This window comes from Micromys minutus, assembly GCF_963924665.1.
Source record: "Micromys minutus genome assembly, chromosome: X".
Classification (NCBI taxonomy): domain Eukaryota; kingdom Metazoa; phylum Chordata; class Mammalia; order Rodentia; family Muridae; genus Micromys; species Micromys minutus.
The window spans coordinates 60465355-60609533 of record NC_137970.1 but is presented as its reverse complement, the minus strand read 5'-3'; positions in this window follow the sequence as shown (position 1 = coordinate 60609533).

Sequence of the window (144179 nt, the reverse complement as noted above, 5' to 3'; positions counted from 1 at the left end):
AATATGCTATGATTCAAAATGTTTAAGAACAATACATTTCAGTATTACAAACAACTTTTATTTCATTTCTCCATAATATATTTATTGTTTGATGTTATTGTCACTGTGACTAAAGTATGTGACAACATGACAACACATTTAAAGAAATGGACTATATTGGATCCATGATTTTTTTTAGAGATTTAAAAGCATAGTTACTTCTTTTTTTCCTGGCCCCCTTATTGAGGCAAACTATCAAGGAAGTATGATTTATGTCAGATAATGAATACCTCATTGCAGACAGAATATTTAGCAAAATGAGGTGCTGGGAAAAAAATGCCAGAAGAATTCAGTCTTTCAATGCCTAGTATTTAAAGATCTAAATTTGATTGCCTGGTATATGATTTGTGGTATATAAGTTGACAATCATTATGCATTGAATTTTTTTTCTTTGCAAAAGCTTATTTTGAATTATCAGTATGTCACTATGTTTTATGGATCTAAATTATATAAAACAAAATGAATAAAAATACTTTGAAATTTAAGCATATTAGGATTAACTTGTTAACATATTTAAAAATTTCACTGTGACTATTTGTTTAAATAAATGAAAACTTGGCAAATTTATAAAATACTTCAATAATACCAGTTAATCCAACAGATGCCTTTTAAAATATTTTGAGGAATCATGAAAAAATACATAATGTTTTAAGTATCAACTCTTCGGTTACAAAAACTGAAGATGGGCTGAATCACAATTTAACAATGAGAATTGAAATATTACCTCTATATAGTCCTGAATTCTCTTAGCACAATTCAATTAAGTTAGAAATAAAAAAAAATCCATATATATGTAAATAAGAAATAAACTTCTTAAGAGTTTATTGGAGAAAAAATAATTATACCATAAATCAAAAATATTTACAGCTGAATGTAAATAGAAATATGACCTAGAAATGGACCTGATACAATTTATATTGTGCTTAAAACTAAAAAAAAAATTAATATTAGAAGGATAACTGAATTTAAATGTGCCTGAAAAGGAAAAGAGACCAGCGAGAAAGATAAAATTAGGAGTTAATGATATAGCTGAATAATATTGAAAGAAAAATATTGCAAAGATCTGCAATATCAACTTCAATTGAGAAAATTTACTGAGATTGATGCAGAATTGATATAAATTGTAAATACTAACACTTTAGAATAAAATAAGGAAATGAAAGAGGTGCTGCAGAAATTGAAAAGGATATATGAAAAATCGATTGCTAACAAATCTGAAATTATACAGGATGCACTCCCAAGAAAATCTCTTTCTCAAAATGATAAAAGTGAGGCTGTGGTTAGGAATTCCAGAGGTCCTAATGAGTATTCTAAGAATCTTCATGGCTACTCCAAACCATGATACTCCAATTCCAGAGGACCTGACATCCTTTGCTGGAATCTTTGGTCACTGGAAGAATGCAGTGTACAGATGTGTAAGAGAACACTCACAAACACCAAGGTATAATTTTTTAAAGTGAGAGCTATTTTTTTTAATTATGAAGTCTAGACACTTTAGTCCTGCTTAGAAGGGAGAACAAAATAACCATAGGAGGTAGAAGGTGGGGAGAAGTTGGCAGGAAGAAATAAGGGGAAAGTGAATGGGGGAAGGTCAGGTATTGGAAGGGGCAAAGGAGAAATACATGGGGTCAGGAAATTGAGCAGAGGTGTGTAGCAGTGGGAGATGGGGAACTCACTAGAAAGTTCCAGATGCCAGAAAAACAAGAGGCCCTCGGGATCCAACAGGGATGACAGTAGACAAAATGCCCAACAAAGAATCTCTAGAGACTATATCCAGAGGTTATGCACATTTATGAAAAGGGGCAAAATATCCGTCTCAAAAAATATTAACCCAGAGTTGTTCCTGTCTAAAGGAAAAATAGGGACAAAAAAAGTGGAGCAGAGCCTGAAGGAAAGATCATCCAGAGACTCCTATACCCAGAGATCCATCCGATCTACATACATGAAACCCAGAAACTGGGGAGTTAGGGATAGGACTAAAGGAGCTGAAGGGGACAGCAACCCTATAGGAAGAGCAACAATGACTACCAACCAGACTCCTCCCCGGAGCTTCCAAAGACTAAACCACCAACCAAAAAGTACACATAGGAGGACCCATGGCTTCAGCTGTGTATGTAGCAGATGATTACTTGTATCTGGTATCAATGGGAAGGGAGGCCCTTGGTCCTATGGAGGCTTGATGCTCCATTGTATAGGAATGCAAGCACGGTGAAATGGGAGTGGGTAAGAGAGGTCCCTCATAGAAGCGGGGAGGGGGGCGCAGAAGATGGCTTATGGAAGGGAAAACAGGAAGGGAGTTAACATTTGAAATCTAAATAAATAATACAACCAATTAAAATATGGACAAAACATCAGAAACATTTTCTTTAACATTCCATATAATAAAATATTAGATATAAAACATTCAAAGAGCAACATTAAGTAATAAGGAACAACAGTTGACAATTTTGACTTAGTAAGACACACATCCTGGCTTATGTAAAGAGACTGTTGTATCTTTATTGTGGAAATCAACTAAATGTAAATAGAAATGGGTTATAATGAGACAAATTTAAATAACTGGTAAAATTGTCTTATATAACATAAAAGTATACTGATACATACTAAAACTTTCAAAAATCCATGATATGACTATACAATGCACTTAAAAATACAATTAATCAATGAAAATCAAAATAAAGCTATCATCATATAACAATCCTAAGAAATAAATGTATTTAACAGTAAAAAATATAAAATACTGTAACAGGTATAGAAATACTTTGCAAAATGAATATTTATTACTTGGAATTAATAGCATAGAAACCAGCAATATTTTAATATAATTCCTCTTAAAATATTTGCTATATATCCCTTTCTTACATAATCTATGACTAAACCTTGAAATACTGCATGAACATCTCCACCCTCAAGATAAGATTTCATAAATATTTAATTCACTAAATACAGTTTATCCTCTACCTGAATAACTACATAGTTAATTATCAACTCCCCCAAATTAGCAGTGTTTCCTTCATTACACATTTTAATTATATCTCAGTGTTGTCAGAATTCTGGCTTCTTTATATGACTAACATTTTAAAATATATAGCCTTAAATGAATAAAATTTCTAAGATTAAATGCCATGTCCTCAAAGATTCATTCCGTATGCTTAAGGCAACATTCTACTGTGATAGACAATATATTAAAACCAAGTATTTCAGTTTCAGAAAGTGGTGCCTTTCTTTTGGGCTATTATATCATTTGATTTAACACAGTTTTATTGCTTGAGTGAAAATTAAATCAGTCATGCAAAACACATATTTTTACTTGGGCTTATGTGCAAAAGCTTGTAGCATACTTTTAAATAGCTCATTTTTTTTCTTCAAATAGGCTAAATTAAACTTTCTTCTTGCATTCCTTAAAGGAATACATTATGATAATAAGACAAAATGTAGTAAACCAGTTTGGAAATTCAGATTGTGCTAGAAATGACAGTTGTAACTATCCACTGTTATGTTCTTATTTAGAAAAAAAAATTACCATGTGCTGAGTATACTTTCAGACCTCACCATTTAACAATTTTTTTCTGTTTTGTTTTTTAGTTTTAATTATGTGTATGGGTGTTTCTTCTGTATATGCACATAAGTGCAGGTACCTGTGAAGACCAGAAGAGGGAATCAGATAGAGATAGTTTTGAGCCTCACAAAATTGGTGCTAGCAGTAGAATATAAGTCTTCTCAAAAAAATGCAACCTTATGAAACATCTTTCTAGAACTTCAGACCTCAATTTGTTTTATCTTAATCTTTAAGTTTTTGAGAGCTTCATATATATGTCCTGTATTGGCATTATTTCTCCTACCTTTCTTCTCTCAAACTCTTCCCAAATATCTCAAAATTCTTAAATTCATCGATGTTTATTTTTTTAATTACTATTATTATTATTTCATATATGTGCATATACATTGATAAATACAACTTATTTAGTTTCTTCATTGTTGCTCATGTGTACATATCTGTAGGCTTGGCTGCCTGATGTATGATAACTTTTGATGGAGCTTGTCTCAGGTGATATGAGTCTTCCTCTCTCAGCAACCCTTAATTGCAACAGATAATATTTAAAAGATATTTTTTGGAATATATCACAGAATTGAACCACTATAAAAAGAATAAAACAGCTAGATTACTTTACCACTTCAAGAGGAATTTTAAGCCAATTGAAATTTTATTCATGTTCTCATGATCACCTATAAATTAACAATGCAAGATTATTAAAGTTTAAACTTGGTTCACTTATTATTTTATTGTGATACATAAATGGGTGTGAGAGTTTCTTTAAATTTTTGACTCTATTTTGAAACAAATGCCTCTCCTTCATTACCCCCAATGGTATTTCATACTCAATAAAGGATCCAGGTTAACCTGATGGATCACATTTGCATTTTCTTTCTTTAGCTTCCTATGTTAACTGATTTCTGTCACCTGATGTTTAAGAATCAAAACTTACTACATGGAATAAAAATGAGAAAAAACATGTCTCTTTCCCTGGTATAAACTACTGCTTTACTATCCTGAACTTATATTTTCACATGCATAAAATATCGACTTAGCTATTACACATTATTGAATCCACATTTTCATGGAAATCTCCTTTAAAATTAGCAGGACTATTCCTAACTCCTAGGGACTGCCCATTCAACATTCAGAAAAAAATGCAAAATCCAAAACCTTCTAAGGCAAAACATCCAGGATACCCTGGACATAATGAGAAGGTCAAACCTAAAGATAATAAATATAGAGGAGGGCAAAATCTCCCATCTGAAAGGCACAGTAAATATCTTCAGCAAAATCATAGAAGGAAACTTCCCTACCTTAAGAATGAGATCACCATGAACATAAAAGAAGCTTAAAAAACTCCAAATAGATTTGACCAGAAAACAAACACCTCCCGACCCATAATAGTCAAAACTGCAAATTCTCAAAACAGAAAAAAAAAAAAAAAATCCTAAAAGCAGTAAGGGAAAAAGGACAAATAACATATAAATGCAGACCAATCAGAATTACAAAAATTTCACAACAGAGACTATGAAAGTTAGAAGATCCTAGACAGACATCATATAGAACATAAGAGAACACAAATGCTAGCTATGATTACTATACACAGCAAAACTCTCAGTTATCAGAGATGAAAGAAACCAAGATATTCCTGGACAGGACCAAATTTACACAATATCTGTCCACAAATAAAGCCCTACAAAGGATCAAAGATGAGAAAAATTCAACACAAGTAGTGAAAACACATGAAAGGAAAACCAAGAAAATAATCAGGCAAGAAAAAAAATGAAGAAGAAAAACACACAAACATAAGTTTACCTCTAACAACAAAAAATATCAGGAAACAACAATCACTTTTCCTTAATATCTCTTAATATCAATGGACTGAATCCCACAATAAAAAGACATAGACTATCAGCCGGGAAACAGAAACAGGATCCAGAATTTTACTTCATACAAGAAACTCACCTAAGAGAAAAAGACAGACTCTACCTCAGAGTGAACGGCTGGGAAAAAATTTCAAAGCAAATGATCCCAAGAAACAAGCTGGAGTAGCAATCCTAATATAAAATAAAACAGATTTTCAACAAAAAGTCAACAAAAAGATAAGAAAGAACATTTCTTACTTATCAAAAAAAATCTATCAAGATGAACTCTCAGTACTGAACATCTATGCTCCAAATGCAAGGATACCCACATTCATAAAAGAAATCCTATTAAAGCTCAGGCACTCATTGTACCATTTACAATAATAGTAATAGACTTCAACACCCCAATCTCATAAATGGACACATCATGGAAGCAGAAACTGAACAGAAATACAGCAATACTTGCAGAGGTTATGAACCAATTGGAATTAACTGAAATCTACAGAACATTTCAATCTAAAACGAAAGAATATGTCTTCCTCTCAGTACCTCATGACCCCTTCTCCAAAACTGATCATATAGACCAAAACAGGCCTCAACATATATAAAAATATAGAAATACTCCTATGCATCCTATCAGATCACCATGGACCAAGGCTGGTCTTTAAAAACAACAAAAACCCATATACATATATGGAAGCTGAACAATGTTCTCAGTCGTAATGTGGCCAAGGAAAAATGAAGAAAGAAATTAAGGATGTTTTAGGATTTAATGAAAATGAAAGCACAACCAAACCTATGTGATTTAATGAAAGCAGTACTGAGAGGAAAACTCAGAGCTCAGAGTACCTCGAAATAGAAACTGGAAAGAGCATACACTAGCATCTTGAAAGCACAGTGGAAACCTCTAGAATAAAAAGAAGCAGATACATCCAAGATGAGTAGACAGTGGAAAACAATCAAACTATGAGCAGAAATCAACCAAGTAGAAACAAAAAGACCTATACAAAGAATCAACAAAATCAGAAGCTGTTTTTTTTTTTTTTTTTTTTTTTTTTGGGAAAATCACCAATCCTATATGTGATAGAGGGTTAGAATCAAATATATTCAAAGAACTTCATAAATTAGACATTAGAAAATTAAATAATTCTATTAAAATTGAGTACAGAGTTAAACAATAAATTCTAAACTGAGGAACATTGAATGGCTGAGAAGCACCTAAAGAAATGCTCAACATCCCTAGCCATCAGGGAACTGCTAATCAAAACAACCCTAAGATTCTTCCTCACACCACTCAGAATGACTATGATCAAAAACTCAGGTGATAGCAGATGCTGGCAAGGATGTAGAGAAAGAGGAACAGTTCTCCAATTTTGGAGGGATTGAAAGCTGATACAACCATTCTGGAAATCATTCTGGCAGCACCTCAGAAAATTTGATATAGTACTACCTGAATACCCAGCTATACAAGTACTGGGCATGTACTCAAAAGAAGTTCCAATATCTAATAAGGATACATGCTCCACAATGTCCATAGGAGCCTTGTTTATAATAACCAGAATCTGGAAATAACTCAGATATCCATAAACAGAGGAATGGATACAGAAATTGTGATTCATTTACACAATGGATTAATACTCAGCTATTAAAAATAATGACATCATGAAATTCCCAGGCAAAGGATGGAACTTGAATCTATCATCCTGAGTGAGTTTACCAGGTCACAAAGAATACTCGTGGTATGTAGTCACTGATAGGCTGACACTATCCCCAAAAGCTCAGAATACCCAAGAAACAATTCACAGAATTTAAAATGCTCAAAGAGAAAGAAGGCCAGAGTGTGGGTTCCTCAGATCTTAGAAGAGAGAACTAAACACACATGGAAGAATATAATAGGACAACTATAGGAACAGGGGTTGGAAACAAGAGCATCTAGAAACTGACTTATCTGGGGATTCATTCCATATGTAGGCAAAATACCCAAACACTACTGCTGATAGCAAGTAGTGCTTACTGGCAGGAATCTGATATGGATGTCTCCTCAGAGGTTTTGTCAGATTCATGCTAATACAGAGGAGGATGCTTGCAGCTTATCATTGAACTGAAGATGGGGACAACAGTGATGGAGCTAGAGAAAGGACTGAAGGAGTTCATAGTGTCTGAAACCTCATGGGAAGAACAAAATTATCAAGTAACTAATCTCACCACAGTTCCCAGGGACTAAAACACCAGCCAATGATACTAATGGAGAGATCCATGGCTCCAGGAGCATATGAAGCAGAGAATATGATTCTCTGGCATCAGTGGGAGGACTGGCCTTTATTTCAGTGAATGTGTGTTTTCCGAGTAGAGAAATGCCAATGGGCTGAGATAGGATAAGGTGGTTTTTAAGGGGAATACCTTCAGGGATGCAGTACCACTGGAAATGGGAATGGGATTCAAGAACAGAGGATAATATCTGAAATGTAAATACAGAGAATATCCAATAAGAAAAGGAAGAGGCCATTTGCCACCGGGAACAAAACTAAATTTACACAATATCTGACCACAATTCCAGCACTACAATTAAATATATGTGTAAATCCCAGTACAAGGAGGGAAACAACATCCTAGTAAAAACAAGAAATTTCCAAAGCAAGAAAACCAAAAGGAGAAATACACACAGGCACAATTCTACCTCTAAAAGCAAAAATAGCAGGAAACAGCAACCACTATTCCTTAATAACTGTGAACATAAATGGACTCAATTCCCCAATAAAATATAGGCTATCAGACTAGATACATAAACAGAATCCAGCATTTTGCTCCATACAAGAAACTCATCTCAGAGACAAAGAAGGACACTATCTTAGGAAAAAAAAAAAAAAAAAAAAAAAAAAAACTTGCAAGCAAATGACCCCAAAAACCAAGCTGGAGTAGCCATTCTAATATTGGATAAAGTAGATTTTCAACCCAAAATTATCAAAAAAAAAAAAAAAATAAGGAAGGACACTTTTTTACAAATTACAGGGAAATTTTATTAGGAGAAACAGTCAACCTTTAACATATATGCTCCAAATGCAAGAGCACCCATATTCATAAAAGAAACCCCAATAAATCAAAAAATATACATTGTACCAAACAATAATACTGGGAGACCTCAACAACCCACTTTCTTCAATGGACAGATCATGGTAGTAGAAACTGAAGAAGGACATAGCAAAACTAGCAGAGGTTATGAACCAACTGGGATTAATAGACAACTCCAGCTCATTTCATCCTAAAACAAAAGAATACATAGTCTTCTCAGCACCTCATGGAACCTTCTCCAAAACTGACCATATAATAGGTCATAAAACAAGCCTCAATAGATATAAGAAGATGGAAATACTCCCATGCATCCTGTCAAATCACCATGGATTAAGGCTTCACTTTAATAACAACAAAGACAACAAAAATCCATTTATGCATGGAAACTAAACAATGTTTTATTAAATGATAGCAGGGTCAAAGAAGAAATAAAGAAAGAAATTAAGAATTTTCTAGAATTTAAGGAAAATCAAAACACAACATACCTAAACCTATGGAATCCAATGAAAGCAGTACTGAGAGGAAAACTCATAGCTCTTAGTGCTTCTAAAAAGAAACTGGAAAAGCATACACTAGCAACTTGACAGCACTGTTGAAATCTCTAGAACAAAAGGAAACAGATATACCCAAGAGGATTAGACCACAAGAAATAATCATACACAGAGCAGAAATTGACCAAATAGATACCAAAAGAATCATTCAAAGATTCAACAAAACCAAGAGCTGGTTCTTGGAAAAATTAAAAAGACTGATAAACCCTTAGCCCGAATAACTTGAGGGGAAAGAGAGAGTATCCAAATTAACAAAATCAGAAAGGAACATGAAGACACAACAACAGAAATTGAGGAAATTAAAGAAATCCTCAAATCCTACCAAAAATGCCTATACTCAACAAAGCTGGAAAATATGGAGGAAATGGATGAATTCCTAGACTGATACCAGATACCATAGTTAAACCGGGACCAAGTAAACCATCTAAATAATCCCATACCACCTAAAGAAATACAAGCAATCATCAAAAGCCTCTCAACCAAAAAAATCCCAGGTCCAAATGGGATCAGTGCAGAATTCTATCAAACATTTATTGACAGCCTAATAACACTACTCTCCAAACTATTCCAAAAAATAGAGTCAGATAAAACACTAAATCACTCATTTTTTGAGGCCACAATTACCCTCTTGCCTAAACCACACAAAGACGTTACAAAGAAAGAGAACATCAGAACTATTCCATTTCTGAACATTGATGCAAAAATACTGAACAAAATCCTTGGAGACTGAATTCTAGAACACATCAAAAGGACCATTTAACATGATCAAGTAGGCTTCATCCCTGGGATGCAGGGATGTTTTATTATATGGAATTCTATCAACATAATACACCATATAAACAAACTTAAAAAAAAAAAAAAAAAAAAAAAAAAAAAAACACATGGTCACATAACTAGTTGCTGAGAAAGCATTTGAGAAAATACAACACCAATTCATGTTAAAAGTCTTGGAAATAACAGGAATCCAAGGCCCATACCTAAACATAATATAACCAATATATATAAAAAAAAAAAGAAACAATAACCAACATCAAACTTAAAAGTGAGAAACTTGAAGAAATCCTACTAAAATCAGGTACTAGACAAGGCTGCCCACTCTCCCAGTACCTCAGAAACATAGTACTGGAAGTCCTGGCTGGAGCAATAAGACAGCAAAAGGAAATCAAAGGGATACAATCTGAAAGGAAGAATTAAAAATATCACTGTTTGCATATGATATGACAGTGTAGGTAAGCGACCCCAAACATTCCACCATGGAACTTCTAGAGCTGATAAACAAGTTCAGTAAAGTGGCTGGATATAAAATTAACTCAAACAAATCAGTAGCCTTCCTCTACTCAAAGGACAAACAAGTTTAGAAAAAAATTAGGGAAAAGATATCCTTTACAATGGCACAAACAATATGAAATACATTAGTGTGACTATAACTAAGGAAGTGAAGGACCTGTATGTCAATAACTTCGAATATCTTAAGAAGGAAGTTGAGGAAGATCTCAGAAAACAGAAAGACCTCCCATGCTCATGGACTGAAAGGATCAACATTGAAAAAAGGCCCATCTTACCAAAAGCAATCTACAGATTCCATGAAATCCCCATCAAAATTCCAACCAAATTCTTCATAGAGTTGGAAAGAGCAATGTGCAATTACATCTGAAATAACAATAGACCTAGAATAGCAAAATCCATCCTCAAAAATAAGAAAACATCTGTGGGAATCACTATCCCTGACCAGCTCCTGGTTATAGAATTGCTCTAGCTTAGGCAGGTACTTTCACTCACAAACACATACTCACATGTAAACAGTCTTGTAGACATAATTTAAAATAATAAAGGAAATATGTAAAAATGAATTAGAAATGACCAATATATATAAATCAGTGAGCTGTACAGACATAAGATCAACTAATGTCAAACAGTGTAATTCCTGGAGATAGAGCTCCTCAGTACAGTGTTTGCATGTCACTTGATAATCTTTGGGTTCAAATCCCAAGCAATGCAAAATAATAATTATACAAACAAACAAAAACTTTGAACAGGAAAAAAAAAACATTGTACTAGTATACCATAGAGAAGAATTGTTTTTTTTTTTTCTTTTAATTTAACTACAGATTATTCCTTAGCCACACACAATTTGAAAAAGATGTCTTTGCTGTACTTTCCAGTGGATAGGTAAGCCTCCAGTTGAAAGATGGGGCAACTCACCCGTCTCTAAAATATTAATCCATGATGTCACTGAGAACAGGGTTCCCCAATGGAGGACTTAGGAAAAGGAATGAATGAGCTAAAAGGATTTCCAACCCTATAGGAATAACAACAATATCAAACAACGAGACCTAGGGTGGGGAGATGGGAGAGAGTGGGGATATAGGTGAGAGTGGATGGGTGGAAGAGAGGCAGAGGGATGGGATAGATGAATCCCAGAGGGGGCAAACAGAAAAGGGGATAACATTTGAAATGTAAATAAACAAAATACCCAATAAAAATATCAATTCATAGTCTCTCCTGTTACATGGAAATGCATGGACAAACAATGGAGCAGAGAGTTTAGGAAAGGCCACACAGAGACCACCTCACCTAGGAATCCATCCTATCTGCAGACACTCAACACAAACAATATTGTTGATGCCAAGAAGCACTTGTTGAAAAAAAAAATGTGGTATAGCTGTTCCCTGAGTGACTTGTCAGAACCTGATCGATACAGATGAGGATGTTTGCAACCAACCATCACACTGAGCAAGGAGACCACAATAGAGAAATTAGGTGAGGGACTGAAAGATGGGAAGGAAATTACAACCCCATAGGAAGAACAACAATATCAACCAAGTAGATTCTCCAGAGCTCCCAGGGAATAAACCATCAACCAAAGAGTACATATGGAGGGACCCATGGTTCCAGCTTCATGGGGAGCAGAGGATGGCATTGCCTGTCATAAATGGGAGCGAATACCCTTGTTCATGTGGAGATTTGATGCATCAGCAAATAAGAACACTAATGCACTGGGGTGGGAGGAGAAAGGTAGATGGGAGAACATCCTCATAGGAGCTGTGGGAATGAGGAAGGGGATACAGGATTTAACTAAGAAAGATTTAGCTAAGAAAGGTGATAATATTCGAAATGTAAATAAATAAAATAACAAATGAACAAATTACAGAAAAACACAAGTATAAAGTGATTGGGAATGTAAGTTGGTCCAGCCTTGGTGACAGATGAAAACATGTAGATAATACAGCTGACTCCGTTTACAATTTTATGATTGTCTTGTTCTTATATTATTTATTTCATTTTGTCTATCATTTATATTGCAGATGAATTAGGTAAAGTACCTTACTTTGAGTTTTTTTCTCTTTATTATACTAGCTTCTTCAATTCTTTGATTGGGGGTATTATATATAAAGTTTTGATTTTTATTTACCTACAACTTACTCTAGATGCATTTTTAAAACTGTGATGCAGCTAGCCTATGCAAAGGAAGTATAATCATTGAGTTCTCTCATACCTACTAGATATAAACCTTATTGGTCTTGGATAATATTTATAAATATGATAGATTTCATTTTAAAATAGCCTGCATAACAAAAAGATAATACACCAAATACAAGCCCTCCTCTACACTGACTGTATGTGTTAAAATAATACTTGAAATTATATGTCATAAAGCTCATATTTTCATACTTGCATCCAGTTTCACATTAAAAATAATTATGCAAAGATATCATGTTAAAATAATTGGTTTGTTGTATATTCCTTGCTTATAGAATATTTAAGTTTTATAGGCCCTCATGATAATATTTTCTGAAGCATACATGCCTTTCCTAATTTCACATTTTTAGCTCTACTTTGGAAGGTAACAGTTAATCTGTAACAGCTATTTTTGTAAATATACATATATTTGAGACCTTTTACTGTCCTTAAATAAAAGTCATAGATCTTTAACATCTTATTAGATAGATGTTAATGAATAGTTTTTGTGAATAGGAAAATAACATTAGTTTCAAGGAATCTCATGTAAGTATGGATTTATTGACAGAAACTTTGAATGTTATAAAGGATTATATAAATTCCCTATAACCATCTCATCTACTGAATATTAACCCAAAATTTCATTTTTATAATACCTCTGCTAAAAAAATGAACATAGTTGACTCATATCTGAAACTGTTGTTCTTGTTGGTAAAACTTCAATAAATGTACTTTATTTAAAAATCAAAATTGTACAATCAATGTATGATATTATCACCAAATTAATGGAAAGTAAAAAATAACAATTGATCTTTGTTCCCTGTAAATCATTCTTGAACCTCCAGGTGGGTTTAAACCACTATGTGATGTAATTGATTTGAACATCTTTAAGAGTATTTGTGTATAAATAGCTGGAGGCTGGAATAAGAATTCTTATTGTATTCTGAGTCAATACCAGCACTACATCAATAAAGTACAGACACCCTAGAATTTTAAAATCCATCTTCCAAGCTGAGTCTTCAATACATGTGTTCTTCAAATGATAAAAAATAAAATGAATCATAATCTTTTAAGTTTGGAACCTTGCTAAAATAATTCAATGCTTATAAATTAATTCTAAACTTACATTCTTCTGACTTTCTGCTTCAAGAACAAAATAAAGTAAAACTTTGTCGTAATTGACATTAGGCATTTCAAAATGACACTACATATGCCAGTTGTGTCAGATCTCTTTAAATAAAAAATAACTTTTAAAATATCAGTTTGTTTGCAGTCAACTCATTAACCAAAATATTTTTTACAGTTTTGTGAGTTAGCTAAGTGGATACTGGTCATTGCTCCCTCCCTCCCTCCCTCTCTCTCTCTCTCTCTCTCTCTCTATCTCTCTCTCTCTCTCTCTCTCTCTCTCTCTCTCTCTCTCTCCCCCTCTCCCTCTCTCTCATAAATAAATACATGAAAAATATTAAAATGTAAAATATGCATAACAGGGTGGTAAGTTTTTATTCCTAGCACATAAGAAACAAAAATAAGTAGATCTATGTGAGTTCAAAGATAGTATCATCTAATTATGAATTTCCTTCTAGCTAGAGCAATATAGTGAGACCTTACCTCAAAAGAAGAAAACAAAATAAAATAATTATAAAATATGTATGAAAAACATTTCACTGCTGAATCAGTTCAAAAATTATAATTAATACATTTAATATACATTTTTTTTTCATTCAGAGTACAAGATGTAGCATGGGCAACCATCTCATAGAGTAGAAAAGCATGGGGAAGGAAGAAGAATGAAACGGACAGGTTGAAGATTACCTAAAAGAGTTAATAGACCCATTCTACTTCAGGTCATATATCCAAACATTTCTGGACTTCCTTATAAAAATAGCAAAACAAAACAAAAACCAGGAGTGGAATAGGTGGGTATTGAGTTAGCACTATGTCCAGTTGTCTGAGGAACCAACAGACTGATTTGCAGAATGGTTTTACATGCTTGCAATCCCACCAATAATCGAGACATGTTCCTATTTCTGAATATCTTTGCTAGCATCTGCAATCACCTGGGTTTTGATTTTAGCCATTCTGACTGATTTCAGATGGAATCTTAGGGTATATATATATATATATATATATATATATATATATATATATATATATATATATATATATATATATATATATATATATATATATATATATTTCATTTCCCTGATGACTGAGGATGTTGAGCATTTATTTAGGTGATTCTTCTTGGCCTTTTGGTACTTCTCAGTTGAGAATTTTTGTTTAGATCTGCACCCCATCTTTTGTTCTTTTTTTATTGGAAATTGTCTGCTTTTACATTTCTGATGTTTTTCCTTTCCCAAAATCTCATACCTTCCTTGTCCCATTGTTTCCATAAATGTTCTTCCTCTCCCAACCACCTTCTCCCACCCCAGAACCTTGGCTTTCCCCTTCACTTGGAAAATGAGGCTTTGCTGGACCAGAGACCTTTCTTCCCACTGATGTCAGAAAGTGCTAACCTCTGCTGCATATGTACCTTGGGCAATAGGTCTTTCCATGAGAACTCTTTGCTTGGAGTTTTAGTCCCTGGGAACTTGCAGGGTTTGGATGGTTGATAATTTTATTCTTCCCATTGGGTTTTAGACTCCTTCAGTCCTTTCTCTATCTAGCTCCTTCATTGGGGTCCTCGCATTCAATATTATGTATATCTTCCAGCATCCTCTTCAGTATCAATATGGCTCTGTCAGAGCCTCTGAGGAGGCATCCATGTCAGGTACTTGCTAGTAAGTACTACTTGGCATCAGCAATAGTGCTTTGGTTTATTGGGTTTATATGGGGTGTATCCCCAGGTGAGGTAGTTTCTGGATTATCTTTTCTCCAATCCCTGATTCTCTATTTGTTCCTTCATTTCCTCCCATTAATGTTTTGAGATTTCAACACCCTACTCTCTCATCAATGGTTAGATCATTGAAGCAGAAACAGTGCAGAGACACAGTGAAACTAAGAGAAGTTATGAACTAAATGGATTTAACACGCATCTATAGAATTTTCATCCTAAAATGAAAATTTACACTGTTCTCAGCACCTCACCATACCTTCCCCAAAAGTGACCATATAGTCTGTCATAAAACAGGCCTCAACAGATACAAGAACATCAGAACATCAGACTTAACTCATGCACCTTTTCAGATCACCATGGACTAAAATTGTTCTTCAAAAACAAAACAAAAAAACCCCACATAATCATGAAATAAAGACAGAAATAAAAAGCTTCTTAGAATTTAACCAAAATCTTGTCAAAATATATTCAAATATATGGGATACAATGAAAGCAGTGCTAGGAGGACAACTCATATCTCTGAACACTGCCAAAAAAACTGGAGAGTGTATTCACTAACAGCTTGACAACAAACCTGAATGCTCTAGAGCAAAAACAAAGAGACATACCCAAGAGGAATAGTTGGCAGGAAATCATCAAACTCAGCGCTGAAATCAACCAATTCAAAAAAAAAAAAAAAAAAAAAAAAAACACTATGAGAATCAACAAAACCAAGAACTGGTTCTTTGAAAAAATCAAAAAGATTGATAAACCCTTAGCCAGACTAGCTAGAGGTTACAGAGAGAGTATCCAAATTAACAAAATCTGAAACGAAAGGGGAGAAATAACAATAGAAACTGAGGAAATTCTGGAAATCCTCAAATCTTTCTACAAAAGCTATACTCAACAAAACTGAAAAATCTAGAGGAAATGGAAATTTTTTCTAGACAGATACCAGGTACTACAATTAAATCAGGAGTAGACAAACCATCTAAACATTCCCATAACCCCTAAAGAAATCAAAGCTGTAATGAAAAGCATTCCAACCAAAAAATGCCCAGATCAGTTGGGTTTAGTGCAGAATTCTATCACACCTTCATAGAATACCTAATACCAATACTCTACAAAATATACCAGAAAATAGAAACACTGGGAATACTACCCAACTAATTCTTTGAAGCCACAATCATGCTTATTCTTAAACCACACAGAGACCTTAAAAAGAGAGAGAATGTTACAAAGACCATAAAAAGAAACTGAATATTACAAAGACCTTAAAGAAAGAGAATGTTAAACCAATTACCTTTATGAATGTTGATGCAAAAATACTCAATAAAATTCTTACAAACCAAATCCAAGAGCACAGAAAAATAATCATGCAGCATGATCAAGTATGCTTCTTTCTTGAAATGCAAGGATGATTCAGTATATGAAAATACATCAATGCCATTTAGTATACAAATTCAAAGGAAAAAAATGATTATTTCTCTTGATGCTGAGAAAACATTTGACAAAATTCAATACCACCTTATCCTGCAAGTCTTGGAAAGGCCAAGAATTCAAGGCTCATACTTAAACATAGTAAAAAACAATATACAGCAAACCAGTAGCCAACATCAAACTAAATGGAGAAACTTGAAGCAACCCCACTAAAATCTGGGATAAAACAAGAATGCCCACTCTTTCCTTATCTATTCAATATACTAATTAAAATTTTAGCCAGAGCAATCAGATAGCAAAAAGAGCTCAAGGAGATACAAATTGTTAAGGAAGAAGTCAAAAGATCACTATTTGCAGATGATAAGACAGTATCCACAAGTGATCCCAAAAATTTCACCAGAGAACCATTATAACTGAAAAAAAGCTTCAGCAAAGTGGCTACATATAAAATTAACTCAAACAAATCAAAGCCTTCCTCTACTCAATAGACAAACAGGCTGAGAAAGAAATTAGAGAATCAAAACCCTTTACAATAGCCACAAAGAATATAAAACACTTTGGTATGACACCAACCAAGCAAATGAAGGATCTGTATTGCAAGAACTTCAAGTCACTGAAAAATAAAATTAAAGAAGACCACAGAAGATGGAAAAATCTCCCATGCTCATGGATTGGAATGATCAACATTTTAAATGGCCATCTTGCCTAAGGCAATCTACAAATTCAATGTAATTCCCATCAAAATTCTAACTCATTACTTTATAGACATAGAAAGAGACATTTGCAAATTCATTTGGAATAATAGTAAAAAAAACCACAAACACAAGATAGCAAAAAACATTCTAAGCAATACAAAAACTTCTGGGGGAAATCACCATCCCTGACCTCAAACAGTATTACAGTTCAATTTTGATAAATATGGATTGGTATTGTACAGAGACAGGCAGGTAGACCAACGAAATAGAATCGAAGTTCCAGAAGTTAACCCACACAACTATGTTCACTTGATCTTTGAAAAAGGAGCTAAAAACATTCAATGGTAAAAAGACAACCTCTTCAACAAAGGGTGCTGGTTCAACTGGGAGTCAGAATTCAGAAGAATGCAAATCCATCTGTTATTATTTTCTTGTACAAAGCTCAACCCCAAGTGGATCAAAGACCTCAATATAAAAGCAGGTACAGTGAAATTTATAGAATAGAAAGTGGGGAAGAGCTTAGAATAATAGCCACAGGGAAATTTTTCCTGAACAGTACACCAATGGATTATGCTCTAAGCTCAAAATTAGACAAATGGGCCCACATGAAATTACAAATTTCTGTAATGCCAAGGACACTGAAAAAGGAAAATTTAAAAAATACTATAAAGCTAATATTAAAATAACGATCATATATTTAACCCTAATACTGCCACATACTTCTGTGGATGCTCTACTTTCCAAAATTAATGTTCTTTAAAAATTTCTCTTAAAACAACCTGAGTCAAATTAATATTCTTTTCTTAAAAAACAACTTTATTTTACAAAACAAAGATACATGTACAGATTTTAAACATTTTTGCTTAAAATTATACATTTTTGTCAGTACTTTTTTTCAGATTTTAACATAATTTTTACATAAAAATCTATGAATATATTTTTAGTCAGTACTTGATTTTTTTAAAGTTTTGATAGTATGCCTTGGAAACTTAATAGCTACAATGGGCATAAAGTACATGTAAAACATAATGTAACATGGAAATAGTTAAAGTTTTCTTGTTTTGTAAATATTTTTTGTTTTGTTTTGTTTTCTTTATTTCTTGGACTTCATACAGCCTGTGAGTTATTTCTGGGGAAGTGCAAGCCTCTGGGGTTAGCATCCCACTATCAGTGACTGCATATTATGTCTGCTCTTTTGTGACTGGGTTATCTCACTCAGGATGATATTCTCTAGATGCACCCATTTTCTTAAGAATTTGGTTAAGTCATTGTTTCTGGTGGCTGAGTAGTATTCTATTGTGTATATGTACCACAATTTTTGTATCCATTCATCATCTGAAGGACATCTGGGTTCCTTCCAGCTTCTGGCTATTATAAATAGAGCCGCTATGAACATTGTGGTGCATATATCTTTGTTGTGTATTAAAGTGTCTCTGGGGTATATGCCCAGAAGTGGAATAGCTGGGTCTTCCGGTAGTACTATATCCAATTTTCTGAGGTATCGCCAGACTGATTTCCAGAGTGGTTGTATTAGCTTGCAACCCCACCAACAGTGGAGAAGTGTTCCTCTTTCTCAGCAGCCTCGCCAGCATCTGCTGTCATCTGAGTTTTGGATCTTGGCCAATCTGACTGGTGTGAGGTGGAATCTCAGGGTTGTTTTGATTTGCATTTCCCTGATGGCTAAGGATGTGGAGCACTTCCTCAGATGTTTCTCGGCCATTAGGTGTTCCTCAACTGAAAACGTTTTGTTTAGCTCTGTACCCCATTTTTTAATAGGGTTATTTGATTCTCTGGTGTCTAGCTTTTTGAGTTCCTTGTATACCTCAAATTAATATTCTTAATATATGTGGAGATGTATGACCATCCTCCAAATTATGTTCAACCTTTCAGGTATTATGCCATTAAATTACAGTAAAATCATTTTCCTTAGCAAAAGACATGTTTCAATTGCTTAAGTTAGAAATTGGGGCTCTTCTACCCCTTTACATGCTTGCTAGAAAGTTGAGAAATTTGTTCTTGTACAAGTCTTATGTAGGCAATTTAACTCCCATAAAATCAAGATTAGTCCTGTTATATCTAGAAGATAACATTTTCCCTAGTCCTCCTAGTCCCTCTGGCTCTTAAAATCTTTTCACATTCTCTTACATAATTTACCTTGACTTTGAGCGAGGGAATATCATATATATATATATCCCATTTATGGCCTAAGTCTCCATAAATATTGCTTCTGTGAACTCAGAAAAGTTCTGAGTCTCTTTGTTAACTGTTTCCTCTGGACAGAAATGCTTCTCTGAGAAAGACAGAGAGTTGCATTCATCTATGTTTATAGAAATATATATATTAGGCACTTTGATAATATGTTCATTACACAAAATAAATTTAGTTGGTTTACCTCTTGAACACATACCTTTAATGTCTATGAGGTCTTGGCCAGAATTACAGTAACATTAATGTGTCCAGTAGAGTGGGCCTTATAACTACTCAGAAGGAGGTTAGCATTCTACATAATATTTATAACATTATTAAACTCATGATAGTGTCATTTAGCTCACAGGTATCATACCTGAAAAAGACTACTGAAAATATTTTCCATCAGCATATACTGAGAAAATCAGCCAGCATAGAAGAAGCTTCCAGGGCAGTAATAGTGTGATTTCTCCCAGTCCTATTACAAAAGTGTGTGGTTTCTTCAGGAAAAGATGGTGCCATTAAATTTTGATGTGCAAAAAATAGGAATTTTGCTTAATAATTTACTTGTAAACAAATTAGAGTAAAAATAAATGTGTTATATTGATTTTCAATATTTTCCCCAAACAAGAAGGCATCTCAACAAGATCTATCAATAATCCTCTGCTCACAGGAAAACTGAGTTGTTACAGATGTATACTTACTTAACTAATTCCATAAATATTATAGACACCATGGTAAGGTATTATATCATCTGCCAAAAGTAAAATAAATATTAAAGGTGTTTTACACATGTAGGAAAATGGTTGTCCTTGTCCATAACACTAATATTGTAAACAAGAAGGGAATGTCCTCTCATGATAAAGAGAGAAGTATAAAATACCATTTGTAAAGGATTTATTCATTACTAAATTCATTGCAAATTATATCAAGCACAAAACTGTGACAGGTGTCATATGTATAATGTGTCAGACTGTGTTAGCATTATTATCTTAGCCAGGTAATATCAACAGTGCATATTTCAAAGTATAGTGGAGATGACATTACATTACTTATTTGAAACATGAAAGCCAGTTCATTGGTTATTTTTTTTTCTTTGTTGTTTTTTTATTGGAACATAGTTCTATGTGTGTTAATGTGAGACCTAATATCTAATAAACAACTAAAGTTCTTGTGAAACAATAGGCTTCTTTTCCAGAGTGTCTATGTACTTTTATTTCAGATAGAGACCAAAGTGTTGGTAGAATGAAGTTTCAAGTTGTTTCACTGTCAGTGTTAGAGTGTGACTAGAGCACATCATTGCTTTGAGAGTATACAAATCTGTATAGCTATTAGACTAAGGGGTGCCCTAGCTTATCTTCCACTTTGATTGTCTGTATATACTGACAATCCTTCACTGTAGATAAATTCAATTGTTTTCAGGTACGTGTTCACAAACACTAATGAATAACTTCATAGCATAAGGCAGAGGGCTAATCTCTGACACAATACACTCATTTTCAAAGATAACACTTCAAGTTATGGTTTTAGACTAAATGATTTCTTGAGAAATCTGTGGATTTGAGACTCATGGTTGGCCATGCTCTTCATGAGTATATTTATTTTGAAGTCTACCTGCACTGTGAAATCTAAACTATGAATTTTGAATGAGATTTTCATTCAGTGGTAAGCTCAGAACTTTGTCCTTATACTTAAGACTGGGAAGCTGAAACATCCAGCATGGTAATACTAATCATTTCCAGGTTAAAAACATCTTAAAATGAGAGCTTTGGAAATAGCTTTTGCTATCTTTGAAAGATGTTTGGACATCTACTGTAGTCACCATTACTTAGTACAGGTTTCAGCTGTTATGGTATGTAAGTTTAAATCAGGAAAATCTATGTGGAAAAACATGTTTATTGTATGTTTTACTATTTTAGCGTGATACGAATGGTGATGCTGGAGTGTTAAAGTCTCATATGCTGACAGAGTTGATGTGACTCAAAACAAAAAATAGAACACAGGAGACAGGTTCTAATCCTTTGATTCTAATTGTGCGCAAATATTTTCTGAATTTCCTGATAAAACACTATTGATAATGAATGATAAGACATTCAGGACTATACTATTAATGGGAAAGTGTTCCTATAATTCTTCTTAGTTCAGTTCTAGGTGTTTTTAATAAAAATCAACTCTAAATTAATGATGACCCATGTCTGCATGTCATGATAGTGTCGCTATACTGATTAAATGCCACTAACAGATTAGCAGCAGTCCTGGATCTGAGTACAGTGGAGTACTAAAGCAGCATATTTTGTGTAGAAAAAATGTCAACACACTTAGAATTTCTGAAGATTCCTAAAGTTTATAAAGGTTTAGTGTTCAAATGTGACCAGATGTGATTTTGAATACTGTCAACTAGATGGATTAGACAAAGAAATGCCTAGAAAATGAAGAAATTTTTAAAAAGTAGGTTTTAATTAGAAAGAAGAAAGGAAGTCAATACAGAAGGAAGGTTTTAGTTACTTTTCTATTGTTATGAGAAAACACCATTTCTGTCAAGGTCCATTTCCCATGTCCAGTTTTGTTTTTTTGTAGAAATATAATGACTCTGATGTAAAAGTAACTCCCCCCCCCCACCCTGATGTAATAAGCATCTCAAAGTATCACTGCTAAATAAGCTCAAAATTTCTAGTTCTATATCTTATTTTTATTGGTTATTGTATTTATTTACATTTCAAATGTTATTGTCTTTCCCAGTCCTCCCCCCAGAAATCCTCCCTGCTTCTATGAGGGTGCTCCCCTACCTACCCCACAATCATTCCTCCCTTCCCTGGTGTTTCCTTACACTGGGGCATCCAGCCTTCATAGAACCAAGGGTCTCTCCTCCCACTGATGTCCCATAAGGCTATCCTCTGCTATATAAGCTGCTGAAGCCATGTGTACCCTTTGGTTGGTGTTTTAGTCCCTGGAAGCTCTGGGGTTCTGGTTGGTTGATGTTATTGTTTTTCCTATTGGGTTACAAACCCCTTTTGATCCTTCAGTCCTCTCTCTAATTCTTCCATTTGGGACCCTGTACTCAGGCCAGTGGTTGGTTGTGAGCACCTGCTTCTATATTTGTCAGGCTCTCACTGAGTCTTTCAGAGGACAGTTATATAAGTCTCTTGTCACCATGCACTTCTTTGCATCAGAAATATTGTCTAGGTTAGCTGTATATCCAGATGTTTGTTGGCTGGATGTCCAGTTGGGATAGACTCTGGATAAATTTTCCTTCAGTCTCTCCTCCGTACTTTGTCTCCATATTGTCTCCTGTGAGTATTTTGTTTCATCTTCTAACAAGAACTAAAGCATCACTACTTTGATTGTCCTTCTTCTTGAGCTTCATGTGGTCTGTGAATTGTAGCTTGGGTACTCTGAGCTTTTGGGCTTATATCCACTTATCGGTAAGTACATACCATGTGGGTTCTTTTGTAGATGGATTACCTCACTCAGGATGATATTTTCTAGTCCCATTTATTTGCATAAGAATTTCTTGAAGTCATTGTTTTTAATAGCTGATCAGTACTCCATTATGTAAATCTGTCATATTTTCTGTATCCATTCCTCTGTTGATGTATATCTAGGTTCTTTCCAGCTCCAAGTTATTAGAAATAAGGTTATTATCTGAAATCTGGCTGGCTGCTTTCTTCTAGCTTAATCTGCATTCCAACCTAACTAATTCAGACTGTAGTCTCTCTGATTTTGACTTTTTTTATCTTGTTTGAACTGCTTCTGACCTGCACAGAACTCGTTAACTTCCTGAACTGTACTCAGCTGACTGACTCCACTGTAATGCCTGAACTCAGTGCAACTGTACTCAGTGACCTGACTTACCCTGCACTGCTCTCTGAAACCCCCTATCTTTCTCATTTCTTCTGAGAATTGGGTGCATCCTATCTCTGACTCATTCTATCAAATGTATTTCTCATTCATCATTTTGTTTGCTCTTTTTGATATTGTCATTTGAGATTAAATTTGAGTACTAAAGGTATGTAGGTATTATAGCCAGAGGGATTAAAGATTTGGCATTCTATTTGGATCATTGAGACCTAGAAAGTCTTTGGATATGTTCTCTTGCTAGAGCAGCTATGTTGCTGGCATGTTCTATACTCTGGCAGGTCCAATGTCTTAGTATTTCTAATGCAATCCAGGCTTTATATTCAGATGTTGACGCAATGACATCACATGGCCTCTTGCCACCTCAAGACCTTTTATTCAGAGACTGCCCTGCCACATACTGCCTGTCCTCAAATATTTTTCTAAATCCCACACCTCGTCTAATGGCATAGCATTCTTGATTTTGAAGCAAGAGCTACATGAATGACACTAAAATGTGAAGTTGCTGACTTGGCATGGAATTTGGCCCCACTGAGTAACATTTATGGCATCATTTCCTAGTAGTTACTTTTTAAGAGTAGAAATATTCTTAAAACTTTTACATTTATAGGTTAGAAGGTTATTGAGGTGGGGTCTAGTGTTGAAGGTATCATTCTCCTCATTCTATTACAGCTTGAGTCCTTGTTCTCTTTCAGCAAAACCCTTCCTCTAACATTAAAATTTCTGGTATTTTGTTGTTGTTGTTGTTTTTAAGTTGTTTTTTGTCCTGCTCAAGAAAAAAAAATGTTTGTTTTCTTTTGCCTAACTTGATCTTTTGGTATTATAAATGTTCATAAGAGTCCTTATTTAAAACCCTGATAGCATCAATATTAGTCTGTCTTAAAATCTTCTCTCACAAAGAAAATAGCACTTTAAAATTTATAATTTATGGTCAGACAAATTCTTTGTAAAAAGTTTGGCATTAGAAAGCAGATACAGAAACTAGTAGCCAAACATTAGGCCAAGCTCAGGGAGTCCTAATGAAGAGTGTGAGGAAGGACTGGAACAGTGAGAGATATTAAGGATAGCACAAGAACGCATGCCACAGAATCAACTAAGCAGGGGTTATAGTGGCTTGCAGAGACTGAAGTGACAATCAGGGAGCCTAGATGGGTCTGATATACATCCTCTGGGAATATTCTATGTTTAAATATCTTGGTGTTCTTGTGGGACTCCTAATAGTGATGTTTGAGGTGTCTTTGACTCATTTGCCTGTATTTGGAGCCCTTTCTCTCTTACTGGGTTGCACATCTAGACTTCACAAGGAATTATCTGCCTAGTCTTATTGTAATTCTTTAGGACATGTTCAGTTCTTTTCCCTGGGAGGACAGTTTTTTTTTTTTTTTTTTTTTTTATCTAAACAGAAAGATATCCAGGGTGGGGTGCCTGGACTGGGAACACTGGAGGAAAGAAAAACAGTGGTCTTGGTGGAATATGTGAGATATGAATATATGAATAATTAATAAGCAAACAGACAACTAAGATACAAAAGTCATAAAAGAATGTAGTATGATGAAAAAAAAAACCTTTCATATTAAAGTTGGATACAACAATTTAAGAGGAGAAAAGGAGTCCCAAGAAAAGGCAAAAGAAGCATACCCATTTGTTCTCATAGTTAGGAGTTCCATAAAAATTCTAAGCCACTTTAATATAAATGTAAAGGACATGGCGTGGAGCAGTTTAGGACCTATGCTAGTTGCTGCAGTGTCTTTGAACTCACATGCACCTTGCTTTGTTGATTCAGTGGGTGGTATTTTCCATGTGTCCCTGATTCCCTCTGATTTATGCTCTTTCTGATGCCTCATTTGCAGGATACCTAAGCTCTGAGAGGAGAGCTTTGATGGAATCTTCCAACTTAGACTTTCTTTCCACATAATCATTAGGAATAATTTTGTTGTTATTTTATACCAGTACTCCTTAATTTTACATTAAGTCTCTGGGCTATCTAATCTCTGGTTCTGGGTTACCCAAGCAGTGTTGTGTATGGGTTCCTTCTCCTGAAATACACCTTAAGTCAAATCAGATATTTCTTGGCTACTCCCACAAGTTCTGTATCAGAATTGTCCTAGCATATTTTTCAGGCTGGAGAGATTTTTTCAACAGAGACAATAACAGAAAGCCACAATTAGTCAAAATAAGGTGAAAATATTAGACATTGTGTGCTTGCATTAGCTAATTTTATGTCAGCTTCACGTAAGCTATCATTACTTGAAAGGAGGGCAGCTCAACTGAGAAAATGCCCCCATAAGATCTGGCTGTAATATTATTTTTAATTAGTAATTCATAAAGAAAGAGCTAGACTATTGAGTGTGGTATCATTCCTGGAGCTGTTGGTCATGGGTTCTATAAGAAAGAAGGGTCTGCAAGCCATGAGAAAATATCTAGTAAGCAGTATACACTATGGCCTCTGCATCAGATCTTGCATCTAAGTTCTTGCCCTGTTTCACATTTCCTGTCCTGACTTCCTTCAGTAATAGACTATTACCTAGAAGTATAAGCTCAAATAAGCCTTTCTTCCATAAGTTGCTTTCGTCTTGGCATTTTATCACAGCAATAGTATCTCTAACTATGACGAGCCCAACCCAAATAAATACATGTGCAACCCACCCCTACAACTAAGGTTCAGTGAATATCACAGAAGACATGTCAAAATGAGTGTATGACAAAAAGTACGAGGGGATCTGCTGTAAGATCATGTCTTCTAGATATGACTGGAAGCTTGGAAGATAGCAGTGCTGAGAAAAATGCATGCTGTGGAAGCCTAGCATAAAAGACTTTAGATGGAAATTATATTAGCAACTGGGCTAGTGCCCATTTTTCGTGTAGGAGATATGTTTGGGAAAGGTTGGTGCTGTGCCCTTGTTGGAGGAAATGTGTCACTGGCAGTAGGCACTGAGATTTCAAAAAGTGGTTTCATTCCTATGCTTTCTCTCGGTCGTCTTTCTGTAGATTATGATGTGAATTCTCAGATGTTTCTGCATGTCTTTGTTTTGGCATGTCACAGCATCCAAAAATTTAAGCCAATTAAATATTTTATTTTTATTACTTTCCTTTGTCATGGCATATTGGAACAACAGTAAAGAGACTAATATGTTATATAAAGAGTTAAGGACAGGAAATGGATAGAGAACATGAGGAAGGTTACCATAGGAGAGATTGGAGGTAAAAGAAAGAGGTAGAGGGATGTAATTAGATTTTCTTTAAAATTAAGAAAAAGAAATAACATCTTTAGGTGTGGTTGTGAGGGTAGTCCCAGCATTATTTGAGTAACAAAAACCTGCATAATATTCAAATGATCATGGGGGTTCCCAGTCCAATTTTGATATCTTCAACACAACATTTATGCCCTTGATGCACAGCATCAAATAAAGCAGACTACGGTCTGTGCATATAAAAAGATTTACATTGTATTTGTGATGGGTGTGAAACAAATATTAAATATGACATGACTTCACTTAGCCTATCAAGAGAGAAAGTAATAAATAGAATGAAAAGTAGTAAGATATGGCTAGTGGGGTCTTGGTTTAGTTAGGGAACATCGTTTTTATTTTGAATCAATCAGAATAAAAGGTCCTCATTGCACAGGCCAGTTGCAGAGACCACCATTCTCTAAGCAAATAATAAAGATAGCTCAAATGCCTTACAGGGAAGTTTACAAAGGTCAATGTGTTCCTGAATAGGGATAGAGAGCCAAATTTAAAAAAAAAAAAAAAAAAAAAAAAAAAAAAAAAAAAAAAAAAAAAAAAAAAAAAACAAGCATTAATCAGGGGTATTGATGTCATGATAAAACACCATAAGCAAAAGCAACTTGGGAAGAAGAGTGTTTATTTGGCTACCTACAATGGGCTGTGTTCTCCCCCATAAATCACAAATTAAAAAAATGCCCTATAGGCTCGCCTACAGCAGTTTTGTGTAAGCACTTTCATAATTAAATCATCCTCCTCTTTGATGATTCGTGCCCATGCAATTTGACATAAAACTAGCCAACATAGTAGATGATTTTGGTTACTAAGGAAGTACTTTACTATTGTACATAATCACTAAACCATATGTAGTTGTCTTTGAATCTCTCCCATTTTGATCTAAGTAATATGAAATGAAGTTGCAGTTCTATGAATAGGAGTAAAATGATCATTTGCAGTAGTAGGGCTACTCTGCTGTATTAAGACTAAAGAGAATTTGAACACACATAAATCTAATGTAGAATAGAGAAAAAATGGCTCAGACTTTAATTGCTATCTTTGATTACCTCTCTGACTTTAAGCAATTTCTTTAATCTTTTTTCTGAATAACAATATCCTTATTTTCTAAAGTAATAAATTACCTAAAATAATAGGCTTCTGCCAGGTTATTATCTAAAAAATTTAAATAAAACAACTGAGAACTTTGCAAAATATAAATTCATATTTAATATCCTGAACTTGGAATTTTATGAGTGAAAAATACTGACTTATATTAATTTAAATAATTGAGAAATAAAATGATAGCAAAATTAAGTTCTATTTCTGACTTTTCATTTTGACTTACTATCTCATCTTTGTTAAATACATTTATCTGAGCTGAGCTTCAATATTATCATTTGTTACAGTAGAAGATTATATAAATTAAATTATGAATCAAATTTTCAGCATTTCTTGTAAGTCTAAGTTTCTTCTTCTATGCTTTAAATTAAAGATACTAAAATTCTTTTTATGCTTCAAATTTTCCATTTGATATTTTATGTTTTCTATTAGGAACCTTTTTAAACTTTGCTCTTAACCTATTACACACTCTTTAATGCATTTAAAAATTAGAATGTATTCTTCAGAATATATAAATTCTCATGTAGTTCCAGGAAAGACCATTTCCCAACATTGAAGGACCAAGAACTTCAATGGACATTCTGTTCTCCATTTTCTCTCTATATTATTCTTCTGATGTATCTCATCAATTTTTGTTCTAAGATGGAAGGTTGTGCTTTATAGATCTTTTGACTCTTTATTCTATTACTTACCAGACCTTAGATGATCTCCCATCTATATGATACATATTAGCTGTAGATTATTATTTAAATAGATATATCTATTATTTCTCAAGAATTTCAGACATATTAAAATGAACAATTGACAATTGACTTGTCCTATGAAACTCCAGTGGATGATCCTTATATTCTTTAAATGATACAGTGGTAATATGATCATATTTAGACATTAAATTTTATTTTTCTTTTTATACTTTGTAAATGGAAACCATACTTCTGTTTTAGTAAAAGATAAGTTCATGAGTTTAGCTCATCAAAATTTTCATTAACTTTTGGAAGTGAAAAGGGACAGCCAGTAAGACAATGAAGTAAGATATGCAAGATCTTTGTTGTATATATAGACAAATTAGTATGTATTTTATGAAGTTAGATGGGTTTGGTAGGTATATGCTTAAAATTGTTTGTTTAATTATAATTGATTAATTTTTGAGATTATAATATAGGTATCACATTTCTCATTTCTCTTTCCTCCCCCCAACCATCGTTTGCCTCACTCTCAAAATCATGGCTTCTATTTAAAGTTAATTTTTGTTTATATACCCCTACTTCCTCTTGGGGATTTGAGATGAGGTGGGGTGGAATTAGGCACAGACTCTCGGAGCAAGTCAGAATACCACAACATAAACTCTACTGCAAGCTTATTTAATAATCCTCTGAGGAGTCCTTTATACCTTCCACCTGAGTCCAATTCTTCCCAGGGAAGCATTTCTTCCATGCAGCAGTTCCTAATTTGCTGGCATTGGCATCAGCAATGCTTAATCTCTCTGCCAGTCTTCATTAGGTCCTGATGAATAAGTTGCTATGGGGATGTGCTACCTTGAGAATTTACACAGAGATGGCTTCTGCCATCCCTCTTTCACCTAAATATACCCCGTTAAGTTTATAGAAGATTAGTCATATGTATTTTTCCAGAACTGAGCATTTGGAACTAAACAACTAATTGCTGTGTTATTTCTTAGGGATGACTATTTCTTGTGATCTCAGAATTTCTTAGATGGCTGTGTAGATCTTAGTATTGGGTTAAGGATTTTTGTATGATTCCATCTGTTTCAACAAGTGTATTGTTGCCTTCTTGTTCAGCTAATTTTTGGGGAGGCATGTCATTGAAACTTTATTGTTGCAGATCCTGACATTTTACTACACAAATGTCCCACATCAAATACTCTGATCCTCTGGTTCTTATAGTATTTTTCATTAGCCCTCAGTACTTGGCTAATTTTTAGTCCCAGGCATGGTTTCCTCTTGTTGAGCAAGTCTTTAGATCAATTTCAGATCGGTTGATTACTGCCAAGTCATGTGTACCACAATTGCACCCTTAAGTTTGTAGTGCCATCTGGTTGTTGTTGTGGTTCATATGTGTCATAGTTTGGTAGGACTGTTGCTTGGAAGCTTGTGTGCAGGCTACCTTGTTGTATTATGAAAGCAACTCCTCTGGCTGGGGGTATTTAATACAGTTCCCTTTTCAAAGGTTTGAAAGGTTCTATGCTTGCTACTAGAAAAGCATTCAACAGTCTTACCAAACTGTGAGTCTATGTGATACATTGAAATTGGCTTGCCATTATATGTCTAATGATGTAGTAGTGGCACTGATATAGTGGGAGAAATCAGTTTCTGATAGAACTCATACCTGGTACTGTTATCTGGTTCCAAATCCCATCTCCACCTAAGTCATAGGGTAGAACCTAAGACACTACTAAGTGGCCAGAAAACAAACAAACTAACAACAATAACAAATAAACAAATAACAAAAACAAACCTGTATCCTGAGTTCTTACCATTATAACAATATATGACAGAACTTGTTACCAGATAAGCTCCATTTTACAGTAGATGGCAATTAATCCAGAAGCCCACACCTAATCAACATGCAGAGAATAAGACTGTTGAGTGCTCAGTTATAAGTGGAATCTCAGTGATACACTATCTTTCATGAAAGATTTGTGAACCATTACAGAAGATGAGGCAGGAATATTATAAGAGCCAGAGATAGTATATATCTGAAACAAAACAGAATTTTAATGGCATAGCATGACAAGGCAGTTATATACAAGAACCCATAGCTGCTACTAAGTAAATTCTTTAAGATGAGAATAAAATCAGATCAACATGGCTTCCAGCATAGAAAAGAGAAATCGTCATGAAGATCCAAAACAAAGAGCTATTGACAATTGATGGCCTCAGGTAGTATAAGAGTCCCATTCCCAAGCCACAATTACTCTCACACCTAAACCACACAAAGACACTACAAAGAAAAAGAACTTCAGACCAATTTCTCTCAAGAACATCAATGCAAATATACTCAATAAAATTCTTACAGACAGAATACAAAAACAAATCAGAACAATCATCCACCATGACCAAGTCTGCTTTATCCCAGGGATGCAAGGATGTTTCAACATAGGAAAATTCACCAACGTAATCCACCATGTAAACAAACTCAAAGGAAAAACAAAAAACACATGATTTTCTCACTAGATGCTGAGAAAGCATTTGCCAAATTTCAACACCCCTTCATGATAAAATTCTTGGAAAGATCAGGAATCCAAGGTCCATACCTAAACATAGTACAAGAAATATACAATAAACCAGTAGCCAACATCAAACTAAATGGAGAGAAACTTGAAGAAACCCCATTAAAATCAGGGGCTAGACAAGGCTGCCCATTCTCCCCCCTATAGTACTGGAATTCCTTGCCAGAGCAATTAGACAACAAAAGGAATTCAAAGGGATTCACAATGGAAATGAAAGTCAAAATATCACTATTTGCAGATGATATGATAGTATACTTAAGTGATCCAAACATTCCACCAGAGAACATAAAAGTAATAAACACCTTCAGCAAAGTGGCTAGCTATAAATTTAACTGAAACAAATAAGTATCCCTCATCTACTCAAAGTATAAGCAGGCTGAGAAAGAAATTAGGTAATTGACACCCTTCATAATAGTCACAAAGACTATAAAATATCTTGGTATGACCATAACCAGTAAGTGAACGGTCTGCATTATAAGAACATCAAGACTCTGAAAAAGTACATTGAAGAAATTCTCCAAAGATGGAAAGTTCCCACTTGCTCATGAATTATCAGGAACCACATTGTAAAAATGGCCATCTTGCCAAAAGTAATCTGCAGACTGAATCCAATCCCCATCAAAATTTCAACTCAGTTCTTCATAGAGTTAGAAAAAGCAATTTGCAAATTCATCTGGAATAAAAGTAACCTAGAATAGAGAAATCTATTCACAAGAACAAAAACACTTCTGGTAGAATCACAATCCATGATCTCAAGCTATATAACAAAGCAATTGTGATTTTAAAAATGCATGGTATTGATACAGAGATAGTCAGATAGATCAATGGAAAAGAACTGAGGACCCAGAAATGAACCCACACACCTATTACTTCATCATTAACAAAGGAGCTAAAAACATTCAACGGAAAAAGGACAGCCTCTTCAACATATAGTGTTTGTTCAATTGACAGTCAGCACGCAGAAGAATGCAATTTGAGCCTTTCATATCCTCTCGTACAAAGCTCAAGGCTAAGTGGTTCAAAGATATCCACAAAAAATCAGGTACACTGAAACTATTAGAAGAGCTATGACTTTTCCTCTCAATACTGCTTTCATTACATCCCATGAATTTGGGTATGTAGTGGTGTCATTTCCATTAAATTCTAAAAGATCATTGATTTCTTTATTTATTTTTCCTTGACCAACCTATTATTGAGCAGAGCATTATTCATCTTCCATGTGTCAGTGGGATTTTTGTTGTTTTTGTTGTTAATAAAGACAAACCTTAGTCCATGGTGATATGATAGGATGCATGGGTGTGTTTTGATCTTTTTGTATCTGTTGAGGACTGTTTTGTGACCCACTATATAGTCATTTTTAGAGGAGGTACTGTGAGGTGCTGACAAGAAGGTGTATTATTTTGTTTTTGGATGAAATATACTGTATATGCCTGTTAATTCCAGTTGGTTCACAATCTCTGCTAGTTTTGCTGTGTCTCTGTCCAGTTTCTGTTTCCATGAACTGTCCATTAATGAGACTGGGATGTTGAAGTCTCCCACTATTATTGTTTGTGGTATATGTTTCGAACTTTATTACAATTTCTCTTATAAATGTGGGTGCCCTTGTATTTGAAGGATAGATGTCCAAGATTGTCAGTTCATCTTAATTGATTTTTTCCTTACCTTTTTTGATAACTGTTGGTTGAAGATCTATTTTATTTGCTATTTGAATGGCTACTCCAGCCTGTTTCCTGGGCCTATTTGCTTGGGAGATTATTTTCCCAGCCTTTTACTCTGATCTAGTGTCTGTCATTTTTTCTGAGATGAGTTTACTGTAGAGAGCGAAATGCTGGATCCTGTTTACATATCAAGTCTGATAGTTTATGTCTTTTTATTGGGGAATTGTGTCCATTGATGTTAAGAGAAATTATGGAATAGTGATTTTGTTTCCTGTTATTTTTGTTGTTAGATGTGGAATTATGTTTGTGTGCTTTTTTTCTTTTGTATGTTTGTTTGTTTTTTAATTAATTTATTTTATTTTATTTTATTTTTTGCTTTTTCTAGGATGCAGATTCCCTCCTTGTGTGGGATTTTTCTATTTATCATCCTATGTAGGGCTAGATTCTGGATTTGTGGACAGATATTGTATAAATTTGGTTTTGTCCTGGAATATCTTGGTTTCTCCATCTATGGTAATTTAGATTTTTGCTGGATATAGTAACTTGGACGGGCATTTGTTTTCTCTTAGTGTCTGTATGATGTCTGTCCAGGATCTTCTAGCTTTCATAATCTCTGTTGAGAGTTCTGGTATAATTCTGATGGGTCTGCCTTTATAAGTTACTTGTATTATTTTCTGTACTGCTTTTATGAGTCTTTCTTTTTTTCGAATATTTGTGTTTTGACTATTATGTGTCAGGAGGAGGTTTTTTTTTTATTTTTCTGGTCTATTTTATTTGGAGTTCTGTAGGCTTCTTGTGTGTTCATGGTCATCTCATTCTTAAGGGCAGGGAAGTTTTATCCTATGATTTTGTTGAAGATATTTACTGTGCCTTTTAGTTGATATTCCTTGCCCTCTTCTACACCTATTATCCTTATGTTTGGTCTCCTCATTGTTTCCTGAATCTCCTGGACATTTTGGGTTAGGAGCTCTTTGGTATTTGCATCTCCTCTGATTGTTTTGTCTATGTTTTCTATGTTGTCTTTGGCCCCTGTGACCCTTTCTTCCATCTCTTTTTGTGTTTTCTTTATTACTTCTATTTCTGTTTTCAATTCCTTTATCTGTTTGGTTGTGTTTTCCTGTAGTTCTTTGAGTGATGTTTTTTCTGGTTCTCCTGTAATTATTTAAGGGAGTTATTATGTGCTTCTCCAAGATCTCAATCATCCTCATGAAGTATGATTTCAAGTCTGAGTCTTGTTTTTCTCGTTTGTTTGGAAATCCACTACTTGCTGTGATGGGAGAGCTGGGTTCTCATGTTGCCAGGTTGTCTTGGTTTCCATTGCTTGGGTTCTTACGGTTTCCTCTTGCCATCATGCTATTTGTGAATATAGGTGATCTTATTGTCTTCCAGTGGAGCTTATATCTCCTATGGATCCTTCTGCTTAGGATGAAAAGTGTTCATTTCCATCTTAGGAACTTGTGTGTGGGCAGACAGCAGGTCCGGATGTAGCTGGGCCTGGTCTGGTCTTGAGTAAGAATTGTGCACCCCAATTCAGTTCATCTGCTTGAACTACAAGAGTTTTGTGCAGCTTTTTCCAAGGAAGAATGTGGGTAGAATAATTTGATTCACCTGCTTTGGATGGAAAGCTTTCTTGCCACTCTTCTGAGCACCCAGGGACTTGTGTGTGGACAAGCAGCTTTTCCAGGTTCACCTGGGCCAGGTATGACTCTTCTGCTTAGGATGAAAAGTGTTCTGTTCCTGCCTCTCTTCAGAGCTCCCAGGCACCTGAGCTTGGACAGGCCTCCTATCCAGATGCAGCTGGGCTGAGTCTTCATCTTAGCCATTCTGACTGATGTAAGTTGGAATCTCAGGGTCATTTTGATTTGCATTTTCCCGTTTACTAGTTATGTTGAGCATTTCCTTAGGTGCTTCTCAGCCAATTGAGATTCTTCAGGTGAGAATTCTCCTTAGCTTTGTACTCCATTTTTAATAGGATTATTTTCTTCTCTGGAGTTTACCTTCTTTAGTTCTTTGTATATTTTTGATGTTAGCCCTCTAACAGATGTTGGGTTGGTAAAGATCTTTTCCCAGTCTGTGGATCTCTGTTTTGTCCTATTGGCAGTGCCTTTCACATTAGAGAAGCCTCAATTTTATGAGGTCTTATTTGTCAATTGTTGATCTTAGAGCATGAGCCATTGATGAACTGTAGATAGCAACTAGAAGGTCCCACATGCTAGTGATACAAGAGGTTCCCAGGACACAACAGAGAGGACATAAGCAGAAATGCTGAACAAAGGAGAGACAGAGTCTGTAGAGACCATATCTAGTGGATATGCATGACCCCTGTTTTAGAGATGGGTTCACCCACCCACATAAAAATATTAGTCCAGAATTACTTCTGTCAAAAAGAAATGCAGGGATAAAGATTGAAACAGATACTGAAGTAAAGGACATTGAGTGACAGCCCCTGCCCCTGTTCCTAGGGATCTATCACATATGGAGACACCAAACCCAGACATCATTACTGATGCCAAGAAGTACTTGGTCACTGTATCCTGATATGCATATCTCCTGAGAGGTTGTGCCAGAGAGTTACTGATACAGATGTGAAAGTATGCAGAAGAAAAGAAAAGAAAGGAAAATAGTCCTGTGTATGGGGACTCCATGGGTACTTATGGCAACTCCATAGGAAGTATAACAATATCAAGCAATGGGATCCCCCAGAGGTCCCAGGAATTAATCTACCAACTAAAGAGTACACATGGCAGGACCCATATCTCTAGCTGGATATGAAGCCGAGGATGGCCTTATCTAGCATAACTAAGTTGGTCCTGTGGAGGTTCCATGACCAAGGTTAGGGGAATGCTAGGGATGTGAGGCAGGAGTGGGTAGGTGGGTGGGGGAACACCTTTATAGAGGTAGAGGGAAGGAATAAAAGATTTGTGGAAGGGAAACATGGATGGGGGATAATACTTGAAATGCAAATAAAATAACCAATAAAAATGAAAAAAAGTTACTTTTATACCAAGCATACTTTTTTCACACCTAAAGACAGAATATACAGTATTTATTAGAATAGAAGGGAAGCTTTCCAAAAAGAAGGTAAGAAAAAGTTTTACATGCAAGATAAGGAAATGCTTGAAAGATATTGAAAAAAGAAAAAAAAATAAGAATAAAGTACATGTAAAACAAAATGTAACATGGAAATAGTCAAAGTTTTCTTCGTGTGTATAGATTAAACATAATTATTTATTCAATACCAAAAAATGCCAAAAGGCTATCTTCTTAGCTCTTGAGTTATTAACAATTTAAGGTCTAGGTGTGCCCAACTCTGATGTTGTGCTATATACTTGTTGTTGCTGTTTTGTTGTTGTTGTTGTTGATTTTTGAAGGACTGAGGCTTCCACATTTTGGTCTTTCTTTTTTTGAACTTCATATGATCTATGAACAGATTCTTGGGTATTCAGTGCTTTCTGGGGCTAGTATCCAATTATCAGTGACTGCATATTGAAACTAGTAATATTTCAATGGATACTATCAATCCTTTAAAAAAATCAAGGACTAACAAAAATATATTCATATAGTTTTATTCCAACATGCTTTTAACAAACTGTACATGTATGTCCCTTTTTAAAAATAAAGTTGTAAGTAAAAAAATGAAATACAATAGATGTGAAGACAAAAGAAGAAAAAATTAAAGCAGTTGGGCTAGAAATTCATAATTTTGACTCATTAAATAAGAATAATGAATTATTTGAATAATCTCATCATTTGTGAGAAAGGGACAAGATTTGTGCTAGTTCATTTCTATCATGGGCTGCTCAGTATGAGTTTGTCTCAAAAACTATATTCACAATGAAGAAAATACATAGATATGGATATATTAATCATAATTTAAGAAAAATTAATCACTTATGACAACAAAAATAAAAGCAGACAACATTATAATAAGTGTAATATGCCATGCCTTCAAACTTTCCATATTTTATACCTAATCTATTCCGTCTACAAAAACCAAATTTAATGAAATAGAAAGCAAGATGATTAGGTACTAGAGGATGGAGAGCTCAAGAAAGAGGTGTAGTTTCAAGAATACAAAATTTCAGTTAGAATAAATTTTTCCAGGTGATCTTTGCACAGCATGAAACTATTCAAAATGATGTAATATATCTCAAATTCTCTTCATAAGTAGATTTTAAATATTTTCATAATGAAGAAATCATAAGTAACTCTTGAGCAAATCAAAGCAAGATAATGAAATAATACCATCCTGAGTGAGATAATTCAGACCCAAAAAGACATGCATGTTATGTACTCATTAATATGTGTATTTGACAGAAAAAATATAGAATATCCAAGATACAGTCCACAGGACTCAAAAATGTCAACAAGCTAAATAACCAAAAGTGGGATGCCTTGGTCCCAGTTGGAAAATAGAAGAAAGCAACCATAAGTGGGGAAAGACTGAGTAACCTGGGAGGGAAATGGAATGGGAGAGGGGGGAACATGATTTGATGGGAAAAAAAAACTGAAGCACTGAGGGCCAGAAGAAAGAATGGAAACAGGTGAACAGAGAAGATAGGATGTAGATAGGACCCTTTAAAATGTACCAGAGTCTTGGGAGGAAAAATACCCTAGGAACTCAAGGGGCAGGGCACGATGTAACGCTCTACAGTGGAGAGGGGAAACTTGTAGAGCCTGCCTCCAGCAGAAAGACAGGGCATCAAGTTTGGGATAGGGTTGCTATCCCATAGTCAAAACTGAACAATAAGTGTTCCTGTCTGAAAGAACTGCAGTAATGGAAATGGAGAAGGGCCAGAGGAAAAAAAGGTCCAGAGACAGACCCAAAGTGGAATCGAGCTCAAGGGGAGTCCCCATGGCCTGACACTGTTACTGAGGCTATGGAGAGCTCAAAATAAAGGCTCTACTATGAGTGCCCTCAGAAAGACCCAATAAACAACTAAAAGAGTCAGATGCAGATATTTTAACCCAACCAACCAACAGAAGCAACTGACAACTGTCGTTGAATTCTCAATTGAGGAATATTGAATGGCTGAGAAGCATCTAAGGAAGTGTTCAAAATCATTAGCCATCAGGGAAATGCAAATCAAAACAACCCTGAGATTCCACATCACACTAGTCAGACTGGCCAAGATCCAAAACTCAGATGACAACAGATGCTGGCGAGGTTGCGGAGAAAGAGGAACCCTTCTCCACTGTTGGTGGGGTTGTGAATTGGTACAACCATTCTGGAAATCAGTCTGGCGGTTCCTCAGAAAATTGGACATAGTACTACCTGAAGGCCCAGTTATTCCACTTCTAAGCATATACCTCAGAGAAGCTCCAACATACAACATAGACACATGCACCACAATGATCATAGCAGCCTCATTTATAATAGCCAGAAGGTGGAAAGAACCCAGACATCCTTCAGTCGATGAATGAATGGATACAAAAATTGTGGTATATTTACACAGTGGAGTACTACTCCGTTTTCAAAAATAATTACTTTATGAAATTCCTTTTTTTTTAAACTTTATTTAAAAAAACAAACATAAAAGAAAAAAATTTAAATATTTTTGCATAAATGTGTACAAATACAATTGTGTCAGTGCTTGGCTTTTTTTTTTTTTTTTAAGGTTTCTGTTTCCTGCTATTATTGCTTTTATAGGTTGAGTTGTGTCTGTGTCTCTTTCTTCTTTTGGTTTTCTTGCTTGGGAGTTTTCTTGTTTTTACTAGGATGTAGTTCCCCTCATTGTATTGGGTTTTCCACCTAAAATTCTTTGTAGTGCTGGGTTTGTGGTCAGATATTGTGTAAATTTAGATTTGCCTTGAAATATCTTCATCTCTCAATCGATGGTAATTGATAGTTTTGCTGGGTATAGCAGCTTGGGCTGGCACTTGTGCTCTCTTAGGTTCTGCATGATGTCTGTCCAGGCTCTACTAGCTTTCACAGTCTCTTTTGAGAAATCGGGTGTGATTCTGATTTGTCTGCCTTTATATGTTACCTGACCTTTTTCCCTTACTGCTTTTAGTATTCTTTCTTTGCTTTGGGCACTTGGTGTTTTGACTATTATGTGTCAGGAGTAATTTCTTTTCTGGTCCAACCTATCTAGAGTTCTTAAGGCTTCTTTTATGCTCGTGGTCATCTCATTCTTAAGGGTTGGGAAGTTTTCTTCTTCAATTTTGTTGAAGATATTTACTGTGCCTCTTAGTTGATATTCTTCTCCCTCTTCTATTCAAATTATCCTTATGTTTGGTCTTCTCATTGTGTCCTGGACATCCTGGACATTTAGGGTTAGGAGCTTTTTGGTTTTTGCATCTTCTCTGACTTTTTTGTCTATGTTTTCAATGTTGTCTTTGGCCCCAGTGATTCTCTCTTCCACCTCTTGTAGTCTGTTGGATATGCTTACATCTGTGACTCCTGATATCTCTCTGCCGCCTAGCTGCTTGGATTTCCTTCTTACCAGGCCTTATCCTTTGGGAACTGCTGGTCCAGTGACTTTATGAAATTCTTTAAAAAATTGATGCATCTAGAGAACAATTTAAATACATAAAATTGTTTTTACTTATGCAATTCATTTTCCCCTTAGAGTATGTGTATGTTTATCGAGTCATCTTGCTGACCTTGACTTTTAAATTCCTTAAGTGTTTCGCTTATCTCTGTTTTTAATCAAGGACTGAAATATTAGTAATTTTTAAATCAGTCTAATAACCTAAAATTTTACATTAAAACAATCTTTACATTAAACTACAGTAAGAAATTAAAACTTATTCTTTTTATAAATTTCTAAAATATTTTATTTTAATTCTATAACATTCACCTGTATAGGATATTAATTTTATTTGAAGATATACCCCCAAATTTTAACATTCTCAACAATTTATTAAGTATAATTCAAAAGAATACTATAAGGCTAATATTTCATAACCTAACTATCAAACTATAAATGAATATACTAATTTGTTAGACTGTTGCTGTGATAAATACCTTGACAAAATGCAATTTATAGAGGAAACAGTTTATCTGCCTTGCATTTTTTGAATATAGATGATCATTAAGGAAACTCAGAGCAGAAACTCAAACAATAACAGAGGTAGACAACGTGGAGGTAAGTGTATACTGGATTTTTCCCTGTTGCATCTTCATCTTTTAATATACAGATCAGAGCCATCAGATCAAAATTGGTATTACCTACAGTGGGATGGAACCCATACAATAAATATTCCTTGCATCAACTATACATTCCACAGATCAGCCAATCGAATGGAGGCCATTCCTCAACAGGGGTTCTCTGTTCCCACTTGGCTTTAGCCTGTGTCACTATAGGCAATAATTAACCAGTAGAAGGAGTATCAGTGATAATGGAAAGAACTATATTTCTCAGTATACTCTAATGTTAGCCTATTTTAATCAATTTGCTAGCTGTAGAGACAGCAACATTTCACTTGAGTTTTATTCTTATGGTTATATTTTAATGAAAGTAGTTATTTTATACCATATATTCTGATTACTATCTCTCTTCCCCCAACTCCACTGAGATTTTCACTTCTACCACCCAAGTCTACACATTTTTTGTATCTTATTAGAAAGCAAATGGGCATATGAAAAATAATAAAAAATGAAATAAAATAAAAAGAAACCAGAATATTTGAAATGCAATTGTAGTCACTAAAGGGCAATAAATGAGTACCTTCTGTCATGCCAAAACCACTTCGAAGACAGTTAAATAAAGGTATAATTATAGTGACACATAATTTAAATTCAAGAAATATGGAACTTAGAGTTCTGTTAGCAAATTTCTCTTTTATGATATTAATGAGTTGTTATACTCTTAACAAATTATTGTGATATTCTAATTGTATTGAGTATTTAAATTACTGCATTCATATTGTAACTTATTATGTGCAAATCAGTTATTTCATGCCCCTTTTACCTACAGATAAATTTCAATATTACTGTATGTAATATTAAGTATTATTTTAAAATTAGTATCAGATAAATATAGCAAATCACTTATTTAATATGTAGTATATTTCTACTACTATTTTATATATTTTTTGTCTTTAAACCTTGACATCTTATAATTGTGTGCTTTTCTATTACATTTTCCTTCTCTAGAGTCTGTGTAAATAATTATAAAGACTATTTGTCAATTTTCACTTTGATATTCACTAACTGAAAAGAAAAAATTACCCCCTGTAGTCTCTATACACGTTTAGAGACAAAGTAGCAGTGTCAAATATTGATGTAGCATTATAGTGCAGCACATTTACCTAAGATCAATAATGTTATATTCTGCAAGAGGATTCTTATCTCATTGAGTACTGAATAAAGTACTCCATAATGAAGCCCACTGATAATATTGAGTGAGATTGTTGTTCAAGTACTGTGATTAAAAATTCAAGTATCTAATAGTTCATATATATATATATATATATATATATATATATATATATATATATATATATGTTATTGCTTATCAGAACTGAGCAATAATCAGCTCAGACTTCAAATATAAACATTTTTATAAAATTCATCAAAGGTGATTAGTAATAATAATATTATGCCTTTTATGCCTGATGATTTAAAAATAAATAGTAAATTTCAAAGACTTTTTATAACATGAATATATTACTGTCAAAATACCACACTTGAATAAAATAAAATTGAATTTTAAATGCATGATAAATATGCTTATATATGTAAGGAGTTTAACTATTTTATTTTGTTTTCTATTGATAGAATTCTTCATTAAATATGTTCAATACAATGTGAATGCTTTGCTAAGAGTATCTAAGCATAGCAGTTACATTCAGCTTAAGTAAAATATAGCACACAATGATGCTAAATGATAAATAACTGGAGTAGTCAATTTGGCACTCACAAAAGTCCAAAATTTTCACTTTATTAAAAGAGAAACTCTGACAAGTAACATTAAAGAGTAAGAGAATCTGTGTCACACATAAGACAGATGCATTGTTAATGATAAGAAAATGATAAAGGGGAGAAGGGGATGCATCTCTGGCTCTATTTCTATAACAATATAAAGATTTGTTGTAAATATCCAATAGTAATGGCATACATATAACATAGCAAGGAAAACAATGAGACTGGGAATAAAACTGTGTTGCATTATGGTAATTGAATTGGACATAGAGCTTTATATATGCAGCACAGGTCTCTCCTTAATGCAAAATTCAATAGCTGTGCATAACTGAAATTCCTTAGTTGTTAGCCTTTTCAGTTTCTACCACAGCAGTAACAATATAACAGTGCCTCAAAGGGAGTAAATTCTTTGAAGGCTCTGATGTTTTCTATTAGATATGAATATTATGCTATGTTCTCTTTGTTTTTTGATAAACCATTAGGTATATTGACTACACAGACTACATTGAATAATTTTGAACTCTATAAAGAAGTAGAAGTATATTTTTGACAAGTTGACTTTAAATGTTTTAGATAAATACTCAGAAAAGATCGATGGATTACATGTTAACTATATTTACAGTTTGAAAGAAAACTTTATAATATATTTACATATACCCTCAGTAATTTACATTCTTACTAATAGTGTACAAGAATTGTTTTAATTCTTACATTTTTTAATTTAGTACATTTTCATTTTTTAAAATATTTTCATATGTTTTTAACAAGTTATTTTACCTTGCTGAAATGTTCCCAGAACTTCCTGGCCTCTGTACATATCCAATTTCACAGTATTTCTCTTTCTATCAATAAATAAGTAAACAAACACCAAAGCAACAAAAGCATGAAATTAAACCAACCAAACTACAAAAACCAAACAATACTAAACCTACAGTAAATTTTGTGTTTATCAACTCTTCATGATGGTGCCTGCTGAGAAGTGTCTTTGACAAACATGTAACTCCATTGAAGGAAACTGAGTTTTCCTCTCTCAGTAGTTATTAATTGCAAATGACATCACCTATAATGTTGGTGAATATCTATGGGACCACATAAAACAGGGACTTAACAAGAAGTAAATATTGGCAATTTTTTTTTTTTTTTGCCATCTACTTGTGAAAATGATACAACCTCTCCTCTAGCCCACCACTAGCAAAGGTTGTAGAGAAACTAAGATATCACGTATGGGATAAGTTGGCCTGTTTAGCAATGTATTTTAGGTACAAGCATGACAATCTTTGTTAGAAAATCCACCCAGTAGCAAACACCAAATGTGATTCAATAAATACAGACCACTCCTATAGGTAGAAAGATACCACATTTGAACCAGCAGCTGCAGCTCAGTTCTTTTTGTAGGAAGACACAATGTACAAAGCAGCAACAGTAGTTCAATCCTGAAAAAACAATAAGGCTCTGCAACCAGCCTGAGGTGAGGTCTCAGCAATGGCAAGCTGCATCATGAGCAGTTCTTTGGCAAATTTCTTTCTGACATAAACTCTAATGAAAATCAGCAATACTATGTAAAGCAAATCAATAAATTGTGTCATTAGTGAAGAATAGCAAAGCAGAGTAAACCAAATTGATGCTCAGTGCTCATCTCCCAATGTCTGTGGGGTCATATTTATACTCCTTAATCACAGTTTCTTTCTTTCTTTTTTTCTTTTTTTTTAACTTTTTTAACAACTTTATTTTACAAAACTAAATGAACAAATTTTAAGCATTTTTGCATTGAAGTATACAAATAGATTTTTTTCAGTGCTTGACAATTTTTTTCAAAGTTTTGATAGTGTGCATTAAGGTCTTACTAATTACAATGAGCATAAAGTACATGTAAAACAGGATGTAACCTGGAATTAGTCAAAGTTTTCTTGGTAAGGATTGAGCATAATGATTTTTTCTTTTCTTTTCTTTTTTTCTTGAAATTCACAGTCTGTGAACTCTTTCTGGGGTATTCAGAGCTTTCTGGGGTTTGTATCCCATTATCTGTGACTGCATATTATGGCTGCTCTTTTGTGACTGGTTTATATCACTAAGGACAATATTCTTTATATGAATCCATTTTCTTAAGAATTTCCTTATGTCGAGGGCTCAGCCCATCTGCCAGAAGGACCAGCAGTTCCCAAAGGATTAAAGACTGGTGAATAGGGGATCTGGGCAGCTAGGAAGCAGAGAGATCTCTGCCAAGTGAACACAGAGAAGCACACCCCTGATTTGCCTGACCCAGGGACCAGAAACCCAGAACTGGGAGCTCTGTTCCCACCTGGCGGCTTTGGGGTGCAGAACAGGGCTCAGACCATCTACCACCTGGACCAGTGGAGATCCAGGGACACAGACCAGATACAAGGGAAAGGCAAGAACATATCAATGACAACAAGATGGCAAGAGGAAAGCAAAAGAGTATATCCCAAGGAAACCAAGACAACCTGGCAACCCAGCTCTTCCATAACAGCAAACATTGGAATGCCAAACACTGCAGAAAAAGAAGACACAGACCTAAAATCATACCTCAAGACAATGATAGAGATTCTTAAACAAGAACGGGAGGAAAAGCAAAAAAAAAAAAAAAAAAAAAAAAAAAAAAAAAAAAAAAAAAAAAAAAAAAAAAAAAAAAAAAAGGAATCTTTTAAAGAGGAAACAGGAAAAACACTCGAAGATCTCAAAGAACTAGAAGAAAACAGAACCAAAGAGATGAAGGAATGGAAGAAGGAATTTAAAACAGAAATTGACACAATAAAGAAAACACTAAAAGATATAACCCTAGAGGTAGAACACCTAAAAAAGAAATAAGGAGTTACAGAAGCAAGCATTTCCAATAGATTAAAAGAGATGGAAGAGAGAATCTTAGGGTCAGAAGACAACATTGTAAATATAGAAAAAACAGCCAGAGAAGATGCAAAAAACCAAAAAGCTCCTAACCCAAATTGTCCAGGATATCCAGGACACAATGAGAAGAGCAAACCTAAGTATAATAGGAATAGAAGAGGGAAAAGAGTATCAACTAAGAGGCACAGTAAATATCTTCAACAAAATCGAAGAAGAAAACTTCCCAACCCTTAAGAATGAGATGACCACAAGCATAAAAGAAGCCTTAAGAACTCTAGATAGGTTGGACCAGAAAAGAAATTACTCCTGACACATAATAGTCAAAACACCAAGTGCTCAAAGCAAAGAAAGAATACTAAAAGTTGTAAGGGAAAAAGGTCAGGTAACATATAAAGGCAGACCAGTCAAAATCACACAGTAAGAAAGCTAGAAGAGCCTGGACAGACATCATGCACAGCCTAAGAGAGCACAAGTGCCAGCCCAAGCTGCTATACCCAGCAAAACTATCAATTACCATAGATGGAGAGATGAAGATATTTCAAGGCAAATCAAAATTCACACAATATCTGACCACAAACCCAGCACTACAACGAATTATAGGTGGAAAACCCAATACAATGAGAGAAAATACAGCCTATTAAAACAAGAAAACTCCTAAACAAGAAAACTAAAAGAAGAAAAAGACACAGACAAAACTCAACCCACAAAGGCAATAATGCCAGGAAACAGAAACAACTATTCCTTGATATATATTAACATAAATGGACTCCACTCCCCAATAAAGAGATATAGGCTCTCAGACTGGATATATAAACAAAATCCAGCCTTTTGCTGCATACAGGAAACTCATCTCAGAGACAAAGACAGACACTATCTCAGAGTAAAAGGTTGGGAAAAAAACTTCCAAGCAAACAGCCCCAAGAAGCAAGCTGAAGTGGAAATTCTAATATCGAATAAAGTAAATTTCCAACCAAAAGTTATCAAAAAAGATAAGGAAGGATACTTTTTACTCATTACTGGGGAAATCTGTCAGGAGGAACTCTCAGTCATTAACATATATGCTCCAAATAAAAAAGCACCCACATTCATAAAAGAACTCCTACTAAAGCTCAAAAAATACATTTTGAAGAGTAAAAGGTTGTCAAAGGACACTGATTCCTTGCCCTAGGGATTTCCTCTGCCGCTCCCAGGAAATCCCACCCAGGAAATGTCACTTTCTTGAGATTTGAGTTCCCAAAATACCACAGAAGGTCCGGATGACTTCTGTGGAATGTTCCATGCCCTAGGTGTGCCTGGGGGTGTACTGATAAAAAATGTATGATTCTTCCCCTTATGAATTTCCTCATTCCCCCTGTCCTCCCCCTCCTTTGTGATTTTTGCCTTTATAAGCCTGTTACAAGTTCAGGCAGGGGTCAAACTCCTCTACCCCTGCGTGGTGTATGAGTCTTGACCCCAGCATGCTGGCCTGAGATCTCACTCTTTCACTTTCAATAAACTTCCTCATGCGATTGCAGCAAGTCTGGTCTCGGTGCCTGGCTGGGTGCGTGCCTCTCCTGAGATTTGAGTGAGGGTCTCCCTTCGGAGGTCTTTCAATTTCACCCCACACAATAATAGTGGGAGACTTTAATACCCCACTGTCTCCAATAGACAGATCATGGAAACAGAAACTGAACAAGGACACTGTAAAACTAGCAGAGACTATGAACCAACTGGAATTAAGAGATATCTACAGAACATATCATCCTAAAGTAAAAGAATACAACTTCTTCTCAGCACCCCATGGCACCTTCTCAAAAATCGACCACATAATTGGACACAGAACGAGCCTCAATTGATATAAGAAGATTGAAATACTCCAATGCATCCGCTCTGATCGCCATGGTATACGGCTGGTCTTTAACAACAACAAAGACAAGAAAAAGCCCACATACACCTGGAAACTAAACAACACTCTGTTAAATGATAGCAGGGTCAAAGAAGAAATAAAGAAAGAAATTAAGAATTTTCTAGAATTCAATGAAAATGAAAAATCAACATACCCAAACCAATGGAATGCAATGAAAGCAGTACTGAAAGGAAAACTCATAGCCCTAAGTGCTTCCAAAAGGAATTGGAGAGAACATAGATCAGCTACTTGACAGCACAGCTAAAAGCTCTAGAACAAAAGGAGCAGATATACCCAAGAAGAGTAGACAGCAATTAATAATCAAAATTAGGACAGAAATAGACCAAATAGAAACAAAAAGTACCATAGAAAGAATCAATAAAACCAAGAGCTAGTTCTTTGAGAAAATTAATAAGATTGATAAACCCTTAGCCAGACTAATTTAAGGCAAAGAGAGAGTATACAAATTAAGAAAATCAAAAAGGAAAGTGGAGACATAACAACGGAAACTAAGGAAATTCAGGAAAACATCAGATCCTACTACAATAATCTACATTTCACAAAGTTGGAAAATCTGGAGGAAATGGATGAATTCCAAGACAGATACAAGATCCTAAAGTTAAACCCGGACCATGTAAACCATCTAAATAATCATCTAACACCTAAAGAAATAGAAGAAGTAATCAAAAGCCTCCGAAACAAAAAAAAAAAAAAAAAACAAAAAACAAAAACAAAAACAAAAAAAACAAAACAAAAAAAAAAAAAAAACACCCAGGTCCAGACAGGTTCAGTGCAGAATTTGATCAGACATTTATTGCAAACATAACACCAATACTCTCCAAATGATTCCACAAATAAAATCAGATGAAATACTACCTAACTCATTTTTTGAGGCTACAATAACCCTCGTTCCTTAACCACACAAAGATCCTACAAGGAAAGAGAAATTCAGACCAATCTCACTTATGGACATTGATGCAAAAATACTCAACAACATCCTTGCAAACCAAATACAGGCATAGATCAAAACAATCATTCCCCATGACCAAGTAGGCTTCATCCCTGGGATGCAGGGATGGTATAATATAAGGAAATCCACCAATGTAATCCACCATATAAACAAACTCAAAGAACAAAATCACATGGTCATCTCACTAGATGCTGAGAAAGCATTTGACATAATTCAACACCCCTTCATGTTAAAAGTACTGGAAAGAACAGGAATCCAAGGTCCATACCTAAACCTAATAAAATCAATATACAGAAAACCAACAGCCAATTTAAAACATAGTGGTGGGATACTTGATGCAATCCCACTAAAATCAGGGACTCGACAAGTATTCCCACTCTCTCCCTACCTATTCAAAATAGTACTGGAAGGAAGAGGTTAAAAATATCACTCCTTGCTGAAGACATGATAGTGTACTTAACTGACCCCAAAAATTCCACCAGAGAACTCCTACAGCTGATAAACAAGTTCAGCAAAGTGGCTGCATACAAAATTAACTCAAACAAATCAGTAGCCTTCTTATATTCAAAGGACAAACATGTGGAGAAAGAAATTTGAGAAAAAATAACTTTCACAATAGTCACAAAAACAATGAAATACCTTGGTGCAAATCTAAGCAAGTCAAGGACCTGTATGACAAGAACTTCAAACCTCTAAAGAAGGAAATCGAGGAAGATCTCAGAAAATGGAAAGATCTCCCATGCTCATGGATTGGAAGGATCAACATTTTAAAAATGGCCATCCTACCAAAAGCAATCTACAGATTCAATGCAATCCCCATCAAAATTCCCACCCAGTTCTTCATTGAGTTGGAAAGATCAAAGTGCAATTTCATATGAAATAAAAAAAAGACCTAGAATAGAGAAATGCATCCTCAACAACAAGAAAAAATCTGCAGGAATCACTCACTATCCCTTACCTCAAGCATATTACAAGGCAATTGTGCAGAAAACTGGTACCAAAATAGGCACCTGGATCAATGGAATAGAATAGAAGATCCAGAAATGAGCCCTCATGTATATGGTCACCTGATTTTTGACAAAGGAGCAGTAAACATTCAGTGGAAAATGGATAGCCTATTCAACAAATTGTGCTGGTCCAACTGGCACTCAGCATGCAAAAGAATGAAAATAGACTCTTTCTTATCTCCTTGTACAAAGCTCAAGTGTAAGTGGATCAAAGATCTCCACATTAAAAAAGATACACTGAAACTATTAGATGAGAAAGTAGGGAAACCTTAGAACACATAGGCCCAGGAGAAAATTTCCTGAACAAAACACCAATGGTTCAATCTCTAAGGTCAAAGATTAACAAATGGGACTTAATGAGATTGCAAAGTTTCTGTAAGGCTAAGGACATTGTCAAGAAAACAAAATGGCAACCACCAGAATGGGAAAAAATCTTTACCAACTCCACTCAGATAGAGGCCTTATATCCAAGGTATACAAAGAACTTAAAAGTTAGACACCAGAGAATCAAACAACCCTATCAAAAAATGGGGTACAGAGATAAATAAAATGTTCTCAATTGAGAAATATTGAATGGCTGAGAAACATCTAAGGAATTGCTAGACATCCTTTGCCATCAGGGAAATGCAAATCAAAACAACCCTGAGATTCCACCTCACACCAGTCAGATTGGCCAAGATCCAAAACTCAGATGACAGCAGATGCTGGTGAGATTGTGAAGAAAGAGGAACACTCTTCCACTGTTGGTGGGGTTGTAAATTGATACAACCATTCTGGAAATCAGTCTGGCGATTCCTCCGAAAATTGGACATAGTACTGCTTGAAGATCCAGCTATTCTGTTTCTGGGCATATACCCCAGAGACACTTTAATATACAACAAAGATACATGCACCACAATGTTCAAAACAGCTCTATTTATAATAGCCAGAAGCTGGAAAGAACCCAGATATCTTTCAGTTGATGAATGGATACAAAAATTGTGGTACATTTACACACTGGAATACTACTTAGCTATCAGAAACAATGACTTAACCAAATTCTCAAGAAAATGGCTGCATCTAGAGAATATCATCATGAATGAGATAAGGCAGTCACAAAAGAACAGACATAATATGCAGTCACTGATAGAGGGTTGCTAACCTGAGAGGCTTGGACTGCCCGAGAAACAACTCACAGAGTGTGTGAAGTTCAAGAATAAAAGAAAAAAAAGCAAAACAACAAAAAAAAGTCATGCTAAATCCTTACACACCAAGAACATGTTGAGTAATTCCGGGTTATACCTTGTTTTACATGTACTTTTTGCTCATTGTAAATAGTAAGACCATAATGCAGAGTATCAAACCTTAAAAAAAAAAAAAAAAACAAAAACAAAAAAAAAAAAAAACGCCAAGCACTGACACAATTGTATTTGTATACATTTATGTAAAAATATTTAAATTTTTTTGTTTATTTTTGTTTTTTAAAATAAAGTTTAAAAATATAGAAAAATTAATAAGGAGAATATATATATATATATATATATATATATATATATATATATATATATATATATGTATGTATATTTGTATACACAAACCAATGTAAAAAGCTGCCTATTCACCCATGGCTTTTTCAGTTTAGTCATATCAACTAGCGTATAGTATCAACTGATGTGTCATTAGTAGATAAGTAATTAAAGTGTGATGTGTATACTTAACTGAATATTATTAAAGAATAGTTGTATCCATATTTTTGACATGAATGAACTGTGAGAGCATCAATTTAATAGAAATATACCAGTCATACACATATAAATACTATGTGCTCTTTTTCTTAAAATAATTCATAATGAAATTTATTTTGGTTTTCTTGGAATATGTTCATTCGCTTTCCTCTTGCCATGTTGTTGTCAGTGATATGTTCTTGCCTTTCCCTTGTACCTGGTCTGTTTCCCTGGATCTCCACTGGTCCAGGTGGCAGACAGGTCGAGCCCTATTCTATGCTTGAGAATCGCCGGGTGGGAACAGAAGTTCCAAAGATCTATTCCTGGTCAATGGATCAGACAGGGCAGGGCAGGGCAAGGCAGGGGGTGCACTTTCCGTGTGCACTCCGCAGAGATCTCTCTGCTCCCTGGCAGCCCAGGTCTCCCACCCACCAGATGCTCAGCCTCTACGAGCCGCTGTTCCTGGTGGCAGATGGGCCAGGCTCCACTCTGTGTCCTGAAGTCGCCTCCGGGTGGAAACAGATGTTCCTATGTTCTATTCCAGGTCACAGTTGTTCAGCCTTTATGAGCTGCCATTCCGGGTGGCAGATGTGCCAGGCTCCACTCTGCGTCCAGTTGCTCAGCCTCTACGAGCCGCCTTTCCGGGTGGCAGATGGGCCAGGCTATGCTCTGTGTCCTAAAGTCGCCTCCGGGTGGAAACAGAAGTTCCTAAGTTCTGTTCCAGGTCACAGTTGTTCAGCCTTTAGGAGCTGCTGTTCCAGGTGGCAGATGGGCCAGGCTCCGCTCTGCATCCAGGAGTCGCCACCAGGTGGAAACAGAAGTTCGAAATTTCTGCTCCTGGTAGCTGGAACGGGCAGGGCAAGGCAGGGCAAGGGAGGGGGTACACTTTCCATGTATACTCAGCAGAGATCTCTCTGCTTCCTGGCAGCCCAGGTCTCCCATCCACCAGTTGCTCCCATGCATCCTCTCAGATCACCATGGTCTACGGCTGGTCTTTAACAACAACAAAGACAACAAAAAGCCCACATACACATGGAAACTAAACAATGCTCTGTTAAAGGATAGCAGGGTCAAAGAAGAAATTAAGAAAGAAATTAAATATTTTCTAGAATTCAACATAAACGAAAACACATCATACCAAAACCTATGGGATGCAATGAAAGCAGTAATGAGAGGAAAACTCATAGCCCTAAGTGCTTCCAAAAAGAAACTGGAGAGAGCTCACATCACCAACCTGACAGCACAGCTAAAAGCCCTAGAACAAACGGAAACAGATATACCCAAGAAGAGTAGACGGCAAGAAATAATCAAAATTATGGTAGAAATAGACCAAATAGAAACATAAAGAACCATTAAAAAAAAAAAACAACAACAAAACAAAGAGTTGGTTCTTTGAGAAAATCAACAAGATTGATAAACCCCTAGTCAGACTAACTAGAGGGCAAAGAGAAAGTATCCAAATTAACAAAATCAGAAAGGAAAGTGGCGACATAACAACTGAAACTGAGGAAATTCAAGAAATCATCAGATCCTACTACAAAAACTTATAGTCCACAAAAGTGGAAAATCTGGAGTAAATGGATAAATTCCTAGACAGATAAAAGATCCCAAAGTTAAACCAGGACCAAGTAAACCATCTAAATAACCCTTTAACACCTAAAGAAATAGAAGAAGTCATCGAAAGCCTCCCAACCAAAAAAAGCCTAGGTCTAGACGGGTTCAGTACAGAATTTTATCAGACATTTATTGGGGATATAACACCAATACTCTCCAAACTATTCCAAAAGATAGAATCAGATGGAATATTACCCAACTCATTATTTGAGGCTACAATAACCCTCGTAACTAAACCACACCAAGACCCTACAAGGAAAGAGAACTTCAGACCAATCTCACTCATGAACATTGACGCAAAAATACTCAACAAAATCCTTGCAAACCGAATCCAAGACACATCCAAACGATCATTCATCATGACCAAGTAGGCTTCATCCCTGGGATGTAGGGATGGTCTAACATAAGGAAATCCATCAACGTAATCCACCATATAAACAAACTCAAAGACCAAAATCACATGGTCATCTCACTAGACGCTGAGAAAGCATTCGACAAAATCCAACACCCCTTCATCTTAAAAGTCCTGGAAAGAACAGGAATCCAAGAACCATACTTAAACATAATAAAAGCAATATACAGCAAACCAACAGCCAACATCAAACTTAATGGCGGGAAACTTGAAGCAATCCCACTAAAATCATGGACTCTACAAGGCTGCCCACTCTCCCCCTACCTATTCAACATAGTACTGGAAGTCCTGGCTGGAGCAATTAGACAGCAAAAGGAGATCAAGGGGATACAAATCAGAAAGGAAGAGATAAAAACATCACTCTTTGCCGATGACATGATAGTGTACTTGAGTGACCCCAAAAAGTTCACCAGAGAACTCCTACAGCTGATAAACAAGTTCTGCAAAGTGACTAGATACAAAATTAACTCAAACAAATCAGTAGCCTTCCTATACTCAAAAGACAAACATTTGGAGAAAGAAATTAGGGAAAAGGTACCCTTCACAATCGTCACAAAACTATGAAATACCTTGGTGTGACTCTAACTAAGCAAGTGAAGTACCTGTATGACAAGAACTTCAAAACTCTAAAGAAAGAAATTGACGAGGATCTTAGAAAATGGAAAGATCTCCTATGCTCATGGATTGGAAAAATGAGCATCTTAAAAATGGCCATCTTACCAAAAGCAATCTACAGATTCAATACAATCCCTATCAAAGTTCCAACCCAGTTCTTCATGGAATTGGAAAGATCAATGTGCAATTTCATATGGAATAACAAAAGACCTAGAATAGCGAAATCCATCCTCAACAACAAAAAAACATCTGCGGGAATCACTATCCCTGACCTCAATCTATATTACAAGGCAATTGTGCTGAAAACTGCATGGTACTGGTACAGAAATTGGCATGTGGATCAATGGAATACAATAAAACATCCAGAAATGAGCCCTCATGTATATGGTCACCTGATTTTTTACAAAGGAGCAGTAAACATTCAATGGAAAAAGGACAGCCTATTCAAAAAATGGTGCTAGTCCAACTGGCACTCAGCATGCAAAAGAATGAAAATAGACCCTTTCTTATTTACTTATACAAAGCTCAAGGGTGAGTGGATCAAAGATCTCCACATTAAACCAGATACACTGAAACTATTTGATGAGAAAGTAGGGAAAACTTTAGAACACATAGGTACAGGGGAAAATTTCCTGAACAAAACAGCAATGGCTCAAGCTCTAAGGTCAAAGATTAACAAATGGGACTTAATGAGATTGCAAAGTTTCTGTAAGGCTAAGGACATCGTCAAGAAAACAAAATGGCAACCAACAGAATGGGAAAAGGTCTTTACCAACACCACATCAGATAGAGGTATCCAAGGTATACAAGGAACTCAAAAAGCTAGACAACAGAGAATCCAATAACCCTATTAAAAATGGGGTACAGAGCAAAACAAAACATTTTCAGTTGAGGAACACCTAATGGCCAAGAAAAATCTGAGGAAGTGCTCCACATCCTCAGCCATCAGGGAAATGCAAATCAAAACAACCCTGAGATTCCACCTCACACCAGTCAGATTTGCCAAGATTCACAACTCAGATGACAGCAGATGCTGGCAAGGCTGCGGAGAAAGAGGAACACTTCTCCACTGTTGGTGAGGTTGCAAGCTAATACAACCACTCTAGAAATCTGTCTGGCGATACCTCAGAAAATTGGATATAGTACTACCTGAAGACCCAGCTATTCCACTTCTGGGCATAAACCCCAGAGTCACTTTAATACACAACAAAGATATATGCACCACAATGTTCATTTCAGCTCTATTTATAATATCCAGAAGCTGGAAGGAACCCAGATGTCCTTCAGAAGATGAATAGATACAAAAATTGTGGTACATATACACAATGGAATACTACTCAGCCACCAGAAACAATGACTTAACCAAATTCTTAAGAAAATGGCTGCATCTAGAGAATATCATCCTGAGTGAGATAACCCAGTCACAAAAGAACAGACATAATATGCAGTCACTGATAGTGGGATGCTAACCCCAGAGGCTTGCACTCCCCCAGAAACAACTCACAGACTGTATGAAGTCCAAGAAATAAAGAAAACAAAACAAAACAAAGATTATTTAGAAAACAAGAAAATGTTACTTATTTCCATGTTACAAAATGTTTTACATGTACTTTATGCTCAATGTAACTATTATGTTTTCAAGGCATACAATCAAACCTTGAAAAAATCAAGTACTGACTAAAAAATATATTCAAATAATTTTATGTAAAAATTATGTTAAAATCTGAAAAAAGTACCTACAAAATGTATAATTTTAAGCAAAAATGTTTAAAATCTGTACTGTTATCTTTTTTTGTAAAATAAAGTTGTTTTAAAAAAATGTATCCTTGTTGAAGGAAGTGTGTCATTTTGGGTTAGGGCTTTACCATGCTCTTCCTAGCCATATGGAATTCAGTCTTTTTTTAGTAGCCTTCAGATAAAGATGTAGCTCTCTCAGCTATCTCTGTACCGTGCCTTGCTGGATACTGCAATGCTTTTGTTTTGATAAGAAAAAAAACTGAAGCTCTAAACCTGTTAAGCCAATTTCAGTTAAATTATGTCTTTATAAGAGTGGCCTTGGTCACAGCAATAAATCCCTAAACCCTAACTAAGACGTATGTCTGTTTCTAGAGTTATACAGCCAAAGTAAACACTTATAATTTTTAAAATCATTATCCTTAATACCTATTTTTTTCTAATAAGCCTGCGTTCTAATCTTCCCCAGTCTCCCAAAAATGTCAGACTAGTGACCAAAACTTTACAGAATAGTTATATACTTGAATAATTTCTACCTTTAATTATCAGTCATTATTTCATAGCAATAAACTTTATAAATAATCATATTTGTCAATTGTATTTCTACATCATAAATTAACTGGTAATAATTTAGGTCTTTTAAACTTCTAGATTATCAACTCATTGTTTCCTTAAGTAAGAGGTAGTTCACATTTCAAGTTTATAAAGAATTATATCTTGTATCAGTAGTCAAATATGCTCTCTTTGCTAAAACTGTGTCATTGTTCTCATTCGTGATATTGAAGCTAACATGGTTTCTCTTAGCTTCTGCTTATTTTTACCAGTTTGTTATGTATTCACCAATGGAAAGTTTATTTAATCTGCGTTTCTGACAGCATGTAGAGTTTGTTCAGTGTATATACTTCTATGTCTAAATTATTCTTTTAGAATCAAGAAGCCAGCCACTTGTATTAATATGCATATTTACTCTGAGCCTTGGGAGATGGGAGCTTGTGAGTGTGCAAAAGTAGGCAGATCTCTGAGTTTGAGTTTAGCCTGTTCTACAGAGAGAGTTCAATGACATTGGAGGCTACACAGAGAAAACATGTCTTGGAAAACAAAACCAACCAAACTTCTCCAATCTACTTTTGTGCAATATGATTCCGCCAAGAACAATATTCTCTCTGACCTCTACCACAAAATATATGACTCATTTATATACTAAATACAATTACTCATTGTTAATATCCCAAATGCTTAAAAGCAAATTAAACCAGAATTCCAAACTAAGCAGGGTTCTGAATGAGATGATCCACTTCTCTCAACCTTCTAAGTAGTAGAATTACAGATATGCATGGTCACACACAGAACAGATCCCCCAAAACTTTAATTTGTTGCTGGCTTAAGTCTGGTATATTTTAAATAAAGTAGCTCAAATAGCTTCATAAGTAAGTTCCAAAGTCATAAAATTAGCTAGGTAAATATGAAAGAGCCCTGTTATTAAGGTCACAGTCCCCCCATTACTAGATGACCTTCTGAGTTCAAACAGCACTTATCTGTAGTTTGTCTCTGAAACCAGGCCTTGTCTGACATTGTCTGAAAAAGTGACCTTGTACAGAGCTCTTTAGAAGGCTGCATAATTCAGGACATAATTTCTTCTCTGGCTGTCTGCCTGCATGATAATTAGGTGCTATAATAAAGCCAATCACCTCTTCCCACTCAATTGGTGCTACAACCAATTAGCCCTTTCTGCCAATAACCCCTCCCCAAAGCCCTTAGATACCCTATTTCAAAAAACAAAAAAGTGTAGTTGTCTTGCTGTAGCAGTTTCTGGACATTATTATATATTACTCTCCATCTCTGTTCTTTTTGTTCTCTCAGGCTGGTAGTCAATAGCTTTCAAGGAAAAGACAGAACACATATACAACCTTAAGAATGGTATATTCAGGAGGGAATTATTGCATCATAAAGAAAGACTTGTGAAACTGAGTAATGAGTTATCTACCTGTAAATCACAATGGTTGGACCTACGGAGAGCAGATATTCCAATTCCAAAATGAAAATATGATGGGAAAGGAAAGGACAGAAAAGGAAGGGTGGGTGATGAGGAGGAAAAGGAAAAGAAGAGAAAATAAAAGGGAAAGAGGAAGTAGAAGGTTAAAAGAAGAAAAACAGAAAGGAAAGGGAGGAGAAAGGAAAGGAAGTGGAAAAGAAGGGCAGAGCAGGATACTGCAGGGCAGGGCAGAGTGTATTTTACAGGTTAAGATGAATTTGTTTTTATACCTTTAAATAACTATCTCTGGCTCAGTGTATGTTCTGAAACCATGGAGGTTTTTCTAATGCCAGTTCTTGGATTCTGAGAACCTATTTGATTTAACCCCCCCCCCTTTTAAGTCATTTCAATCAAGCCTTTGACAGTAGAATTTTGCTTTGGATAACCTCATATTTCATTAAGGTCTACAAGATTTCCTGTATTCTCTTTGGTCCATAAAGGTGGTATTACTTCTTAAATAGTTGACTGAATCTATGCTTCATCTTCTAGTAAGTTTCTCAAGTTACTTGGTCTTCTCCCTACTGTATACTTCCTTATTATTTGTAATAAAAATATATTGGCAATTTTCCAAGTAATGGCTTTCATTCCTATAAACCATAATTCCTTTCCATTTTTTATCCCCAAAGATTCTATAAATGATAAGAAAAAATGGACTGCCTCTTCAAAATTCTGCTGTCAAATTGTTTTGACAAAACACCCAAGGTCAGCACCTTGTCTTAGGACAGGACTCATTCAGTTTTCTGTGACGTTATAGCATGGATTTTCTTTCCACAAATGACCAGTAGTATCTTTCTCATTATCTATGGCACCACTGCAAACGTATATCTGATAGGCTAACAGCTATTTGTCCTTGATAATGTATGAATTATACAAGGTACTTATTTTTGCTTCTATCTGAGCCTTCAAAAGACTTGGCTCTAGCACCCAATTTACAGGAGGAGACATGAATTGCATCTGGGATTTGTAGTCATGAATTTCAAAATCCAACACTGTTTATTATCTAATACAAGAACAACTTCTACACTACTAGTTTCTTGTTACTATAGTACTCAACTTCTATCAGCAAAGGCTCTGTTATTTTATTAACACTACCATAATAAATTACAAAAAAAATAACCAATGTGTTCCAAATGATGTAAAGTTATTCTTTTCCTTACCTAGTTTTCCCTAGATGAAATAAAATTATCTGGGGTATTGGCTTCCTCTAAGATTTCTGAGAGATACCTTTATTTTGTTCTCAGCTTCTCATATTTGCTGACAATCCTTTGTGTTTTGGCAATGCTGATGTGTTACTTCACTTCTGTTTCCACATTACTTTGGTTTCTATTGTGTCTCTATTTGTTGAATTCTCATGCTATCATCATGGTATCTCATGCTGTCTTTGGAGTCCTCCATTAATGAAAAATAAATTCAATAGAGCCTGATCATAACTACAGTTATTTTCCAGATAATATGGAATTCAATGGCCTAGTGTGACAATTGAACATTGCAAATTTGTCTGGATTTAGATTTAACTATGGGTTTGATAGAGAGGCACAACTCAAAGAAGATTGACTTGATGAGTACTTTCTACTGTGAATGTGAGAAGAAGTATAAAGGATTCGATCTTGTGTATGAAAAAAAGAAGATAGAAAGTGGAGAGGAGAAGAATGCTATATTCTCCTTTCAAGTTTTCTGCTCAACATGAACAAAAATGTTCTTGCCCTGACATTTCAGTTCTACTACAATTATTCTTTCGAAAATTATGAACCAAGGTAAACCATTCTCCTTTTTAATTTTTTTACACTTTATTTTAAAAAACAAAGGTAAAAGAAAATATTTTTTAAAATTTTTTTGCATAAATGTATACAAATACATTTTTGTGAGTGCTTGGCTTTTTTTTTCTTTTTTTTTTTAAAGGTTTGATAATCTGCATTAAGGTCTTACTAGTTATAATGAGCAAAAAGTACATATAAAACAGGATGTAAGCCGGAATTAGTCAACGTTTTCATGATGTGTAATGATTGAGCATAATGGATTTTTTGTTTGTTTATTTTGGTTTGGTTTGGTTTGGTTTGGTTTTTTCTTGTACTTCACACAATCTGTGAGTTGTTTCTGGGGCAGTCCAAGCCTCTGGGGTTAGAATCCCATTATCAATGACTGCATATTATGTCTGTTCTTTTGTGACTGGGTTATCTCACTCAGGATAATATTCAATAGATGCAACCATTATCTTAAGAATTTGGTTAAGTCATTGTTTCTGATAGCTGAGTAGTAAGTACTCCATTGTGTAAATGCACCACAATTTCTATATCCATTCATCTACTGAAGCACATCTGGGTCCTTTCCAGCTTCTGGCTATTATAAATAGAGCTGCAATGAACATTGTGGTGCATGTATCTTGGTTGTAAATTGGAGTGTCCCTGGGGCATATGCCCAGAAGTAAAATAACTGGATCTTCAGGTAGTGATATGTCTAATTTTCTGAGAAATCGACAGACTGATTTCCAGAGTGGTTGTATCAGTTTGCAACCCCACCAACAGTGGAGAAGTGTTCCTCTTTCTCAGCAACCTCGCCAGCATCTGCTGTCATATGATTTTTGGATCTTGGCCAGTCTGACTGGTATAAGGTGGAATCTCAGGGTTGTTTTGATTTGCATTTCCCTGAGGGCTAAGGATGTCTAGCAATTCCTTAGCTGTTTCTCAGCCATTCAATATTCCTCAATTGAGAACATTTTCTTTAGCTCTGTACCCCATTTTTTAATAAGATTTTTTGATTCTCCAGTATCTAGCTTTTTGAGTTCTTTTTATACCTTGGATATTATGCCTCTATCTGATGTGGAGTTGGTAAAGATCTTTTCCCATTCTGTTGGCTGTCGATTTGTTTTCTTGACAATGTCCCTAGCCTTACAGAAACTTTGCAATCTCATTAAGTCCCATTTGTTAATCTTTGATCTTAGAGCTTGAGCCATTGGTGTTAAAGACCAACCTTAGACCGTGGTGATCTGAGAGGATGCAATTTAGGCTTGTTCTGTGTCCAATTATGTGGTCAATTTTCGAGAAGCTGCCATGGGGTGCTGAGAAGAAGGTGCATTCTTTTACTTTAGGATGATATGTTCTGTAGATATCTATTAATTCCAGTTGGTTCATAGTCTCTGCTGGTTTTACAGTGTCCTTGTTCAGGTTCTTTTTCCATGATCTGTCCATTGGAGAGTGTGGGGTATTAAAGTCTCCCACTATTATTCTGTGGGGTGAAATGTATTTTTTGAGGTTTAGTAGGGTTTCTTTTATGAATGTGGCTGCTTTTATATTTGGAGCATATATGTTAAGGATTGAGTGTTCCTTCTGACAGATTTCCCTGTTAATGAGTAAAAAGTGTCCTTCCTTATCTTTTTTGATAACTTTTGGTTGGAAATTTACTTTATTTGATATTAGAATAGCCACTCCAGCTTGCTTCTTGGGGCTGTTTGCCTGGAAGTTTTTTTCCCACCTTTTTACTCTGAGATAGTGTCTGTCTTTGTCTCTGAGATGAGTTTCCTGTATGCAGCAAAAGGCTGGATTTTGTTTATCTATACAGTCTGATAGCCTATGTCTCTTTATTGGGGAGTTGAGTCCATTTATGTTAATAGATATCAAGGAATAGTTGTTTCTGTTTCCTGCCATTATTGCTTTTGTGGGTTGAGTTGTGTATGTATCTTTTTCTTCTTTTGGTTTTCTTGTTCAGGAGTTTTCTTGATTTTACTAGGCTGTATTTCCCCTCATTGTATTGGGTTTTCCACCTATAATTCCTTGTAGTGCGGGGTTTGTGGTCAGATATTGTGTAAATCTTGATTTGTCTTGATATATCTTCATCTCTCCATCTATGGTGATTGATAGTTTTGCTGGGTATAGCAGCTTCGGTTCGCACTTGTGTTCTCTTAGGGTGTGCATGATGTCTGTCCATGCTCTTCTAGCTTTCATAGTCTCTGATGAGAAATCAGGTGTGATCCTGACTGGCTTGCCTTTATATGTTACCTGACTTTTTTCCCTTACTGCTTTTAGTGTTCTTTCTTTGCTTTGGGCACTTGATGTTTTGACTATTATGTGTCGGGAGGTATTTCTTTTCTGGTCCAACCTATTTAAAGTTCTGAAGGCTTTTTTTATGCTAGTGGCCTTCTCATTCTTAAGGGTAGGGAAGTTTTCTTCTATAATTTTGTTGAAGATATTTACTGTGCCTTTTCATTGATATTCTTCTCCCTCTTCTATTTCTATTATCCTTATGTTTAGTCTTCTCATTGTGTCCTGGATCTCCTGGACATTTTGGGTTTTGAGCTTTTTGGCTTTTGCATCTTCTCTGACTGTTTTGTCTATATTTTCAATGTTGTCTTCAGCCCCTAAGATTCACTCTTCTATCTCTTGTACTCTATTTGAAATGCTTGCATCTGTGACTCCTGATTTCTTTCTTTTTTTTACCTCTAGGGATTTCTCTTTTAGTGTTTTTCTTTTTGTGTCAATTTCTGTTTTCAATTCTTTCTTCCATTCCTTCATCTCTTTGGTTCTGTTTTCTGCTAGTTCTTTGAGTGTTTTTCTTGTTTCCTCTTTAAAAGCTTCTGATTCTTTATGCTTTTTCTCCCGTTCTTGTTTAAGGATCTCTATCATTGTCTTGAGGTATGATTTTAGGTATGTGTCTACTTTTTCTGGAGTGTTTTGCTTTTCGCACTTTGTTGTGATGGACAGCTGGGTACTGGTGTTGCCAGGTTGTCTTAGTTTCCTTGTGATATGCTCTTTTGCTTTCCTCTTGCCATCTTATTATTAGTGATATGTTCTTACCTTTCCCTTGTACCTGGTCTGTGTCCCTGGATCTCTGCCTGTCCAGTTGGTGGATGGTCCAAGCCCTGTTCTGCACTCCAAAGCCTCTGGGTGGGAAAAGAAGTCCCAATACTGGGTTCTTGGTCCCTGGATCAGTCAGGGCAGGGGCGAGCTTTCTGTGTACACTCGGCAGAGATCTCTCTGCCCCCTGGCTACTCGGATCTCCTTCTACCAGGCCTTTACCTTTGGGAACTCCATTCTTCTTCTAGGTTATTTTACTCAGAAAGTTTTTTTTCACTGAGACAAAACTTGTTAATGATCCACATAATATTTGGATTTACATTTTATTTTTGAAAGAGAAAATATTCTATGTAAAAGACTGTCTTTATTACTTTTATATTGCTATTAAAAAACACTGTGGCTAAATAAATTGTAAAGGAAGGCATTTACTTGGAAACTTGTTTACGGTTTCAGATCAGGAGTCCATGACCATTATGACAATTAGCGAAACAGCAGACAAACAGGCATCTTGTTGGAGAAGTAGCCAAAAGTTTGCAATTTATCCACCAGCATGAAGCAAAGGTATAAGAGTGTGTGTGTGTGTGTGTGTGTGTGTGTGTGTGTGTGTGTGTGTGAAAGGGAGAGAGAGAAGGGGGAGGGGGAGGAAAAAAGAAAGGAGAGAGAGAAGGGAAGGGCAAAGGGGAGAGGGAGTGGAAGGGAAAGAGAGAGGGAGAGAGATCGATCTCCTACATTTCCCACAAAGAAGCTATTACAGTAAATCTTTACTGTATAATCATTCCCAAAACATTTCTACCAACTGAGGAATAAAACATTAAAATATAATAGCCTATGAAGGATGTTATTATTCAAATGATTAAAATGATTTAATTAAATGAATGGATTCTGTTGAGTAAAAATAATTTTATCCAGTTATCCTTCTTCATACCATTTTGATACTTTCAAATGTTAACTTAACCAGGTTATTATATTTGCTTAATTCTGTCTGTGTTTGATTGGTAATGCAGATGGTGAGACCAAGATTATAGAAATTTACTATAGAGAAAAAGAAAATGAGCACTGTAGTAGCTTGGTTGAGAGTGTTTTCTATACCCTAAGATATTCAAATTCTTGGTCCAAGGTGCTATTTTTAAGAAGAATATCAAATTGAGAAAGGCCTTGGCAGAAAAAAAAGAGTCAATTCTTTTCTTCTTTTTTCATCTAAACAACTTTATATTTAAAATCAGACTGTATTTTCCCAGAACACATAGGCACAGGAGAAAATTTCCTGAACAAAACACCAATGGCTCAAGCTCTAAGGTCAAAGATTAACAAATGGGACTTAATGAGATTGCAAAGTTTCTGTAAGGCTAAGGACATCATCAAGAAAACAAAATGGCAACCAACAGAATGGGAAAAGATCTTTTCCAACACCACATCAGATAGAGGCCTAATATAGAAGGTGTACAAGAAACTCAAAAAGCTAGACACCAGAGAATCAAATAACCCTATTAAAAAATGGGGTACAGAGCTAAACAAAATGTTTTCAGTTGAGGAACACCGAATGGCCGAGAAACATCTAAGGAAGTGCTCCACATCCTTAGCCATCAGGGAAATGCAAATCAAAACAACCCTGAGATACCACCTCACACCAGTCAGATTGGCCAAGATCCAAACCTCAGATGACAGCAGATGCTGGCGAGGCTGCAGAGAAAGAGGAACACTTCTCCACTGTTGGTGGGGTTGCAAACTAATACAACTACTCTGGAAATCTGTCTGGCGATACCTCAGAAAATTGGATATAGTACTACCTGAAGACCCAGCTATTCCACTTCTGGGCATATACCCCAGAGACACTTTAATACACAACAAAGATATATGCACCACAATGTTCATAGCGGCTCTATTTATAATAGTCAGAAGCTGGAAGGAACCCAGATGTCCTTCAGAAGATGAATGGATACAAAAATTGTGGTACATATACACAATGGAATACTACTCAGCCACCAGAAACAATGACTTAACCAAATTCTTAAGAAAATGGCTACATCTAGAGAATATCATCCTGAGTGAGATAACCCAGTCACAAAAGAACAGACATAATATGCAGTCACTGATATTGGGATGCTAACCCCAGAGGCTTGCACTCTCTGAGAAACAATTCACAGCCTGTATGAAGCCCAAGAAATAAAGAAAAAAATATATATTTACAAAACAAGAAGACTTTGACTGTTTCCATGTTGCGTTTTGTTTTGGATGTACTTTACACTCATTGTAACTATTAGGTTTTCAATGCATACTGTCAAGCCCTTGGAAAAATCAAGTACTGATTAAAAAATATATTCACAGAATTTTATGTAAAAATTATTTTAATATCTGAAAAAACAGTACTGACAAAAATGTATAATTTTAAGAAATTTTTTTTAAAATCTGTACATTTATCTTTGTTTTGTAAAATAAAGTCATTTAAATAAAAATAAAATCAGAGATTAGTGTACAGATTTTAAAAGCATTATTGCATAAAATTATATGAATATATTTTTCAGTACTTGATTTTTTAAAAATATTTGATAATATTCATTGAAAACTTACTAGTTACTATAAGCATAAAGTACAAATATAACAAAATGTAACATGGGAAATAGTCAAAGTTTTTCTTTTTTGGTGTGTAAAGATAAAACATGATGATTTTTAAATACCAAGGATTTCCACAAGGCTACATTCTTATCTTATGAATTATTAATGATTTAAGGTGTAGGTGTACCACACTCTGAGAGGGTACTATACACTAATTTTTTCTAAGAAGGACATAGGCTTCCACATTTTGGCCTTTCTTTTTCTTGAACTTCATATGGCCTGTGACTTGTTTCTTGGGTTTTTAGGGCTTTCTGGGGGTAGTATCTAGTTATCAGTGTCTGCATATTATGTCTGTCCTTTTGTGACTGGATTATCTCACTCAGGATGATATTCTCTAGTTCCAGCCATTTTCCTAGGAATTTCATAAAGTCATTGTTTCTAATAGTTGAGTAGTACTCTATTGTGTAAAGGTACCACACTTTCTGTATCCATTCCTCTGTTCAAGGACATCTGGGTTCTTTTGAGCTTCTGGCTATTATATATAAGGCTGCTATGAACATGGTGGAGCATGTGTCCTTATTATATGTTGGAGCATCTTTGGGGTATATGCCAGAAGTGGAAGAACTGGGTCTTCAGGTAGTAATATGTCCAACCTTGTGAAAAACATCAGACTTATTCCCAGAGTGGTTGCACTTTACTCTTTGTGGTTCTAGTTGAGGATGCTAGCTTTCTGGTGTTTGCACCTGCAGCCATGCCTTTATGACTGCCAGGATTGATTATTATCTCTCTGGACCTGTAAGCCTCTAAAAGCTTCACTTTATAGGTCTCTTTGGCAATGATATTTTCTTTTTCAAATCAACAGAGGAAGCTGGTAGATTTTCAACTCTCAGGGTAAATGATAGTTACTGTAATGGAGTCTGTACATTAATAAATATATATTCATAATTAATTAATTTTAGCTATAAAATAGATTTTGCAGCTGTAATGGTTTGTATATGCTTGGCCCAGGGAGTGGCACTGGTAGAAGGTGTGGCCTTGTTGGAGAAAGTGTGTCACTCTGGGGATGGACTTGGGGACACTCATCCTAGCTGCCTGAGAATGTTCAGTCTGTTCCTGGCTTCCTTTGGATGTCAGCCTGGATGCTGCCATGCTTCTGCCTTGATACTGAACTGAACCTCTGAACCTGAAAGCCAGCCTGAATTAAATATTTATATTTATAAGACTAGCCTTGGTCATGGTGACTGTTCATAGCAATAAAATGCTTACTAAGACAGAAGCTATAAGGAGGAATTTGTTAGCCTTTGATGAAAATAAAAAACTATTTTATTAATTGTATCTATTTTATGGTTGAGATTATAAGATAAATACAATATTTCTCTCTTTTCTTTCCTGGCTTAAAACCATCCTGTAGTCTCTCCTTCTTCAGATATATTGCTTCTTTTACCACTAATTATATAATTGCATATATGCAATTGCATATAAATTCTTATATATAATATAAACAACATTATAACTTAGATAAAACACACACACACACACACACATACAGACACATGTGTATATATATATATATATATATATATATATATATATATATATATATATATATATATATATATATATATATATATATATATACATATCCAGCTCAATCCATATAAGATTACTTGTATATATGTTTTCATGAATGGCAATGTGAATAATTTATCTTTTCAAGCTTATAAAATTCTCTGCATGCTATATACCTTGGAAGCAGATTTTTAATATCATTAAATGTAGATTTTCACTTACAAAGAGTTTAACCCAAGATACATTTGTTTCTTTTTACAAAACGGAGTGACATAGAGATAATAAGTTTCTCACTCTCATGTAAGCTCTGTGCTCTTCAGATCAAGGAAATCCTTCAGCTACTTTGTTAGTAAGATCAATTATTCATAGAAGAAAACCACTTATCTTCTTGCTTTCAACAGAATTATGCCATTTAGAGGTATTGGTTCATCCATTCAAAAGAAAACTGGTATGTACATACTCTTGCTTTCAAGTTATTTTAAGATTAAATGTAATAGAATGACCCTAATGCTAGCAAAATGTTGGGGAATAAATGTCAAGGTAATAAGAAAAAATTTTTTTAAATCTCTGTGTTAACTGACTTCAGAGCAATTTCCCAATAATAACAAAATTTTACTCTTAATATTCCTGTAATAATCAGTGTTTCCTTCATTTAGAGTTAATAATATAGTTTATGGTTGACACTTTGGAACCTTAGATACATTCATTTTTCCTGAAAGATACAAAGATATTTAGAAATATGTTTATCTTACTATACTGCACTGTTTAAATTCAACTCATACAATTGAAACATAACAATAATATTTCAACTTTCAAATGGGGAACACTTTTGTCTTTATCTGGAAAATACAGATATACAAAATGAATTGATACAATTTCTCTATCTCCCCATGTACATGAATGAATGTATAAACAACACACATTCATTTCTTCTATCTATGTCATTACCCTACTCATTTATATCCAATTTTATATTTTGCATGCTCTGGTGACTTTATTTTATATAATTCATGATGAAAGTAAAATAAAACAAATTTTAAAAATATAAGAATCCTGCAATATAAATCATGCTACACTATTAATATTTCCCAAATTTTCATATTGTAGATGTTTGTTCCACACTGTGCTCCTGTATTATTCTGCCTAGCTACTATCTAAAAGTAAATCATTAGCACTGGAAGCATTCACAAATAAAAGAACCCTCCTTGCTTGTCTCAGTAGACAGTCACTGTGATCAGAATAGGCTAGAATAGTTCTGCTTACAAAAAGCATTTTATTATGTCACTAACTTAAAATAATAGTATGATGATTATTTGTGACTCATCACTTCAGCAGAACCCTCACAGAAAACTCAAATGTTATAATATATATATATATACCATACCTGCCAAGTACATTCTTGTTCACTAGCCTAGTATAACCTGGAGACATGAGCTTTGAATTAATAATGATTGGAAGGTAATTTAGCACAGGAGAATTTACTGAATTGACTGTAATTTCCTTTGATCACTAAAACCTTCCCTAACTTAGTTCTGCTATTTGTCTCCTCAGAGTCTAGCCACTAGAGTTTCCATACATGCTCCCTCTACCTATTGAAGTGATTCGTTTGAAGTGGGGAGAATAAGACGATTGAATTCATGGTAGTAAAAAGAGTGAAAATCCGATTCAATAGCTCAAAGGAGGCTCACATTTTCTGTGTGCTAAATATGCCTCGGCACTCTTATCATGCCACTTCACAGCTCATGCCACTCTCCAGTGCCTTTAAAGCTCTCCATGGCTATTTTGAGAGTGAAAACATTCTCTACAAACATTCCTCAAACTGTTTTGGAGCATTTATGAGGATATGGAAACTTTCATTAGGACTTTCTTTAAAGCTTTGAAATACTCAGAGGAAGCAAACACTTTGAGGAAAGTTTGCTAGCCTGCTTCTCACTTTTCTTTGGACAAAAAGAACATATTGTCATTAGAATGTTGTTTATCTATTCAGTGAAATCAAACTTGTGTCACAATATTATCAAAATAACAAACTAGAAACTTGAGGGAACTTAGGTTTGCTAAATAAATTGCCCTGATACCCTTTTTTGTCTAATTGGTCAAGACATGAAGCAAACTGTTTACACAATTTTATTAAGCAATGCGACCAGAAAGTATCATTATGAAGACATCATTTTCTGCTAATAATGAGAAGCCTTATCCATGGCAAGAATGCAGATGCTAGTTATGAGAGAAAATATTCAGGGAGAAATCATTAAAGGGTGAAGGGCAGGATCAATATGAATCTTGTAAAGCCAGATAGTCAGATCTGAACCTCTTGAAGCATGATCTGCACTTGAAGGGCAGCTAGTTTTGTGCATTTGTGCCCTAGTCACAAAATCCTGACTCCTACTTCAAAGAATTTTGCCTCATTTTGTTTTGCTCTTGTCTTCCAAATTAGCCAATCATTCCAGCCTCAAAAAAATATTTGTTGGTATTGCTGTTTGGCATGTTGTTTTTGCTTCTTGTTACAGGAAATTTTAATGAAGATTTTTTTCTCCTATTATCACCAGATTTTAGTTAGAAATGCTTAAGTTTAGGAGCAATGAAACCTTCTTGCACTTAATTATTGTGTAGTAGGTTGTAAACCTAAGGGAAAACACTGGCAATTGTGTTTCCTTTAGAAGGGCACTGGCAGAAGCTGAAGAGGTAGGGCATGTACTGGTGTAGATCACAAACAGTATCAACTACATATTTTTAGCATTTTATGTAATATCCTTAAGTGATTTATATGCTTTCATATGTGTGTGTGTCTGTATGTGTGTGTCTGTATGTGTGTGTGCATGCTTGCTTGATAACAGAGACTGCTGGTTCAAAAGATAAACAAATACTAAATAAAACTAAATATTTACAAATAATCAACGATTCATTCAAATTCATCCTCTATTTCACTGTATTTATTCAGTAGATTAGATTACACATCATTGATACCATAATAAATAACACATTTGCACAATATTTTCTCTAGTACATCTATTCAATGGATATTATTAGTAAAGTTGTTCATATGCTATTCAAGTCAGAACTTGTGATATTTGCATCATATGTTGTAAGGGGAGATATAGATAACATTAATAAAATTATATCTACAAATTTTGTAAGTGCCTGCTTTTGTGTATATTAAATATACACTTGAATGATTGATTGCACTGGGCTCTTTTTTTGCCTTCATTCTTTCTTATAGAACATTTTGGTTGTATTTAACACACTCATCTGTAAATGTAGGGTGATATTAGGGATATGTTTCAATGTGGTTGTCTTCATTTATATTTTCTATGGTTGTTGAATGTTGGAGGTATATTGCTTAAAGTTTTATGGTATTTGGGATTATTTATGCGACATGTCTCCAAATATTCATGCATTTTTATATTGCTGCTTTCTTTGATTTTACTTCCATATGTTAGAGCATATGATGTTTTTAAACAACTCATTAAAGTTCTAGATTTTAGTTATTTTACACTTTATGCTCCAATTTTAGTTATTTCAATTGCTATTTTGAAGTTTATATTTTTTCTTTAAGTATTAATGTACTATTAGTTATTACAAGTCACCACCATAATCAATGTAAAGTGATTTATTTTATAAAATTTCCTTGGCTCTTTGGGAATTCAATGTCATATAATCAGGCTAGCCTCAAACTCTTCTGGAATTGGCTGTTATATTATCAGTCTATCCTCGAATTTGCTTAAAATGTCCTGTGACTACAGGCTAGTGCATACTCAGCTGGTTTCATTCTTGTAGTTTTCCATCTCTAGACCTTTTGACTAAGTGTATTTTACAGTTTCCATTTCTTTTTATTTAAAACTCTATGTACATATATATTTATAGCTATTATTTTAAAATGTCTTTATTTTATGTGTATTAATGTTTGCCTGCTTGTGATAAATATATATTAATATATATGGGTATATACATATTATATGCATACCTGTTGATAACAGAACAGAGAAGAGGTCATTATATCCCCTGAAACCAGAGTTATAGACAGTTGGGTAGTTTTGGAAACTAAACTTCAATTGTCTAGGAGAATATCAATCACTCTTAAACACTGAATTGTCTCTTTAGATCCTGATAATTGCTCTTTAATTTTGTTGTATTTTTTGTTAAATTTATTCATTGAAATTTTTATGTGCATTGGTGTTTTGCCTCCACACATGTGTGTAACATTAGGGTTATGGCTATTCTTAGTGTTAGGCTTAGGATTAGGGTTAAGGTTAAAGTTAGGTATGGGTAGAAAGGTTTCCAATCTCAGAGTTACAGTGAGTTATGAACCTCCATGTGGGTACTGGGGATTGAACCTGGGTCCTCTGCTTTGTCATTTGTCTAGCCCCCTTTTTCTGATAATTGTCAAATGTTTTTCCTCTCTATTCTGATGAAAATAATACATTAAATGTTAACCGTGTGGTGTGTGTGTATGTGTGTGTGTGTGTGTGTGTGTGTGTGTTTGTTCTGTTTATTTATTGAAGCCTCTTTTTAGGTTATCAGACATCGTTTTAGTATATATTTTTACTAGTGATTTTTGTTCTAAAGTATTATATTAAGAATATAGACCCATTTAAAAAACTATGTTTAATCTTTTTTATACAAAAAAATATTTTGTTTAAGAAGCCCACAGAAGCAGACACTGCCTTTCTTAAAGACTATTATAATTTTTACATAAATACATTAGCTCTTATTTTTGTCCTTCCTTGAAGAACTTTGCAGTAATATTCATGCTCAAATTAGTAGCTCACTTTCTAAGTATTCCTCTACATACCTATACTGTCCATTCTTTCATTCGATACACCCACTTTCCCTGATATGCTTCAAGATAAATTCATCATGCCTTAAATGTTTTAAACTTTGAGCTACTTCTTGTTTTTTTTTTTTTTTTCCTTTTTTTTTCATTTCTTTGTTTCTTTCTTTTTATTAAGTACTGCTAATATTCGGTGTAATTCCTTTCTGTAAGTGGCATGGAACCTGGTTCTTACCATTAAACTAGGGCGAGGATAGAGCTAACCTCATGTATAATTTTCTTCTTTTCATGATTAGAACCATCATTTTATCCACTAATATTCAGTAACTTAGGACATTGTATTTAAGTTTTTACTTCACTCTTGCAATATTCAAAGATCATTATGTTTAATCTATATACACTAAGAAAACTCTGACTGTTTCCATGTTACATTCTGTTCTACATGTACTTTATGTTTATGGTAACTAGTGGGATTTCAGTGCATGCTATCAAACCTCTAAAAGAAATGCCAAAATGCTTTTAAAAATATGTACATATATCTTACTTCTTTAAATAAAGTTGTAAGAAAAGAAACTCCCATAACATCTAAATTTTCTGAAATAAATAAATGAATGAAGTTAAGGTACAGAATCATTTATAAGCTTTATTTGAACAAGACATGAAAAAAATGAAGAGCAATAATGTCAAGCAAGCCATTTAGCATTTTAAAAAGTATATAAAATTTACATCATAATTTAATAGATAGATTTAAAAAAAATTCATTCTTAACTTTAAAATTATACATTTTTCATTAAAAACAAAAGCTATGCAAATGGATTAGGTTAAGACCTTTGTGAAATTTTCTGAACACTTGTTTTTTCTTGAAAAAATATAGATTATTGTATTAATTTTTCATTTTCTGAATCATCTTACTCGTACTTATATACAAATGTTTTAGGAAACAAACAAGTATATCTGCATTCAATATATTCCTTTTTATTTAATTAGTATGATATTTAATATATTGACATCCAACTCCATTATAAGTCTAAATAACATGACCGAATAATAAAGAAAATTAAAAGCATTTTTGATAAACATATTCTAAAATCTCTTTAAATAAACTAAATAATATACAAACAGAAAAATAATTAAGAAAATGTATGCATTTTATGTAAAATTCTAAAGAGACTAAAACCATAATAAAACAAAAGTTTAAATCATACCTTGCAGAGGACATAAGAGGCTTGCACTCCCCCAGAAAACAACTCACAGACTGTATGAAGTCCAAAAAATATAGAAAACAAAACAAAACAAAAAAATATTTACAAAACAAGAAAACTTTAACTATTTCCATGTTACATTTTGTTTTACATGTACTTTAGCTCATTGTAACTATTAAGTTTTCAAGGCATACTATCAAACCTTGAAAAAAAAATCAAGTACTGACTAAAAAATATATTCATATAGTTTTATGTAAAAATTATGTTAAAATCTGAAAAAAGTACTGACAAAAATGTATAATTTTAAGCAAAAAATGTTTAAAATCTGTACATTTATCTTTGTTTTGTAAAATAAAGTTGTTTAAAAAAAAAGTCTTAACTGAGTTTAAAATATTCTTCTAAAAAGATGCTTTTCTCCTTCGAGGACCTGGGCATCCAGGAGAGTCCCCATCTCTTCTTTCTAAAGGGAAAGGGAAGAACATATCACTGACAACAAAATGGCAAGAGGAAAGAGAAAGAGTATATCCCAAGGGAACCAAGACAATCTAGCAACACCAAAACCCAGCTCTCCCATAACAGCAAACATCAGAACTCCAAACACTCCAGAAAAAGAAGACACAGACCTGAAATCATGCCTCAAGATGCTGATAGAGTTACTTAAACAAGAAAGGGAGGAAAAGCAAAAAGATTCAGAAGCTTTTAAAGAAGAAACAAGAAAAACACTCAAAGAACTCAAAGAACTAGAGGAAAACAGAACCAAAGAAATAAAGGAATGGAAGAGGGAAATTAAAACAGAGATTGACACAATAAAGAAAACACTAAAAGAGATAACCCTAGAGTCAGAACACCAAAAAAAGAAATCAGGAGTCACAGAAGCAAGCATTTCCAATAAATTACAAGAGATCAAAGAAAGAATCTCGAGGGCAGAAGACAACATTGCAAACATAGACAAAACAGCCAGAGAAGATGCAAAAAACAAAAAGCTCCTAACCCAAAATGTACAGGAAATCCAAGACACAATGAGAAGACCGAACCTAAGGATAATAGGAATAGAAGAGGGAGAAGAGTATCAACTAAGGGGCACAGTAAATATCTTCAACAAAATCATAGAAGAAAACTTCCCTACCCTCAAGAATGAGATGACCACGAGCATAAAAGAAGCCTTCAGAACTCCAAATAGGTTGGACCAGAAAAGAAATACCTCCCGACACATAATAGTAAAAACATCAAGCGCCCAAAGTAAAGAAAGAATACTAAAAGCAGTAAGGGAAAAAGGTCAGGTTACATATAAAGGCAGACCAATCAGACTCACACCCGATTTCTCAACAGAGACTATGAAAGCTAGAAGAGTCTGGACAGACATCATGCACTCCTTAAGAGAGCACAAGTGCCAGGCCAAGCTGCTATACCCAGCAAAACTATCAATCACCATCTATGGAAAGACGAAGATATTTCACGACAAACCAAAATTCACACAATATCTGACCACAAACCCAGCACTACAATGAATTATAGGTGGAAAACCCAATACAATGAGGGAAAATACAGCCTAGTAAGAACAAGAAAACTCCTAAACAAGAAAACTAAAAGAAGAAAAAACACAGACACAACTCAACCCAAAAAAGCAATAATGGCAGGAAACAGAAACAACTATTCCTTGATATCTATTAAAATAAATGGTCTCAACTCCCCAATAAAAAGACATAGACTATCAGACTGGATACATAAACAAAATCCAGCCTTTTGCTGCATACAGGAAACTCATCTCAGAAACAAAGACAGACACTATCTCGGAGTAAAAGGGTGGGAAAAAAAAAAAACTTTCAAGCAAACAGCTCCAAGAAGCAAGCTGGAGTGGCTATTTAATATCGAATAAAGTAAATTTCCAAACAAAAGTTATCAAAAAAGATAAGGAAGGACACTTTTTACTCATTACCAGGGAAGTCGGTCAGGAGTAACTCTCAAACATTAACATATATGCTCCAAATAAAAAATCACCCACATTCATAAAAGAAACCCTACTAAAGCTCAAAAAATACATTTCACCACACACAATAATAGTGGGAGACTTTAATACCCCACTCTCACCAATGGATAGATCAGGGAAACAGAAACTGAACAAGGACACTGCAAAAATAGCAGAGACTTTAAACCAACTAGAATTAATAGATATATACAGAACATACTATCCCAAAGTAAAAGAATATACCTTCTTCTCACCACCCCATGTCACCTTCTCGAAAATTGACCACATAATTGGACACAGAACGAGCCTCCATCGATATAAGAAGATTGAAATACTCCCATGCATCCTCTCAGATCATTATGGTCTACGGCTGGTCTTTAACAACAACAAAGACAACAAAAAGCCCACATACACATGGAAACTAAACAATGCTCTGTTAAAAAATAGCAGGGTCAAAGAAGAAATAAAGAAAGAAAATAAGGATTTCCTAGAATTCAACGAAAACGAAAATACAACATACCCAAACCTATGGGATGCAATGAAAGCAGTATTGAGAGGAAAACTCATAGCCCTAAGTGCTTCCAAAAAGAAACTGCAGAGAGCTCACATCAGCAACCTGACAGCACAGCTAAAAGCCCTAGAACAAAAGGAAGCAGATATACCCAAGAAGATTAGATGGCAATAAATAATCAAACTTAGGGCAAAAATAGACCAAATAGAAACAAAAAGAACCATTGAAAAAATCAACAAAACCAAGAGTTGGTTCTTTGAGAAAATCAACAAGATTGATAAACCCCTAGCCAGACTAACTAGAGGGTAAAGGAAGAGTATCCAAGTTAACAAAATCAGAAAGGAAAGTGGTGACATAACAACTGAAACTGAGGAAATTCAAGAAATCATCAGATCCTACTACAAAAACTTATACTCCACAAAATTGGAAAATCTGGAGGAAATGGATGAATTCCTAGACAGATACAAGGTCCCAAAGTTAAACCAAGACAAAGTAAACCATCTAAATAACCCTATAACACCTAAAGAAATAGAAGAAGTCATCAAAAGCCTCCCAAACAAAAAAAAGCCCAGGTCCAGACGGGTTCAGTGCAGAATTTTATCAGACTTTTATTGAGGATATAACACCAATACACGCCAAACTATTCCAAAAGATAGAATCAGATGGAATATCACCCAACTCATTTTTTGACGCTACAATAACCCTCATTCCTAAACCACAAAAAGACCCTATAAGGAAAGAGAACTTTTGACCAATCTCTTATGAACATTGATGCAAAAATACTCAACAAAATCCTTGCAAACCCAATCCAAGAGCACATCAAAGCGATCATTCATCATGACCAAGTAGGCCTCATCCCTGAGATGCAGGGATGGTTTAACATAAGGAAATCCATCAACGTAATCCACCATATAAACAAACTCAAAGACCAAAATCACATGGTCATCTCACTAGATGCTGAGAAAGCATTCTACAAAATCCAACAACCCTTCATGTTAAAAGTCCTGGGAAGAACAGGAATCCAAGGCCCATACTTAAACATAATAAAAGCAATATACAGCAAACCAAAAGCCAACATCAAACTTAATGGCAAGAAATTGAAGCAATCCCACTAAAATCAGGGACTAGACAAGGCTACCCACTCTCCCCTACCTATTCAACATAGTACTGGAAGTCCTGGGTGGAGCAATTAGACAGCAAAAGGATATCAAGGGGATACAAATCAGAAAGGAAGAGATAAAAACATCACTCTTTGCCAATGACATGATAGTGTACTTGAGTGACCCCAAAAATTCCACCAGAGAACTCCTAGAGCTGACAAACAAGTTCAGCAAAGTGGCTGGATACAAAATTAACTCAAACAAATCAGTAGCCTTCCTGTACACAAAGAACAAACATGTGGAGAAAGAAATTAGGGAAAACGTACCTTTCACAATCATTACAAAAACTATGAAATACCTTGGTGTGACTCTAACTAAGCAAGTGAAGGACCTGTATGACAAGAACTTCAAACCTCTAAAGAAAGAAATTGAGGAGGATCTCAGAAAATGGCAAGATCTCCCATGCTCATGGATTGGAAAAATCAACATCTTAAAAATGGCCATCCTACAAAAAGCAATCTACAGATTCAATGCAATCCCCATCAAAATTCCAACCCAGTTCTTCATGGAATTGGAAAGATCAATGTGCAATTGCATATGGAATAACAAATGACCTAGAATAGCGAAATCCATCCTCAACAACAAAAAATATCAGCGGGAATCACTATCCCAGATCTCAAGCTATATTACAAGGCAATTGTGCTGAAAACTGCATGGTACTGGTACAGAAATAGGCATGTGGATCAATGGAATAGAATAGAAGATCCAGAAATGAGCCCTCATGTATATGGTCACCTGATTTTTGACAAAGGAGCTGTAAACATTTAATGGAAAAAGGACAGCCTATTCAACAAATGGTGCTGGTCTAACTGGCACTCAGCATGCAAAAGAATGAAAATAGACCCTTTCTTATCTCCTTGTACAAAGCTCAAGTGTAAGTGGATCAAAGATCTCCACATTAAACCAGATACACTGAAACTATTAGATGAGAAAGTAGGGAAAACCTTAGAACACATAGGTACAGGAGAAAATTTCCTGAACAAAACACCAATGGCTCAAGCTCTAAGGTCAAAGATTAACAAATGGGACTTAATGAGATTGCAAAGTTTTTGTAAGGCTAAAGACATCGTCAAGAAAACAAAACGGCAACCAGCAGAATGGGAAAAGATCTTTACCAACACCACATCAGATAGAGGCCTAATATCCAAGGTATACAAGGAACTCTAAAAGCTAGACACCAGAGAATCAAATAACCCTATTAAAAATGGGGTACAGAGCTAAACAAAATGTTTTCAGTTGAGGAACACCGAATGGCCTAGAAACACCTGAGAAAGTGCTGGACATCCTTAGCCATCAGGGAAATGCAAATCAAAACAACCCTGAGATTCCACCTCACACCAGTCAGATTGGCCAAGATCCAAAACTCAGATGACAACAGTTGCTGGCAAGGCTGCAGAGAAAGAGGAACACTTCTCTACTGTTGGTGGGGTTGCAAGCTAATACAACCACTCTGGAAATCTGTCTGGCAATACCTCAGAAAATTGGATATAGTACTACCTGAAGACCCAGCTATTCCACTTCTGGGTATATACCCCAGAGACACTTTAATACACAAGAAAGATATATGCACCACAATGTTCATAGCGGCTCTGTTTATAATAGCCAGAAGCTGGAAGGAACCCAGATGTCCTTCAGAAGATGAATGGATGCAAAAATTGTGGTACATATACACAATGGAATACTGCTCAACATCCAGAAACAATGACTTAACCAAATTCTTAAGAAAATGGCTGCATCTAGAGAATATCATCCTGAGTGAGATAACCCAGTCACAAAAGAACAGACATAATATGCAGTCACTGATAGTGGGATGCTAACCCCAGAGGCTTGCACTCCCCCAGAAACAACTCACAGACTGTATGAAGTCCAAGAAATAAAGAAAACAAAAAAATATATACATATATTTACAAAACAAGAAGACTTTGACTATTTCCATGTTGCGTTTTGTTTTGCATGTACTTTACGCTTATTGTAACTATTAGGTTTTCAATGCATACTGTCAAGCCCTTGAAAAAAATCAAGTACTGACTAAAAAAAATATATTCACATGGTTTTATGTAAAAATTATTTCAATGTCTGAAAAAACAGTACTGACAAAAATGTATAATTTTAAGCAAAAAATGTTTAAAATCTGTACATTTATCTTTGTTTTGTAAAATAAAGTCGTTAAAAAAAGATGTTTTTCTCAGTTGTCTGGTGTTTTTAATAGCTTTAGACTATTGACTAACGTATCTCTAACAATTTTCTTTCAACGGATTTTAATAATTACTTTCACAAACAGGAAATTATTATCTCATATTTTAATGGTTTTTTTAGCTGGGATGAGAATTATTAATTTAATTTGTATAAAATTATTATCTAGGCATCATGGTACATGCCTTAAATCCCTACACTTCAAAGTCAGAGCAGGCAGAGGACTGAGGAAAAAGCCAGCTTCCTCTATATATTGAGTTCTGAGATAGTCAAAGCTACATAGTGAGATCCTATCTCCAAAAAAAAAAATTAATGAAATGATTCTTTATATTCTGCTATACTCATTAATTGGTACCTTTCCCAATTGTCATCAGAGAAGCTTCAACAAATAACTGATTAAAACAGATACATAGAGCCCCATCCCAACATTAGATGGCACCTAGACACCCAGAAAAGGGAACAGAAAGATTGTAGGAAACAGGGAGATTGAGGATACCAGGTGAATTCAGCCCACATACTACTTGTTAAGCAGGATGCATAGGGGCTCATAGAGACAGAAGCAACAGTCATAGATCTTTCATGGATCTGCACCAGACCCTCTGAATATATGTTGTGGTTGTTTAGCTGAGAGTTCTTGTTGGACTCTCTCTTAATCAAGGTTTCTATCCCTGCAAAAACATCATGATAAAAAAGCAAGCTGGGGAGGAAAGGGTATATTAAACTTACACTTTCACATTACTGTTCATCACCAAAGGAAGACAGGACTGGAACTCAAGCAGGTCAGGAAGCAGGAGCTGGTGTTACTTACTGGCTTGCTTCCCCTGGCTTGCTCAGTAGAAACAAAAACTATCTGCCCAGGGATGGTATGACCCACAGGATGCCCTCCTCCCTTGATCACTAATTGAGAAAATACCTTACAGCTGAATCTCATGGAAGCATTTTTTCAACTGATGCTCCTTTCTCTGTGATAACTCCAGCTTTTGTCAATTTAACACACAAAACCAGCTATTACAGACTCCTAACAGTGCGTTTGATGTCTCTTGACTCTTTTGGTTGCTCTTAGAACCTATTTCCTTTAACTGGGTTGCCTTGTAAAGCCTTGATATGAAGATTTGTGTCTATTCTTATTGTGCCTTTTGTGCTGTGTTAGTTTGATGTCAATGGGAGGCCTGTTCTTTTCTGAAGAAAAATAGAAGTACAGTGGATTTAAGGGAGATGGCAGGTAGGAGGGAGGAATAAGAGCAAGGTGGTGTGGGGCTGCTGTTGGTTGTATGAAAGAAGAATAAAAGAAAATATAATAACTTTTTTTTCAAATAAAGAAAATGAAAAGAGAATGTCTTGTTCAGAAGACAATGCTGATTTGCATGCGAATATCTTTTCATAATTAAGCAAAGTATGCAAAGCAGGGGTTTGAGGCCCTTGACATATACACAGCAGAGGACTGCCTGGTCTGGCCTCAGTGACAGATTATACACCTAACACTTGAGGGACTTGACACCTCAGAGAATAAGGAAGCCTATCAGGAAGTGAGGGGAGTATAAGGGTTAGGAGACATCCTCTTGAATATGAGGGGAATAACTACTGAACTGTAAAATATGATTAAAGATAAATATTTGTTTAAAAATTATATGGTATGTTAGGAAAACAAAATAGTAGAGTATGTTTAAAGAAATATTAAGCATACACCTAATATTTTCATGGACTTACTTATTGCTGTTTTCTATAAATTCATGTGATAAATTAGAAAACTAACATCACTAACCCACTGACCAATACTTTCAGCAAAACTCTTCTAACTGCCAGAGAAGATGCCAAAACTCATGTCCAGTTTTAATTATAAACCATGTTTTGCTGAAATCTACAAATAATAAGATATGCTTTTGCTTTAATAAATAATATATTTCATTTTTTTGACTTTCTGGCATTAATATTACAGTCTAAATTCTGTGGTTTCTAAAAAAATAGCTGGCTTTGTTGCATAAAAATAAAACCTTTTGTCTAAATCCATTTTTGTAAATGTTTATTTTAGTTTTAATAAAATGACAAAATTATGATTATTATAATGTAAAGACTGTAGATCTATTCTGTTTTACAAAAAATAGCTATATTAAAATATGTTATTTGTAACTATGGTGTGCAGTTAAGATATTTACTAACAATGTACTTAAAATATAACTACATATTTGTTCTGTGGGTTTAATATATAAAGTTTACTATATTAGGGTGTAAAAAGATTGAGAGCAAAGGCTTCATGGAGCATAATTTATAAAACACTGCCTTTTTATACTTCTATATTTGTATTAATTTTGATTGCTACATTTGATTTCATAAATTAGATGTTTATTGTGTTAAAGTTTAAGTCAAGTTTAGTTACCAAATGTAATGAAAATCCAAATGTAATGAAGATTCTGTTTCTGTATTAAGCAGTTCAGCTTTAGGGATTTTTTTATTTTTTATTTTTTTTTGTTTTTAGTTTGTTTGCTGTCATGCTTTCTGTATCTTTGGTATTAATTCTTACTTTAGTGTCTGATATAAATAACCATCGTGCTAAAAATAATGTTAATTTTAAAGAAAGGTATGCAGATATAATTTCCCTTTTTCTTTTGGCTCCTTATTGTTATTTTTCATTTCTTAAAATCATTTTTGCTTAAAATTTTATGAATATACTTTTGTTAGTACTTATTTTTTTAAGGTTTGATAGTATGAAATCTTACGAGTTACATTAAGTAAAACAAAACATAACATGGGAATAGTCAAACTTTTCTTGGTGTGTATAGATTAAATATATGATTTTTAAAATATTGCCACAAAGCTATCTTCTTAACTTTTGAGTTATTGATGATTTAAGGTCTAGGAGTACCCCACTCTGAGTGGGTGCTATAAACTTATTGTAGTTTTTTTTTTTTTTTTTTTTTTTTTTTTTTTTTTTTTTTTGAGATTCATATGATCTGTGAGTTGTTTCTGGGGTATTCAGAGCATTCTGGCACTCATACCCAATTATCAGTGAATGCATATTATATCTGTTCTTTTGTAACTGGATTACCTCACTTGAGATGATAGTATCTATATATTATACATCCATTTTCTTAGGAATTTCATAAAGTTATTGTTTCTAATAGCTGAGTATATTTCATTGTGTAAATATACCACAATTTTTGTTTCCATTCATCTACTGAAGGACACATGGGCTTTTTCCAGCTTCTGGCTATTATAAATAAGACTGCTATGAACATGGTGGAGCAAGTGTCCTTACTGTATGTTGGAGCATCTTTGGGGTATATTCCCAGAAGTGGAATAACTGGGTCTTCAGGTAGGAATATGTCCAATTTTCTGAGGAAACACCAGACTGATTTTCAGAGTGGTTGTACCAGCTTACAACTCCACCAACAGTGGATGAGTGTTCCTCTTTCTCCACATCCTTGACAGCATCTGCTGTCATCTGAGTTTTTGATCTTAGCCATTCTGATTTGCATGAGGTGGAATCTCAGGGTTGTTTTGACTTGTATTGCCCTGATGACTAGGGATGTGTGAATTCCCTTAGGTGCTTCTCAGCAATTCGATATTCTTTAATTGAGAATTCTTTGTGTAGCTCTGTACTCCATTTTAAATAAGATTGTTTGATTCACTTGTGCCTACCTTCTTGAGTTTTTTGTATATATTGAATATTAGACCTCTATCAGATGTGAGATTGGTGAAGATCTTTTCCAAAACTGTTGGTTGCCATTTATCCTATTGACAATGTCCTGGGATTGCTTCAAGTTTTTCAGTCTTTAGTTTGATGTTGGCTATTGTATAGTGGTATATTGCATTTATTATGTTTAGGTCTGGGTCTTGGATTCCTGCTATTTCTAAGACTTTTATCATGAAGGGGTGTTGAATTTTGTCAAATGCTTTCTAAGCATATAGTGAGATGACCATGTGTTTTATTTTTTCTTTGATTTTTTTTATGCAGTGGATTTCATTGATGAATTGCCTTATATTAAACTGAACCATATATTGATAATGATGAATGATGCTTTTGTTATGTTCCTGGATTAGGTTTACAAGAATTTTAGTGAGTATTTTTCCATCAATGTTCATAAGGGATATTGGTCTAAAGTTCTCTTTCTTTGTTTGGTCATTTTGTGGTTTAGGAATGAGACTTTCTGTGGTTTCAAAGAATGAATTGAGTAGTGTCTCATTTGACTCTATTTTGTGGAATAGTTTGGAGTGTATTGGTATTAGATCTTCAATAAATTTATGACAAAATTTGCCACTGAACCTACCTGGGCTTTTTTTTTGGGGGGGGGTTGGGAAGATTTGATGAATGCTTCTATTTGTTTAGGTTTTATGGGAATATTTACATGGTTTGCCTGGACTTGGTTTAACTTTGGTAACTGGTATCTGTCTAGGAATTCATCCATTTCCTCCAGATTTTCCAGCTTTGTTGAGTATAGGCTTTTGTAGTAGGATATGATAATTTCTTGAATTTCCTCATTTTCTCTTGTTATGTCTCCACTTTCATTTCTGATATTGTTAATTTGGATACTCTCTCTTTTCCCTCTAGTTACTCTGGCTAAGGGTTTATCAATCATGTTAATTTTATCAAAGTACAAGCTCTTGGTTTTGTGGATTCTTTGAATGGTTCTTTTGTTTCTATTTGGTTGAATTCTGCTCTGAGTTTAATTATTTCCTGTAATCTTCTCCTTTTTCTTCTAGTTTGTGTTTGTTTGTCTGCTTAATTTTGTTCTAGAGCTTTCAACTGTGCTGTGAAGTTTCTAGTGTATGCTCTCTCCAGTATCTTTTTGGAGGCACTCAGAGCTGTGAGTTTCCTCTTATTACTGCTTTCATTACATCCGATAAGTTTGGGTATGTTGTGCTTTCTTTTCTTTTCTTTTCTTTTTTTTTTTTTTTTTTTTTTTTTTTTTTTTTTTTTTTGTTTTTTTTTTTTTTTTTTTTTTTGTTTTTGAATTCTAGAAAATCCCTAATTTCTTTCTTTTTTTTTTTTTTTCTTTTTTGCCCATTCTTCCTTGAGTAGAGCACTGTTCAGCTTCCATATGTATTTTTGTTGTCTTTTTCGTTATTAAATGTCTTAGTCCATGCTTATCTGATAAGATGTATGGGAGTATTTCAATCTTCTTTTATCTACTGAGGCTATATGGTCAGGTCTCGAGAAGGTGCTGTGAGGTTCTGAGAGGAAGTTATATCCTTTTGTTTTAGGATGAAATATTCTGTAGATGTCTTTTAATTCCAATTGGTTCATAACCTCTGCTAGTTTCACTGTGTTCTTGTTCAGTTTCTGTTTCTATGATCTGTCCATTGATGAGAGTGGGGTGTTGAAGTCTCCCACTATTATTGTGTGTGGAGCATTGAATGTTTTGAGCTTTAGCATTTTTTTAATGAATATTGGTACTCTTGTATTTGGAGCATATATGTTTAGGAATGAGAATTCATCCCGATAAATTTTACCTGTAATGAGTAAAAAAAGTCATTCCTTATCTTTTTTGATATTTTTGTTTGAAAATATACCGTATTCAATATTAGAATGGCTACTCCAGCTTGCTTCTTGGGGCCATTTGCTTGGAAGGTCTTTTCCCTGCCTTTTATTCTGAGATGTGTCTGGCATCATCTCTGAAATGAGTTTCCTGTATGCAGAAAAATGCTGATTTCTATTTATATATCAAGTCTGATATTCTATGTATTTTTATTGTGAATTGAGTTTGTTTATGTTAACAGATATTAAGGAATAGTTAGTGTTGCTTCCTACTATTTTCGCTATTAGTGGTAGAATTATGTCTCTGTCTTTCTTCTTTTGATTTTTTTGATTAGGCTTTTTTTTTTTTTTTTGCTTTTTCTAGGGGTTAAATTTCTTCTTTGTGTTGGGTTTTCTATCTATTATTGTTTGTAGGGATGCATTTGTGGTCAGATATTGTGTAAATTTACTTTTGTCCTAGGATATCTTGGTCTCTCCAACTATGGTGATTGAGAGCTTTGCTAGATATAGTAACCTGGACTGACATTTGCTTTCTCTTACTGTCTTCATGATTTATGTTGAGGATTTTCTAGCTTTCATAGTCTCTGTTGAGAAGTTGGGCATAATTCTGATTGGTCTGCCTTTATACATTACATATCCTTTTCCCCTTACTGCTTTTTGTATTCTTACTTCTTTTGAACAATTGGTGTTTTGACTATTATGTGTCAGGCAGAATTTATTTTCTGATCCAATCTGTTTGGATATCTGTAGACTTCTTTTATGCTCATGGTCATCTCATTCTTAAGGGTAGGGAAACTTTCTTCTATGATTTTTTTGAAGATATTTACTGTGCCTTTAACTTGATATTCTTTGCCCTCTTCTACTCCTATTATCCTTAAGTTTGGTCTTCTCATTGTGTCCTGAATCTCCTGCACATTTTGGGTTAGGAGCTTTTTGTTTTTTGCATCTTCTATGACTGTTTTTTCTATGTTTTCTATGTTGTCTTCGGCCCCAGAGATTTTGTCTTTCATCTCTTGTAGTCTGTTGGTGATGCTTGTATCTGTGACTCCTGATTTCTTTCTTTTTTTTTTTTTTTTTTCAGTTTTTCTATTTTCAGGGTTGTCTCTGTTTGTGTTTGCTTTATTGCTTCTATTTTCATTTTCAGTTCCTTCACCTGTTTCTTTGTGTTTTCCGGTAGTTCTTTGAGTGATTTTTGTATTTCATCTTTTAGAGCTTCTTATTGTTTATGTGTGTCCTCCTATGATTTTTGAAGGGAGTTATTCATGCACTTCTGCAAGTTCTCCATCACCTTTAAGTATGGTTTCAAGTCTGAGTCTTCTTATTCTTGAGTATTCAGCAATTCACTACTTGCTGTGTTGGGAGAACAGCGTAATGGTTTTTGCCAGGTTGTCTTGCTTTCCGTTGCTTCAGTTCTTTCATTTACCTCTTGCCATTCTCATTATGTGTTATTATATGTGGTCTTGTTGTCAGTGATTGGCACCTGTCTCTCTTGTGGATCTGAGTGCCCATGGTCTTAGGAAGAAAATTGCTTCTGAGTGTTCACCTTTTTGTGGGCAAGCATTGAGTTCTGGTGGCAGTCATTCAGCCTTTTCTTTGTGGGCTCAGGTGTGAGAGCTCTTGTGAGGCTATTCTTGGAGCTCAGCTCTCTGCCCATAGGTCCTTAGTACTACCGGTGGGGACGTGGCTCTTTCTCTAGGACAAAACAGACTCTTTTCCAGAGAGCACAGTACTCTCTACTCTCTAAGAATTCCAGGTGTGCTCTCCCTGGGTCTATGTGTCAGACTCACCTCTGGTCCAAGTGTGAGAAGTTCTGTGGAGCTGATCTTCTTGCACTGCCTTTCCAAAGCAGACCCTGGTTCCCTCTGACAAAGGCCTGGGCCTTTCTGTGGGCTGGAAATAACCTTTTGCACAAGCACCATCAAACACTCTCTGTGCTCTGGGTACACAAGATGCAACTTCACCAGGTCTGTGCCCCAGGTTCTCTGATAGTCCAGGTGGAAAAGAGCTTGTGTTTCTCTTCTGCAAGAACAGCCTTTCCAGGCAGGTTCCTATTCTCTCTTACAGAGGACCAGCCCTTACTCTAGCCTGGAGTGGAACCTTTTCTGCAAGCATCGCCAAGCGCTCTCTGTGATTTGGCTACTCACAGCACAACCTCACCAGGACTGTGACCCAGGTTCTCTGCTGGTTCAGGGGCAAAAAAGCCTGTGCATCTAGTCTGCAAGCCCCTTATTGTTATTTTAATCTGTCTTACTACTATTGTTTAAATTATAGCTGAGTTGGTAGTTCATGCATTTTTCTTAAAGGACAGGATTTTCAAGGCTATGCTCAATTATGTATTATATAAATAGCCTCAATTTCCATGGTGTTAGGCATTTGAGAATATGAAAAATGCTCTAATGATTGATATTTTGGTCCTATCTCTTTATTCTCATAATTGACCCAATGCCCTATGTTCTGCTACAGTGACTTCATTGTAAATGCTTGCAGTATATGGCTTCAAAAAGATCTCCAATTGTCAAATATATGCTGGATCCCAGGGTTTAGATACATGCTGGGAAATAGAAACAAAACATCTTCTAAGCATTTGTATATTTATTGTACTGTAGTGACAATTTCATTATGAACATAATTCTCTCTCTATGGAAAAAAATAAGTAGCTTTCTAATTATTATTATTTGGAGGGCATTTACTTTTATTGGATAATTTATATATTTATATTTCAAATTTTGTCCCTTTCTCAGGTTCCTCCACCTTTAATCACCCTCTGCTTCCTTCTATAAGGATACTCCCTTTCCCACCCATCCTCTCCTACTTCAACAAATTGGCATTCCCACTGTAATGTTTCCACAAGCAGCCACTGAAACAAGGTCTTCTCCTCCTGTTGAATCCAAACAATGCCATCATTTGCTCCATATGCAGCTGCATCCATGGGTCCTTATCTTGTGTACTCTTTGGTTGGTTGTTCAGTCACTGGGAGATTTGGGGCGTCTGGTTGGTTGATATTGCTGTTCTTTCTATGATGTTGAAAACCCCTTCAGTTCCTTCAGTTCTTTTTCTAACTCCTCCATTGAGATTCCCATTCTCAGTCTGAAAGTGACCTGCAAGCACCTTAGTATGTATAAGCAATGCTCTGGCAGAGTCTCTCAGGAGGTATCCATATCAGGTTCCTGTCGGCATGCACTTTTTGGCATTAGCAACAGTGACTGGGTTTGGGGGCTGAGTATAGAATAGAACACCAGGAGAGACAGTCTCGAGATTTGCTTTCCATTACCTTCTGCTCCACTCTTTGTCTCTGTATTTCTTCCCTTTAGAATTTTGTTCCCTCTTGTAAGGACAAAAGCATCCACAGTATAGTCTTCTTTCTTCTCGAGCTTCATATTTTCTGAGAATTGTATATTGGGTGCTCCTAACTTTTGGGCTAATATTCACTTATCAGTGACTGCATACCATGTATTTTCTTTTGTTGTCTGGGTTACGTCATTCAAGATGATATTTACTAATTCCATCTATTTGCCTAAGAATTTCATGAAGTCATTTACTTTAATAGCTGAGTAGTACTCCATTCAAATGTACCACATTTTCTGTATCAATTCCTCTGTTGAAGGACATCAGGGTTCTTTCCAGTTTTCGGCTATTATAAATAAGGCTGCTATGAACATGGTTGAACATGTGTCCTTCTTATATGTTGGAGAATAGTTTTGATATATATAAATGGGTCCTCAAGTAGCACTATGTCCAACTTTCTGAGGAACCACCAGACTGATTTCCAGATTGTTTGTACCAGCTTGCAATTTTACCAAAAATGGAGGAATGTTCCTCTTTTTCCACATCCTTGACAGCATGTGTAACCCGAACTTTTAATCATAGCCTTTATATATGGTGTGATTTGGAATCTCAGGCTTGTGTTGATTTGTATTTCCCTGAAGAAAAGGGATGTTGAACTTTATTATTTTTGTTTTTGTTTTTTTTTTAATTTTTCCTTTTACAGTTTGGGCACCATTTCATAAGCTTCACTAATTTAGGTTATCTGCATAAACTTACAATCCTATTAAAATTCATGACTTTCTGTGTTATACTGAAATCTAAGCCTGATCTAGAATTTAGGTGGTTATATGAATGTATGACAAATGCCCATTCATTTTACTACCAAACATATAGTACACAATTTTTATTGTAGCACAAATTCTAAAGATACTCAAAATATATTCTGACCTTCATTCTTGTAATCAGAATTTGGAAACCATTTAACACTAAAATGTTTTGTTGTAATGACATTGTCTTTTGCCATACAGAAGCCCTGCAATTTTATAAGGTATCATTTGTTGATTTTTGATCTTAGAGTATAAACCACTGGTGTTCTGTTCAGGAAATTTCCCCCAGTGCCAAGTGTATGAAGCTCTTCCCCAATTTGTCTTTTATTAGTTTGAGTATATCTGGTTTTATGTGGAGGTCCTTGATCCACATGGACCTGAGCTTTGTATAGGGCAATAAGAAAGTGTCTAATTGCAATCTTCTACATGCTGACCACAAGTTAACTAGCACAATTTGTGAAAAATGCTTTCTTTTTTTTCCTGCTGAATTATGGTGAATAATGGCTTTGATGTGATCTTGGATTCTGTTTTTTCTTGTATTAGATTTTCAAAAATGTGATTGATTATTTTTACATACATATTCAGAAGGTAAATTGGTCTGAATTCCTTTGTCTTTGTTGGATATTTGTGTTGTTTAGATATAAGCATAAAAGTGATTTCATACAAGTCTTTTTCCACATCCTTGCCAGTATTTGCTGTCACCTTAGGAATTTTTTCTCTTAGACATTCTGACTTGTCTGAGGTGGAATCTCAGGGTCCTTTTGCTTTGCACTTCCCTGATCACTAAGGATATTGAACATTTTTTTTGAGTTCTTCTCAGCCTTTTGAGATTCCTCTGTTGTGATTTCTGTTTCTAGATCTATACCCTATTTTTGATTGAGTTTTCTGTTTATTTGGTGGCTGGGTTCTTGATTTCTTTATATATTTTGGATATTAGCCTTCTATTGAATGTGGGCTGAGTGGGTGGATTTTTTTCTCATTCTGTAGGTTGACCATTTGTCCTATTGACATTGTCCTTTGCCCTACAGAAGCTTTCTAGTTTCAAAGGGTCTCATTTATCAATTCCTGATCTTACATCCAGAACCTCTGAAATTTTGATCAAGAAATTTGCCATTGTGAAGCTCTTTCCAAATTTCTCTTCTATTAGATTCAGTGTATCTAATATTACATTGAGGTCATTAATCCTCTTGGAATTGAGCTTCATGCATGGTGTGACATATGGATCTACATTCATTGTTTTACACACAAACTGCCAGTTAGAGGAGCATCATCTATTGAGGATGCTTTATTTTTCCTTGTATTTTTTTTTTGATTTCTTTGTCAAAGATTAAGTGTCCATAGTCTGTGATTTTCTTTCTGGATCTTCAATTGTTCTACCTGTCTGTCTGTACCAATGCCATACAGTTCTATCACTATTGAATTCTATGCAGTGAAGGTTGAGGTCAGAGATGGTGATTCCCCCAAATTTCACTATTTTTTTTTTCTCATTTACCAAATAAATTTGAAAATTGCTCTTTCCATGTCTTTGAAGAAGTATGTTAGAATATTGATTGAGATTTTGTTGAATCTGTAGATTGCTTCTGATAAGATGTTCATTTTTACTATATTAATTTTCATAATCCATGACCATGGGTGTTGTCTCTGATTTGTGAGATCTTCAATTACTTTCTTGAGAGACAATGAATCTCAAAATATATTTTACAAAATCATAGAAGAAAACTTTCCTAAACTCTAAGTAATGAGAGGGCCATAAATGTACAGGAAGCCTATAGTACACCAAATAACTTGGGCCTGAAAAGAATGTATACTAGTCACATAAAAATCAAAACATTTAATGCACAAAACAAAGACAATACTGAAACCCACAAGGGAAAATGCCAAGTAACATATAAATGCAGACCTATCAAAATTATACCAGATTTCTCAACTGAGATACTAAAAGGCAGAAGAGCCTTGACAGTGGTCATGCTGACTCTAAGAGAACACAAATGTCCTCATGCTATCACACCTAGCAAGACTATCAAGCAACAAAAATGGAGAAACCAAAATATTCCTGGACAAAACCAAACTCAAACATTATCTATCTACCAATCCAGTCCTAAGAAAAATTCTGCAAGGACAACTCCAACACTAAGAGGGTGCCTACATCAAAGAAAAACAAAATATGAATCATCTCAAAAGAAAGCCAAAAGGAGAGAATTACAGGCACATAATACTACCTATAAGAGCAAACATTACAGGATCTAAAAGTCATCTTAGTTTAACACCTCTAAATATTAATGGACTCAATTCACCTATAAAAAGATATAAGCTAACAGATTGTATATGTGAAATGATCCAGCATTTTGCTGCATACAATAAACACACACCAATAGCAAAGACAACAATTACCTCAGAGTAAACGTGTTAAAAATAAAGAAACCTTCCATGCAAATGTTCTTAAGAAACAATCCAGTGTTGCCATTCTAATATTCAATAAAATTTACTTTTAAACAAAAGTTATCAAAAAGCATGAGGAAGGACACTTCATATTCATCAAAGAAAAAAAATCCACCAGAGGAAAGTCTCAATTTTGAATATCAATGCCCAAAATTCAAGGGCACCCATATTCATAAAAGAAACTTTACTAAAGCTCAAAACACACATTGAACCCTACACAATAGTATTAGTAGACTTCAATACCACACTCTCACTAATGGAAAGGCCATTCAATCAAACTAAACAGAGAAACATTGACATTAATAGATGTTATGAACGAAATGGATTTATCAAATATCTACAGAGCATTTCATACTATAACAAATGAATATACCTTCTCAGTTACTCATGGTATCTGCTCCAAAACTGACCATATATGCCATCACAAAACAAGCCTCAATTGAAACAAGAGTGAAATTATTCTATGCATCTTATCAGATCACCACAAAATAAGGTTGGTATTCAATAACAACAAAAATAACAGGAAACCAACTTAGCCATGTAAACAGAATAACTTTCTATTCAATTATATCTTGGTCAGGGAAGATATAAAGAAAGAAATTAAAGACTTTCTGGAATTCAATGAAAATGATGACACAGCATACGAAAACTTATGGGACACAATGAAATTAGTGCTATGTTTTCTGGTAAAGTAGCTCCTTAAAGAAGTTTGCTGTCTTCTATAAATGTTCAAATGCTAACAAACTGTGGAAAAAGATTTCAAAAATGTTCAAAAATTACTATTAAAATATGTCACACATTTAAAAACATGGGTGGAGTAAGAATAAATTCTTTCAGCTTAAAAAAATCCACCTAAATAAATACATAAATAATGTACAAATACAGATCTAATACAATGAGAAAATGTCTTTTTTCATTTCATCACTTCTGTAATCACAAATTATCAACTTCTCCTTGAAAAGACAGTTTTGCTTTTAGAGTTATTTGTTCAACATTTCTATTTATTTATTTATTTATTTAGTTAGTTAGTTAGTTAGTTAGTTAGTTTTATTGGATATTTTATGTATTTATATTTCAAGTGTTACCCCCTCCTCTTCTCTTCCCTCCCCTCCCACTGCTTCTATGAAGATGCTCCCACTCACACCCACCCACTCCCAGTACACCACCATGGAGTTCACCTACACTGGGAAAATGAGCCTTCACAGGACCAAGGGCTTCTCCTACTATTGATGCCAGAGAAAGTCATCCTCTGCTACATATGTGGCTGGAGCCATGGGTCCCTCCATGTGTCTTCATTGGTTGGTGGTTAGTCCCTGAGATTTCTTGTGGGGGGGGGTGGTTAGTTATTTGGTATTGTTGTTCTTTCTGTGGGGTTGCAAACCCCTTCAGCTTCTTGGTTTGTATACATATTAAATCTGAAAAATGCTTCATTAAATTTGAGAATTGTTCTACATAGTTTTTATATTTTCAGAAATATATAAGCGTTGTCTAGAAAACAAAATAATTTTATAACACTTTATTTATTTAATGTGTTCTTTGACAGTGTTGCTCACATGTACATTGCATTCAGTTTCCTATCACATTACTTTCTCATCTCCTTCCTACCTCTTACTCTTCTTCCTCAATCCTAGCAGTACTTTACCCTTTCCTATACCTTTATCTATTTTTTAATTTTCTAATCTATTAATTTTGATTAAGATCTTCTATATAGCCATGAGTTTTGAACCATCTTATGAAACATAACGAGTTCACAATTTGGTACAAAATTAAATGCAATGACTAATAGTTCTCATTTCAAATATCCATGAGTTTAGCATTGAACACATAATATACATATATGTGTGTGTGTGTGTGTGTGTGTGTGTGTGTGTGCTTGTGTGTGCATGTGTGTTTGTGCGTGTATGTATGTGTGTGAACATATGCATAGATATCATACACATATAGACATGCCCATAATATAGATATGAATATACATCTTATACATATATTCTGTGAGTATATGCCCAGGAGTACTGAATCTGAGTAATATGGTAGTCCAATCAGAATTTTTTTTAATTTACTTCTATATTGATTACTGTAATGAATGCATCAGTTTAAATTCCTTTCCATCAGTTGATAAGGACTTGTATTTACCACATCTTCACCAGTGTTTGATGTCATTTGCTTTATTTTTTGATTGCTACCATTGTGAGTAGTACAATATAGAATATCAGATTACCTATAATTTATATTTTCATAATGACTAATTATGTAGAAGACTCTTTAAAATATTTATAAGGTATCTGTGTTTGTTAACTTGAGTAATCTCAGCTTAGAACTATAGTCATTTTTAAAAAATGTTATTTATTGTTTTGACCTTATTTTTAAATTTTTCTGTATTATATGTATTAATCCTCTGTCATATATAGCTGGCAAATATTTACTTCAACTCTGTTCTGTTCCTTCATTTAGGTGATAATTGTATACCCTGTAAAATGCTTTTTAATTATATGATATCTCACTATATATTGAAAGATTTTGGATATTTATACTGCTATTGAATGAAGTCATATTTAGAAATTCCATACCTATACCTATAAATTATTCCTATAAATTATTCCACCTGTGTTGCTTTAGTATCTCAGAGATTTGAGTTTTAAATTGATATCTTTGAGTTGTTTGTTCTATAGGATGGGAGATTGGGATCTTCGTTCAATTTCCTACTTGTAAAGATCCAGTTTTCTTAGCATAATTTATTGCATTTTGTATAATTTCATGAGAAATTCCTTTTGAACTCTTCATTTCGTATTTAGTTTAATTCACTTTATTTGGAATCCATTGCAATAAGACTACAGTTTTCAAAATAGTTTATCTTGATGTATATATGTTTCTTATGTTTCTGTCTTAGTATTTATGCATGTTGTTACTGGATGTTAGATTTTAGTCATCTTTTCATATTCATTTGAATTTTTTGCAGCATTTTATTGGAAGCATATCATATATATTTCAGATGTCATTTCTCCCCTCTAGACTTGAACTGTTGTTTTGTACTTAAATCTCGATTTACATGTTGATAGCTTTGAACACAATATCAAGCAACTTTCCAAAAGTAAAATATTGAGTACAAACAAGCCTGAAAATATGCATGTATTTGCAGATTTCAATATGCCTCTTTCTTCTCTCTTAACTTCCTTCTTTACTTTACTGAGTTTTGAATTCAGAGTGGATTCTGTAGTATATTCTTATACATGTGTGGTTTACTGCATCACACATTCATAATGGGTGATATAGGGTAGTTTGGAGATGGTTTTACAGTATTTACTATATGTCCTATATGAGTGATTTGACAGTAGTTTCATTAGAACATTATTCCTTCTTTCTCTAAGTATATTATGTGCCAAATGAAGGTGGTATTGAGCAGTGCCTCACCATCTACTTCAAATAGCTTGAAATCTTTTATCTATAATTATTTTTTATTTGTTTTATTTTGTTTTGTTTCTGCTATCATTGACACTAGACAATGTCCTTATTCTTAGGTTTTCAGATTCACAGAGAGAAAGTGGAGGTTTATCATTCTTCTTGACAACTTTGATAAATAGTTCACAAAAACAATGTATTAAGTCTAATGTTCAGAATTTTCATGTGTCTTATCATATTAACAAAAATGAGTTAATACACTGCTAAAATAAATAATATGACTCAAAGTCAGTATGAATATTGAATCATATAATGTAACGCTCAGTTAGTGTAGGTAATTGTCCTTATTGTGCTCTCCGTTTGGCAGTTCATATTATCTATTTATAAAAACATAAAGGATCAATGATACTTCAGTCTTGCACTTTAACTATATTTCTCTGTCATTATCTAATAATATCTGATAGTGAATATTTAATATTATTAAAATTATTGTTGTCATGCAATCACCAACAACTACTTCATATTTGTAAATAAGAAACTTACCTGATGCATTCCACTCAGTACCTTTTTAAACAGTCTCACTAGATGCAGTATTATTTCAAAGGGTTTACAATATTAGCCTACTCCATTATACTACTAATGGGGTACCTCAGGATAACTATAACTGTACATCATCTTTAGAGAAATGATGTGTATCTACTTATTTTGGAACATGGTATCATAGTAAATGTACAATCATTGAGGAACTTTATCTGACATAGTAGTAGAAGTCTGATATATTTTGCCATTTTTACGTTCTGCATCAATGTTTTTTAGATTAATATATCATATAGTATTATTTATTTTATTAAACATAAATAAATACACTTTAAGTATCGCTTCTTCCTCAAAAGGCTTCAGTTGATTCCACATTGAAATTATATTACATATAAGTATTATATTTTAGTTTCAGAGAGTTTCCAAATCTTCTCTAATGTTAATAAAGGAATTCTATTGCAAGAAATTGATCTCAGTATTGCTTTACTCACCACTAGAGTAGAAAGTTTTGGCTACACACTTGCCCAGAAATTGACATTTTTAAAGACCTCTGATTCTATAGTTCACCTACTTATTACATGTTGGTTTATGAATGCAGAATACCGCAAGATTGACACTGGTATCAAAAAACCCTCATTAAAGAATGGGTACAAATAAGCAGCCTAATCAAACTTAAATATCTTGCTTAATGAATGCAATGATCCTTGAGGATCTATTTTTTTTTCCATTCTGTATAGCATTTTAGGATTAAATAAGTGGCACTATCATGTAACATCCTTAATCTGGATATTGACACTTTCATATAACCAAGACATTTGTAATAAAGTACAGATTCCAGAAGCCAAAGATTAGCATAATAATTCAATCTAAAAGCAGACTTTTTTAATCCCAAGGTGTCTTAGATAACAAATATGTTGTATTTGTATGGCAAATACAATATTTTTACATATATTGTGACTATATCTATTTTTAAATTAGATTTTCTATTTTTAAATTAAATAAATATGTATCTTGGCAGAAATATTCTGACAATATCTGGCAGTGCAATATAGGTAATATGGACACCCCTTACTAATGGTGATGAAAAGACATATTACACATCCCAAAATACCCAATAGAACATTTATTTCTTTGATAGTTCTCAGATATCCCATTTAGTATACAGGCATTCCTGGGAAATCACTACTCTTGCAAAGGACCTAGATTTAGTTCCCAACACACACACAGTGGCTTAAAACCACTTGTAATTACAGTTTCATATGATCCAGTACCTTCTTTGTTCCTCAGTAGCCACAAGGCCTCCAAACAGTACACATATATACATGCAGACAAACTACTCACAAACTAAAAATAAACCTTAGTAAACATAACAGGTCTATTGAATGATTCTGATTTTTTTTTCTTGAAATCATGATGACAAACCCAATGCTTAGTTTCGTTACTTAAATAAGAATCCATTAATTTGACTTCATGCCCCTTTAGGGCTTATACTACTTATACCAATACTAAATAGATCACAAGTTATAATGTGTGGAATCTTCGAAAGATTCTATTTTTGATTATTACCTCACTGCAACATTCTCCCCTATTTGGACAAATGTTAGTAGACTTCCTACTAAGGTATTTCCCATCCATAATAATTCAGTAATTATGAAGTCTAAATTGTTGTTAAAGAATCAAGGAGAAATTGTGTCAATTGCTTCATTGATATTTTTAATATTTATAGAAATCTAAGAGTGTCTAACTCTGGACTTCTCTGTTCTTACCAGATTTATATACTACAGGGTAGTAAGAAAAGTTCCTTCTCCAGGATTTTCGTCCACCAGCCAGAATAGCTTTATTTCACCTATTCTAGGTCTAATAAATCTTATGTGCTTAATGGGCCTTTAAAGTGATCTAGGCTCCCAAATCACCAGCTATAAGAATATGTTCACTGCTTTAAAACTTGTGATTTACTGTTGATACTTTAGCAACATAATAAACTTTTACACAATAAAAATGTTTAAAGACTTGTGTTTATGTTAATCACGTGAGTATGTATCCATGTATGCAGGTGCCTATGGAAGACATAAGAAAACACCCTAGAACTGCAGTTACTTGTGGTTTTAAACAACTCAACTTGGCTGATAGGCACTGAATTTATGTCTTCTGTAAAAGAAGCCACAACCTCAACTACTGAGTCCTCACTCAAGCCCTTAGATTAGTTAAATAAAAGCCTTCAACTACGTCAATGTACACTCTATGAAGTAGAAATTGTCCTAGTTTGCCTTCTGTTACTTTTAAAACACCATGCCAAAACATAAACCACTAGGGAAATAATTATTTCAGCAAATAGGCCATATTCTATCATAAATGAAGCACGACATAGAAATGCAAAAAAAGAAACCTGAAAGAAGGAACTGAAGGAGAGACCATGGAGGAACATTGCTCACTAAGTTACTCTCATAGTTTGTACAGGTTGATTTTTTACACAACCCAGAACTACCTGAAAATATGCAGTATTATTATACGCAGAAGAAATTATGTTTTTTTTTTCAGCGTTTAAAGCTTTATTTTTTTAAACGACTTTATTTTACAGAACAAAGATAAATGTACAGATTTTAAATATTTTTTGCTTAAAATTATACATTTTTGTCAGTACTGTTTTTTCAGATATTAACATAATTTTTACATAAAACTATTTGAATATATTTTTTAGTCAGTACTTGATTTTTTCAAGGGCTTGACAGTATGCATTGAAGACCTAATAGTTACCATGAGCATAAAGTACATGCAAAACAAAACACAACATAGAAATAGTCAAAGTCTTCTTGTTTTGTACATATTTATTTTTTTGTTTTCTTTATTTCTTGGACTTCATACAGTCTGTGAGTTGTTTCAGGGGGAGTGCCAGCCTCTGGGGTTAGCATCCCACTATCAGTGACTGCATATTATGCCTGTTCTTTTGTGACTGGGTTATCTCACTCAGGATGATATTCTCTAGATGCAGCCATTTTCTTAAGAATTTGGTTAAGTCATTGTTTCTGGTGGCTGAGTAGTATTCCATTGTGTAAATGTACCACAATTTCTGTATCCATTCATCTTCTGAAGGACATCTGGGTTCTTTCCAGCTTCTGGCTATTATAAATAGAGCCGCTATGAACATTGTGGTGAAGAAATTATGTTCTATTTATGCTCCTCTGAGATTATTTCCTCTAATTTTTTAGCTTTCATTTTTATTTTTTTCTTAGAACTTTATTTTAAAAAGAGACATACATGTACAGATTTTTTAAAGTATTTTGATATAATGCTATATGAATATATTTTCACAGTACTTAATTTTTTTAGAGGTTTGATAGCATGCATTGAAATCCTACTACTTACCATAAGCATAAAGTATGTAGAAGAAAACATACATGGAAACAGTCAAAGTTTTCTTGGTGTGTATATATTAAACATAATAATCTTTGAATACCAAAAAATTGCCACAAGGCTATATTCCTAGTTCTTGGATTATTAATGATTTAAGGGCTAGGTGTACCACACTCTAAGAGGGTGTTATACACTTATATTTTTTTCCTAAGAAGGACTGTGGCTTTCACTTTTTGGCCTTTGTTTTGTTTGAGCTTCATATGGCCTGTGAGTTGTTTCTAGGGTTTTCAGAGCTTTCTGGGGCTAGTATCCAATTATCAGTGACTGCATATTATGTCTGCTATTTTGTGACTGGGTTACTTCACTCGGGATGATATTCTCTAGATGCATCCATTTTCCTAGGAATTTCATAAAATCATTCTTTGTAATCACTGAGTAGTACTCCATTGTGTAATATGCCACAATTTCTGTATCCATTCATCTACTGAAGGACATTTGGGTTCTTTTCAGCTTCTGGCTATTATAAATAGGGCTGCTATGAACATTGTGGTGCATGTGTACTTATTGTGTGTTGGAGCATCTCTGGGGTATATTCCCAGAAGTGGAATAACTGGGTCTTCATGTAGGAATATGTCCAATTTTCTGAGGAACAGCCAAACTGATTTTCAGAGTGATTGTACCAGCTTACAATCCCACCAACAGTGGAGAAATGCACTGCAATTGTGCATTTATTTTCCTTGATATTTTAGTTAGCTTTTGTTATTTACCTTTAACTAAATACTAAATAATTTATGAACTTGTTTAATTTACATTAAGATATTTATTTTTAATGTGTCTGTGTATATTAACACATATGTGTGTATGTATGTATGTGTGTACATGGGTGTGGGTGAAAGCCTGTGAAGGCTACAAAGCAGCATTGGATTTCCTGGAATTGAAGTTACAGGCGGTTTATGAGCCATGTCATGCAGATAGAAACTAAAGTCTACTTCTCTGCAATACCAGCAAGCATTCCTAACCAATGAGCCATATTTCAAGCTCCTACACACACAATTTTACTTTTTATTCAATAATCATAGGAAAGCAGTAGGATTTTCATACATTTGCATATGATGAAACTGAAGCCAGAGAAACTTACTTAATGTGTACAAGTTACGGGAATAAGATTTTTCCGATAGTGATAGCATTGTGAATTTCAAAATTGGTTTAAAACTTCACACATTACTAAAATTATATTTAGTTTTACATATATCCTCATTCAATTTTATTCATTCTAGTTTTTAAATGGGAAACTATTACCTGTTATTCTTTTTCATCTTGTTTCATTTGCTTAATTTTTAAACAATTAATGGTGTGAGAGTTTAAATAATCAATCAAATGTGACAGAGAAAGGATACCAACTTATGTACTCTAGTGCTAAATTATTGACTTCCCACCACTCGGACTATCCTAAGAAGCTCTAATAAATTTTAGACATGAAAATCACAGCACAATGCTCAGAAGTTCAGGTGATAGTGAAAGAGCAGATATTATTTACTGATGAGCACTTGTTTGGCACTTATTAAGGATTTAAATGTAAATAAGACTCAAAACATGAAACTTTGGAATATGCCACAGGCTGGGGATATTTCTCTAAAAGTCTTGAAGCAACAACTTTCATTTTGGAAGAAAATCCACTGGACACAATGTAAGCCTGACCACGACAATATTCCATATTCAACCCCCACTTCTCAGTTATCGTAGTGTGAAATTTCACAGCCAAAATCTCTGCATCGGCTTCATAAGGCAGAAATCCCACAAACTCCTCTCTCAGATTATGAGCGTCATCGACAAACCTCACCAGCACGGGCAAGTGCTCTTCCCCTGCTATGTCCACCACATCGTCTGTGATAATGGAGAAGAAGTGTGAGTCCCTCACTTCCCTGAGTGTCTCCTCCCGAATGCAGCTCTCACAGATCTCCAGCATCTGCCTCTGCTGAGTTTTAGAGCAAAACAACGTGTTGACTGCCGTGGTCTCAAAGCGCTTCCTTAGGACCTCTTCTCCAGAATTGATGCGGCACTCCAGGAGTGCCTGGAAGTTATCTGGAGCAAAGAGACCCTCCGGGATCTCATCAGCCTCATGCCCATCCAAGGGTATGTTCTGTTTCCCCATGAGAATCAGAATCTCAAATAATGACTTGAGGTACTCTTTGTTCTTCTTCTCTTCAAGGGTTAAAGGTAACACATTTCCATCCTGCTGGTTCCCCACTTCTGCACTGGGGTTCTGAGCATTGCTGTTAGTTTCCTGTTCTTGTTCAGAAGTTTCCTCAATTTTTTTTTCTGTTTCAGAGTCCTGATTTCATCTTCACTCAATTCTTTTATTCGTTTTCTGTGTCTGCTATGTGGATTGTTCAAGTGACTGGTGAGATCAAATATTGTTGGTATTGCATTATCTCGAAGAACTGTCCGATAAGGACTAGTTCTACAGATCGTAGATGTCTCAAAGTGTTTGGCACATAGTCGATAATGTTTATTTAGTTGATCAGGTGTTTTATCTTCTAAGTCTGCTCTCCTACAATTATCAACCCACTTCTGGCATGTGGCCGGGTCCCGCGGGAACCTGAAGAAGGCCAGATCAGACTGCGTGCTCTTCCGCGTGCAGTTGGGGGCAGCGCAGAAGTTCTGCATGGTCTTCCGGCCGCCGGCTGGTCCAGCCCTCCCCTCCCCGCCTCGTCAGGGCATTTGTGCTCTGTAGTGCAGTGACAGACTTCGATTTCATTGTTACCATTGTTGTTCTTAAAAACGTGTTATCTTTTACAAGAGCCTTTGGGAAGAATCTCCAGGGACAGACCTCTGACGTCTTCTTTGCACCAGCAGCTTGACGGCAGTGCTCCATTCACTCAACGAGGTGATGGAAAACATTGAAGTTTATCATGAGTTTTGGTTTGAGGAAGCCACAAATTTAGCAACCAAACTTGACATTCAAATGAAACTCCCAGGGAAGTTCCGGAGAGCCCAGCAAGATAACCTGGAATCTCAGCTAACCTCTGAGAGTTACTATAAAGACACGCTCAGTGTTTCAACAGTAAAACACATTATTCAGGAACTCAAGGATATTTTCTCTGAACAGCACCTCAAAGCTCTGAAATGCCTATCTCTGGTTCCCTCAGTGATGGGACAGCTCAAATTTAACACATCAGAGGAGCACCATGCGGACATGTACAGAAGTGACCTACCCAATCCTGACACACTCTCTGTCGAGCTTCACTGTTGGAGAATCAAGTGGAAACACAGGGGGAAAGATATTGAGCTCCCATCCACCATTTATGAAGCCCTTCATCTTCCTGACATCAAGTTTTTCCCTAATGTATATGCTTTGCTGAAGGTCCTCTGTATTCTCCCTGTGATGAAAGTTGAGAATGAACGCTATAAAAACGAACGGAAGCGTCTCAAAGCTTACCTACTACGGAACACGCTGACAGACCAGAGGTCAAGCAATTTGGCTTTGCTTAACATAAATTTTGATATAAAACATGATTTAGATTTAATTGTGGACACATACATCAAACTCTATACAAATAAATCAGAGCTTCCTACAAATAATTCAGAAACCATTGAAAATACCTAAAAGATTTTAAAACGGCTGTTGAGTATTTTGCTGTTTGGAAGAAAAGCTGTAAGGCATAGTAGGCCAGTTTATGACTTGCTGGTAGACTCCAGTTTAACATATTATTAGCTATTGGTGATCCATGTATTTAAATGGCCCCTGTTTGAACTCTCATGCCTGCAATACCTGTCATTTTTTCAGAAGTTGGCATTGGGCGTGCCACAATGCCTCTCTACTAGTGGCACTCTGGAAATGTTTTAGTTAAAAGTCATTTTGGATATGACATTATCACTGTTGATCCAGTTGTCAGTTATTAAGTTATCAGGTCTTTGGAAAATGAATTTTGTGAGAGAAATACATTTTATAATGTGTCATGATGAAATGCACCACTGACTTTTGACATGGAGCTATAGGTGTTTAAAATCTGGTAGCAGCACTTGGGAGACAGAGGCATGAGGTTAACAAGTTTTAGGCCAGCCTGGGCTGCATAGTGAGAGCCTGTTTGAAACACGTGAGGACTGGGGTGGAACTCTTGCCTAGCATGTGCAGCCCTAGCCTCTCACCTCAGCACTACAAAAGCAAAACCCACAGATCAGTTAGTAACGGGCAGGCACAGGAAGTAGCAACAACCTTCTGTGTAGGTTCTGTCAGGGCAGAAGAACCTCAAAGGAACAAGTTGAAGAAAGAATGGCAGAGCCAGGTGCTGGCTCCTCATTTGATTGTTGCTGTTTACATTCCTTTGCTGAGCCCACATTTTCCTAGGCTTTTTTCCTATTCACTTCTGCTTCCTATAGAAGACAGATTCAGAGGCCATCCAAATAGGCAACTGACTTGTCTGTTTTCTTCTTTTTACATGATTATGTCTACTGCCTCATCTTGATTTATAAGTAAAACCAACAGAAATAAATGTTTTGTGGTTTATCTAAAAAATAATACAGAAAATATTGCTGTTATTTTTGGTGAATAAAATCAATTTTGTATAGTTTAAAAAAAAAAAAAAAAAAAAGAACCCAGACATCCTTCAGTGGATAAATGGATACAGAAATTGTGGTATATTTATGCAATAGAGTACTACTAAGCTATTAGAAACAATGACTTTATGAAATTAAAACGCAAATGGATGGATATAAAGAATAAAATCCTCAGTGAGGAAACCCAGTCACAAAAGAACAGACATAATATGAAGTCACTGATAATTGGATACTAGACCCAGAGAGCTGTGAATACATAAGAAACAAGTGACATACCATATGAAGCTCAAAAAAAAGGCCAAAAACTGAAAGCCTCAGTCCTTCTTAGAAAAAACAAAAACAAAAACAAAAACAAAAACAAAAAAACAAAAAACAAAACCAGTGTATAACACCCTCTAAGAGTGGGGTACACTTAGACCTTAAATCTACAATAATTCAAGACCTAAGAATGTAACCATGTGGCAATTCTTGGTATTTAAAAATTATTATATTTAACCATTACACACGAAAAAAAATTGAATATTTCCATGTTATGATTTGTTTTTTTTTTTTTTTTTCGTTTTTAATTTTTTTAAATTAAAACAATCGCAATTATTTTAGAAATATTGACAAAACTGATTCATTAACTTATGGTCTGTCTGCATTACCAGAATTTTAAAAACTATACTTTTTTTTAAACAACTTTATTTTACAAAACAAAGATAAATGTACAGATTTTAAACATTTTTTGCTTAAAATTACACATTTTTGTCAGTACTTTTTTTCAGATTTTAAAATAATTTTTACATAAAACTATATGAATATATTTTTTAGTCAGTACTTGATTTTTTAAAGGTTTGATAGTATGCATTGAAAACTTAATAGTTACAATGAACGTAAAGTACATGTAAAACAAAATGTAACATGGAAATAGTCAAAGTTTTCTTGTTCTGTAAATACTTTTTTTTGTTTTGTTTTGTTTTCTTTATTTCTGGTACTTCATACAGTCTGTGAGTTGTTTCTGGGAGAGTGCAAGCCTCTAGGGTTAGCATCCCACTATCAGTGACTGCATATTATGTCTGTTCTTTTGTGACTAGGTTATCTCACTCAGGATGATATTCTCTAGATGCATCCATTTTCTTAAGAATTTCATGAAGTCATTGTTTCTGATAGCTGAGTAGTACTCCATTGTGTAAATGTACCACAATTTTTGTATCCATTCATCTACTGAAGGACATCTGGGTTCTTTCCAGATTCTGGCTATTATAAATAGAGTTGTTATGAACATTGTGGTGTATGTGTTTTTGTTGTATGTTGGAGCATCTCTGGGGTAAATGCCCAGAAGTGGAATAACTGGGTCTTCAGGTAGTACTATGTCCAATTTTCTGAGGAATCACCAGACTGATTTCCAGAGTAGTTGTACCAGTTTACAACCCTACCAAAAGTGGAGAAGTGTTCGTCTTTCTCCACATCCTCTCCAGCATCTGCTGTAATCTGAATTTTTGATCTTTGCCAAGCTGACTAGTGTGAGGTAGAATCTCAGGTTTGTTTTGATTTGCATTTCCCTGATGACTAAGGATATTGAGCATGTCTTAGATGCTTCTCAGCCATTAGATATTCCTCAATTGAGAACATTTTGTTTAGCTCTGTACCCCATTTTTAATAGCGTTATTTGATTCTCTGGTGTCTAGCTTCTTGAGTTCTTCGTATACCTTGGATATTATGCCTCTATCAGGTGTGGGGTTGGTAAAGCTCTGCTCCCACTCTGTTGGCTGCTGTTTGGTTTTCTTCACAGTGTTCTTAACCTTACATAAACATTGCAATCTCATTAAGTCCCATTTGTTAATCTTGGACATTAGAGCACGAGCCATCTATTCAAGAAATTTTCTCCTGTGCCTATGTGTTCTAAGGTTTTCCCTACTTCCTCATCTAATAGTTTCAGTGTACCTGATTTAATGTAGAGATCTTTAATCCACTTGCACTTGAACTTTGTACAAGGAGATAAGAAAAGGTCTATTTTCACTCTTCTGCATGCTGAATCCCAGTTGGACCAGCACCATTTGTTGAATAGGCTGTCCTTTTTCCATTGAATGTTTACAGCTTCTTTGTCAAAAATCAGGTGACCATATATGTGAGGGCTCATTTCTGGATCTTCTATTCTATTCCATTGATTCACGTGCCTATTTCTGTACCAGTACCATGCAGTTTTTAGCACAATTACCTTGTAATGTGGCTTGAGGTCAGGGATAGTGATTCTCTCAGATGTTTTCTTGTTGTTGAGGATGGATTTCGCTATTCTATGTATTTTGTTATTCCAAATGAAATTACACATTCCTCTTTCCAACTCAATGAAATATTGGTTTGTTATTTTGATGGGGATTGTGTTGAATCTGTATATTGCTATTGGTAAGATTGCCATTTTTACAATGTTGATCCTTCCAATCCATGAGCGTGGGGTGTCTTTCTATTTTTTGAGATCTTCCTCGATTTTCTAATTTAAATATTTAAAAAAGAAAGATATAAGCTTCGTGGTGCATATTGCCTGTAAAACGTGAACAAAGTGTAGATAAATAATATGAACAAGTCTTAAGAAAATATATTTGATACTATAAACAATCTGCCCCACCCCCCATCAAAGCAAAGCTAGATTTGCTGGTAAATCCTACAAAGTATTTAAATAGCTAACTCTAGTATTTGTTAAGTTGTATCATAAACTAGAAGGTGAGGTAATACCATTAAATATCTTTTAGGAAGCTTATATTCACTCTCATATCAAAAGAGAATAAAGACAGCAGAAGGGAAATTCTAGATAAATATTCAGGACAAACACAGTAAGGAACCTCTTTCCATAAAATAATTGCAATCTTTATTCAATCAAATATCAAAGAGATATTTATCATGATCAAATATGCTTCCTTGAAGTGATGCACGGTTGGATCATCATAGATCAGTACATTAATCAGTGCACCATAATGCACAAATAGGCTCTACAACATAAATGACATTGATCATCTCAATAAATCTACAACTGGCTGCTGATAACATTCAGGATTGATTCTTTACAGAAAGTCTGGAGGAAAATGAGAAAAGATGGAACATATCTCAACACATTTGGGTGTGTAATGACAAGTTTATTGCTAGCATTATAATAAGTGTATGTAATTCACAGTACTACGAAATCAAAATAAGAAAAGCATAACAGTTCAAAAAGACTGTTCAGAAGTTTTTGCATCTCATATTCTTGCTGAAGTCACTTCTAGCTCAAAATAGTATTTGATCTCCTTGGTAGAGAACACCATAGAATATTAATTAACCCTATTCTAGAACTGTGGTGTCAGGATGTCTTTGCTAAATTATCTTAGGATGTTTGAATGGAATCCCTACAGCTAATCACTTTGTTTCTGTTAAACTGCCAATTTGTGTGGAACCCCCTACAGTTAACTGCTTATCTTAGTTCCTGATAAACTGCTTACTTTTCTGTAGACCCCTTGCAGGCAGCTATGCTGCCCTTTGCAGCTGCTGGCTGAGTTATCTTTGTTTGTTCTGTTTAAAAAGCCTATTCTTTGAAAACTAGATCCTTGAAAACTTGAGTATAGTATCAGTTGCATGCAATAATGACTTTCAGTAGGCTGTAAACAATGTCTTGGTGCTCATCTCTGGTGAGCTATCCAAAACCCAAGGACATGTAGTGATACATGTTTCAGAGAATCATAATTTTATAACATCATCAATCAAATGGGTCTAACAGATATCTACAGAATATCTCATCCAAACACCATAGTATATGCCTTATTTTCAGCAGTAGATTTGAGACTCTCTAAAATATATCACTTCACATGATACAAAGCAAATCTTAACAAATTTAGATAGATTGAAATAACTCCAAGTTCTCTTATCTGAGTATAAGATAGTAAAGCATAAGCTGAGCAGCAAATAAATATATAGTCCAACACAAATTCCTGAAAATTAACTAAGTGAATTAGTGAATGAATAATGTGTCAGAGAAGAAATCAATAAATAAATTAAAGAATTCACAAAACTAAATGAAAATGTAACTTATGGGGAATTTTGATATTAGTCCTAAGAGCAAAATTTAGAGCTCTATGTGACTACACTAAAAAGTCAGAAAGAGCACAAATAAATAAATTATACAATTCAAGGTTTTGATAATAGAAAAAGGAAACCCAATCTTTCACATCTGGGCTAATAAAGCTCACCATAAGAGCAATATACTATATACAAAAAAAAAAAAAAAAAAAAAAAAAAATCCTCCAAAACTAAGCACAAGATTTCTTTCAATTTTATTTATTTATTTATTTATTTATTTATTTATTTATTTATTTAGTTAGTTAGTTAGTTAGCTAGTTTGTTAGTTAGTGTGTTTGCATGGGTCTTTTGCCTGTGCATTTTTGTATACTGAGTATGAAGTATGCATGGAGGCCAGAAGAGGTTATTAGATCCCCCTAGTTCTGGAGTCACAGATGGCTGTGTGCCATCATGTGAGTGCTAGTAATTAAATCCAAATGTGCTACAAGAGTCAAGAGAACTCTTAAAGATTAAGCCATCTCTCCACTCCCTTGCTTCACTATAATTGTATAAATGAAATACATCCTTGCAAGGAAACAAAGTCTCACTTGTTTTAATTGCAAAAAATGAGAACAGACTAGGCTTAACTTCATAATTTTCTTTTCTCATATTAACCAATTCATTAAATCTATATGATAATACACAGCAGCACAGAGAAAGTAAAATTTTATGTAAAGATGCATTAAAGAATATCAGTGTTCACTTATTTATTCATTATACTTTATTTAAACCAACTGCCTTATGATCCAAAATGTACCTTTGTCAACATTAAAATATGTACAATGTATAAAATAATTAAAACATGTATAATGTATAAAATGTTATTAGAAATAAATAATGAAGTTGTAAAAACAATATGAACCTAGGAAGCCTATAGTTTGAGATGTTTCATATTTATGTGTGTATGTATTAGAGACAATTCTAATATTTAGTTATAAAATGTCTTGGAGAAAATATTAAATAAAAATAAAATAGACAATAATTGTGTAATTTATAGTAATTACTAATAGTCACATATTTTTCCCACCTTAGACAAATTTAAATTCTCTAACCAACTCAATGGGTTAGGTACTGTTATTGCTGAATGTACAAAAATTTCTGAACATAAGCTGTGTCTGTGAACCAAAAGTTTCTGGAAGGACTCTGTGTCTACAGAGACAGACTTGACTGGAATTTCAGTATTCTGAAGAAATGGAAATTTCAGAGACTAATTATTTTAACATAGGTAACTTTTAGCTGTCCACAATAGCCATTCTTTTGCCCACTGTATCTGAACTAAAATCCTCTGAAAATAAGTAAAACCATTTTAGAACCCAGTCACTTAGAACTAACATCTTGTGATAATAAAAACAAACCATAGAAGTAATTAACTTTCCAAGACAGTAGCTTCTGCCAAACCAAGAGCTAAAAATGTCATCAGATAGTGTCTTGGGCCTATAAAATAGCTTCCACAATCTCCTTTTACCTGTCTCTAGTGTACTCACCAATGTATTATAAATTTGTATTGATATGTGTGTTTTATGTAACTACAAAAATTTTATGAAATTTCTTCCATGTTGAAACATGGCGTTTGGGGTAACCTAAATTTGAGTTCCTGGTGTGTAGTCACTAATTACTCTTGTATAAATATTTTATCTCAATCTGGTGTTTCTACCCCACATTTGAACAATTACTTTTCAGATAAAAGAAGCACATCACCTTTATATTGACAATTAGCTTTAGTCAGCACAAGAGTTGGGCAGATATATATCATCCATGCTATTATGTTTACTTCCAAGCCAAGTGTCTCATTATACAACTTGCCATATTGTGTCTGAGCTGCTCTTAACTCTAATTAGGCAACCCACATGACCATTAGTTTAAGATTCTTACCTCATGGCACCTTCTCCTCTATTCACCTTCGTTTTTCTTTCACTTGTGATCCTTGTCAGACCCCAAGCCAGAGGACTTTAAAATTTGCCTAGGTCTCTTTGTCAAAGCTATTGATTGTTGTCATCTTTATTCACAAATCATAGATAACTTGAGGGCTAAGTCACATAACATAGCATCACCTGGGTCTGCCTATGGTCTCTGGGAGCAAACAGGGTTTAGCATAACAAAAGACCAAACCTCAACAATAATGGCTTCAAAATAAATTATTTCTTATTCTCTGTAAGGTAAGTACATAATCTAAAACAATGACACATGTATATACTTATGGTGAGTGATGGATGATTGAAAATATTAATAATTAGCAATGGTATGCATAAAGTTTAAAAAAGACAATCAGTATTTTTACTCAAATCAACCTGATTCTCCAATATATAACTCTACTTTTAATATATAGTTTATATTTCATTAAATTGTTGTTTATGTTTATATATATATATATATATATATATAGTATATGTGTAGAAATTAGAGAACAACTTGCAACTCTTTCCCTCAACTATATATATTCAGGGATTAGTTGAAGTCTGTTCTTCAGATTTGATGCATTTCTTCAAACGTGATGGCAAGGACACTTACTTACTGAGCCATGTTGTCCCCAACCCATTATTAATTTGTATTATTACAATGTAGAAATGATAGATTTTGAGACCAGACTTATTTATAACACTATGAGGTCTTTATTATGTTTCTTCTGTTATGGTTGAGGAATGTGAATTTTTCAGAAAGATTCATTTGCAGAAGTCATGAAGTACAAAATTAGATGAAACACATTAATTTTGCTTCCATATTTCCAACAGAAAACAATAACCTTAAAACCAGAATTAGTGTTAACAGTAGTTGTATCATAAAGAAAGCAGAGTATTTCACCTTGGGAATTAAGTAAATATCTATAATTCTTTATTTCTCTGGTGGATGGCCAAGAAGCAATTTTTCTAACTTCCTATCATGCCTAGCTGAGTACCTTAATGACTATTTCCATCTGTAAAAATGATCTTTGAGCCAAATATAAGATGAACAGTTGAATTATTCTGGTTAATAACAATGAGAAGAATTGAATTTCTCAAGGGCAGAAAAGAGTAAGAAAACTAGTAAGGGGATAATTTAATGATGGCCATAACTGAGCACCCTTTAGATAATTTGAATTTTCTCTCAGGCACCCTTCTACTAAAATCTTGGGCAAGAGATGCTCTCAAGGGCTATATTTAAAACAAGATTGATTCTGAACAGAATCAATTCAGCATAGGTATGTTGGAAAATGGATAACATTTAAAATCTCTTTAATCTAGATGCATTTAGACCTCCATGTTGATGTGGAACAGTTTTAGTCAGTTGAATATTATTTCAGTTGTAGAGTCATTCCAGTTTTATAATTTATATGAAGGTATACATCTCTTATATCTATACATAACTCCTTATATACAGATACTGCCTCAAAGGGCATGCATATGTTTCATATCTCACCAGAATTTAGAAGAGAACATTTACAGAAAAAAAACTCAGAATAAAATTTTTGTGACATAGATACTGTCATGAGGAAAATATATAATAAGCAAATTAAGCACATGTGTGTCTTTTTACAAAGTCAGATTTTATTACATATAATTTAATAAACAATTCGAAGATTCATTTGCAACAATTTGCTAAATAGTTCTGCCTTATAGACTGATGTGGCTAATGAGGGTTGTTTTATTCAAATCTTAATTGCTCATATTACTTCTCATATCACATACTATATAGCACACTGTAAATTTATTTATCAGGATATGTAGGTGGATATATAGGTAGGTACGTAAAGAGGTAGATAGATAGATAGATAGATAGATAGATAGATAGATAGATACATAGATAGATACATAGATAGATACATAGATAGATACATAGATAGATACATAGATAGATACATAGATACATAGACACATAGATACATAGAGAGATAGATAGATAGACAGACAGACAGACAGACAGACAGACAGACAGACAGACAGATAGATAGATAGATAGATACAAAGATACATAGATACATAGAGAGATAGATACATAAAGAGATAGATACATAGAGAGATAGATACATAGAGAGATAGATACATAGAGAGATAGATACATAGAGAGATAGTTACATAGAGAGATAGATACATAGAGAGATAGATACAGAGAGAGATAGACAGATAGATAGATAGATAGATACATAGATAGATAGATACATAGATACATAGATAGATTAGATAGATGGATAGATAGATACATAGATAGATAGATACATAGATAGATAGATAGATAGATAGATAGATAGGTTTAAACTGATTATAAAGTGTTAATCAAACATAGAATTCAAGCAATTTCAAAGAAGTCTAAGTAAAAGAAACTAGGGAGACAAGAGATATGCAAATACAATCTATTCATGAATATGATAAGGAATGCAAACCACATAGGAGAGTCAATGTTACAGGCTTGAGCAGAGCTGCAGAAAAAAATAAAAGTATACAGAGCCATGGAAGCTAAAGATAGATGACAAGGATGTGTCCAATTGGACAAATATGCAGCTGCATAGATGGATATCAAAGTGAGTCATGTCATCAATGGGAACTTATGTGAGCTAAAGGAAATGGGACAGTATAGGGCTCCTGCCACACAGTATCAAATAATTTAGAGTATCCTACAATCTTATCTCAATAGTAAGAGATTAATTTAAAATAGACAATCCTTTTTGTAGGAAATATGTTTTACTTAATGTTGGAGTGCCGTTTTAAATTTTAGTTTAACTCAGACTTAATTTAAATATCTCTTGTTACTGAATGATTGTATGACAGTTAGTAGTTTGAGTAAGATTTTTTTTTCTGTTCTCCATTTGCAACCAAAACATGATGGATTTTGTTCTTTGTGGCTGACTGGAATGCACTCTTTTGAATGGGTCAGGATACAAATAATAGGAGTGATTAATGCTTAGTTCGTTATTCGTGATTATCAACCTGTCCTCTCGCCCATTTCTTACAGTCAGATTATGTATCAGGCCTATCAAGACAGAGTTACCATAATCAATTTTCTGTTTGCTATTAGCTAAATTCTCTAATAGAGTTAAAATTATGGTGCTGATTCTGCCTTTGGATTCATTCACCAAGTTGTCTGCTACTGTGTAACCAGTATCTTCTGTATCTTCCTCTTCTGCTCCTAGCCCCTAGATTAATTCCTGTCTGCAACTAACTTTTTAAATTGTATTTATTAAATTATGAAATACAAAAACCACAATTTAAAATCTCTGGATGTAACTACTTAATTTATATTTAAAAGGTATGGCATTTTCATTTTGAACAATGGTTTAACTTCTTAACATTAAATTTTGAACAAGTATAATTGGTATATATACTGAATGTTTGTAGGACGTATGTTATAAATCCTCTGCTCTAGGCTGTGTTGCAGAGCACATTCTTTTGGTGTATAAAATAATTAACCTTATAACTGAGGCAATATATTTCACTTAGACAAAGTTTCATGCAAAGCTCTTAATTATGTAAGCATCTTACTTAAGCTTAAGGTTAGCAGTATATATATATATATATATATATATATATATATATATATATATATATATATATATATATATATAGAGAGAGAGAGAGAGAGAGAGAGAGAGAGAAACAGAGAGACAGAGAGAGCCAGAGAGAGACAGACAGGGAGAATACGTTGAAATGCATTGTTGAAAATAATATATATTGAAAGCAAATATCTATTCCTTATTGATATATGTGATGAGCTGAAGAAGCACTGAGTGTATGAGATTGCAAGTGCAGGTATTCTGTTGGCATAGGGACTACCCTATCAAGGACCACTGTCTCTGATTCAGAAAGAAATAGCATTGCTCATGTCACACACCCTCATGTTCTCATACCCCTGCCAGGTTGGCATCAGAGGGAAATGTTAAAGCCTTCTTCAGGGGTCTGGAAGTGAGTGTTGATAATTTTGTTCAGAAAATGTCTACCTTAACTTTCTTTCCTTCAGGATATTTACATCTTAAAAAGTATACACTCTATTCAAATCAATGGAGACTGTTCCTACAGAAATTAGTTGAACCTAACTTGTAATCAATGTCCATACCATCTGCTTCCTTGTTATCTACATGTAATGGTTCTGCCTTCTTGTTCAACTGTATGAAGTAGCTCTGCCTCTGTGTTCAACTCTATATAATAAAAATTCTGAATCTTCTAGGGTGTGGGGGTTTATCAATCAGAGAGCCCATTCTATTTGAGCCTACTATCCCTGGCTGTCTGCATGTTTGTTTTTTCTTCTCTGCCTTGCCATGCTAAGTAAATTTGAAGTCCTCAAAGCCAGGCAAATATTAATCTACTACTGTTTAAATATTACCATTTTAATGTAAGTACATGTATAGTAGTGCTTTGCATTGCTGGTTTATTGTATGACTGGCCTGCAGAATATAATGCAGTTTTATATATATATATATATTGAGAGAGAGAGAGAGAGAGGGAGAGAGAGAGAGAGAGAGAGAGAGAGAGAGAGAGAGAGAGAGAGAGAGAGAGAGAGAGAGAGAGAGAGAATTTAGAAACAAATAGTTGAAATTCATGGATTTAACCACTTTTTACACCTACCTCTAAATGTGATTTTTACTTCATTATGTTCCGTTTTTGCTGTTGTTTCTCTACAGATGTTTCAGTGTCTCGTACTTATTCCTTACACTCTTGAAACTCTCTTTCCTTGTCTCATACATTTATCATCACTGAAATGAAAATGAGCTAAAAGTTTACTTAAACTGAGTTACATATTTTACCTGAATGAATTATGAATTAAAAGTAGAAAAATTCATCCAAAATATTCAGTCACCATTCAACAACTTGATGATGCTGCAAGATCCTTACATTTGAAGGATGGGGTCAAAAATAATTAATATACATGAACATAATGTTTAAACATTTAAAAGTTGTAATTAAAGTTAAGAGGTTAGTAAAATATGTATGATTTCCTTAAGGTTCATATTGAACTGGAAATACAGTGGTCATCTCATTCTGGTAGTGTGTTGGGCAAGTTTTTGTCAGCTTAACACAAACTAAAGTTGTCTGAGTGATTAAAACCTCAGATAAGAAAATGTCCCCATAACTCCAGGATGTAGGCATGCCTGTGGGATACTATTAAAAACTTAGTTATTGACAGAGATCCCAGCCTGCTCTGAGTGCTGTTATCACTGGGCTGATAGTTGGCTTCAATTTAGAAATCAGCCTGAGCTTAATACAAAGAGAAAGCTCGTATGCAGCACCATATCATGGTTTCTGTATCAGTACCTGCATCCAGGTTCCTTCCTTGAATGAGTTCCTGTCCTAAATTCTTTCAATAATGAATTGTTATAGGGAAGTATAAATGAAATAATAAGTTTCTTCCCAGGTTGCTTGTTGTCATGATGTTTCACCACTTGAATAGTAATCCTAAACTAAGGAGGCTGAAATATCCAAATGTTCTGAATCAAAGTGCTGCAAATCAAACAGAAAAATTAAGGTACTGAACCCTAATGCATATGAGATGCTTCTTTCTCATCCAGATTCTTTCACACAGAGCGAACACTTGTTTTCTTTTTTCATTCTTTTTTTTTTTTTTTGGATATTCTCTGTATTTACATTTCAGATGTTATCCCCTTCGCCCCCCAATCCCATCCCCACTCTCCCTTATATTGCTTCCAACCACCCCTCCCACCTCAGCACACTAGTATTTCCATACCCTGGAAAAACAAGCCTTCTCTGGAACAAAGGTCTCTCCTCCCACTGATGCCAGCTATCCTCTGCTGCATATGTGACTAGAGTCTTAGGTCTCTTTAGTTGAACTCATTGGTTGGTGTTTTAGTCCCTGGGAGTTGTGGTGGATTTGGTTAGTTGATCATTTTGTTCTTCCCATGGGGTTGCAGATCATTCCAACTCCTTCAGTTCTTTCTCTAGCTCTTTCTTTGGGGTCTCTGAGTTTATTCCAATGATTAGCTGCAAACATCCTCGTCCATATCAGTTTGGCTCTAGCAGAGCCTCTGAGGAGGTATCCATATCAGGTTCCTGCCAGTAAGCACTACTTGGCATCAGCAATAGTATGTGGGTTTAGTAACTGCAAATGGGATGCATTCCCAGGTGAAACAGTCTCTAGATGATTTTTTTTCTAATCCCTGCTCCTCTATTTACCCCATTATATCTTCCCATGAGTGTTTTGTTCTCCCTTCGGAGAAGGACTATGGCACCCAACTTCTTGCCTTTCTCCTCTTTGAGCTTCATAATTTTAGTAAACTGTTTCTTGAGTATTCTGAGAATATTGGGCTACTATCTGCTTATCAGTGAGTACATATGATGAGTGTTCTTTTGTGACTAGATTACCTCACTCAGGATGATAGAATCAAATTTCTTCCTTTTTCATAGAAATTCTGTGATATAATTGTTTATAATAGATGAGTAGTACTCTATTGTGTAAATGTACCACAATTTCTATATCCATTCCTCACCTGAAGGATATCAGGGTTATTTCCAGCTCCTGGATATTATAACTGAGGTTGCTATAAACATGGTGGAACATGTGCCATTTTTGGATGTTAGATCTTCTTTTGTATACATGCCTGGGAATGGTATAGCTGGGTCCTCAGGTCGTAATATGTTCAATTTGGATCTAACACAACCAACTATTGGATTAAGGTTGGGTGTCAATATGGAAGCATTAGGCTAAGGATTAAAGGAATTTAATGGCATGGCAAACCCATAGGAATGCCAACAGCATCAACTAACCCAGAACACTGTGGGCATCCAGAGTCTAAGCCACTAACCGAAGAACATACATGTGGCCCTGAAATATATGTAACAGAGCGATAACTTGTCTGGCGTCGGAGGAACAGGATGTATCTAATATTGTAGAGACTTGATGCTCCATGGAAGAGGAATACAGAAAGAAGGTGAGCTGTGAGTGTCGGGTAGAGAAGAATTGAGAGGTAGACAGATGGGGTTGGGTAGGTGAGGAAGCACCCTCTTACAGGCAAAGTGGAGGAGAGACCATGAAGGGGAGCAACATTTGAAATTTAAATAAATAAAACAATTAAAAGTAGACAAATAAATTAAATAATTAAAATAAAAATAAATAAAACATAAATAAAATAAAAAACAAAAACTGAAATATATCAATTCAAACAATATTCTTATCAAGAAATATTCATACAGATATATACTCAAAAGAATATTTCACTAAATACCTTAGCACTCTAACCCAGTCCAATTGATAAATGAAATCAACCAGTACAATGAACTTGCTAAAAACATTTTTTCCAATTTGTTTTGCCAAAAGAGATTAACTAAGTAGAAAACACTTAAATTTTGACCCTAAGGTTTTCCTTGTTAAATGAACTCATAGTCCTTAAAATGTTTAAGCCACTAATTGAAAATGCACATAAAATATTTATGTGAAGTCTATTTTTGGTTTAGCTAAATAATAAGCCTCATAATTCAAATGAAGATAGAAATACACTGGATAACACAACTTAAATACTATTAAATTACTGAAACCTATAATACTAAGCAGAACATAACTGAATAATGAATGTTCTTTACAAAGTATACATAGTGATTATTAATTTTGACTTTCAGATTTTGTTTAATTTCTTAATTAGGTGTGTGTGTGTGTGTGTGTGTGTGTGTGTGTGTGTGTGTTTACATGAGTGTAGGTACCTTTGGATGTCACCAGAGGGTGTCAGCCACTGGGAGTTTGAAGTGATAGGCAGTTGTAAGATGGTCTACATGGGTTTGGGTTACAGATTTTGGATCATTTGCATGAGTAGTATAATTTCTTAACCACTAAGGCATCTGTCTAGCCAAATGAAAGTGTGTATTTGTGAACATTTATCAAAGAGCTTTGTATTTTGGTTAATATGCCTTTAGGTCATCATTTCCCGCATCATGTACTGCATAAAATATTAGAAGCACAAAGATAAAATAAATAGTGCAAATTGTCATGTATCTTGCTGAGTATTTTCTCACTCTGAATGAGTTCAAAGAAAATAGTGGTTACATACACAAATATATTAGATATGGACCACCCACCCTGCCCAATTGTAAATGAAGGGATGACACAGCCAATCTGTCTTAACTAGTAAGAAGAATACTATCTGATATGTTTGTCTAGCACTGAGGAAAGATGTAACATGTGAACTGTCAGGAAAATCATTGATTGAAAACTATCTAAACTTGATTTCAGGAGACTTAAACTTTTTAAGACTCCTATTTTAGAATACACTTTCTGACAAAGAATAACAAATAACAATATATTCTTGTGTCCCACCTGTGAAATCAATATAAATGGCCCTATCATTCAAGTAAACAAAATAAAGCTGTCCTTCATCAAAGCTGTCCTGTCAAAGAAACTTAGCAATATGTTTATGTCTACCAAAATTAACCCAGCACAATGGTATCTCTGACCATTGTTCATGCTTACACATTTGGGACATCAGTGGGAAGAGAAGCCCTTGTTATTGCCAAAGCTCAATGCCCTAGTGTAGGGGAATATCAGGGTGGGAAGGAGGGAGGTGGTTGGTGGGTGGAGCACCTTCATAGAAGCAGGGGGAAGGGGGATGAAATAGGGGGTTTTGGAGGGGAAACCAGTAAAGGGCATAACATTTGAAATGTTAATAAAACATATCTATTTATGAGAAAGAAAGAAAAAAGCAAGAAAGGGAGAAAATGGATGGGGGAAAGAAAGAAAATTTTCTTCTATGCAACCACCAGAGGGTAGGGAGGTAGAGACAGGAGAGGGAAAGAAGACAGGGACAGAAGTGAAGAGGGGAATATGATCTGGTATTGGGTGGGGAAAACTGGACTGAAGCCTTGAAGGCGAGCAAAAAGAATGGAAACAGGCAACCTTGGGTAATAGGAGTTTGGGAGCAAACTCCAGAATGTACCAGAAACTTGGGAGGTGAGACACTCTCACTTTGAAGGGTAGGCACCCTAGAGGAAATCCCCTACAGTGGGAAGAGAAAAATTGTAGATCCCAGCTCCAGTAAAATGACAGATCATGAAGTGATGGATGGGATTGCTATCCCATAGTGAAAACTCTGACCCATAATTGTCCCTATCTAAAAGAACTGCAGGGATGGAAATGGAAAAGAACCTGAGGAAAAGAAGGTCCAGGGAAAGGCCAAAGGGAGGATATAGCTCAATAAGAGGCCCCAAAGCCTGACACTATTACTGAGGATAAGGAGTGCTCACTAAAAATGGACCTATCATAACTGCCCTCCTGAAAGATGCAACAAGCAGGTAAAAGAGTCAGATGCAGACTTTTGTACCCAAGCAATCAAAAAACCACTGGTCACTTTGGTTGAATTAGGGAAAAGCTAGAAGAAGCAGATGAGGGTGAACCTATAGGGACATCAGCAGTTCCAATCAACCTGGACTCCTGAGATCTCTCAAACACTGGATCACCAACCAGACAACATACACCAGCTGATATGAGGACAATAACAGGTATACATCAGAGGACTGCTAGGTATAGGTTCAGTCAGAGATGTACCTAACCCTCAAGAGATTGGATGTCCCAGGGAATGTAGTGGTCTTTTGAGCTTGGTAGGGTAAGGACATCCTAGTGGAGATAGGGCTGGCGGCAAGGAGGAGGTATAAGGTGTGTGACAGAGGGTGGTCCATTCCACCTGCAGACACCAAATCTGGACACTATTGCTGATGCCTAGAAGCACTGGCTGACAGGAGCTTGGCATATCTATCTTCTAAGAGGCTCTGCCAAAGATTGATCAATACTGAGGTAGATGCTTGCAGTCAACCATTTTATTGAGTATGGGAACCCCAATGGAGGAATTAGGGGAAGGACTAAAGGAGTTGAAGGGGGTCTTTTCAAATCCATAAGAAGAACAACAATATCAAACAACCTGAGTCCCAGAACTCCCAAGGAATAAATCACCAACCAAATAGTTCTCATGGGAGGTCCCATGGCTCCAGCTGGATATGTAGGAGAGGATGGCTTTATCTGTCTTCAATAAAACAAATCCTCTTGGTTCTATGGAAGCGCTATCACTTAATGTAAGGGAATGCTATGTCACTGAGGCAGGAATGGGTGAGTGGGTGAGTTGGGGGAGCATCTTCATAGAAGCTGGGTTAGGGGGATGTGATAGGGGATTTGAGGGGGACTGGGAAAGGAGATAATATTTGAAACGTAAATAAATAAAATAGCCAGTAAAAATAAATAAACAAAGAAAGAATGTAAAGGAAAAATAAACAGAGGACTCTTAGCTTGGTCAACAAGAAGATTGCTGAGCATCCAGAGGAACTGAAGGAGTGCTCTCCCTCCTAAGCCTAGAGGGGAAAGGCCGCCAGAAATTCTCAGGGAGCAGGTAGCTATGTACTGCCTGAGAACAGACAATTCTAGTTCAAAGCCAGAGCTGGCCCACTGCCATCAGAACTCAGAGCTTACCCACAGAGAATTGAACACCAGGGAACATTTTTTTTCTCATGAGCTCATGAGCCTACAGACACAAAGGAGAGACAATCTCCAGACAGAGACAACAAGAATATCTAGCACCACAGACAACAATATGGCAAGAGGCAAACACAAGAACCTAAGAAAGTTAAAGCAAGACAACCTGGCAACATCAGAAACCAGGAATCTCTCCACAACAAATACTGGATATTACTATACACCAGAAAGATAAGATTTGGACTGAGAGTCATACTTCATGATGATGATGGAGGTCATGGATAAGCACATGAATAACTCCCTTAAAGAATTACAAGAGAAGCAAGATAACCCATGCAAACAAATAGAAGCCATTAAAGAGGAAACAGAAAAATCACTTAAAGAGCTACAGGAAAATACAATGAAACAGGTAAAGGCTTTGAAAATGAAAATAGAAACATTAAAGAAATCAATAAAGGAGACAACTTTGAAGATAGAAAACCTAGGAAAGAAATCAGGAAACATAGATTCAAGCATCACCAACAGAATACAAAAGATGGAAGAGAGAATCTCAGGGGCAGAAGATAAGAAAGAAAACACTGACACAACAGAAAATACAAAAAAACAAAAAGCCCATAACCCAAAACATCTAGGATATCCAGGACACAATAAGAAGAGAAAAACCTAAGGATAATAGGTGTAGAAGAGAGCAAAGACTCACACCTTGAAGAACCAATAAATTTCTTCAATGAAATCATAGATTAAAACCTGCTTAACCTTAATAATGAGATGACCATGAGCATACAAGAAGCCTACAGAATTTCAAATAGATTGGAACAGAAAAGAAATTTCTCCTGACACATAATATTCATAACATAGGATGTTCAAAATTAAGAAATAATACTAAAAGCAGTAAGAGAAAAGGCACAAGTAACATATAAAGGGACATTGACCAGAATTACACCAGACTTTTCAAGAGATAATAGGAAAGCTAGAAGATACATGACAGACATAATACAAACCCTAAGAGAACAGAAATGCCAGCCCAGGTTACTTTATCCAGCAAAATCATCAATTAACATAGGTGGAGAAACCATGATATTCCAGGACAAAAAGAAATTTACACAATACTGTCCACAAACCCAGCACTATAAAGGATAATAGATGAAAAACTTCAACACAAGGAGGAAAAAAAAATACCATAGAAAAAGCAATAAATAAATAAATAAATAAATAAATAAATAAATAAATAAACTTCTTGCAACAAATCCAAATGAAGAAAAGCATACAAACATAATTCTACCTTTAACAACAAAAATAACAGGAAACAATTACTATTCCTTATATCTCTAAACATCAGTGGGCTCAGTTCTCCAATTAAAAGACAGACTATCAGACTGGATACTTAAACAGGATTCAACATTTTGCTGCATACAGGAAACTCATCTCAGTGACAAAGACTGACACTACTTCAGAGTAAATAGTTGGGAAAAAACCTTTCAAGCAAAAAACAAGCAGTAGCAGGCATTCTAATATTGAATAAAATAGATTTTTCAACCAAAAATTATGAAAAAAGAAACAATAAGGAAGGACACTTTTTAATGATCAAATGAAAACAAAATCTCTCAAGATGATCTCTCAATCCTGAATATCTATGTTCCAAATACAAGGGCACCAACATTCATAAAAACATTATTAAAGTTCAAAACATGCATTGCACCATACACAATAAGAGTGGGAGACTTCAACACACCACTCTCATCAATAAACAGATCATGGAAACAGAAACTGAAAAAGAGGCACAATGAAACTAACAGAAGTATGAACCAATTGGATTTAATAGACATCTATAGAACATTTCATCCTAAAACAAAACAAAATACATTCTTTTCAGCACCTGAAGGTATCTTCTCAAATATTGACCAGTCACAAAACACATCGGAACAGAAACAAGGATTAAAAAAAATATATTGAAAATGAAGGAACAACATAACTTCATGTCATATGCGAGACAATGAAAGCAGTACTAAGAGGAAAACTCACAACAGAAAGGGCCTCTAAAAAGAAACTGGAGAGAGCATACAGTAGCAGTGTGACAGCAGACCTTAAAGCTCTAGAACAAAAAGAAACAGATCTATATAAGAGGAGTAGACAATAGGAAATGGTCAAACTCAGAGCTGAAATCAACCAAATAGAAACAAAAAGAACTATGCAAAGAATAAAGAAAACCTGTAGTTCTTTGAAAAAAATCAACAAGATTGATAAACTTTTAGCGAGAAAAGGTAGAGGGTACAGACAGGATATCCAAACTAACAAATCAAAAATGAAAGGGTAGGCAAATATAAGAAACTGCAGAAATTCAAGAAATCATAAGATCTTCATAAGTTCTATGAATTTCAAGTACATGGGAAGAACAATATTATCCTCAAGAGCTCTCAGTGACGAAAACACCAACCAATGAGAGCACATGGAGAGACCCATGGCTCCAGTTGCATAAGTAGCAGAGGATAGCATTGTCTGGCATCAATGGCAAAAAACAGCCTTTGATCCAGTGAAGGCATGTTTTCCCAGTGTATCGGAATGCCAAGGGACTGAGGTGAGAAGGTGGTTGAGAGAGAGAGCTCCTTCATGGAAACAAGTGGATAAGGAGGGGTGTTGGAAGTAGGGGAAGACGGTATAAAATATGAAATGTAATTACAGAGAATATCCAGTAAAAAAAATGAAAACAGAAAAATAAAAGAAAGTGTTCTTCTCAATGACCCCCTGCGACATTCCCATCTCTTATTCCTTGCAGTCCTGCTTTCGAACACACTGGAATAAATTCCCTTCAATTGCTACATTGCACTCTGAATATCTTCTAAATGTTTTTCATGGCATTTATAAGTAACAAGGAGTCAAAGGGAGGCCTGTGGAGATCCTTACACACACACACATACACACATACATACATACATACATACATACATACATACATACAGACAGACAGACACATACAGACATACATACTGCATATGTTCTATCACTTTGAAAACAATTTAAACTATTATGGAAAAGTAATCTGCCATGTAAAAACTATTTTAGTGAAAAATGTAATATTAAATATATATAATACTATTAATGAGATTTTTAAAAATACTTTTAATGGAAATTGAGAGTTAGTTTTAAAGATTTTAAACTTGCTTACATAAACATTTTGTTTATGCATGCTTAAAACTCTGAAATTGTGGATACTCACACACATATACACCATAATGTGTGGATTATTCATTTGCAAAATATTTTATAACATTCAAAAGTTTGTGTGTGTGTGTGTGTGAGTGTGTGTGTGTGTGCGTGGATGTGTGGGTGTGTGTTTAGTGTACATGAACATGCATGTACATTAAACAAAGTAAAATAATAAACCTAAAAATAACATAATAATGCAAAGTTTATACTGGCTGTGGAAGTGATTGATGCTGAAAGTCAGGTGCTCAAATGCCAATTTCTTCCATAGGAAACATTTTGTTTTGCTTTGGCTTTTTTTCCAAAGTACGTACCTATCTTATCACTTTACCTTTCTGTACTGCTGTCATTGCATCAGAAGAAATGCCCTAAGTATTTTCTACCAAATCACAGGTATGGTTTTTAAAGACTGTCAGATTTAATATGCTTAGTTTACTATGCGTGAATTTTGCAAATTTTATTTGCTTTAAATAGCAACTTTTACACCCTTTACATCTCTACTATTTCAGCCATGCATCAGGATAAACAACATGACATAAAAGAGCAGAAGGCACAGTTAAGATAGGATCATTATGCAAATAGGTTATGGCATGCTTTATATGAAAACAGCTTCCCTAAAGAGACCTAATGGGATGACTGACCTATAAAGCATTTAATTTGTTGTTAGCATTTCATTTAATTGTCTTGTAGCTCCTCTAGGAATAAAACTTTTAATTGTAAAAACTTCTAAATGACGCAATGCTTAATTCTTTTTCCTGTAACTAACAGGTTCTCTCACTGTAGAATACAAAATTTTATACTATCATTTCATAGATGTTCCTGTATATGGTTTTCAAATTCTGAGATAATGAAAAAAATCTTAGAGTAGTTGTGTTGATCACTTTTTAACTTCTAGAGTTTGTTTAGAAAATGACTGTCTAATTGATATGCACATGATCCTCCTTTTTATGACAAAAAAGAAATATAGAAGAATAATAAGATATTAATCTTTATTTAAAATTAGTATGGATTTTACTTTATAAATTAACACATATTGTTGTACTGGGCTTACATTATATAATATAATGTTGTACGAGCTTTATATTACATGAAAGTGAACAAAATGGTAATTTTGTGGGGGAATAAGAATGATAAGGCTTTTTCTGAATGTTAATGAAACTTGTTTTAGGAGTTTTAAAGCCATTTCCAAAAATATTTTGTGTGTACCTCTCTAAAACTTTTTGAGTTATTCTGAAAATATTTTTACAATTAATTCTGAACCTCAGAATTATTTGCAACTGGAGTGGTGTAGATATATGTTAAATTGTTAATGATTATGTCACACAAAAGAATAATATCTAAACTTTGGCATGGGTAGGAATTCATATAGATGCCCTATCCATGGTTGAACATTCCTATTCAGTTATTTTCAGCATTTTACCAGTTATGAGTTTTCATTCATCAATACTGCAAAAAGCAGCCAGTCTCACAAACACTGGGAGCAACAATAATCTGTTAGTATACCCCAGAGATGCTCCAACATACAACAAAGATACATGCACCACAATGTTCATTGCAGCTCTATTTATAATAGCCAGAAGCTGGAAAGAACCCAGATGTCCTTCAATAGATGAATGAATACAAAAATTGTGGTACATTTACACAATGGAGTACTACTCAGCTATCAGAAACAATGACTTAACCCAATTCTTAAGAAAATGGATGCATCTAGAGAATATCATCCTGAGTGAGATAACCCAGTCATAAAAGAACAGACATAATATGCAGTCACTGATAATGGGATACTAACCCCAGAAACAACCCACAGACTATGTGAAGATCAAGAAAAAAAGAAAAGAAAAGAATATATTTTAATTAAAATAGAACTGTACCACAACCCTTTTTCCTTCCTACAGCCCCTCCCAGTTTCTCTCCTATCTCCTCAAATTAATAACCTCTTTTCCTATATTATTGTTACATATATACATATGTGTATGTATATATACCCACAAATACTTAATTACAACCTTATAAAAATGTATTTGTATACTTCTATGAAAAAATTCTTAAAAATATGTACATTTATCTTTGTTTTTTAAAATAAAGTAAAAAGAAATCAATATTTATAGGCCACTTTAACAGCATGGTCTTTTACCACGTTAACCATAACATATTAGGTTCTAAGGGCTCTGATTTTCCTAGTCATGTTCTCTTGACCAGACATAGAGTACTAAGCATGAAATCACTCAAATAGTGCAGACCTCATAGTGAGTTATACACTGCTTGATTATGTGTATCTTAAGCCTTTGGATAAAAACAAATATTACAACTACATTTAACATAAAGTGGTTGGTTACCTGAATGATTTTCATACTATGATTATACCTGTGGTTATATCTTCCCTGACAATTAGATATTGTCATATGCACAGTCCAGTACTTGGTAAGACAATTGGTATATTTTCACCCCCAGTAACCTGCACCAAACCTTCTCCCACCATGTATGTTAGCCAGCAAAGGGATAGTCTCCCATGGTTGATTTCTCAATGCTTTGCATGATAAATAAATGTTTCCTTAATCCATAAATTTATACCAGATGATTACATCATGAAACAGAGTAGTAGCAATATACTGCATTATTGTTGGTGACTCTAGAATCTCTGACTAATACCATATAGGGTAGTTCTCTGTGACTGGTATTGAAAAATTCACTTAATAGTACGGTATGTTTTCTGAGAGCAGAAGTACCATTGCTTATCTATGTGAAGCATTGCTGTCAAGATTCTTCATATATATTTTTTACATAAACTTACAAACTAAATGAAAAAAAAAAAGATGGAAACTATGTAAGAACCACAGGTGAGGAAGAGAATTGTCAAGTGCTAACTTCTAGATATGACACAGTTATTGCATATATCAACTCACAGTAGTTGGGGTTACCTGTTCAAGATGAATCTAGGTAAAAATTTTTACAAATGTCAGGAAGAGGCTCAGAAGTTCTGAACCTTAGCCAAATGGTTATGGACAACTGATCAAAGAAAGAATCACTCATCTTTGAAAATATAACTGTGGTTGGTTACCTAAACCACAGTGCATAGTCCCATACCCATACAAGTATGTACAGCAATAATTGGGATCATGTGGTTATTAATTTCAATAAAAATAACATGAATTCTGTAAAAACTGGGGATGGATGGGCACTAAGGGGAATTACAATGATGAATAAAAGAAAATATATTGTGTAAATGTATAAAGTTTTAAAAGAATAATTAAATATGTTATTACTCAAGCTACAATACAGATTAATTGTGATAAAAACCACATGATATTGGTGCAGAAATAGGCAGGTAGATCAATGGAATAGAATTAAAGATCTAGAAATGAACCCACACACCTATGGTCACTTGGTCTTTGATAAAGGAGCTAGAAACATTCAAAGGAAAAAGGAAAGCCTGTTCAGCAAAAGGTGTTGGTTCAAATGGAAGTCAGCATGCAGAGCAATGCAAATATATCTTGTATGAAGCTCAAATGCAAGTGGATCAAAGACCTCTACATAAAACCAGGTACACTGAAACTATTAGAAGGGAAAGTGGGGAATAGCTTAGAACACATAGGCACAGGAGAAATTTTCCTGAACACAAAAACAATGGCTTATGCTCTAAGATTAAGAACTAACAAATGGGATCTCATGAAAATTGCAAAGTTTCTGTAAGGCTAAGGACACTGACAAGAAGAGAAAACGACAGCCAAAAAAAAATAAATAAATATAATAAAAAGTATCTTTACCAATCCTACATCAGATAAAGGGCTAATATCCATTATATACAAAGAAATCAAGAAGTTAGACTCCAGAGAATCAAATAATTTGTTAAAAATAGGGTACAGAGCTAAACAATGAATTCTCAACTGAGGAATATGGAATGGCTAAGAAGCACATAAAGAAATGCTCAACATCCATAGCCATCAGGGAAAAGTAAATCAAAACAATCCTAAGATTTTACCTCACACCAGTCAGAATGGCTAAGATTAAATCTCAGTTAACAGCAGATGCTGGCCAGAATGTGCAGGAGGAACACTGCTCCATTGTTTGTGAGACTGCAAGCTGGTACAACTCTGGAAATCAGTCTGGTGGTTCCTCAGAGAATTGGACATAATACTCCTGAAGACCCAGCTATTCCACTCCTGGGCATATACCCAAAATTTGGTCCAACATATAACAAGGATACATGCTCTACCATGTTCATAGCAGCCTTAATTATAATATCCAGAAACTAGAAAGAACCCATATGTCCTTCAGCACAGGAATGTATATAGAAATTGTGGTACAATTACACAATAGAGTACTACTACATTATTAGAAACAATGAATTTATGAAATCCCTAGGCAAATGGATGGAAGTAGAAATTATCATCCTGAGTGTGGTAACCCAGTCACAAAAGAACACAAATAGTATGCACTCCATTAATGATAAAGGGATTCTAGCTCCAAAAGGCTCTGAATACCCAAGAAAAAAATTCACAGAACTTATGAAGCTCAAAGAGAAGGAAGGCCAGAATATGGATGCATCAGTCCTTCTCAGAAGGGAGAATAAAACACTCACAGAAGGAAATAAAAGTTCAAATAAAGGGATTGAAGAAAATATTGCCCCACCTGGAGATCCACATCAAATGCAACTACCAAACCCAAGCACTATTTGTTGATGCAAAGAAGTGATTCCTGGCAAGAATCTGATACGGATGCCTCCTCAGAGGCTCTTCCAGAGCCATACTGATACAGAGGAGGATGCTTGCAGTTAACCATCAGACTGAACATGGGGACTTCAATAAATGAGCTAGAGAGAATGAAGGAGCTGAAACGGGTTTCATCCTCATGGGAACAACCACATGATTAACCAACCAAACCTTCTAGAACTCCAGTGGACTAAAACACCAACCACGGAGCACACATGGAGAGAGATCCAAAGCTCCAGTTGCTTCAATAGCTCAGGATAGCATTGTCTGGCATCAACAGGAGGAGAGGCTTATGGTCCAGTGAAGGAATGTTTTCCCAGTGTAAGGGAATACCAAGGCACTGTGGTGGAGAGAGTGATTGGGAAAAGAAGAACTTCATTGAAGCAAGTGTAGGGGGAGAGAGGAAGGATGCAGGGGGAAGGGATAAAATTTGAAATGTAAACACAGAGCATATTCAATAAAAAACAAAGTAATAATAATATTATTATTTGTTCCATAATCTATTCAGTAAAGATATGTTGGAATCATTATATATATATATTTCAAATAAATTTCACCTGAAATGTATTTGATATATATGTCTGAATAAAAAGAAATCAATACCAAAAAATAAATAAAATGCAATGTGAAATGAGTTTAATTTTTTTAAAAAAACATTCCTTTGTGATCTTAATATGCCAACAAGTTTAAGAAAAATAATGTAATAACTTAAGTCCAGGTATTTTGTTACACCTACAAAATTTATATTTTTAAACATAAACTAAATATTTGATTGTTAATTAATATTACCTGTTTTGAAAGACTGCTAATTATCTTAGAGCCCAGTGGAAATCTTCTTTTAGAGAAATTACAAGTTTGGTTTGCATCATCATATGAATTTAGTAATCTATTTATTTAGTGTCATAAAAACAAAACATCAACTCCTTCCCACTAAAACCAAAAAATAAGTAAAAGTATTAAATAGGTTACACATATGATTTTTCTATATTTTTAATGTTTTATTAGGGAAGAGGCATAACATTAATATATTTACAAAAAACTTTATTGCAACAATTATCACTTCTATTAGCCCCATGAACATGTTTGTGATGTATACCATAAAACATTGTTTCCAAATAGTTTAATATGCTCGCTTTCCTCTCCACTCTTTTCTAGATAATACTTTCATATGTACTTTTATATAAGGATTTTATGATTACTTAAAAAATTTATAAAGTGTTTCTTATAACTACTCTAAATATAGTACCTCCCACTATCACCATGGTAGACTACTATTATTTGTGGCTTATTTAGTCATTCCTATGTTCATCTATATGCCACACGTGTAGCCAGAGATCAAGGAAGTCTACATGATATGTCAAAGCCCTTTTCAGTAAAGAGCCTTTTGAATAATCAATTTTCCCAGAAAGTTCTAATGTTTAGGGCTTGCCTGTCATTAGACCAATTTTGATAAGGGATTTAATATGACTTAGTCAGTGTATTAATGTAAAATGCGGTGCATTCATTATCAAGAGGTTAAATATTAGGAAATTTATATTTGGAGAAACTGGGTTGTTGCTCTGGAACAATGTACCTGGATCCCCAATTCCTTTATTTCTCATTTTTAGATGTAAAGGTGTGAACTATTATCCTCCATTACATTCTCTATGTAAGATTTTTCTGAATATCCCCCAAACCATCACCTGATCATAGAGCAAAACATTTGAAGCTAAAGGTTCAAATATTATTTTCTTCAATGGTAGTTTCAATAAGAGCGTCCTGCATAGGCTCATAAATTTTAATGCTTGCTCATGAAAAAGTGGCACTATTAGGTGTTTCAGCCCTGTTGGATAGACTATTTGCTCCTTCTCCAGCACCATGCCTCCTTTCACAAGGCCATGCTTCTGGCCCTAAATGAAAATGGACTAAACTTATGAACATAAAATGTATCCAATTAAATGTTTTCCTTTATAAGAGTTGCTATGTTCACAGTATTCCTTTAAAACAAAAGAATATAGACTAAAATATTTCTGTTTAAGTTGATTTTCTTATTTATTTGACAGGAATGTAAAAGAAAACCATATATGCTACACAAAACATGGTTCACAGCTATTAAACTCCAGTAATTTACTTAAGCCGCAGAGTCTGTGACTATTTATTTTATGAAAAAGCTTTAGCAGCCCAGGCTCTTTTATTTCTGAGTGCCTTTAGCAAGACCATCAGCTATAATCTTCATGTGTGTCAGTCAATGCCTCCTTGTTGAAGGCATAAGGGAGCAAGCTTGAAACTAACACTTTCTATTTTGACCATTTCTTTAAGGTCATATAAAGCCAAAACCAATATTTTACTTAGAACCTTCAGTAATAAGTTTTTCTACCATGAAATTATACATCATTCCTTGAGGAGCAATTGAATTAGAAAGTTGGTATAGTCAAATTTTTAAAATAATTTATTTGTCCTATTGCAATATGATTAATGACATAATAGCTTAATTTTTAATTCAAAATGAATCAGCCCTAGGAAATCTATCCCTGGTTTCTTTCTTTCAACAATTCATCTGACGAATTAAGAGAGCCTCTAAATCACCCTGCCCCATGATAGTATGTTTTCTCTGATACTGGTGTGTTCTTCCTCAAAGTATATAATCATGTGTATGGCCACTGCCAATGTAAAAATAAAATTGTTGTCAGTAGGTTCCTTGGCTCTCTTTTTTGTTTAGATTCTTTCATTCTTAGTTATATTTTCAAAGATAGTCAATTATTCTCTAAGGCATTAATTGCCCACAAAATTGTGCCAATCAAATGGACAGGGCACTATTACAATTTAAAAGAATAGTTGTGAAGACAAGGGTTTCTACTGTTTAAAAATGTAATTAATTAATGTTATCCAACCTTATAATGTATTGATGTAAAATCCATTTATCAATATAAGTTTTTAACCAAAGAATTGCTTTTTGTAATATCTATTATCTAGTCTCTTTAAAGTTTATAGCTATATATGTATATATATGTGTGTGTGTGTGTGTGTGTGTGTGTGTGTGTGTGTGTGTGCAAAACCATATATATATATATAGTTCATTCATACATATATGGTTTCTATGTGTTTGCATATTTATATATTTAAGGTATATATATATATATATTTTTTTTTTCTGAAATGTATTTTGGGAGAAGACATCAACTAATACTTCTTTCTTTTCAAGTTTACATCATGTAGTATGATGTATTAGAGGTTCATATTTTGACTATGTATAGTCTTTTTTACTTTAAAGTTACTTATCAGTGTCTCTTTTATATTATTAAAGATAAAACTTGAAATATATGGGTGTCAAATTTTTATTTTAATGAAAATTTAATTGTACAATTTTCTCCTTCCCATTCTTTCCTCTATTTTTCCATGCTTCATCCTTTCACTTATTCCCATGTTTGCCTCATTTTTTGTTTAATTTGATGTTTTAAAATTATTTATTATACATGTATGCACAGATATATGAATAAAACCTGCTATATCCACTTAGTGTTGTTTATATATATATATATATATATTTTGTTTCAGAGCCATACAATTTCTATTGGATAATGAATTATTTTTTCCATTCATCGGAATACTACATTATCCTCTCTAAGCAATATTTAGCTATGTACATATACATATGCATATTATATATAAATATGAGTCCTTGAAACATCTTTAGCCATCTATATTGTTAAATATCTTTCCTCTTTCACTTTTCTTCTGTATTGAGCTCTTTTTCCCTTCATCAATTAAAGCTCCATATCCTGATTTTGTTCTTTCTTCCTTCATATCACATCTATCTAGTAGTGGAAAAGGATGAATACAAAGGGAATGGCATTTTGATAAAGACTAATTGCTAAAATTATATTTTTCACTATATTATCTGAAACACTATTATGATGGGCATTGAGATTAAAGTATAGATGAGATATAAATATTTTCCTAAAATCGTCACTCTAATTTGTAGTTTAAAATTTCTCATGGACATATCAGATTTCCTATGCAGAATATTTTGGGAAATAGTGAAGGCTTATAAGATCATCACCTGGAATTCCAGCAATTACTTGTTCCTACCTACCCAGGAATAAATTATATATCTATTATATATATATATATATAGATAGATAGGTAGATAGATAGATAGATAGATAGATAAGTGTTCACTGAACATTAGATTCCATGATGCAGCTTCCATGCATTGAACTTACATGATGATGTGTAACTTTACAGTGATGCAGCTGTGTGTGTCCACACTCCTGTAGGTAATCCCTTCCCCAGGCTCTGTAAGTAAGTTTTATAAACTCAATACTTCACCAGTATGGACTTCAGTTGAAGTTTCTTTAAATTTGTTATTATTTTTGCCCTATGTTTTTAACTAACCAGGAAAAATCAGTGAGACAAATTGGCACCAAACATATGAGTCAGAAAGGAAGAATAGATGCAGTTTGGAGATGACACTTTATGGCCCATGCTGAAGTTATCAAAGCATGAAATTGAGTCTGAACTGCAAAACGCTCATGCATCATTGGGGCGATTCCAAAAAATATCTTTCCACATGTAGTATAATATTGTGTGCTTTTCTGTTATGCCAGTAGGTATATGGGCCTTTCTATGGGTATGCACATAAAGTTTAAAAATCAAGAGGTAGGGTATCAGTGTTTAAAGTCTCAAGATAACCATCTTTTTTTTCCATATGATATGCAGTGAGGTGCCTGCTTAATTACTGGGGTCCACCATGTAAGTAACAAACACTCTGAAAATAAGGAAAAGTGTACCAAAAGGCTGAAACTCACTCAAACAGGAAGAGATTGACAGCAAGTCACCATAGCAGTTGCAAGGCTGCTATCATGCATAATATGATATGCAACTGAGTCATGCCTGCCTGACCTGCAGAAATTGTTTGTGTATTAGAAGAACTGCAAAAGAAAAGAAAAATGCAACTAAAATCCTCCACTTTATCATCTAATTTGTCAGGTAAATGGTATTAAAGAGAGAAGATTAAATGAAGGTATTCACATGCCATTCCTTTCTTTTTTCTTATAACAACATTTAGTTGGAGCTGGCTTATAGCTTCAGAAGTTCAGTTCATTATCATCAAGGAGAGCATGGCAATGTCCAGGCAGGTATGGTGCAGGAGGAGCTGAACGTTCTACATCTTCACCTGTAGGCCACTAGAAGACTGGCTCCCACATGGTTAGGATGAAGGTCCTAACACTTCCTTCAACAAGGCCACACTTAACAAGGCCACCCTTTCCAATAGTGACACATGAATATTAAAATTACCACAGAGGGGAAAGGGATATTTGCCACAGAGCGACAAAGGACTGCCTCCGGATAGAAAAGGGACAGACATATCTCATAGGCAAATGGAAGCTTATAAAGGGAAAACCCTGAGTTAGGATGATGTCCTTAGTTTTCATTGGGGTGTTAATGGAGTGAACCCAATGGGGTTTTTTGATTGATATTTTTCAAAGTTTGACAGCTGGACCTTGGTAGAAGAGGAAGAAGTAAATGGCCAAACAAGAGAATAAACCTTGGTGGCTAGCTTTAGGAATATGTAAAGGGGGAGGTTAACAAAATGGAGAGCATTATAATACTTATGTGAAAGTATGTAGTTATTGTTGAGGATCAAAAATTGCCTAGCTTCTGTCATTCACCTTTGTCTGTTCTTGTGACCATCTTGAAATATGATAGTTCTTCACATAACATAGCTAGGTTTTACACTTCGCTAATTTCTTTCACTATCATTATTTTTATTGGTGCTATTTTCAAGGTTTTATACCAATATCATTGACTATGAACTTGAAAGGATATGGGCACAGTATGTCTCAGTTAAGGTTTTAACTGCTGTGATAAAAGAACAGGCCCCAAAGCATGTTAAGACAAAAGGGCTTTTTTCTTCACTTTCTTTGCTTGTTTTTTTATCTCTTTTCTTCCTTCCTTCCTTCCTTCCTTCCTTCCTTCCTTCCTTCCTTCCTTTCTTCTTTCCTTCCTTTCTTTATTCTTGTTTTCAAGGTAACATTATCATCAAGAAAAGTCAGGACAGGAACACAAACCAGGAACTCAAAGATGCAGTAACTGAAGCAGAAGCACATCAGATAAAGGAAAAATATTTTTAGGCTCTTTGTTTCATTTGTTCTTTTATTTATTTACATTACAAATATTACTCCCTTCCTATTTTACCCTCCACAAATCCCCATCTCCTCCTCTCTCCACCTGTGTTTATGAGGATGCTCCCCCAACCTCCAACCCACTGGTGCCTCAGTGTCCTGGGATTCCCTACCCTTGCTCGTTGAGTCTCCTCAGGACCAAGGGGCTCCCCAAACAGTGATGCCCAATAAGGCAATCCTCTGTTACATATCTAGCTGAATCCATATGAAGAAAAAATTATCAATAATCCAGACCCAAAACCCCCTTGAAAATATTTTTAATAATTTTTATCTCATTTTATTGTGTTTTGTTGGCAGAAATGATTGTGTTTCAAGCATGTGTGTGCTTCCTGTCCACAGACACTGGGAGGGGGAACACTGGATTCCCTAAGTAGTGAATGGTTATGAACTATATTAGAGTGATAAGAATAGAACTCAAGTCCTCTAGAAGAGCACCAAATGCTTTGTAATTAGACATTTTTCTTAGCTCCAGGAATACCTTTTTGATTAAGGCTAGGTGGCACCATCCAAAGAGTAGACATGGAGGGACCCATGGCTCCAGCCACATATGTAGAGAGACCCTTAATTTGGTCAAGGATCTATGTATGCTTCAGTGTAGAGGAATGCCAGGGGAGGGAGACAGGATGCAGTGGGTAGGGTAGGTAGGGGAACACCCTCATAGAAGCAGAGAAGGGGGAATGAAATTGGGGGGTTCTGAAGGAGAAACTGGAAAAAGGGATAACATTTTAAATGTAAATAAAGCTATTGAATAAATGAAAATAAATCAGTAGTTGGCATGCATTCACAATGACTTTATACAGAAAATAATTGATATAAGTGATGAATGGAATATTTTTGTGTTGTATTGTATTTTTGATTGATAGAAATTCCTATTATTATTCCCTTAGCTGGTAACACCTGTGATCAACTGATGCTACTGAGAATAAATAAAGTTATGGCTTCTTCCCTCCATCTATAAAAAGTTTTCCTTACTTGGCAAATGTACTAGCAATCTCTGAATGTCTTATAAACTTATAAAATCATGAAAAATGTAAAAAGAAGCAGCATATAAAACTGTATCCTACAAAATGCACTCCCAGAAACCATTTCTGTGCACATTTCATAATGAAAAGCTAAATACAGCAAACAGATATTGTGAAAATGTCATATTTTTCCTAAATGCTAAAAGATATTGTGCAAAAATACTTCTTGTTGTATGTGAATGTTTTCTTTTGATAAGACATATATTTTTTTAATTGAACAACTTTATTTTAAAAAACAAAAATAAATGGACAGATTTTAAGCATTTATGCACAAAAGTATGCAAATACATTTTTGTCAGTACTTGACATTTTTAAAGGTTTGATAATATGCATTAAGATCTTACTAGTTACAATGAGCATAAAGTACATGTAAAACAGGATGTAACCTGGAAATTGTCAAAGTTTTCTTGGTGTATAAAGACTAGGCATATTTTTTTTTTATTTTCTGTTTTCTCTCTCTCTCTCTCTTTTTTTTTTTTTTTGGCCTTTGTTATTTCTTGAACATCATATAGTCTGTGAGTCGTTTCTGGGGTGTTCAGAGCTTTCTGGGGTTAGTATCCCACTATCAGTGACTGCATATTATGTCTGTTCTTTTGTGACTGGGTTATCTCACTCAGGATGATATTCTCTAGATGCATCTATTTTCTTAAGTAATTTCATTAAGTCATTGTTTCTGATAGCTGAGTAGTACTTCATTGTGTAAATATACCACAATTTTTGTACCCATTCATCTTAAAGCAAAGACTATAAAGCAAAGACTATAAAGATCAGCAAAGTTGATTAGAAATATTTAGTATACAAATGACAATCTTTAGGAAAATGCTGCCCTTGCTAAAGCAATTAAATTTTGCAAGGATTTTGTCTTTTGTTTGCTTTTATGTTTCCATTTTGTTGTTGTTGTTTTGTTTAGTTTTTTGTTTGATTTTTTTTTCTATTATGTCTCAAACATGTAAATAATAATATCAGCACTGAAATTTAGTTCTTGGGACAGTTAAGCTTTCCCCGTGATGTTTTATGTATTGAATTTGTTCTCTGACACATTAAAATGTATAAACTGTATTATAATTGCTTTCACCTACTATCACTCTAACTTCTTCATAAGCATCAATTTTACTAAATAAACAAAATTTTTTCCTATGATCTTTACCAACCCCCACATCAGACAGAGGCATAATATACAAGGTATACAAAGAACTCAAGTAGCTAGACACCAGAGAGTCAAACAACTCTTAAAAAATGGGGTACAGAGCTAAACAAAAAGTTCTCAATTGAGGAATAGCAAATGGATGAGAAGCATCTAAGTAAGTGTTCAACATCATTAGCCATCAGGGAAATGCAAATCAAAACAATCCTGAGATTCCACTTCACACCAGTCAGATTGGCCAAGATCTAAAATTCAAATGACAGCAGATGCTGGAGAGGATGTGGAGAGAAAGAGGAACACTTCTCCACTTTTGGTGGGGTTGTAAACTGGTACAATCACTCTGGAAATCAGTCTGTCAATTCCTCAGAAAATTGGACATAATACTACCTGAAGACATAGTTATTCCACTTCTGGGCATATACCCCAGAGATGTTCCAATATACAAAAATGACACATACACCACAATGTTCATAGCAGCTCTATTTATAATAGCCAGAAGCTGGAAAGAACCCAGATGTCCTTCAATAGATGAATGGATACAAAAATTGTGGTATATTTACACAGTGGAGTACTACTCAGCTATCAGAAACAATGACTTAACCAAATTCTTAAGAAAATGGATGCATTCAGAGAATATCATCCTGAGTGAGATAACCCTGTCACAAAAGAACAGACATAACATGAAGTCACTGATAATTGGATACTAACCCCAGAAAGCTATGAACACCCCAGAAACAACTCAAAGACTTTGTTCAAAAAAAGGAAAAAAAAAAGAAAAGATAAAACCATTATGCTTAATCTTTACACACCAAGAAAACTTTGACTAATTGTGGGTTACATCCTGTTTTACATGTACTTTATGCTCATTGTAACTAGTAAGATCTTAATGCACACTATCAAACCTTTAAAAAAAGCCAAGCACTGACAAAAATATATTCATATACTTTATGCAAAAATTATAATTTTTACATTTATCATTGTTTTTTAAAATAAAGTTGTTCAATAAAATAAAATAAAGTATTTGAACTTAAAAAAAAAAAGAAAAGCACAATCCTCTGTGCTTAATATTTGTGTTTTCTCTCAAGATCTGCGACCTCAAGGACTTTCATGTTATTTTATGTTATTCTCCCAAGCTTTAAATTCGTAGTGATTCTATGTTGCCTATTAATTTGTGTTACCCTTAGACCATATTAAGCTCCTATAACAAGAACTGTAGATAGCTGTTAATCTCAATGACACTTAACGCCAGATGTTCTCCCAAATTCTGACTGATAGTATCAGAAGTGGCTAATAGCCCAAATGATATTTGTACCATATGTATGACTAAGACCGTGCTAAAACCTTAAGGTAGTACAGGTAACCTATTTCTAGAGCACATCTTTATGAAATAAATGACACTACCATGAGTTGAGTTTTAGTGTAATTATGATTATCTAATATATACATATATGCACTCATTTGATGTGCCTATCACATTTATTTTAAATATTAGTAACTTTCTTTTATATTGTACATATGTACATATACACAAAATATACACCTTCATCAATAAAATAAGAATGATAAAAACAACAAACAAGTTTTTAAGAATAATACTACATTTTCTCGTTGTATATTGTATTTATCATATTAAAAATACCCTACTATAATAGATAAAATAAAACAGTAACATTTATACTGACAAGCTCATTATATAATTTTAATTGACTGAGAATTAAAGTTAATAATGGAAAAAATAACACCAAGAACTGCAGCAAATATAAAAGTTAACAAAATCCCATATGCAAACATAAAATATCAAATTTAACATTCATATAAATTAGAAGCAAATATGACATTTACAGTTGAAATTTACAAATAAAACTTTATTTTCACTGATGTGCACATATTAAAGTCTGAGTGGTGTTTCCATATTTAAGAGAAAAAACTGACCTTACACAATGTATATTTGGTGCCAAAAAGTCAAGGAAAACAACACATAACTGATTGTAACTTCTGCTCCAGGGTAATCCACTTCCTCTGACCTCTATACCTGGATTCATATGCACAAGTATGCCCCCATACTATTAAAGAAAAACAATAATATTTAAAGGAGCATACACACCCATACACATAAATTTACAGTTTGACCTTTGTCTTTTTTACTTATATAATTATCTGATCATTGCCCAAATGCATATTGAAGAGCAAACATTAATAACCATCATCTTCACGTATTTCTTATTATTCAGAGCTAAAAATTGCTACCCATTACATGATTATTTATCATCTTGAGTTGATCTTCTAACTTCTGTTTTACTATTTGAACTTTTATATATTTGGCCTTTTCTGTCTGTTCATTTCATTAACTCAATGGTTACTTTTTCATCAATGTGAATATATTTGAGAAACAACTCAATGGAGAAAATGTTTCTTTTTATTTTTCTCTTAAACATTCATTTAAAAAAAGATACATATACTGATTTTTAAAGGCATATTGGCATAACACTTTAGGAATATATTTTTGTCAATACTTAATTCTTTCAGAGGTTTGATAGCATGCATTAAAATCCCACTGGTTATCTTAACCATAATGTATATGTATGACAGAACGTAACATGGAAACAGTCAGTTTTCTTGGTATGTATAGATTGAGCATAATGATCTTTAAATACCAAAAAAATTGCCACAAGGCTATATTCTTAGATCTTGGATTATTAATGATTTAAGGTCCAGGTGTACCATACTCTGAGAGGATGCTATATATTTACTTTTTTCCTAAGAAGGATTGGGGCCTCATTTTTTAACCTTTGTTTTGCTTGTGGTTCATATGAACTGTGAGTTGTTTCTGAGGTATTCAGAGCTTTCTGTGGTTAGTATCCAATTATCAGTGACTACATATTATATCTGCTCTTTTGTGACTGAGTTACCTCACTAAGGATGATATTTTCTAGATGCATCCATTTTCTTAGGAATTTCATAAAGTCATTGTTTCTGATAGCTGAGTAGTACTCCATTGTGTAAATATACCACAATTTTTGTATCCATTCATATACTGTAGGAGATCTGGGTTCTTTTCAGCTTCTGGCTATTATAAATAGGGCTGCTATGAACACTGTGGTGCCTGTGTCTTTGTTGTATTTTGGAGCATCTCTGCGGTATATGCCCAGAAGTGGAATATCTGGGTCTTCAGTCCAAATTTCTGAGGAACTGCCAGACTGTTTTCCAGAGTGGTTGTACAACCTTACAACCCCATCAACAGTAGAATAGTGTTCCTCTTTCTGTGCATCCTTGCCAGCATCTGTTGTCATCTGAGTTTTGATCTTAGCCAATCTGACTGGTGTGAGGTGGAATCTCAGGGTTGTTTTGATTTGCATTTCTCTGATGACTAGGGATGTCGAGCACTTCCTTAGATGCTTCTCAGCCATTCAATATTCCTCAATTGAGAACTTTTTGTTTAGCTTCGTACCCCAATTTTTAATAGGATTGTTTGATTCTCTGGCATCTAACTTCTTGAGTTATTTGTATACATTGGATATTAGACCTCTACCAGATGTGAGGTTGGTAAAGATCTTTTCCCACTCTGTTGGCTGCTGTTTTGTTTTCTTGACAGTGTCTTTAGCCTTTGCAATTTCATTAGGTCCCATTTCTCAATCTTTGATCTCAGAGCACAAGCCATTGGTGTTCTATTCAGGAAATTTTCCCCTGTGCTTACATGTTCTAAGATTTTCCCTATTTTCTCTTCCAATAATTTCAGTGTACCTGGTTTAATTTGGAGATCTTTGATCTATTTGCACTTGAGCTTTGTACAAGGAGATAAGGAAGGGTCTATTTTCATTCTTCTGCATGCTGAGTGCCAGTTGAACCAACACCATTTGTCAAAGAGGCTGTTTTTATTCATTGAATGTTTACAGCTCCTTCGTCAAAAATCAAGTGACCATATGTTTGAGCGTTCATTTCTGGATCTTCTATTCTGTTCCATTGATCAACGTGCCTATCTCTGTACCAGTACCATGCAGTTTTTAGCAAAATTGTGTTGTAATACAGCTTAAGGTCAGAGATATTGATTCCCACAGATGCTTTCTTGTTGTTGAGGATGGATTTCGATATTCTAATTTTTTTTTAATTCCAGATAAATTTGCAAATTGCTCTTTCCAACTCTATGAAGAATTGAGTTGGGATTTTGATGGGGATTGCATTGATTCTGTAGATTGCTTTTGGTAAGATGGCCATTTTTACAATGTTGAGCCTTCCAATCCATGAGAATGGGATATCTTTCCATCTTCTGAGATCTTCAATTTCCTTCTTCAGTGATTTAAAGTTCTTCTAGCCATTTGTGTTTTTCCATTTCATCATGGCGGAGTAAGCCTGGTAAAAATCATGGCTGTGGGAGCATCTAGCACAAATAGCTAATTCCATATGGTCAAGAAACAAGAGTGAGCCCAGAATCAGGACCCAAGCTCTAACTTCCAAAGGCTATGGTTTCTCATCCTAAAGACTCTATTGGATCCTAAAATAATATCAACATCCAGGGGGAAAACACTTTAAACAGACACAAACAGGTGATATTTCAGATTCTCATAATATCTAATGTTTGATTCATAATTTTGTATACACCAACCAAATTTCAATACATTTATAAAGGGGAATTATATTCCATTGTATATATCACAATGTATTTCTTTATTCATCAGAAAGTTTGGTTTATTTCTCCCTTTTGCATGTGATGACAAATGATTCCATGATAAGATATATAGATAAAGGTCAAAGTCAACTTGAGGAAGTTTGTTTTTGTGAGGGTTAAAGTTATTTTTTAAGTTTGAATTTCTGTGTTTAATATATCTATAACAAAAAAAGTGCCTCTAACCTAAAAGCTTCACTTGCCCAAGTAAGCCCTATTTCACCAAGGATAGATAACTTTCTTGGATGCTGGGGACTGCTGTTCCTGTAAACTAACAATACACCTATCTTCATTTTTCCAAACAGGTTTGGTTGGCTCAACTGCACAGGATGTGCTTGATCACATGTAGGCAGGAGTGTTAGAGGCCGGAAGTACATAAGAATTTGTAGTTATTTCCAATTTGACATGGGCGAGAAATATATAGCCCTATGTGTTTTATCTTTGTGAATACTTGGCTAGCATCATTCATGGTCATTGCCTCAGAGTCTTGCATAGGAATCTGGACAATAATTAATAAATCTTTCTTCAATTAAGATAAAAATTCTGGTTGTGACCTTATTCCCTCATGGTAAGATTAGAATTATTTTCCTCACCAAGTGAATACTATGGATTTAATTCAGGTCATCTACCTTAGTCTTTGCCCAATAAGCCCAGAATACAGAATCTTTTCTTACCTCTACTTTTTAATCTATATAGAAACTATTTTTTCATATGTTGTATCCTATAGTGAGAATTTTTGGTTTCTTTAAAAGCACAGATACAAGATTTTTTTAAATTTAATCCCATTCATAGCTATGTGACTGCCTCAGGTTTTCAACAGCATCTAAGATTTGCTTTGTATTCTAGGAGGAATATGGCTCTGTCAGCTGCAGATATTTTCTCCAGCTGTGTTACCTTCGGAATTTTTAATACTTCTGAGAAGATACATAAATGCTAGAGTCACAATAGATGGGACTTTATTGGGTGGTTGGCAGTTGATCACAGTTTGTTGTGGTTTGTTAAGTTGTCATGTGTGAAGAGTCAAGAAGAAGAAATTAGACACCTTGATGTCAAATATCAAATGTGCCCCCAAAGAACACAAATGCTCCTAATTAGCATTAAACAGTCCAATGATATTATTTTCCCCATTCTCTCTATCAATTTTTCTCTCCTCCATAGTGTTAAGGTGTTGAAAGGTGGAAGTAGAGGTGTGAATAAGAGTGCCAGTAAAAGAAATTCACAAAGTAGCAAAGATTCCAGTTACAGGATCCTTTATATAATATGAAGAAACATTATATGTATGGGTTAATAATTGTTAATAGTTAATGCATAAATAATGATTCCATCTGAATATGATGTTAATATATTCAACACATTATAAATACTTTACAAAGATTTTATTAGACAAATGTCTGAGATAACAGTATTATTTCAGGAATATAAAAGCAATATTATTAAAAGAAAAAAATTCAGTTATGTTTTGTTTTGTTTGTCAGTTAGCCCTGGTTATCATAATCTTTCTATGAATGCTTTCCAGAATGGAGAGGAGTGTATAATTTTACAACAAGAGGTAAGTAAGTAAATAAGTAAGTAAGTAAGTAAGACAGTACACAGTGTCAGAAGAGTTTCAGGTTCAGGAAGATTCCATTTTACAGTGCAGCATGTGACCCATCCAGCAGGTCTGGTTATTCAGGGTCCCGAAGAGGCCTTCGTCCTGAAAGTCATGGGGGCGAGAGAGAAAGGAAGCCAAGCACGCAAAGAACGAAAAGGGTCAGTCTGAATGGTGTCAAGGCTTCATTGAGGGTTTGGTGCTTACAGCTTATATGGGCTGGGCAAAAAGGGGGAACCAGGGTGCAGTGGAATTTTACAGCATCTTAGTGATAAGGGAAAGGGTGATGCTGCAGTTACAGATTAACAGTCAGGTATGTGTTTCAGGATATCTTGCCACCTGGCAGCTACCTCATTGTGCTGTTTCTTGGAAAGGTCAGGCTCTAACAGGTGGGGGTGTAGGTACAACTTTACAGCATTGACCAGTTCTAAGGTGGCTGCTATGCAGCCATTTTCTTAAGCATGGTTCTCAGGCATGGCTCCCTACACAGCATGGTTGCTGAGTCTTTTTAAAATAGAAAAAGTTTTCCACAGCAAGAAATTTCCTTATTTGAATGTGTTATGATCAATGTGCCTATGATAATTAGAGGTTTTCCATTTTGCAATTGGTTGAGACTAAAATTAAGCTAGCTGATAGGCCATTTCTCTCCCTTTTGAGGCAGTTCTAGGCCAGATTAGATAAGATTGAAAATAGATAAAGGGAGGTTTATTAAAACTCACTTTTCTAGTGGGTTTATTAATCTCACAAGTAGATGTCAGTAATGTTACACCTCTGGGCTAAACGAAGGTTATAGAGTTTAGGAGAGGAGTAACAGCTCGGAGCTGGGATTGTGTCCATACATGGTCAAAACTGAGCCACCGAGTGGGCACTCTTAGGTGGTTGTAGAAAAATTTGAGACAAGGTTTGAGGACATATTAGCCCAGAGATTTTTTTCCAAGTGTGTGTGAGTGGGTTCTCTGTGCAGGCAGTGTTAGGGTCAAGTAGGCAATCTGGACTTCTTAGCTTGCATAGAGTATAAGCATGTGTTCCAGCTCAACTCTATCAATTATAGAAGTTACTCGCTATTTTCTCTTTTAATAGGTTCTCTATATGTAGTTACATGTCTGAAAACTTGTGGTGGTCTCTCTTTCTGCCTTATTATTAATATTATAGGTTTGACATAGCACCAAGCTAAAATACATATTGTTAAATTAGGATTTTGACTTTGGTTTGTTTTGTTTTTAACAAACAAGCTAGACTAATTTTCTGGGCATTGTTAAGGAATGTATGGTGCTCAACTTCTGGTGGTGAGTAGTGATTATTAATGACATTCATATTTCTATCTAAATATGTTCTTTTAGTTTTAATTCTAAAGAAAAAAGTCATCCACTGAGGTTTATATAAGCTTTATACTTAAATATAATATGCGGTTTCTGATACATTGTTGTGGATTTTGTTTAATGGTGCTTGTGTTATGTTAATCTGGTCCACAAAATGGCAAAAAAATCTCCATGGCCACAGGTAAGAAACTGTTGGTTTTGATTGGCAAACAAAATTGCTGGCAACCAATGGCTTGGCACAAAGAAAGAGGCAGGACTTTTATTATTGCAGGGCATGGGACAGGAGAGAAAGAAAGAGTAAACTGGGAAGGGGGAGAGACTCCACACCTGAGAGCTGCAGAAGACAGCCCCTGTGTAGGCACAGGAGACTGCAGCCCAGAGGGTTGCAGGTCTAGGTCTGGGGAAGCCAGAATGAAAGATAGGCTTTAGTAAGTAAGAACTTGGGAATATCAAAAGGTAGATAGATAGATCATATGTGTATATATATGATGTCTTTCATTCGGGAACCCAGAATATTGTGGCTGGAAGTGAGATTACACATGCCTCTGGCACTGGGATCAAACTGAGTAGTGATAATTAAGAACTACTATAATACATGTTACATGATACATGGTATATGATATATACCATGTGATATACAACCTGTGATATGTATACACCATGTAATGTATAATATGTAGTATAAAACATATGGCATATAATGTATCATATATATATATATGTATTATATAGCACATGCTATTTAACATATGACATATGATGTTTGACAAATATCATACAGCATACAACATATAACACATGTAATAAATACATGTATAAAGTTATCATTATTTGTGGAATATGAGGAAAGCATGTTACATGTATCTGAATGTTTTATGTTCCACAGAACTTAGTGTTATTTCATATGCCAATATAATATTGTCTTCAATATTTCATGCCATAACTATATGTCTTAATATTAGTTTAAATGTATTTAACACTTTATTTTGCTTTTATCAAATTATATTAGGTATTCTATGTTATTTGTGTTTTAACATAAATTGAAAAACAAACTTGTTTTTATTTACATAAAATAAACTTTGCTGATAAGAATAGTGTTGAATCTAGAGAAAAAAAACTGGTAATAGGTGATTTTTTAAAACATTATCAAGGAATCTATTGTGTTATCTCTAAGTGAATTTTGTTTCTTTTCCCTCATTTGTATTTTGAAAATTGTAGGTGTATTGAGTCTGCAAATGGTTATAGTTTTGCCTGCAGGTTTTATTCTTGAAGAAGTATAAATATAATGTATTAACTTTAATTTGGAATGTTCTCTAATAGTAAAATATATGTGATTAATTTTATTTCATATACTCTTCTTGCTTTTTTAAACTCACTTATTACTTGTGAAGTATTCCTGCTGGTTGATTACTATTTCATCTGTAGAATACTATGTTACCAGAAAAGACTTTTATTTCTTCCTTTTCACTATTCATGAAGCTCCCCCCCCCCCATTCTTCTTATTTTTCTGGGCATAATATTTTATACTATTAGGGTGAACATAGTCACTATTTTTTCCTACCTTCAAGGAGAGTATTTATCCTTTCACCTTTAACAATCATGTTAATTAGAGTTTTCTCTAGTGGATAGTCATACATAGTTGAAAAATCAGGTTCATTTCTTTTTTTGTAAAGATTTTATTGTTGATTTAACTTTTTCTTTGACAAGTGTTTACATGTACATAAGATACCCTATTTACTCTTTACAGTTTTTGTTTGTTTTGTTTTGTTTTTACCTCTACTTTTATGTCCCATTTTCCTTGTTATAGCCCTTTCTTCCTATTTCAGGGACCACTTTCCCTGCTTCAGACCTTTCTGTTTTCTGACTAATGTAGAATAGTTATTCTTATTTGTTTTCCACAAATATATCACAGGGTCCATTACCAAAACACAGGCAATTATCAGTCTTCTTGGTTCCCCCATCAAACCTACATAATAAGATCCAATTGTTGTAGACACTGTATCCTTGATTGTAAGAACCAGAGATAACAAACTGTGAGGCTAAAGTTATGCTAATGGCTATGTTTCTGTGTAAAAGTTTAAACTTTTTGTGCTTCAGAGAACTACAGTGAAAAATCAAACTTTGAAATGTGAAGGATTATTAAAGTTTTTTTTTTTTTTTTTTTTTTTTTTTTTTTTTTTTTTTTTTTTTTTTTAACCACTGTTTCTGCTTCTTTAAACAAAAGATTGTTCTGGATAAGGGGACCACCTGATTGTATAAGAACAAAATATACCTTTTTTTCTTTGTCTTTATTAGCCCCAGATGAATGGGAACTGGTGCTGCAATGGAGAAATTCCAAGTCCCTAGTGTAGACCCAAGGCTGTCAGTATCTTTTTTTTTTTTCTTTTATTGGATAATTTCTATATTTACATTTCAAATGTTATCCTGTTTCCCTGTTTTCTTCAGAAACCCCCAATCTTACCCCCTCCTTCTGCTTCTATGAGGGTACTCTCCCACCTACCCACTGATTCACTCCTGTCTTCCCACCCTCCATTCCCCTACACTGGGGCATGAAGCCTTCACATGATCAAGGGTCTTTCCTTCCATTCCTGCCAAACAAGGCCATCCACTACATATGCTACTACATATTCAGCTGGAGCCATGAATCCACTATTTGGATGGTGGTTTAGTCCCTGGAAACTCTCAGGTATCTGGTTGATTGGTATTGTTGTTCTTCTTATGGGGTCACAAAGCCCTTCAGCTCCTTCAGTCCTTTCTCTGACTCCTCCACTGGTGACTCTGTTCTCAGTCCAATGGTTTGTTGTGAATGAAGAGTAAAAAGTTGTCAAAGGAAACTGATTCCTTACCCTAGGGCCCTCTCCTCTGCAGGTAATTGCACCCGGAACTTTCTTGAGATTTGAGTTCCCAGAATAACCACAGAAGGT